Source organism: Ochotona curzoniae, unplaced genomic scaffold (genome assembly GCF_017591425.1).
Source record: "Ochotona curzoniae isolate NIBS_2020 unplaced genomic scaffold, NIBS_Ocur_1.0 contig_2699, whole genome shotgun sequence".
Lineage (NCBI taxonomy): Eukaryota > Metazoa > Chordata > Mammalia > Lagomorpha > Ochotonidae > Ochotona > Ochotona curzoniae.
In genome coordinates, this window is record NW_024465561.1 from 3,496,327 (window position 1) to 3,618,222 (window position 121,896).

The 121,896-nt window shown below is 56.8% G+C and overlaps 12 protein-coding genes across 18 annotated transcripts; 9 read left to right on the forward strand and 3 right to left on the reverse strand.

Annotated features, from left to right (window-relative positions):
- Positions 1-4,657: 4,657 nt before the first annotated feature.
- FBXO27 (F-box protein 27) lies at positions 4,658-7,062 on the forward strand. The gene is made up of 5 exons (XM_040976618.1): positions 4,658-5,207; positions 5,314-5,425; positions 5,534-5,629; positions 5,876-6,011; positions 6,323-7,062. The coding sequence occupies exons 1-5, from the start codon at positions 4,676-4,678 to the stop codon at positions 6,545-6,547; spliced, it is 1,101 nt and encodes a 366-aa protein (XP_040832552.1). The 5' UTR covers positions 4,658-4,675; the 3' UTR covers positions 6,548-7,062.
- A 20,237-nt stretch (positions 7,063-27,299) lies between these two features.
- Positions 27,300-32,546, forward strand: LOC121153865 (F-box only protein 17-like). Its single transcript, XM_040976619.1, has 5 exons — positions 27,300-27,648; positions 27,948-28,059; positions 30,657-30,752; positions 31,237-31,372; positions 32,400-32,546. Exons 1-5 carry the CDS (start codon positions 27,300-27,302, stop codon positions 32,544-32,546), a joined length of 840 nt encoding a protein of 279 aa, XP_040832553.1.
- Positions 32,547-33,753: 1,207 nt separating this feature from the next.
- Positions 33,754-35,570, reverse strand: MRPS12 (mitochondrial ribosomal protein S12). Its single transcript, XM_040976621.1, has 2 exons — positions 35,318-35,570; positions 33,754-34,448 (listed from the first exon to the last, which is right to left on the reverse strand). The coding sequence occupies exons 1-2, from the start codon at positions 35,364-35,366 to the stop codon at positions 34,078-34,080; spliced, it is 420 nt and encodes a 139-aa protein (XP_040832555.1). The 5' UTR covers positions 35,367-35,570; the 3' UTR covers positions 33,754-34,077.
- Positions 35,571-35,829: 259 nt separating this feature from the next.
- On the forward strand, positions 35,830-42,506 carry SARS2 (seryl-tRNA synthetase 2, mitochondrial). The gene is made up of 16 exons (XM_040976622.1): positions 35,830-36,096; positions 37,875-37,970; positions 38,447-38,476; positions 38,854-38,994; positions 39,079-39,133; positions 39,611-39,674; positions 39,926-40,031; positions 40,253-40,300; positions 40,464-40,572; positions 40,822-40,867; positions 40,955-41,042; positions 41,131-41,240; positions 41,510-41,603; positions 41,698-41,790; positions 41,886-41,951; positions 42,038-42,506. The coding sequence occupies exons 1-16, from the start codon at positions 35,830-35,832 to the stop codon at positions 42,179-42,181; spliced, it is 1,557 nt and encodes a 518-aa protein (XP_040832556.1). The 3' UTR covers positions 42,182-42,506.
- Positions 42,507-44,655: 2,149 nt separating this feature from the next.
- On the forward strand, positions 44,656-46,248 carry CCER2 (coiled-coil glutamate rich protein 2). The gene is made up of 5 exons (XM_040976536.1): positions 44,656-44,737; positions 44,848-44,894; positions 44,988-45,072; positions 45,235-45,869; positions 46,159-46,248. Exons 1-5 carry the CDS (start codon positions 44,656-44,658, stop codon positions 46,246-46,248), a joined length of 939 nt encoding a protein of 312 aa, XP_040832470.1.
- A 376-nt stretch (positions 46,249-46,624) lies between these two features.
- Positions 46,625-52,098, reverse strand: NFKBIB (NFKB inhibitor beta). 2 transcript variants are annotated; one of them, XM_040976624.1, is made up of 6 exons: positions 51,835-52,098; positions 48,812-48,917; positions 48,372-48,429; positions 47,613-47,701; positions 47,255-47,524; positions 46,625-46,752 (listed from the first exon to the last, which is right to left on the reverse strand). In XM_040976624.1, the coding sequence occupies exons 1-6, from the start codon at positions 52,011-52,013 to the stop codon at positions 46,651-46,653; spliced, it is 804 nt and encodes a 267-aa protein (XP_040832558.1). In that variant the 5' UTR covers positions 52,014-52,098; the 3' UTR covers positions 46,625-46,650. The 2 variants fall into 2 exon arrangements, with proteins under 2 accessions (XP_040832558.1, XP_040832557.1); XM_040976623.1 differs by having other exon boundaries at positions 48,372-48,711; positions 51,835-52,094.
- Positions 52,099-52,387: 289 nt separating this feature from the next.
- On the forward strand, positions 52,388-71,716 carry SIRT2 (sirtuin 2). 4 transcript variants are annotated; one of them, XM_040976342.1, is made up of 17 exons: positions 52,388-52,453; positions 53,167-53,213; positions 55,054-55,059; positions 55,924-55,972; positions 56,186-56,299; positions 59,601-59,642; positions 59,744-59,850; positions 59,957-60,013; positions 60,433-60,501; positions 68,296-68,425; positions 69,844-69,903; positions 70,166-70,221; positions 70,346-70,422; positions 70,508-70,559; positions 71,103-71,173; positions 71,303-71,369; positions 71,466-71,716. In XM_040976342.1, exons 1-17 carry the CDS (start codon positions 52,438-52,440, stop codon positions 71,619-71,621), a joined length of 1,176 nt encoding a protein of 391 aa, XP_040832276.1. In that variant the 5' UTR covers positions 52,388-52,437; the 3' UTR covers positions 71,622-71,716. The 4 variants fall into 4 exon arrangements, with proteins under 4 accessions (XP_040832276.1, XP_040832274.1, XP_040832275.1 ...); XM_040976340.1 differs by lacking the exon at positions 55,054-55,059; XM_040976341.1 differs by lacking the exon at positions 55,054-55,059 and having other exon boundaries at positions 71,469-71,716.
- Positions 71,717-72,396: 680 nt separating this feature from the next.
- RINL (Ras and Rab interactor like) lies at positions 72,397-78,932 on the forward strand. Of its 2 annotated transcripts, none has more exons than XM_040976344.1 (12): positions 72,397-72,453; positions 73,989-74,096; positions 74,298-74,457; positions 75,116-75,218; positions 75,990-76,062; positions 76,154-76,221; positions 76,433-76,567; positions 76,662-77,057; positions 77,323-77,616; positions 77,794-77,925; positions 78,002-78,165; positions 78,250-78,932. In XM_040976344.1, the coding sequence occupies exons 2-12, from the start codon at positions 74,053-74,055 to the stop codon at positions 78,310-78,312; spliced, it is 1,632 nt and encodes a 543-aa protein (XP_040832278.1). In that variant the 5' UTR covers positions 72,397-72,453; positions 73,989-74,052; the 3' UTR covers positions 78,313-78,932. The 2 variants fall into 2 exon arrangements, with proteins under 2 accessions (XP_040832278.1, XP_040832279.1); XM_040976345.1 differs by having other exon boundaries at positions 72,438-72,453; positions 73,863-74,096; positions 76,154-76,217; positions 76,432-76,567.
- A 5,274-nt stretch (positions 78,933-84,206) lies between these two features.
- On the forward strand, positions 84,207-95,258 carry HNRNPL (heterogeneous nuclear ribonucleoprotein L). 2 transcript variants are annotated; one of them, XM_040976347.1, is made up of 13 exons: positions 84,207-84,288; positions 87,284-87,402; positions 87,826-88,063; positions 88,153-88,238; positions 88,693-88,789; positions 88,871-88,943; positions 92,101-92,172; positions 92,283-92,563; positions 93,205-93,326; positions 93,542-93,743; positions 94,261-94,318; positions 94,425-94,520; positions 94,888-95,258. In XM_040976347.1, the coding sequence occupies exons 3-13, from the start codon at positions 87,839-87,841 to the stop codon at positions 94,944-94,946; spliced, it is 1,371 nt and encodes a 456-aa protein (XP_040832281.1). In that variant the 5' UTR covers positions 84,207-84,288; positions 87,284-87,402; positions 87,826-87,838; the 3' UTR covers positions 94,947-95,258. The 2 variants fall into 2 exon arrangements, with proteins under 2 accessions (XP_040832281.1, XP_040832280.1); XM_040976346.1 differs by lacking the exon at positions 84,207-84,288 and adding an exon at positions 85,610-85,888.
- Positions 95,259-97,551: 2,293 nt separating this feature from the next.
- On the forward strand, positions 97,552-105,017 carry ECH1 (enoyl-CoA hydratase 1). Its single transcript, XM_040976348.1, has 10 exons — positions 97,552-97,657; positions 97,831-98,026; positions 98,146-98,234; positions 103,416-103,540; positions 103,650-103,698; positions 103,838-103,902; positions 104,021-104,091; positions 104,188-104,259; positions 104,475-104,625; positions 104,770-105,017. The coding sequence occupies exons 1-10, from the start codon at positions 97,606-97,608 to the stop codon at positions 104,872-104,874; spliced, it is 975 nt and encodes a 324-aa protein (XP_040832282.1). The 5' UTR covers positions 97,552-97,605; the 3' UTR covers positions 104,875-105,017.
- A 1,924-nt stretch (positions 105,018-106,941) lies between these two features.
- On the forward strand, positions 106,942-115,225 carry LGALS4 (galectin 4). Its single transcript, XM_040976626.1, has 8 exons — positions 106,942-107,049; positions 107,271-107,359; positions 108,611-108,815; positions 111,119-111,253; positions 113,970-113,999; positions 114,208-114,296; positions 114,671-114,836; positions 114,939-115,225. The coding sequence occupies exons 1-8, from the start codon at positions 107,005-107,007 to the stop codon at positions 115,083-115,085; spliced, it is 906 nt and encodes a 301-aa protein (XP_040832560.1). The 5' UTR covers positions 106,942-107,004; the 3' UTR covers positions 115,086-115,225.
- Positions 115,226-119,868: 4,643 nt separating this feature from the next.
- On the reverse strand, positions 119,869-121,607 carry LGALS7B (galectin 7B). The gene is made up of 4 exons (XM_040976537.1): positions 121,593-121,607; positions 121,189-121,277; positions 120,449-120,650; positions 119,869-120,029 (listed from the first exon to the last, which is right to left on the reverse strand). Exons 1-4 carry the CDS (start codon positions 121,605-121,607, stop codon positions 119,916-119,918), a joined length of 420 nt encoding a protein of 139 aa, XP_040832471.1. The 3' UTR covers positions 119,869-119,915.
- Positions 121,608-121,896: the final 289 nt, after the last annotated feature.

Consider the following 121,896-nt stretch of genomic DNA (forward strand, 5'->3'; position numbering starts at 1 on the left):
CCTCAGTTGCACCTGCCCAGCTGCCTCTCCTGCGTGCTCGGCCCTGAGAACATCAGGCAGTGCTGTCTCCTGCAGGTTTGCCCCCACATCCTGGAGTCGCCCTGGATTCGGCTGTTCCTTTAGGCCCCCACTAGGTGTTGCCACCGGTGCCTGCTCAGGACACCTCGGGTTCTGCCCAGGGTCCCATGGGCTCCTTGTTTCTTTTCCTAGCTCCAACTGTGTGCTGAGACCAGCCCCAAGACCCGCTTTGCACGCAGACATCAGCCCCAGTCTCCCGGCCTACCTCTCTTCGCTTCCTATTACAACGGAATTCTTCATGCAAGAGGCAGAAGGAGAAAGACACAAAAGTTTTCCATCTGTGGCCCCGAGACTCAGTCCCCAGCACCCGGAAAGTTTCCCCCTATGTGTTGGGACAGAAAGGTGGCTTTCCCACAGGCGTGTGTGCAAAGGCCAGGAGAGTCCCTCCTGTGGCCGCTGCTTGAAATCATCAATTGACCCAGCCAGGCGTACCTGAGGGCCATGGGCTGTGAAGTCCTTGAGAGCCCACAGGGACAGTTCCGAGCGAAGTCTCAGACCCCCCAGCTCGGGGTCACCTTGGGCACCTTGCTGAAATGGCCTGTGCCTCAATTTCTATCTCCGGAGGAAGTAGGTTTTATGTCATAGAGGTGCCCAGGAGACTGGCTCACCTGCAGGACGACAGGCAGTTGCCAGGAATGGAGGAAGAGAGATCAACGCCCACCAAGTGCCCGCCCAGCACCCGCCCAGCACCCACACAGCACCTGCTCAGCACCCACACAGCATTCACCTAGCATCCTCCCAGTGTGAGAAGAGTTAGACTGGGCAGTAGGCAGTTAGGGTATTCTGGGTCCCCAAGTCATTTTTTTCTCAAATATAAAATCCCCCACCATGTCTTGGATTCACCAGAGCACGTCTCCCAAGACAAGTGTGTATCTTATCAGGAACATGCTTCCCTGAGAGACAAGGGTGGCATTAACATATCTATTCCCCACTTGAGGCCTCAGCCCATTCTGTCTCCAGCCATTGCCAAGGGGGAGGGCTTCAGACCAGCCTCTCATTAGAAAGGGACCAAGGAAGTTGGCCAGTGACACCTTTCAGGCCTTTTGTCCCAGGGCCAGGTGCCATGGAAACCAGGAATTTTCTTTGTTTATGGAGAAACATCTTTGAGGGAAACCTTTAAAAGATGCTTTTCCCACCATTGATACAGGTTCTTCTTGTCCTCCTGCCACTATGGCAAATGACTAGGGTCTTTTTCACTTTTGCTCCTGCCACTATGGCGGGGAGTGAGGGTTCTTCCTGTCTCACAGCCCCCTCCTGCCACTAGGACGGGAGCCTCTCTTCTCAACTTTTCTAATAAATCTTGCTTTAAAACTAAACTGTGTCCGCATGAAAATTCTTCTTTCCTGCGAGACAAGAATTGAGGTTGCTGCCGTATTTGGGGTCAAAAAACCCTACAACATCAGCACCTGGGCAGCACCCACCCAGCACCCACTCAGCAGTTGCCCAGAGCAATGCTGCACACACCCAGCGTCTGCCCAGCACTCACCCAGCACCCACCTTGCAGCACTCAGTATTCACTCAGCTCACACCCAGCACCCACCCCACTGGCATAGCATCTTGCCAGTATTCACCGGGGTTTCCTGTACCCTCTGTTCCTGTCCACACTGCTGTGTTTCCTTGTGTTTCTCCAGCTTTTAGAGGATTTATATTTGTGCACATTGATTCTGCTTTCTTCTTTTAAAGGAATGAAGCACAGAGCTTGCACACACTCAATTGCCCACACCCCAAACAGTTGCCACTCCGCCATGATGCTGAGCAACCGGTTAAGCTGCCACAGCCTGTGGTGCCCACATCCCATGCAGGTGCCGATTCGAGTTCTCACTGCTCCGCTTCTGGTCCTTCTCTCTGCAAACGCGCGTGGAGAGAGCAGCCGAGAATGGCCCAAGTGCCTGGGTTCCTACACCCAGGAGGGAGATCCAGAAGAAACTTCTGGCTTCTGGCTACAACCTGGCCCAGCCTCAGCTGCTGCAGCCATTGGGAAAGTGCTGGGGTCCCTGTGATGGGTGTGGAAGACAGGAAGGTGTGAAGAGTATTGTTCCATTGCAGGCAGGGCTGCAAGGAACTTCCCGCTGTTTGGCAGGGCCAGGTGGATGTTTCTACAACCACCTGCATGCAGCTCCGCCTCCCTTTGCATGGACACTGGACAACCCCGCTGAGAATTCTGTAAATCTATTTAGGCATTGTCTGCCTCTGCGGAGTTAATGTTTACTACCAATGTGAGCTTGGAAGCTGATGTTGCTGATACCGTTTTTAGCCAAAAAGCCTTTCATTATTGCTGTCACAGCTGCCCCCATTGACAATATGCAGATCAAGGGTGCTGATCAAGGGTCCCGGCTTTGGATCGGCGCAGCACCGGCCGTTGCAGTCACTTGGGGAGTGAATCATCGGACGGAAGATCTTCCTCTCTGTCTCTTCTCCTCTCTGTATATCTGCCTTTCCAATAAAATAAATAAATCTTAAAAAAAAAAAAAACTTACAAATATTTGCTTATTTGGGGGTCTGGTGCAATGACCTAGTGGCTAAAGTCCTTGCCTTACTTGAGGCAGGATCCCATGTGGGTGCTAGTTCCAGTCCCAGCTGCTCCATTTCCCACCCAGCTTCCTGCTTGTGGCCTGGGAAAGCAGCCAAGGACGGTCCAAAGTCTTAGGACCCTGCACCTGTGTGGGAGACCCAGATTAGGCTCCTGGCTTCGAATTGGCTTGTGGCAAGGTGCGAGCGAGATCATGCCAGACAAGTGTATGGCTTATTAAGGAGTCTTTAAGCTTGGTGATAACAGGCCAAAAATAAAAATAAATCTTTAAAACAATAATATATTAGGGTGGGCTTGTGACCTAGTGGTTGACGCTGGTGCGGGCCCAGTAGAGTGAGATGGTTCTGGCACTCACACTGAGAGTGGGTTGGCTTCCCTAGTCCCTGGGGAGAGGTGTGTGGGCTCTGACTCTTCAACAAGAGTAATAATGTCCTATGGATCCTGTGGACAAAAAGCTATGATGTCACCCAGCAACTTAAAAAAAAAGATTTATTTTTATTCCAATAAAAATATTGGATTTACAGAAAGGAGAGACCAAGACCTCCCATGTGCTTGTTCACTCCCTAAGTGTCTGCAACAGCGGTAGCAGAGCCGATCAGGAGCCAGGAGCACTTTCTGGGTCTCCCACGCAGGTGCAGGGTCCCAAGGTTTTGGGCCGTCCTCGACTGCTTTCCCCGGCCACAGGCAGGAAGCCGGAAGGGAAGCGCAGCAGCTGGGATATGAACATATGGGATCTTGGCACGTGCTAGCCACTAGGCTACCATGCCAGGCCCTATCAGGGACTTCCAACACAACGCACGCAGTGCTAGTTTGAGTACCAGCTGCCTTACTTCCAAGCCATCCCCCTTCTGGTGCCCCTGGGAAGGCAGCAGAGGATTGGTGGCCCGAGTCCTTGAGCACCTACCACGTACACGGGAAAGGCCAGGCTGGAGTTCTGTGCTCCAAACTTTGCAGGTTTTGCAGGGTGTGAAGCTGCAGCAGATGCAAGATTCTCCCCACCCTCCTTCTTCGCCTTCCAAAGAAACAAATCAAAACAACCGGCCTGGCCCCCCCGGAGAAGCAGGTGGTGAGAGCAGAGATAAAGAAGGATGGGCTGGACCACAAACTGCTCCACTCTCAACCTGCTTTTGCACGGAACGGGAAATCCCAGCAGCCCAAGCCTACTGAGCAGCGCATCCCGCAGGATCCCTCTCAGAGTTAAGGTAAAGCCCTCTTCCTCGCCTCCACCTGTGCCCACTTCCCTCCCCTTGCCTCGTAAAGCTTCCGTCCATTTCCAATCGGGGTCTTGTGTCCACTGTTGAGCACCTCCCAGCAGTCTGATTTAATGTTCCGTGGCTCTGGAGCCTGGTCCCTCTTTTTTTTTTTTTTTTTTTTTTCTGCCCGTAAAAAGGTTGAGTAGGGTGTGTGTGTGTGAGAGAGAGAGAGAAATCTGCAGTCTGAAGCACCATTGTTTCCTTATTGACTGTCAGCGAATGCGTCTCACTGTAGAAGGCAGGTGCCCTGTAAAAACAGGTCTGGATTTCTGCTACCGAGACGGCTCACGGTCCAGTCACTGCACACAGGTTAAAAGCAAGGACTGCGGAACCGGCCCGGCTGGGTCCAAACCCCCCCACCCCGTTACCCTTGCCCTCTGTAACACCCTGGCACTTAGCGTGAAGCGTCTACTGCTCACAGCCCTCGGGCTCGGCACCTGTGGCCCAAGGGAAGACGTGCCCTCACCCTCGGTGTGGACATGAACCCACTCGCGGGCTTCCACTTGCCACGAGTCCGACGCGCTCCGCCACAGGCAGTGGCGGAGACGGTCAGGAAGCGGCGCGCGCACCGGCAGAGCGCGACCTTGGCCCGCGCCCGCCCCGAGCCGGCGTGGGCGGCGACGCCCGCGGTCCGAAGGTGGGGTCTGGGCAGCCCGGAGGGCGGGGAGGGACCGGCAGCGAGCTGGTGAGAGGCCAGAGATAACCGACCAGGGGCGGGGACGGAGGGGACGCGGGGCATTAGGGTCGCCCGGGCAGCTGGAGCTCGGGGTGGGCTTCCGGGTTCTGAGCCAGGACCCAAGCAAGGGGGGTGGCGATGAGCAGGCGGCGGCGGCCCACGCTCACTCCAGGTCCGGGCGAGAGACTGCGGGTTCGGCGGCCAAAGGCCAGGCCCGCAGGCCGCGCGCCGCGGAGGCTGCCGGTCCCTGACGCCGGCCTCTGCGCGTCCCGCAGCCCGGCCTGGAGGCGGGGACCATCCATGGGGGCCTCGTGGGTCTCTCAGGCCCGGGATCAGGTCCCCGCGCCAGGGCCCGAGGACGAGCCCCAGGAGGAGCCAGAGGTGCTGCTGGACCTGAGCCAACTGCCACCCGAGCTGCTGCTGCAAGTGCTGAGCCACGTGCCCCCGCGCACGCTGCTCGGCCGCTGCCGCCCGGTGTGCCGGCGCTGGCGCGCCCTGGTGGACAGCCAGGCCCTGTGGCTGCTCGTCCTGGCCCGCGACCGCAGCGCCGCTGGCCGCGCCGTGCTGCAGCTGGTCCGCAGCTACCCGCCCCTGGCCAGCTGCCGCCTCGGCTGCTTCTGCGAGCTCAGACCGCTCGGACGCAACCTCATCCGCAACCCCTGCGGTCAAGGTGGGGGATCCAGGGGAGGCGAGAGGATCGGGGCGGCGGGGGGTGACGAGGGCCACTGGGTGTGGTTTGAGGGCCGCTGCGGGTTCCGAGTCTCCTGTCCTTTCAGAGGGTCTGCGACAGTGGAAGGTGCAGCACGGCGGTAGCGGCTGGGCGGTGGAAGAAAACATACACGCCGTGCCCGGGGCCCCAGCACAGACCTGCTTCGTGACTTCCTTCAGGTGGCCACCGCCCCCCCAGCCCAGCCCGAGGGAGGCCGGGCCCCCTGCGGGGAAGAAGGGCCTGTCTGGTCTTGCACTGGACTCCTTCCTCCCCCTCCCCCTCCGCAGGTGGTGTTCCAAGAAGCAGATCTTGAACCTGGAGGAGGAGGGGCTGTGGCCAGAGCTGCTGGACAGTGGTGAGCTGGAGATCTGTGTCTCTGACTGGTGAGTGTGACCCGGTGCCGGTGACCTCTGAGCGCATGCCCGAGCTAGCCCCACGCTTCCCATCCCCTCCTGTGCTATGGCTGAGACTCGAACCTGTACTCCGGTGTGGAAATTCCACAGGCTACACCACCTGGCCAGCCCCTCAGGACAGCCCTTGGAGGAGCTTAATTTACCTGATGGGGAATCACCCCCACCTAGAGAGGGCGTGGCAAGGCCCCCCAAGCACCCCCTCACTCCCTCCTGCAGGTGGGGAGCCCGACACGACAGCGGCTGCAGGTACCGGCTCCACGTGCAGCTGCTGGACGCCGACCACGTTACCCTGGACAAATTCTCAGTAGCGCCGGACCCTGTGCAACAGTGGAACAACAGTGTCTGTTTCCGAGTGAGTCTTGAATGGGGCTGGGGAGAGGAGGTGCCCCCCACCCCAAGCTCGACTGGAGCTGGCTGAAGCTCTCACCTGGACCTCTGGCTCCAGGCTGACCTATGTGTCCAGGCCAGTGCAGTGGTAGCCGGTGGCCGCTCTGTGCATGTCCCTGACACCTGTCCGCACCCCTGCTTGCTGCACCCCCCCATGGGTTGTGATGTGAGGCACGGTGTCTTGACCGCTGGAGGTCAAGGGCCGGTCCCCAGCCTCCGCCTCAGGAGGCCGGCCTTTCGCACCATGGAGCTGACGCGCCTTTCACCCTGCTCCAGGTCAGCCACGTGTTCTCCACCTTGCCGACTGGCGTCCGCTTTGTGTCTTTTGAACACTGGGGCCAGGACACGCAGTTCTGGGCTGGCCACTATGGAGCCCGTGTGACCAACTCGAACGTGACCGTGAGGGTCCGGCAGTCTTCGTGTGACAGCCCCACAGTGCCTTCCAGGAGTGGGCAGTGCCAGCCGACCTGCCGGCCACCCCAGAACCCCACGTCTGCCTAACACACACATCTCCTGTGTCTGCTCAAGGCTCTGGCCTGGCCCTCTCTGCGGTTCTGGAAACTATTGGATGTCCCTTCCACCCGTGCAGTGGGAACACTGGTCCCCACGAGACCCTCACCCAGCAGCCCCCCGTGTTAGCCCCAGCTGCCTTGACCCTTCTGCTCCATAAGCCTTTTGTCATCTCCTGTCTCACATTCTAGAACTTTCTGTGCTCCTACAGGGAAGTCCCCCTCCCCACACCCACCCGTTCGTTCTTTCACTCTCATCCCTCCAGCTGGCAAAATTTCTGCCACCTTGATGGTGGACTTACCGTCCAGCGACTTCCAAGCTGTGGGACTGGGACCAGGTCTCGCAGGTGAGAATAGACAATGTTCAGAAGACAGGAGATGAAGTGAGCCCATGAGGGTCCTTAACACTCTGTAACTATGTGGTCTTGAAAATTATTTTTCACTCTGATGTTGTTTATAAACAGAGTAATATATCAGCAACAGGTTTCTGCCAGTTGTGTGCAATAAAGGTATTATTTTGCCAAAACTGTTTGATTTTTTTTTTTATTTAAAGATTTATTTTTATTGCTAAGTCAGATATACAGAGAGGAGCAGAGACAGAGAGGAAGGTCTGTGCGATGATACACTCCCAAGTGACTGCAACGGCTGGAGCTGAGCCCATCTGAAGCCTGGAGCCAGGAGTGTCTTCCGCGTGTCCCATGCAGTTGCAGTGGCTTTGGGCTGTCTTCCGCTGCTTTACCAAACCATAAGCAGGGAGCTGGATGCGAAGTGAAGCAGGCGGGCCTCCCAGGGGTTCAGCTCAGCCCCTGTCGCCTGAGTGAAATTTAAACAGCCCTGCGACTTGGAAGACTTGATTCGTGGGCTCCCCCTGCTGGCTAAAGTGAGGATGAGACAGGCAGCGCCTTTGCTCCAACGTGGCAGTGAGTTAAAAGCCATCAATAGTTGGTCTGTTTACTCCAGGTGGGTGGAGAAAAGGCCCAAGTTCCCAAAGCTGGATGGTAGGTGAACCAAAAATGTAGAAACCTTGCATTGTTTTCTCCTCCCAGTGGGAGAAAAAAAGGCTGAAGCACTCGCCAGGGGCTGGATCAAAACTTGGGACCAGTGGAGCGGCTGTCTTCCCAGCCCTCCCCCTGTGAGTGCTGCCTGAACTGGTGAGTGTTGAGTAAACGTGTAGCGAGACCCCTCTCCCAAAAGGGGAGATTTGAGAAACTGCCATGCATGCCTCTTTTATCAAATAAAAATCACAGACCCAGAGCCCTGGGGGTGGGGGTCCAGCGGGGCTCAGGTCGCTTGGCCCCCAGGGGTTTGGTTGCCTGGCCCGGGTCCTTGGACTTGCCTGTAAGATGACGCCCTCCTCAGTGAACAGGGCAGAGCAGTAGACACAGACCCTAACACACACGGAGAATATGGAAACCCATTTGGTACCATAGCAGAGGAAGAACAGAGCAAATTGGACAGCTACCCCAGCCAAAAGTGGCAGCAAAAATCTGGGTGAATGGAGACTTGAGGTTGACTATGTCAGCCAGTGGACATTGGGAGGCGACATCATCCTCGGCTCGGTGAAATGGACAGCATTTCAGAACTGTCTGAGCCACTTGGACAGAACCCTCGGAACACGCACACATCGGGAGCCTGGGTTGATATGGGTGGTGGTTCCCCGTCCCTGGGTACTGGGGCATCCTGGGTACTGGGGCATTTGGGAGGCCGGGTGTGGCTTCCCTGTTTCTCTCTCCCCTCCCCCTAGAAACAAGAAGAAGAAATCGCAGATTTGGAAATCATGGTTTCACCCACTTATCCCTAAGCCTCGATCCGTCCCACCCTGACCAACCATGTAATTATCACGAGAAAAGAATCCCGCCGAGGGTGGGTGTTGTGATACAGAGGGGTAAGCTACTGCTTGGGATTCCTGTGTGCCGCGTCAGAGTGCCTGGTTGGACTGGTCCAGTTCCCTGCTAACGCTCCTGGAGAGGCCATGGAAGATGGCTCACGCGCCTGGGCCTCCCTGCGACACGCCCATGGGAGACACGGATGCAGTTCCTGGGTCCTGCCACTGGCCTGGCTGTCGTTGGGGGATTTTGGGAGAGGAAGCAGTGGATGGAAGATCCTCGCTCTCCCCTGTCATTCTCCCTTGCACACACATGTGCCTAATGACTCCCACATCTTATACCGCTGGAATCGAGCACCGAGGACCGGAGTCCAGGGCTCCATTGCTGAGACAATGGCCCTCGGAGCCTTTGGAGGAAAAGGAGACAGATGAGAAGACACGATCTGAGGTGGGAACACAGCCTGTGGGGTTTTGACAAATTCTTTTCTAAATTATTAAGATGTATTTATTGGGCCTGGTGCGATAGCGTAATGGTTAAAGTCCTCGCCTGAACGTGCCAGGATCCCATATGGATGCCGGCTGTAATACCCGCTGCTCCACTTCCCATCCAGCTTCCTGCTTGTGGCCTGGGAAAGCAGTCGAGGATGGCCCAAAGCCTTGGGACTCTGCACCTGCGTGGGAGACCCAGAAAGAAGTTCTTGGCTCCTGGCTCCAGATCGGCGCAGCACCGGCCATTGTGGCCACCTGAGCAGTGAATCATTGGACAGAAGATCTTCTTCTCTGTCTCTCCTCCTCTTTGTACATCTGCCTTTTCAATAAAATAAATAAACCTTAAAAAAAAAAAAGCTGAATTTGTTTACTCGAGAGTCACAGTGACAGAGACAAGAGAGAGACGTCTTTCATTCATGGATTCACTCACCAAGTGCCTGCACCAGCTAGTGCTGGGCCAAACTGAAGCCAGGAGCTTCTTCCGTGTCTCCTGCGTGGCAGGGGTCCACGGACACGGGCCAACTTCTGCCGCTTTCCTAAGTGCATTAGTGGGGAGATGAATTGTAAATAGAGCAGCTGGGACTCAAATCAGCAACCATTTGGAATGCCATCATTGTAGGCAGTGGGTTTTTTTTTTTAAGATTTATTTATTTTTATTGGAAAGATGGATATAGAGGAAGGAGGAGTGGACCTCCCATCAGGAGGCTCCAGTACTCAGGCCGTCACTGCTGCTTCCCGACAGGTGCAGCATCGGAAAGCTGGGCCGGCACTGATACACCCTGAGGCTTGCTAAACGCTGCGTCCTGGCGAAACGTTTAGCATATGCTCTCCCCACCCGTGGGCATTGGAGGATCGCCTTTGCTTATGCTGCCAGGTTCGAGTCCCTGCTGTTCTGCTTCCAATCCAGCTGCCTGCTAACACACCTGGGAAAGCAGCAGAAGTCAGGTCTCTGCTGCCCGCATGGAAGATAAGAAGAATCGAGATCCTGTCTCCAGTATCAGGCCAACCATTGTGGCCATTGGAGAAGGAAGCCAGTGGATAGAAGAGGCCCTCTCTCTCTCTCTCTTGCTCAAATAAATTACATAATTAAATCTTTCTTTAAAAATATAGAAAAACCCTGTCCAGAGGAACAAAGACAATGATCAAGAGACTGAGTTAACAGAGAGAAGGAGCTGTTCCATCTGCCAGTTTCTTTCCCAAATGCCTGCACCAGCCAGGGCTGCACCAGCCAGGGCTGCACCAGCCAGGGCTGCACCAGCCAGGGCTGCACCAGCCAGCCTGAAGACGAGGGCCTGGGACACAAGTCCACTCTGGGGTGGCCAAGATCTAAGCACGGAGCCCCCACTGCTGCCCCTCCAGGTAACTGGCACCGGAAACAGAGCTGGCACTCAGCTTCAGGATGCAGGCCACCCAAGCAGGCTCGTCAGCTCCATCACACGCCAGCCACTGGAATCTTCGGTGAGTTTTTTAAGGGGAATTTGTCTAGCTGGGTTGAATATTTGTTGTTGTTTATACTGATTACATGGTTGATCAAGGTGGGAAGGATCAAGGTTTAAGAAAAATTGGGTGAACTTATTATTTCCAAATTTGCTGTTTCTTGTTGTTGTTCCTGGGGGAAGGAGCACGATAAAGGGGGAAGCCACACATGACTTTCCACATCTCCCAGTACCCAGGGATGAGGAACCGCCACCTCATGTCAACCCAGAGTCTCCAGGAGTACATATTCCGAGGGTTTTGCCCAAGTGGGCATGTTCCTTTCTCTAAAATATTGCAACTTCCCTTTAATTCCTGGTTGGTTATAAATCTGCATGAGCAGCGAGTGCCAAATTCCATCAGCCATTTCTTCCCCCTTAATATGATGTATTATTTGGGCAGTCTGTAAAGTTTCCATTGGAAAGCACGGCCGAAGGGCACATGTGTCCTGGGTGCTGCCATGTGCCGCCCAGATCCCCTCCTCTGGGTAGATTCGGCGTGACATGACATGACCACAGCCATCTTGGCCGTGAAGCCCAGCATCTTGTCCTCTAGTGACCATAGGAGAGAATGAGCAAAGCCGATCAGACGACCTGCCTCTCATCCGGTACCTGGAATGTTAATATTTCTTGAAAAACATCCCATCCCACCTTTGTCTATGAGTTCCTTCATCCCCTGCCTTGGGGTGTGTCGATCTGGTGTCCGGCGCCCACCCGGACTCTGCTTCCGTCGGGTCCTCCGACACGGGACAGGAGCCGGCATCTGAACTGGCATCATGACCACGGAGCCAAAGGCAAGTTAAGGCAAAGGTGACGAAGAGCAGCTGCCTCCATCCCCATGGGTGCATCTCACACCCCTGTGGCTCACGCAAGAATGCACCATGCAGTTGATACAAGGCTCAGCCACAGCCGTGGTGCGTAGCTGGGGCCCTCAACGTTTCTAGGAATCCAGCTCTCGAATAAATGAAACAGAAAAGAAAAAGGAAAAGAAACTGGGTAACTTAAGAAAATTTTATATGCCCACAGAAATGAGAGCTGCATGCCAGTGCTGAGCCTGTTCAAGTGGCCTGGCCAGCCCCGCCCCTTCCAGCTGGCCCTGCCATTTGATCAACCCCCTCACACAGGGCCCCTGGCATGCCTTCCTGCAGCCCAAAAGGGGTGTGTGGAGGGTGCATGGCATCTCAGGATTTTTAAAAGCTCAGCCCAGCAGCCCCATACCCAGCTGGTCATCCCCTCCCTCCTTCTTCACCAGGGACTGCGCGGTCATCTGGCCAGAAGTAGAGCCAGACAAAGCAGGCTGGGAGACTGAGTACAGAGTACACACAGCAGGGTGGGAGAGAGACCAGCCCAGGAGTGGCTCTGCCTTTCTTCCTGGGCTGCTCCTGGGCAGGGCAGGGGGTCGGGGGCAAGGGAGGTGATGATGGCACACTTGCACCTGGGTGGGGCCTGAGCCCAGAGCCTCTGGTGACAGCCCTCCAAGCCCCATGTTGAAACTGATCGCCAGGCCCGGCGCGATAGTACAGCAGTTAAGGTCCTCGCCTTGAACGCTCCAGGATCCCATATGGGCGCCAGTTCTAATCCCAGCAGCTCCACTTCCCATCCAGCTCCCTGCCTGTGGCCTGGAAATGCAGTGGAGGACGGCCCAAAGCCTTGGGACCCTGCACTCGCGTGAGAGACCCAGAAGAGCTCCTGGCTCCTGGCTTCGGATTGGCACAACACCAGCCTTTGGGGTCACTTGGGGAGTGAATCTTCGGACAGAGGATCTTCCTCCTTGTCTCTCCTCCTCTCTGTACATCTAACTTTCTAATAAAATAAATAAATCTTTAAAAAAGAGAGAGAGAAAGTCAAAGAGAGCCCTTTCATTGACAAAGTGGCAGGCTTAAAATTAAGCAGAGAAAGGCAGTAAACCCAAGCACAGGTCAGTCCTTCTGTGCTACTTAAGAATCATCGCAGACGTGCGGTCCCTGAGCGCGTGCTGTGTTGAAGTGACTTGGGCAGATTAGGCAATGAGACAAAAGTGTCGCGCAGCTGCAGGTCCCCTGACACACACTGGGTAATTGGGTAATTCGTTCTTTCAGACTTGTCACTCCTCCGCTGAGCCGTGACTAGGACGAGGGCTGACTCGGGATGAGTCAGGGGTTCTGGAAGGTGGAAGATAGCCTGAAACTGTATCAGAGTTAAGTACGTGGGAGGGAGGGGTTTGCTTTTTAGAAGATTCTACTGAGTTCCCAAGAAAATCAGCCGTTTAAAGTGCAGATGTTTGGCCAGGCAGTGAAAATGCCCCCATGGTTTAGTCTCTGGCTCTGGCCCCTTCACCCCAACTTCCTGCGAGTGTCTGGGAGCATCTGGTCATCCTGCCAGCCTCGTGGGGGACCTGGATTGAGGCCTAGCACCTGGCTTCGGCCCCAGCCTAGACCTAGCCATTGCAGGCATATGGGGAGTGGACCAACTGACAGCTGATGTATTTCCCTCTCCCAGGGAGTCCCCCAAAATTAATTCAATTAAAAAACGTAGGACCTTTCTCTACAACTCTTTCAGATTAAGAAAAAAAAAATTTAATGGGAACAGTGGGCCTGGCACAGTAGCCTAGTGGCTAAAGTCCTTGCCTTGTACGTGCAAGGAGCCAGTATGGGTGCTGGTTCTAATCCCAGCTGCCCCACTTCCCATCCAGTTCCCTGCTTATAGCCTGAGAAGGCAGTCAAGGATAGCCCAAAGCCTTGGAACCCTGCACCTGCGTGGGATATGGGATACCGGGAAAAGACTCCTGGCTCCTGGCTTCAGATCAGCTCAGCTCCAGCCTTTGCAACTGCTTGCGGAGTGAATCAGTGGATAGGAGATCTTCCTCTCTGTCTCTCCTCCTCTCTGTATAGCTGACTTTCTAATATAAACAAACAAACAAACAAAATCGGACCAGCACTGTGGCATAGCAAGTAAGACTACTGCCTGTGGCATCTACATCCCATATGTACACCAGTTCATGTCCCGGCTGCTCCACTTCCCATCCAGCTCCCTGCTTGTGACCTGGGAAAGCAGTCGAGGATGGCCCAAAGCCTTGGGACCCTGCACCCATGTGGGAGACCCAGAAGCTGCTCCTGGCTTCGAGTTCAGATCAGCCTATCTCCAGGCACTGCAGTCATTTGTAGAGAGAACCTGTGAATGGCAAATCTTTTCTATCTCTGTGTAACTCTACCTTTCAAATAAAATAAATATCTCCTTTAAAAAAAAAAAAGGAAGAATGAAAACCAAGTGATTAAATCTGCAAGCAGAACACTTGGGGAGTTTAATTAAAATTCCAGAGGGCTGCGAGGCTTTGAACTTGAAGTGGGTTGAGCAGGGGACGGAGTGCTTCCCGAAAGTGATTTATAAATAGAAGAGCATTTGTAAGGAGAACTTGGAGGCCAAGGCCAGCCGCTTTCATGCTCTCAAAGGGAGCTGAAAGCGTGGAGCCAGCAGGCCTGGGGTGGAACACATAGAGCTGGCCGACACACAGGCCTGCTCCGTGGACACAGAAGGCTGAGGTTGGGGTAGGGGCGGTGGGGAGGTTCTGGAAGTTACGCCCCTCAGCGTAGGGTTAACGGCCTTCCGCCTTGGAGAGGCACCTGCCAGCCCCCACTGTCACATGAAGGAGGTACACCCCTCAGTCTCCACGCACGATCCCCCTCCCCAGAGCATGAGCTAAAGCTGGTGACCCGATTCCTGCAAATAGCGAGCAGCCAGACGTGAGGACTGCCACCCAGTCACAGCGCCCAGGGCTGCAGCGTCAGTGACTCATTGCCCTTTGCGTCCCGCCCAGCTTCAGCCTCCGCGCTTGGGCTCGCCGGAAAGTGAACCGGCGCCTGGGGGCTCGCCCTGTAGTCCCACCCTCTCTGGCTCGCTCACTCTCTCTTTGCATCTCAAATAAATAAAAATTGTTTTTTAAGTTCATGGAACGTGCATTGCAAAGGGAAGGTTATTTTGATGCCCCCCCCACCCCCAAATATCCATGCTCCGTATTCATCATGCCCACTTTCTGTGTGCTTTCAAAGATGTTCTGGAATGTTCAGTGTTAGGATCTGCCTGCTGTCTGCCATGGATTCCTTGCACCGAGCCCGGGGTGTCCCAGGAGTGGCCGTGTTGGGGCAGGTGTCGTTTTGTTCCGTGTTCACCACCAGGAATGATGGGCCGTGTGGATTAGCCACGGAGGTTCGCTTGAGTGTTAGCTTCCGGAGTCCTGCCTTCCTCCCAGCCCTTGGCCACCACGAGTGACCTACAGCACAGACCGTGTTTGATGTGGACCTGGGCTTCAGTTCTCTTCAACAGACCCCAAGGAAATGCAGTCAGATCCCAAGGGGGAGGACCTGTCAGGGGGTTTCACATTCCCAGCCACGGCTATAGCCATGAAAATGCCTTTCAACCCTGCCACAAGCAGGGTCCTCCTCTCTGTATATCTATGAATTTGAAATAAATAAAGAAATTTATTTATTTTCATTGGAAAGCCAGATATACAGAGAGGAGGAGAGACAGAGAGGAAGATCTTCCATCCGCTAATTCACTCTGCAAGTGATCACAACAATCAGAACTGAGCCAATCTGAGGCCAGGAGCCAGAAGCTTCTTCTTTGTCTCCCACACGGGTGCAGGGTCCCAAGGCTTTGGGCTGTGCTCGACTGCTTTCCCAGGCCACAAGCAGGGAGCTGGATGGGAAGCGGAGGCACCAGGACACAAACCGGTGCTGATATGGGATCCTGGCTTGTGCAAGGCGAGGAATTTAGCCACCTGGCTACCACATGGGGCCCACCTATAAATAAATAAATCTTCCAAAAAAATGATAAGTATGTGCCTGTTTTTGCCATGTGTGTTTGCCACGAAAAAGTACCAGAAGTGTCTTCAGTCCTCATCGGTAAAAGGTGGGAGAAAATTATCAAAGTAACCCCATACGGAGGAGACCTATGCCGCTGCTTGCCAAGGCCGGGCGGGCATTGTGGTACAGCGTGACAAGTCTCAGCCTGTGACTCCCGCAGCCCATAGCAGAGCGCAGGTTCAAGTCCCGGCTGCTCTACTTCCTAGCCAGCTCCCTGCTAGGCGCCTGGGAAAGCAGCAGAGGATGCTCTGTCCGCCTGGGCCCCTGCACCCACACAGGAGATGAAGATGGAAGTCTTTGGTCTAGCCAGCCTCAGTTATTGGCTTTGTCTTTCAGTGACTCCTTCAAATAAATAAAACGCATATTTAAAAATATACATCTTGACAGTGCGCCTGCAAACTTACAATTTCTTCATAAATGGGACTCAGAGCAGAGAGGCCCGCTGTGCGCCAGGCTCTCCGTAACCTCTCCCACGGTGGCACAGGTCCTCCCTGTTCGTGGGTGTGGGAGCGTTGCTGGCCTCCTGAGGCTGTGCCACTCAGCACTAGCCCCACAGCCAGCCTCTGCTCCTTGCAAAGTGAAGTCAAATGCTCCTAAGGCATCAGAAATGACCTTATCACCCTGGCAGCCCAGCCAGCCAGCCAGGTTAGAAACCACCGAAGCTATGAGGGCTACAAGTGTGAGGTGGCTGTCCCCTCTCCTCCCCACAAATGCAGTCTGGATGCTTGGGCGGGGGGTTGGCCCAGGCCACCAGTCGGAGGGTGGGGAGCACCCTAATGCTTTCCCCAAGGGCCACATGGGTGAGCGTGCTGGCACAGGCCAAAGTCAGTCAGGAATTCCAACTGGGTCTGCCATGTGGGTGCAGGGGTTCAAGTACTTCACAGGTCTGTTTAGTGGCAGGAAATTGTATCAGAAGTGAGCAGTCAGGGGGCCCGACGTGATAGCGTAGTGGCTAAAGTCCTCACCTTGAATGCACCAGGATCCCATATGGGTGCCAATTCTAATTCCAGCAACCTTATTTCCCATCCAGCTCCCTGCTTGTGGCCTGGGCAAGCAGCTGAGGATTGCTCAAAGCCTTAGGACCCTGCACCCGTGTGGGAGACAAAAGAGCTCCTGACTTCTGGCTTCAGATTTGCTCAGCTCCAGCCATTGCGGCCGCTTGGGAAGTGAACCATCAGACGGAAAATTTTCCTCTCTGCCTCTCCTCTCTGTGTATCTGCCTTTCCAATAAAAATAAATAATTCTTTTAAAAATTAATTAAATAAAAATACATTTTTACAAATAAATAAATCTTTAAAAAAAAAAGTGAGCGATCAGGACTGCGATACAGAGTGTTGGTATTGCAAGTCGGGCCTCAACCCCCGTGCCTGCCAGGGCCACAGCACTGGTCGCTGGCTCCCTGTGTCGCAATGGACTGAAGCCCACCCCTGGGAGCTGGGCAGCCATGCTAGGAACGCCCCCTACAGCCTCCTTTCTCCCCAGCTGCCAGTGCGGGTTTGGTCATGAGTGCCGTGGTGTCTTTCGCTTCTTTCCTTGTTTGTGACAGCTCTGTCTAGGGCATTGGAAGCCGCACAGGGTTCGAGCGCCTAACACACTACCTCAAAAGACTGCGGAGAGTCGAACGAAAAGATGAATTCACATTTGGAGGAGATGCTGTGACAAAACAGGCTAATCCTTCCTCTTCAAGCGCCGCCATCCGGTCTGGGTGCCAGTCCTCGTCCCGTCTCGTTCCACCTCCCATCCAGCTGCCTGCCTGGGGCCTGGGAAAACAGCAGAGGATGGTCCAAGTGCTTGGGACCCTGCACCCTCGCGGGAGACCAGGAAGAAACTCCTGGTTCCTGCTCAGGACCAGCTCAGCTCTGGCCTTGGTGGCTACTTCCCCTAGCGGATGGAAGATCTTTCTGTCTGTTCGTCAAATCTGTCTTTCCAATAAAAATAAATAAACAAAAAAGAGAATTTATTTTTAAATCCACACGTGCTGAGGGGTCTTCAAAAACTTTATGGAGAGGCATTTTACTGCAAAAATTATGCCTACATTTAAAACAAAAAAAAAATTCCACTTTTAAAAACTCTTATTTTAGGTGATGTTTACACTGTTGATCAGGGTGGGAAGAATCAAGGGTTAGAGAAAGTGGGTGTGATCAAGTTTTCTAAATCTATTTCTTTGTCCTTTTTCTAGGGGCGGGGAGGAGATAAGGGAGAAGCCATACCAGCCTCTCCACCACCCCAGTACCCAGGGTTGGGGAACCATCAACCAGGGTCATCAACCAGGGTCCCGATGTGGCTGGCGCACGCGCCCAGGGTTCTGCCCAGGTGGTTTTGGTAGCACTGAAATCTCGCAGCTGCAAGAATGAGGGACTTTAGAACTCTTGTTTCCCTGTTGGCATTTCGGAGCTCGCCTTGCAGGGAGAAATCCCTGCGCCTCGGGGACGGGCGGAGCGGGGGCGGGGGGCACAGCCTGCCGGGCCAGCCCGAGAAGGAGGCGGGGAGCTGGGCCCCGGGGAGGCGCCCGGGGTGTGCGAGGCGGGTCGTGGGACGGGATCGCCTGTCCTGCAGCCGCCCAGTCCTGCCCCAAGCCCGCGCGCCAGGCGCAGCCGCCGCCGGAGGAGGGGCGACCACCCCGAGTCCGCCCCGCCCCGGGAGAGGCCCCTGCCCAGACCCCGGGTTCCGGGGCTCCCTGGCCAAGCCGATCCCTCGGGGTCCCCTCGCCCACTACTCCGACTGCCTCCCAGAACAGGGTGGGGAAGGGGGTCGGAGCTCCCCCGCCACCATCTGCGCCTCCGAGCAAGCCGCCTGATTAGCGCCGGGACAGGTAGGGACCCAGGGCAGGAGCCCAGGTGCGTCCTGGCCCCCCACCTCAGCGGGGACTCTGGGGAAGGACTCACATCCCCGGCCCTGCTCGGAAACGCGGAACCCCGGGCCCCGTACCCCGGCTCCGAGGCGCCTGTGAACTTCCCGTTGGGAAGGCCCGGGTGGCTGGCGGTAGGGTGGTGTCTGGCGGCTGCGCCAGGCCCCTCGGCCAGGGTCACTCCAGCCGCGCGCCCTGGAGTGTAACCGGAGCGCGACCATCCAGGCGCGTCCCAGGCGCTTCCCATCCCCTCCGGCAGCCATGCGCGCCTTCCTCCCGGGTGTGCCTGTGTCTGAACTCGGCCGCCAGGCCCCTGTTGATTCCCGGCGGTCAGTAGGAGCGGCCTCGTATTCCCTTGCGTCCTTACCGCAGGCGGAAGCTGCTTGCTGACTGCCCTTTTGTGAGCTCTGGCTGCACAGCCTGCGGAAAGCACATGTATTTTTCCGGTGGAATGAATGTGTGTTTGCTTGTAGTTAAATGCTCATTACTTTCCCCAATCAAGTAATAATTGGGGATCACCAAACAAATAAAAGAGTATTTTTTTTTTCATTTTTTGCTGTGATAAAAAGGCTAAGATATAAGATCTTTAAAAAAAAAAATTTGTCTTAAAGGTAGAGTGACTGAAAGAGAGAGAAACCCAGAGAGAACTCTTACACCCACTAACTCACTGTCCAAATGGCCTCCGGGAGTCTCCGGAAGTCTGGCACCCCACCAGGGTCTGCCACGTGGCTGCAGCGGCCCAAGCCCTGGGCTGCTTTCCCAGGCACCTTAGCCGGGAGCTGAGGTTGGAAGTGGAGCAGCCAGGACTGGAACCCTAGCAGTTGCTGGCATTTCTGGAGGTGTCTTAACCTACTGCACCTCAAAAGCAGAGAGGCTGTGTTTTATTAATTATTTATTTATTTTTTAAGAGAGGCTGTGTTTTAAATAGAAGGAGATGGGCCCTATGTGATAGCCTAGTGGCTAAAGTTTTCACCTTGCATGCTTTACTGGGATCCCATATGAGCGCCGGTTCTAATCCCAGTGGCCCTGCTTCCCATCCAGCTCCCTGCTTGTGGCCTGGGAAAGCAGTCAAGCACGGCCCAAAGCCTTGGGACCCTGCACCCGTGTGAGAGACAAAGAAGAGGCTCCTGGCCTCAGATTGGCTCAGCTCTGGTTGCTGTGGCCACTTGGGGAGTGAACTAGTGGACTGAAGATCTTCCTCTCTGTCTCTCCTCCTCTTTGTATATCTGGCTTTCCAATGAAAATAAATAAATCTTCAAAATTAATACATAAATGGGAGGAGATGCAAGGTATGTGAGCTCCCTAGCCATGTCTCTTTCACACACACGTGTCTCATGGCAAAGACTGCCAGGACAACGAGGGTACTGGGTCACCGAGTGTATATAAACTGGCTGGTGGATCTCTTGAAGTTGGATCGCCATGTGGACCCCCGAACACTCCTGTTCCTCCTTACAAGATGCATGCAGAAGGCACCCAAAGTGACTCTGAGCTGGCAGGTGCCGGTCACCCGTGTCAGCAGAGCACCTTGTGGGGTTTCTCTCCCAGCTGCGGGGCCAGCACGCCTTGGCTCACACAGTGGGCCCTTCTCAATCCAGCAGCAGTGAGGAGGGCAGGCCCTGTCTGCCGTGGTGTACGTGGGGGCGTCTGCTTTGCCGTTCTCGCCATGGCAGTGCGGGCTGATGGACCGGGCGTTGCATCTATGGGAAGCTTTATTTTGGGAGATTGGCGACACTTGAAACCTTTATGCGTGTTCCACACGGACGGCACGTGACGGCCACTGTGAACAATCAAGAACACGCGTGCCGTGGCATGGCTGCATTCCATGGAAGCAGATGAGAGGCTGCGCTATCATTTCCTGCTATGAGACACAACAAAAATGAGGGCTGGTGTGTTTATGGTGCTATGTGTTCAAGTCCCAGCTGTTCCACTTCTCATCCAGCTCCCTGCTAACACACCTGGAGAAGCAGCACAAGGTGACCCAAGTGCTCGGGTCCCTGCACCCACCTGGGAGACCCAGATGCAGCTCCTGGCTCCTGGCTTCTACCGGGCCCTCTTGCATTCCCAGCCATTATAGCCGTTTGGGGAGTGAGCCAGCAGGTGGGAGATCTCTTTCTGCTTTTGTTACTCACCCTTGCCAATACATAAACAAGCGTGTTATTTTAAGAAGGAAGCAGAGAGGTCTTCAGTTTTTCAGAAACTTCTGCCTGTGTCAGAACCATAAGGAAGTCCCATATGCTCATGCCAGCGAGGTGGCGTCCATCAGCTTCGGCAACGCCGCCCCACACAAGCCCACCACTCTGCCTCTGCCCAGCTCCAGCGCACACGGTCTCACTTGTGAATCACAAATAAAATCCCACGAGGCTTGCCACTACATGTGTCATGATTTTGTCTCTTGATATATGCATATGTTTATGATTTATTGACTTGCAGGATTGTAAAGACAAAGATCTTCCATCTGCTGGTTCACCCCCCAGATGACAGCAGCCAGGGCTAAGCCAGGCCAAAGCCACGCGCTTCACCCAGATCTCCCACGGGGAACCCAGGCACCTGAGTCAACACGCTGGCCCCTGCTCTATTTAGTAAAATATCATGACTCCCAGTGCGGCCGGTACCCAGCCTTGCATCTGCTCAGCAAACAGGTCTTGGGAAAATCAGAGCTTTTGGATTTGAGTGGCAGGGATAGGAAAAGTGAAGCACAAGCACACTCAGAATCATGGCACCGTTTGCCCAAGGACACCAGGAAGTTAGGGTGGAGCCAGGGCTGAGCCCAGGGTGAACTGGCACCATCCGCTCTCTCCTCGCTGCTGCCCTCCCTCGGGGTTCTCACCAGCAGTCCCCAGGCTGCTGGCCCTCACTAGCGCTGGGGGCTCTCAGCTGTGCCCCCTCGGGGGGGGCGAGAACTCCCCAGGATGCTGGGAACAAAGCGCGGCCAAAGCCCATGTCGCCGGTGTGGGGTTGCTGCTTACAGTGCCAGGCAGTTAAGCCATTTTCTTTTTTGACTTTAATAATCACTGTGTTGGTTGGGTGTTTTGGAAGTTTTGTTTATTTCTAGAGACACAGAGAGATCTCCTATCCGCTGGTTCACTCTTCAAATGCGTGCAATAGCTGGGGCTGGGGCTGGGCAGGCCAAAGCCAGGAGCCTGGGACCCAGGCCAGGTCTCCCATGTGGGTGACAGAGTCTGCATTAACAGGAAGTTAATCGGGAGTGGAGCTGGCATCCAATCCAGGTACACCATAAAAGACTTACTTATTTATTTGAAAGACAGAGTTAAAGAGAGAGCGAACACATCCATCTACTCCCCCACGTTACCACAACAACCAGGGCTGGGCCAAGCCAGGAGCCAGGAGCTTCTTCTACGTCTCCCATGTGGGTACAGGGGCCCAAGGACTTGGGGCATCCTCTACTGCTTTCCCAGGCACATTAATAGGGAGCTGGGTCGGAAGTGCAGCAGCCAGGACTTGAACCAGTGCCCATATGGGACGCTGGCACTGCAGACGGAGGCTTAACCTATTATCCATGGTGCAGCCCCCGAGAATGACCTCCTTTATCAGCAGCATTCACGGCCTTCTCGTGTCTAGATCAGAACATACCAAAACCGGCGAGGAGCTCGGCTTCCCACTTCCCGTGCCGGAAGGGCGCTTAGGGACCTGATGCGATGCAAGCAGTGACATGAGCCAACGCAGACACGCAGAATCACCTACCAGCACTGGCGAAGCAAAATGGCGATTAGTTTGCTGTTCTTGGCTTTGATTCATTTAAAAGGCAGGTTGACCAAGACAGGGAGAGATGGGAGGAGAGAGCGAGGTCTTCCATCTGCTTATTCACTCTCAAGATGGCCTCGATATCCAGGGTTGCGCCAGGCCCAAACCAGGAGCCTCTTCCAGGTCTCCCACGTGGATGCAGGGATCCAAGCCCTGAAGTCACTGGCTGATGCCTCGCAGGGCCTAATAGCAGGGATCTGTCCTGGAAGCGGAGGAGCTGGGGTCTGTCTGCATGGGTTGCTCACCAAGTGAGCAGGTGCTCAACGTGCTGTAGCTCAGTGCCTGCTCCCACAGTGACCTGAACAGAGAATGCTGAAGATGAGGGCACGTTTGCAGGCTCATGAACAAAACAGCTAAGGGCCTGGCACGGTGGCCTAGCAGCTAAAGTCCTTGCCTTGAACACACCGGGATCCCATATGGGTGCCAGGTCTAATCCCGGCTGCTGCACTTGCCTTCCAGCTTCCTGCTTATGTCCTGAAAAAGTAGTAGACAGGCCAAAGCTTTGGGATCCTGCATCCCATGGGAGACCCAGAAGAAGCTCCTGGCTCCTGGCTTTAGATCAGCTCAACCCTTTGTCTCTGTCTCTCCTCTCTGTAAACTTGACTTTCCCATTAAACACACACGCACACACACACACTTGGGAAGGCAGTGGAAGATACCCCAACACCCGCCTGGGAGACTAGCTGGGAGTCTCAGGCTTCCACCAGATCCAGATGGGGAGTGAACCTGTGGATGGACCTCTCTCTCCCCCTCCCCCTCACCTCTTTAACTCTGCCTTTCAAATTCAAAGAAAAAAAAATTGTTGTTGAGCACTTACCACGCCATGACATCAGCCCCCGATTTAAAACAAAAATGTTTGATGCAAAGATTTTTTGAAACCATGCATCACATTTTCACCAGATCCATTTTTCCATGAGCGCTTTGAAGATCCGCTGTGTCCTGCATTATTCATCATAAGGAGTTTATAACAAGAGAGGCTGGCTGCTAAGTTATAAAGACCACGCCAAAGAATACGGCCACCACTGTGCGAGGTGCCCGTCCCTGAAGCAGACCCTGACCTCACTCGAGGAAGCCTGGCCAGGGTGCACGAGGGTCAAGGCGATCCCGTGGCGCGCCTAGGTGGAATTTGCCAGAGGTTTGAGCAGTAGGATGTTGGGAAAGCAGCACCCATGGAGGCCGGCAGGTGCTGTGGCCCCCCTGGGCGACCGGCCCCTTCCTCCTGTGGCGTCGGTCCAGCGCCCTCTGCTGAAGAAGCCGAACGTGGCCAAACTGCAGTTGACTTGCCTGAGGTGGATGCTAGGACTCCAGCAATTCTAAAACAGAACAAAGTTACAGGGGCCCACAGTTCAGGAGCGCTTGCCTTGGGGATGGGAAGCCGAAGCGAAGGCGGGAGCTGTCCTGTGTGTATCTATCTCATCATGCCGGCTACACAGCCGCACAGAGCTGCTGAAACTGCGTCTGTACGCCTGGGATGTGCGCGTCTTATTGGGCAGAAATGACCTGGGATTGTTTTTTCAGACTCATTTTGGGAAGCAAAGGGATCAAGCGCAAATACAGATCAAGCAGGTGCCTGTGTGCGCAGGCGCTCATGTGTGTGCAGGTGCCTGCGTGTGAATTAGGCCTGTGCATGCCCACGACACATCCCACCCCCAGCACAACCCCCTTGCACTGCCCACCCCGGGACACCCCCCTTGCACTGCCCACCCCGGGACACCCCCCTTGCACTGCCCACCCCGGGACACCCCCCTTGCACTGCCCACCCAGGGACACCCCCCTTGCACTGCGGTGCGCAGTTCTTCATGGGGCATTGTTGGAGACTTTCTGGCTGTGGCTGGATGACTTGTTCTCCCTGAGAGGTTCGAGTTCACTGGGGGCGTGGTGGGTCCTGGCAGCGTAGGGAGGGGCAAGGATAAGCACCAGTGCCCACTCCCTCTGCCCCCCAAAGGTGTGTCCACATGGAAGAGTCTTCCTGATGGTCCAGTCTTCAGCCAAAGAGCAAATGTGGGTTTTAACATTGGACTTTTTTTTTCTTAAAGATTTATTTGTTTTTATTGGAAAGTCACACATACAGAGAGGAAAGACAGAAAGATCTTCATGTGCTGGTTCACTCCGCTAGTGGCTGCCATAACTGGAGCTGAGATGATCTGAAGCCAGGAGCAAGAGCTTCTTCCGGGTCTCCTACAAAGGTGCAGGGGCCTTTACTGCTTTCCCAGGCCATTAACAGGGAGCTGGATCAAAAGTGGAAGAGGGGTCCCGGTGCAGTAGCCTAGCAGCTAAAGTCCTCGCATGCTGGGATCCCATATGGATGCTGGTTCTAATCCCAGCAGCCCCACTTCCCATCCAGCTCCCTGCTTGTAGCCTAGGAAAGCAGTTGAGGACAGTCCAAAATGCTGGGACCCTGAACCTGCATGGGAGACCTGCAAGAAGCTCCAGGCTCCTGGCTTCAGATTGGCTCAGCTCTGGCCATTGTGGCCATTTGGGGAGTGAACCATCAGACCAAGATCTTCCTCTCTGTCTCTCCTCCTCTCTATATACCTGCTTTTCCAATAAAAATAAGTAAATCTTTTTTAAAAAGTGGAACAGCCCGGCATATGGGATGCTGCTAGCTGCAGCTTAGCCTACTTCCCCACAGGGCCGGCCCTGATAAGGTCTAAGAAGTGAGTACAAGGATAGTCCCACGGGCGATCCAGAAGAGGCTCCTGGCTTCCGCTCAGCTCAGCTCTGGCCACTTGGGTCACTTCTGGAGTGAGCCATCAGATACAAGATCTTCCTCTCTGTCTCTCCTCTCTGTACATCTGCCTGTCCAATAAATAAATAAATCTTTAAAAACAAACAAACAAAGAAAAGGTGGAAGCTTCAGCTGCCAGACTTTTCATCTGAATAGCATTACCACATCACGGCAACCCCAAGGCCAGCAGCAGGTCGCACGTGCGGCACAGCCAGGCAGCGCTGGGGAAGCTCCCTGTCTCCATCTCCACGTGTCCGGGTTGGTTCTTGGCTCCACTCTGGTTCCAACGTCCTGTTCACTGCATCACAGCCGGGGAGACAGGCTGTGTAGGGTCCCTGCCACCCTCCTGGGCAACCTTCAGGACAGTCATGGCTGCTGCGGGCATCTGGGGAGTGAGCCAGCACACAAGGGCACTGGTAGCTTCCCTCCATTCCCTCAAATACATGTAAAAATTTTCATATCGGGGGTGGTGCAGCGGCTCATCGGGCCACCGGGTCTACGGTCACGGGCAGTGCACATTATCCTAGGAGAGAAGAGGAGCTCCCATCTGCTGCTTCCCTTCCCAGATGCCTGTGGCCGCATCACCAAGAGCTAAAACCAACGCCGGAGCCCTGAGACTCCATCCGGGTCTTTCACTGGCTGGCAGGGACACCGCCAGGGAGAACCATTATGAGACACCTCCTGGCGTCTGCCAGCAGGTACTGGCATCGGGAGCTGAGCAAGGAGTCAAATGCAGGTGCCACTCTGTGAGATGCGGGCAGTGTTTCTAGGTTTCAACGTTTAGTCATTGATGGTCAGCAACTCGCATGGCAAGGTGACAGCGAGGGACAGGGATGGTCCATCCGCTCCCCAAATACCTGGCCAGGCCAAAGCCAGCAGTGACAAAACCCACCCAGATCCCCCCAGCGACTGGCACGGGCCTGGGCACTTGTGCCATCACTCGCTGTCTCCCATTGTGGGCGTGAGTGGGAAGCTGGATCCAAAGTAGAGCAGGTAGGACTTGAACCTACACTCTGAGATGGAATGGGGGTGTCCCACTTGGCAGCCGCACCCACCATGGTCCCCATGCCTGCCCAAGAGATGAGGCTGGCATAACTGGTGTATTAACCACCAGGCCCAAAGTGCACATGCTGTGGACATCTTAAAGTCCTCACATGTTTGTGGGACCACAGCTTCCCTCCGACCGGACTTAAGGGCCCTGGGGCATCGGCTGAGGCTGCCCGGGTGACCCATCCTCCCTAGTCCCTCGGCGGTGTCAGGCTGCGAGACTCCAAAAGCACAGGATTGGCTCTGTGACGCCACAACATGTGGGTGACAGAGCCAGGAACATGTGTGTCACGCAGGGCATGTGACTGTACCCATATTGGAAAAATATGGTTGTCACAGGCACCGGGGAGCCCTAGGACGTGGATACCAGGACTATGCCCCAGTTACCATGGTAACCAGCACTGCATCCTCACACACCTGCATTCCTGGGCGCACAGGCAGCTGGGACCTGACTTGTGTAATGTGGCCCAACCCATTGTCATTCAGTCACGCGGGCTTGGTGGCTGTGACCTCCCTCCAGGTCCTCTGGCGGGCATCCCACACAAGCACTCTTATTTTTTAAGAAAGTAATTTCTTCCTCTTCTTTTTTTAATGAGAAAGTCAGATATAGAGAGAGGAAGAGAGACAGAGAGGAAGATCTTTGATCCAATGAGTCACTCCCCAAGTGGCCGCAGTGGCCAGAGCTGAGCCAATCTGAGGCCAGGAGCCAGGAGCTCTTCCAGGTCTCCCACATGGTTGCAGGGTCCTAAGGCCTTGGGCCATCCTCAGCTGCTTTCCCAGGCCACAAGCAGGGAGCTGGATGGGAAGCAAGGCCACCAAGATTAGAACCAGCACCCATATGGGATCCCGGTGTGTGCAAGGCAAAGACTTCAGCTGCTATGCTATTGTACTGGGCCCCCTACACAGGCACTCTTTATTGGTGTTCTGGAACCATTACAGAAAGCTCATGGGACAAGTGTATGGTGGGTCAGTGTTTGGGTGCATCAGGCAGAGCTGCCGCCTGCTCTCATTCCATACGGGCACTGGTTTGTGTCCCGGATGTTCCACTTCTAATCAAGCTCCCTGCCTGGCAAAGCAGCAGAGGGTGACCCAAGTCCTCTGGCCAGCCCCAGCCACGCCTTATTCACCAGTGACCAGACAGGAGAGCAGACAGGGGTGCCCGCACACTGGGGAGGCACAGCTGCACCAGGCAGACTGGCAGACTCACTTCTAAATCACAATGAATTCTTACTAGTTTGTTCTTTGAAAGGCAGCAGGTGGGGCTGTGTGATTTTCCTGCCCCCTTGAACTGTGTGCCTGCAGACACACAAGGTTGCATTTAATCAGGGTAGTGCTCGCGAGGCAGCTGAAGGGATGATGGCATGCAAAGAATGCGCTTAACATCAGCCTGGGAGTCCAAACTGGAGGACACACTGGAGGAAGGGCAGAGAAGAGGAGGAGGGGCTGGTGGGGAGAGGTTGCTGCAGGGCCCCTGGGCAAGAGGAGGGCTGGAAAGTGAAGGAAGGTGTGAGCTTGGACTGCCACGGGTATAGATATGGACAACATGGTGGCTGGACAAGGATTAGGAATAGCGAAGCCAGAAGGTCGCCTACCTGGTCACGTGGTCAGCCAGCACGATGGGCAGCAGCCCAGGAGGCAGCTGGATGTGGGACTTGGGGGATGTGCGGGAGGCGAGGCGGGAGGAGACCAGGCAGAGCTGACCCGCCCGACCCTCTTGTCCTGCAGGACGCGGGAGATGGGCGCCCGGCCCTCGCGGCAGCAGGTGCCCGCGGAGCCGCCCCTGGCCCTGGACGCGCTGCCCCCCGAGCTGCTGGTGCAGGTGCTGAGCCACGTGCCGCCGCTGGCGCTGGTGACGCGCTGCCGGCCCGTGTGCCGCGCCTGGCGCGACGTGGTGGACGGGTCCTCGGTGTGGCTGCTGCAGCTGGCCCGCGACCGCAGCGCCCAGGGCCGCGCGCTCTACGACCTGGCCCAGCGCTGCCCGCCCGGCGGCCAGGACGAGGACGAGCTGCCGCTCTGCGCTCTGGCGCGCTACTGCCTGCGCGCGCCCCTCGGCCGCAACCTCATCTTCAACTCGTGCGGAGAGCGTGCGTGCGGTGGGCGGGGCCAAGGGAGGGGCGGGACGTGAGGACAGGATGGGCGTGGCCAGAGTGTGGGGGCGGGTCCGGAGAAGAGGCAGGCTGGGACCGGCCTGTAGGCAGAATGGGCGTGGTCATGGTGAAGGAGGCGGGGCGGAGCCTGGGCGGGGCTGGCCTATGCAGGGAGATTAGGGGCGTGGTGGGGAGGAGCTGGTGGGAGGAGCGAGTGCAGTGCAGGCGAGTATGGGTCTGGGCGAGCTGGCGGGGCCGTGCTAACTGCAACCCTATTACCCCATGTGTTTGCACAGTGGGCTTCAGAGGCTGGGAGGTAGAGCACGGAGGCAATGGCTGGGCCGTGGAGAAGAATGTCACACTGATACCAGGCGCTCCTTCCCAGACCTGCTTCGTTACTTCCTTCGAGTGAGTGGCCCCTGATTCTTGGGGAAAGGCCAGGAAGAAGGAGAGGGATTCCCATCCCATGGTCCTCATTCACATTTTCATCGTTTCGTCAGACTGTCTGCTGGGTACCAGATACTGATTTATAGGCCTGGGGCACAATCAGAAATATTAGCAGCTTGGTGGTTTTTTCTTTTTGTTTTGAACTTTAGTAAAGATTTATTTTACTTGAAAGAATTACAGAAAAAGGGCCCAGCACGGTGGCCTAGTGACTAAAGTCCTCACCTTGAACGTGCCAGGATCCCATATGGATGCTGGTTCTGGTCCCAGCAGCTCCACTTCCCATCCAGCTCCCTATTTGTGACCTGGGAAAGCCGTCGAGGACGGCCCAATGCTTTGGGATCTTCCACCCGTGTGGGAGACCTGGAAGAAGTTCCTGACTCCTGGCTTCAGATCGACACAGCACTGGCTGTTGCAGTCACTTGGGAAATGAATCATCGGATGGAAGATCTTCCTCTCTATCTCGCCTCTCTGTATATCTGACTTTGTAATAAAAATAAATAAAATCTTTAAAAAAAAAAAAGAATTACAGAAAGAGAAAAACGCAGAGAAGATCTTCCATCTGCTGATTCATTTCCCAAATGGCCACCACAGCAAGAGCTTGATAGGGCTTAAACGAGGAGCCTCCTCTGAGTCGCCCATATAGGTGCAGGTCCCAAGGTCTTGAGCCATCTTGCACTGCTTTCTCAATCCATTAGCTGGGAGCTGAATTAGAAGTGGAACAATCAGGACACAAACGGGCACCCACATGGGATGCAGGTGCCACAGGTTGGAGGTAGCCCATTATACCACAGTGCTGGCCCCAATATATTGCATATTTTAGCGGTGTTCCTTTATGCAAGATGCTTTGCACACTTTTTTAAAAAGATTTATTTATTTTTAATTGAAAAGTCAGCTTTACAGAGAGAGACAAAAAGATGTGTCTGCTGGCTCACTCCCCAAGTGACCACAATGGTTGGAGCTGAGCTGATCTGAAGCCAGGAGTCAGGAACTTCTTCTGGGCATCCCATACAAGTGCAGGGTCCCAAGGCTTTGGGCTGTCCTCAACTGCTTTCTCAGGCCACAAGTAGGGAGCTGGGTGGGAACTGGGACAGCTGGGACATGAACCGGTGCCCACAGGAGATCCCAGCACATGCAAGGCGAGGACTTTAGCCACTAGGTTATCATGCCAGGCCCTTGGACACAACTTAATGATGCCAACAGCCTAGTCACATATACACTCCTCTTTTTTTTTTTTTTAAGATTTATTTTTGTTGGAAAGTCAGATATACAGAGAGAAGGAAAGACAGAGAGGAAGATCTTCCGTCCAATGATTCACTCCCTAAGCAGCTGCAACAGCTGGAGCTGTGCCAATCTGAAGTCAGGAGCCTGGAGCCTCCTCCAGTTCTCTCACACAGGTGCAGGGTCTCAACACTTTGGGCTGTCCTTGATTGCTTTCTCAGGCCACAAGCAGGGAGCTGGATGGGAAGCTGGATGGTACCCATGTGGGATCCTGGTGCGTGCAAGACTAGGACTTAGCCAATAGACCACTATGCCGGGTCCACATATATACTCTTATTGTATGCACCTAACAGTAGAAAACAAGACCCCAGAGCGTTTGGCCTTTCAGGCTTGAGTATTGACCGTTGAGTGTGATATTCTAGAAGCATCCATTCCCTTCTCCCCCTGTATTGAGCCAGTTTTCCCAACACCACTTACTGAAGCCTCATGGAGCTTGGGACTGCCCCCATCATCTGCAAAGTCCCCATGCATTCCCTGACCTGTCTCTGCACTTCCCCTAGGCCACTTAGGTGCCCCTCCACCAATACTGGCCTGCCTCTGTTGCCCTGACACGCTCAAATTAGGGGTGAGGGGACCATGAACAAAGCTATAGGTGGACCACAGGGACCTGGCAACCCCTTGACAGGCACTGCTAAGGGACACAACCCCCTCCCCTGGGCATGCAGAGACTGCACAAAGGAAGCAGCTCCCCATGCAGAAGTAGGGGGTAGCAGGCTGGGCCCCTTATCTGAAAGAGATGGCAGCCCACGTGATCCTCTGGGAGGAACCCAGGAGGACTGAGTCCCAATCTTAATCAGCTCCTTAGGCCCAGCAAGGTAGCCTAGCAGTTAAAGTCCTTCCCTTACACATCCCTGGATCCCATATGGGTGCTGTTTCTAATCTCAGCAGCTCCGCTTCCCATCCGGCTCCCTGCTTGTGGCCTGGGAAAGTAGTAGAGGACAGTCCAAAGCCTTGGGACCCTGCACCCACACGGGACACCCAGAGGAGGCTTCTGGCTCCTGGCTTCGGATCAGCTGTTCCCCAGGGAACAGAGGGGTCGGCAAGATCCTAAGGCCCTGGAGAAGTCTGCAGGTGCACTGAGTGTGGCCTCCATCCTGGGCCCCACACACGTTATGGTCAAGCTGCCTGGGCTGTTGGAGGGGAGCCCTGGAGAGACGTGTGGCCCAGCACAGGTCTCCAGGTTTGCAAAGCAGACTCTAGGGGTTGGTTAGTGGGGGTTAGTGGGCTTCCTTGAGGAGGTGACTTCTGCCTGTGACTTGGTTTCCTCCCTCTGCCCCTAGGTGGTGTTTCAAGAGGCAGCTGGTGGACCTGGTGATGGAGGGGATCTGGCAGGAGCTGCTGGACAGCGCCCAGCTCGAGATCTGTGTGGCTGACTGGTGAGTGCAGAGGGCGGCTTGTCCTCACCCCAACTGCAGACAGTGGCTGGGCAGCAGGACTGCATTTCCACTGCCTCTCAACTGCAGGGGCGCTGCTGCTCCCCTGTACCCTCTGTAAGCGAGGCCTTACTGCTGCAGGGCAAAGAGGGGTGTGCCCTCCTCCCACACTTCCCAGCAGGCCCCCTGGGGTTGTCCACTCAGGCCACTCACCCCAGTTGCACCCAATCCCAAGGTCTGAGATACCCGTAACCACAAAGGGCTGAGAGCCCGAAAAAGGGAGACTGAGGCTTAGGGAGGGGAAGGTATGCAGTTGGGATGGGTTGTGGGGTGATCCCTGGCTGTGGGCCTTGGACAGTAGGAGCATGCAGGCTGCTGCACTAAAGGCTGCCACACCCAGCCCCATCAAACATGGCACAGGTGTGTGGGACCCTCGGTGAGGTATGGGGCGGGGTGGGCGCGCAGGCTCACTGCCGCCTGGTGGCAGGTGGGGAGCCCGAGAGAACTGCGGCTGCGTCTACCGGCTCCGGGTCCGCCTTCTGGACATGCACGAAAATGAAGTGGTCAAGTTCTCAGCTTCGCCCAACCCAGTCATGCAGTGGACAGAGAGGGGCTGCCGACAGGTGGGTGTAGACTGTTCCTGCAGCGTGCCTGGTTGGCTCCAAGGCAAGCAGCAACCCGGCCTCCCACCTGCCTGCTTGCCCCCTGGCCCCCCGCAGGGTCTGTGAGAACAGCAAGTGGGATTCTGAAGCCTTGCATATCCATTCATTCCCATTAGCACAGCAGTCTCGCCAGCGGGCCACACTCGTTGAGCAGTTGCTGTGTGCTACCCAAAGTTCTTACCTGGTCTCTACCCTCGAGTTGGGGAAACTGAGGCATAGGGAGGCCAAGTGACCAGCCCCAACAGTGCTCAAGGACTGTCTGAGCCCCAGCTGGTGTCCAAGCTCGCACAGTCCTGCTTCCACACCTGCCCTCCTAAAACACAGAAAAGAACCCAGAAAAGTGAGCCACAGTGGATGCCGCCTCCCCTGGCTCCTGCTAAGGGAGGGGGCTGAACCCCAGTATTCAGCCTTCAGTGGCAGTGAACACCAGGGGCCCAGTGGGCGAGGCCCGACATGGACAGACCCTCTTAAAAGAAAACATGCAATAGAGACCTAAACAGGTGAGTGGCCGCTGGGGGCGGCAGGCTGGATGTGAGGCTAATGGATACAGGTGTTCCCAAATTAGCTGCTAGTGATGGTTGCAGAAAATCATGAATCCGTTAACATGAGATTGTGCCCTTTCACAATGGTGCATTTTATCTTAATGTGAATTTTCTAATACAAAAAATCACACAAAGAAGGAAGAATATGCAGTACTCCACTTGTGACCAAGATGGGCCCCTGACTCGTTCTGCTCCCACCTTGGAGCCTCTTACCCTGGCTGCCCCATCTGCGGCTGATCCTCCAGGCTGCCCCCCTCGGCTCCTTGCCTCCCTGGGACCCATGTTCAGTGCCACCTCTGTGGGCGCTCGCTTGCTAGCTTCACTCCTGGCAGAATGCCGCACACTGCAAATTCCCACCCCCACCTGTCACCAGCTTCCGCCAGCCCCCACAGTCCTTGGGGAGCCACAGGCTGCACCCCTGTCACTTTCTTCCTCCTCCCCACCAGGTCTCCCACATCTTCACCAACTTCGGCAAGGGCATCCGCTACGTGTCATTTGAACAGTATGGCAGGGACACGCGTTCCTGGGTAGGACACTATGGTGCTCTGGTCACCCACTCCAGTGTGAAAGTGAGGATCCGCTGCCTGTCCTAGCCAGCCCACTGGATCCGGCCTTCTGGAAGCCACTGTCACATGTCTGGTGCCACCCACTCAAGGAGGAAGGGGGTGCCTTGCCACTGCCCACCGGATGCCCTTGGGGACGGGGGGTTCCCCGGTGACTTGCTCTGAGCACTCCTCCCAGGGACCCCACTGTTGCTGCTGTGGATGGTGGCCCTTGCGTTAAGTGATGAGGGCTCCCCCAGGGCGTTTACACACTCCTTAGCTCCCTGGGTGTATGTGCGTGGAAGTGGGTAAGCATCAAAAAGTGACTCAGTTCACCTGCCTGCCTAAGTCAGCTAAGAATTTATGGTGGTGGGAGTGGGGCTCAGTTGAGGCTAAATCTGCCTTTGACCAGGGACTTCAAAAGGCAGAAGCCTTTTTGTCACTTCGGGGAGGCCCTAGGATTCTGGCCACGTGCCCCAGGCCCCGTCAGCTCTTGCCTGTTGCCGCTCTGGTCTCTGCACTGAAGATCCACTGTACACAGACCCCGGGGTAAGGAGTGCCAACGGGAGCGGGCTCTTTCTCCCCCTCCACTCCCTAGATGGGCACAGGCAGCAGACCAGCTGTGACATGGTGCTAAGCCCGAGGGGACCCGAGTTCTGCTGTGACCATGTGCACGTGTCTACCTCCGCCTCCCGCCCTGAGAAGCCCGGCCACCTGCTGTACCATGGTGCTCCCAGGGAAGCTTCCAGAGTCCAGGAACAGCTGGGAGGTGCCCAGAGGCTCCTGGGGCTGATCTCAGCATTGTGGTGCAGTGTGTTAAAACACTGCCTGCAATATGGAATCGCATCAGCTCCCTGCTGATGTGCCTGGGAAGGCGGTGGGAAATGGCCCGAGTGCTTGGGCTCCTGCACCTCATCTGGGAGACCAAGATGAAGCTCATGGCTGTGGCTGTTTGAGGAGTAAAACCAGCAGATGGAAGCTTTCTTTCTTTCCTTCTCTCTCTGGAACTCTACCTTTCAAATAAATAAATCTCAAAAAAAAAAAAAAAAAAAAAAACCTACTGTGGCCAAGTACATGCTCACAGGATGTCAGTATTACTGTCAGAACCAGGTCCCCTGGCAACCCGGGGGTGCAGCCAGCAGGTGGGAGCAGGACTTGTGGCCCAGCAGGGCATGCCAGCTCCTGTCCTGGCTGCCTCCTCTGGGCCTCTGGAGAGGGAAGATGGGTCTTAGAGCTCAGGACAGAGAGGCCCTGCTGGTCTGCAGAGCAACAAATTTAATGTTTACCAACATGAACAAGGCAGACTGCAAACCCAAGCCCAGAGCTATCAGCCGCCCCGGCACGTGGGAGCTGGGGACGTGAGCTGTTTATTATGCTGCTTCCTAGCACACAGCGGGGTAGAGGCCCCAAGTCCACCCTGGGGACAAGGCTGCTGACAGAGGGGGCCCATTCTCCAACTCGCCCACCCAAATGGGTAGTGATACTGCTGATAAAAAAAAAAGCAGGCTCTTCCACTCCACCCTGCCTTCCTGGGCAGCAGGAATCCTGTTTTGTGGCATAAAAGTCATGGGACCTGCCACGGTCACTTCTTCTTCTGCACATGGCCGCAGTCGTATTTGCCACGCACAACTTTGAGCTTGACCCCGGGCAGGTCCTGGGTGCGGCCGCCCTGCACCAGGACCACATGGTGCTCCTGCAGGCTGTGGCCTTCGCCGGGAATGAAGCAGACGGCCTCCTGGCCGGTGCTCAGTCGCACGCGGCAGCACTTGCGGTTGGCCGAGTTGGGCTTCTTGGGTTTGCGAATGAAGGTGCGCAGGACCACACCTTTGAGCTGCGGCCGGCCCTCGGTGGGGCCCAGGCGCCGGGGGGCCTTCTTGGGGGGCCCGAGGCGATGCATCTGGTTCAAGGTAGCCATGCTGCGGCCGGCCCAGAGTTGGGGGATCACAGTCAGGCCTGGGAGAGACAAAACGACAGGGAGGACAGAGGTTAGCAACCCTGGTGACACCTTCCCAAGGACATGTTGGGGGTGACATCTAGGATGTTTCCAGGTGACAGCAGCAACACTTAAACCTTCACTGTGCCTCCTCCACATGGCAGATCTTGTTTTAAACATTGTACATGGGTCCTGACATGGTAGCCTAGTGGCTAAAGTCCTTGCCTTGTACGTGCCGCAATCCCACATGGGCACTGGTTTGTATCCCAGCAGCCCCACTTCCCATCCAGCTCCCTGCTTGCGGCCTGAGAAAGCAGCTGAGGATGGCCCAAAGTCTTGGGCCCCTGCACTCATGTGGGAGACCTGGAAGAGCTCCTGGCTCCTGGCTTCAGATTGGCTCAGCTCTGGTTGCTGCGGCCACTTGGGGAGTGAATCATCAGACGGAAGATCTTCTCTGTATCACCTCCTCTCTGCATATCTGACTTTCCAATCAAAATAAATATATAAATCTTTAAAAAATAAACATCATACGTGAATTTATTTCAGTCTTCAACAAAGATATTAATGCTTTATTTAAGCAAGACTTATTTATTAATAGGAAACCAGGTTTTCCTATTAAAGACTCGGGTGGGGGGGCCCAACTGAGGCGCCAGCACCTGCCCCCACGCTCAGTCTCCAGCTAGCGGCTGCCCTTGAACAAGTCTCCTGGGCTCCCCGTGCCTCGGTTCGCTCACCCGCAGCACAGGTGCCACCATCCCATCCCGCTGCTCAGTACGCTGTGCGCCGGGTGGCATCGTGCATCTGGCCCACCCCTGTCATTCTGAGTGGCGAACCAAAGGGAGAACAATCCTCGTCCCACCACACCCTGCGGCCCAGCACCCTGGCTTACCACCACGTACGGACGCGCCGAGGCCACGGAGAAGGCCGGACCAGGACATCCCGCCGCCGCACGTCGCGTCCTTGGGTTAGGGGAGAGGGACAAAGTGGCCGCCGACGTTCTGGAACCCCAGACTCGCCCCCACCCCGTCCTCAGAGCCTTACACGGTGAAATCCAGGAGACCACAACCACCTCCCATACCCAGGAGGGAAACCGAAGCCTTCACCGGCCTCACCGACCCCAGAAGGGCCAGTAGACACGCTTACTTCAGCCTCTCGCCCCTTCCGGGGTCATTCAGCAGCCATTGGCAGACCCTGCCTTCGCGCGTCCCTGAGGGGGCGGGACACAGATGGCGATTGGGCAATGACGAAGTCAATCTCAGGCAATGTTCAGCGAACTACGTCGAGGCTGGGAGGGCAACCTGTCTGATTGGCTCGTCGAGAGCGGGTCGGCTGTTTCGCGATTGGTTCAAACGCTGACTGGGCGGGATGAAGGCGGTGTGCCTTCCTGGTCCCCGGCCCAAGATGGCTGCGTCCATCGCGCGGCGGTTAGGGTGCCTGCTGTCTCCTGGCGGACTCCGGCTCCGGACAGGCTGCACGGGCAGCCAGAGCCCTCGGAGAACTTTCGCTTCCGAGAGACGGGACCGGAACCTCCTGTATGAACACGCACGCGAGGGCTATAGCGCTCTCCCACAGCTGGACATGGAATCGGTGTGCGCATGCCCAGAAGAGGTGGCGCGCGCCCTGGAACTCCGCAAGGGGGCGCTGCGGCCGGCGGACCTGCCGGGGATCGTGAGTGCGCTTGCGGGGCAGCTGAGGGTGCAAGAGCAGCTGGAGCTGGGGAGTGGGCTTAGGCAGGCAGCTTACTTCCCTTCCCGAGTTGAGTCATGATCTTGTGCGTGGCACACACTGAGATTAGCCAGTGGTCCGCTCAGTCCTGCTAAGACCCAGTCCACCGTGTGCCCTGGACACTGCCTCTTAGAGGTGTGTGCTGCCAGCCGCTCCCTCTGGCCCTCATCTCACGCCCGCCTTACCCTAAGGCCACAGAGACACAAAGGGAGACAGCCAGGGGCCTGGGGCGCTTTTGGAGGGGAGTGCCAGGTGGGATGTTGCATCCACACGACTGCAGGTGGCAAGCCACTAAAAGGAACCAATGGTTCTGTTGCACCTGCTGGTGGTTGTTGACTCAGCGGCTGCAGATGGGCGGTGAGTGATAACTAGAACTCTCCTATTTAGGAAATACTCGATGCCTGGAGGCTGTAGAGGTCTCCTTCTGTTGGGGTGCTGAGTGTGTGGGGAACCCCAAGTCTCCTCAGCCTTGCCCTGGGCCACCCATGGGCCTAACACACTTTATCCCCATTTGATTTTTGCACCACCCCTCTGAAGCAGATACTGCTGTTGCTTCTGTGTTATTGGGGAGAATACTCAGGGAGTCTGTACCTGTGGTATTTGGCTCCAGAACATGTGTATATATATACTTGTTTATTTGGAATGTGGTGAGACAGAGAAAGACAGCCACCCGCTGGTTCATCCCTCATGGCCACCATGGCCAGCATAGGGTCAGGCCAAAGTCAGGAGCCAGGAACTTCCTCCAGGTATCCTACATGGGTAAGGGATGCCCAAGCCCTTTGGGCCATCCTCCACTGTTTTTCCCAGGTCGTAAGCACAGAGCTGGATTGGAAGTGGAGCAGCCAAGACTTGAACCAGTGCCCAAATGGGGTGGTAGCATCGTGGGGGCAGCTTTGCTTGGCCCCCTGGCATGCCTTCGTTGAGGGAGTGCGGTGGTAGGCTGTGACATGAGGCTGGGCTGTGGCTTGTCTCTCCTGCACATGCCCGCCTACCATCCTGTGCTGCGGCCTCCTCACCTTGGATCTACAGGCTCTGTACCCTGCGCCCAGGAAGCTTCCATCCTGTATGATTTGCCTGGTATGTGGAGTTTTGTTACGGCAACAGAAATCAGGCTAAGACACACCCATTCAGATGGAAACGCCGCAACATCAGCATCCATGTGGGCACCAGTTCATGTCCCAGCTGTTCCACTTCCCTCCCACTCCCTGCTTGTGGCCTGGGAAAGCCATGGAGGACGGGCCAGGGCCTTAGGATCCTGCACCCGCGTGGGAGACTCAGAAGAAGCTCCTGGCTCCTGGCTCTGGATCAGCTCAGCTCCAGCCGTTGTGGCCATTTGCAGAGTTGGATCAGTGGGTGGAAGATCTTTCTTTCTGTAACTCTGACTTTGAAATAAATAAGTAAATTTTTTACAAAGCCATTCTCATTGCTAAAAAAGAAAAAAAAAAAAGACTCCCTCTTTAACCCCTTCTACTTGTGTATGTTGGTTGGTCTTGGTCATGTGAGCGCAGGTAGCTGTGAGGGAATCTGGAAAACGTGTTAACCCAGGCCGCCGTGTGCCCAGCTGGGCATCAGGGAAGGGAGGAGGATGGCTCCTGGGGGGCGACAGACAGAACCCCACCGCAGGTGTCAGAGGGAGCGGGGAGGGGAGAGGAGGGGAGATGGCAGCAAAGGCGGCCACTCACACTCATGCCTTCCTGTCCCTGCACCCCTGCACCCTCCAGATTGCCTCATGGCAGGAGTTGAGGCAGTTGCGGGAGCAGATCCGGGGCCTGGAGGAAGAGAAGGGGGCCGTGGCGGAGGCAGTACGGGCGCTGCTGGTGAGTGGGGGAGCCCAGCAGGTACAGGGGAGAAGCTCAGCGATGTGAATGATGGTCCCCTCCCCTGGTGATGCCTTAGTGGCGTCTCAGCCCCCAGTTCCTTCCCTGGACCACAAGTGCTGGCACATGGAGGACGGGGGACGACAAGCCTCATCTTCATCCCCCGTTCCCAGACCAGGACTCCCCAAGAGCACACAGTGGGGAGGCACTAAACTCTTCCATGGGACCCCAGGCCGTTCACAGAAGGAACCACACACACATCCCTGAGTTTTCTCAAGGGGAGGGTATGACCCTAATACCACCCCCATAGTGTGTTATGCTGAAATCAGCCCACCTCCACGAGCTGACGGGCAGAAGGACCTGGCCAGGCGCCGACAGATCCCCTGGCCTGTGTGGCCTTTCAGCCCTCCTGCCCAGCTCAGCTTCCATCCACCTAACACCACCCCCCAACACTCACATAATTCCTTTTCTACCAGGTAAACCGGGACAGCCAGCAAGTGCAGCAGGTACTCCTGGGAGTGGATAGCCGGGTCGCGGTGGGGAGTGGGCCTGAGGGTCCCGTATCAGCCCCAGTCCCTCCTCTGTATGTGACAGAAGAGAACAAACCCCTGTCGACACTCACAGTGCTGCTTCAGGTGCTGCTGCATCCAGGACCCAGCTCTGTGCTGGGTTCTACTTTGCTCTCTCTCACCCACGCCAGCTTTCCCACCTTGTGTGGGGGTGTAAGGAGCCCATTGTCCTCACAGCTCCAGCCAGGGCCACACTCCAGCCGGCCAGGAGAGGTGCTTCTGGCCATGAGGACTGAGGGCAGATTGGTAACCGGGTGGCAGGGGGGGATCCCTGGCCCTCTGTCTCAGGTGGACCCCTCATGGCCTGTCCCCAGGAGCCCCAGTATCAGGCCCTGCGGGCGCGCGGCCGGGAGATCCGGAAGCAGCTGGTTCTGCTGTACCCCAGGGAGACCCAACTTGAGGAGCAGTTCTACCTGCACGCACTGCGGCTGCCTAACCAGACCCACCCAGACACAGTGAGCACCCTGTGGGGGCAGGACTGAGGGACTGCCCCCCCCCCAGGTGCCACCTTTCCTTATCACACCTGTACCTCCCTGTAGCCCATTGGGGATGAGAGCCAGGCGCGCGTGCTCCACGTGATCGGTGACAAGCCAGGTAGGCTGCAACCCCGGGGCTAGGGGTTCGGGCTCCCAAGGTTCGGGAGGCCGCTCCCCCTTGCTGCCTCGGCTGGGCACGAGCTGCCTGTGAGGGGCGCTCCTTGGAGCTGGTGCCCTGCCCCACCCACGTGGGCGTCCTCGCCCTGCGTGCTGCAGATGACTGTGTCTGCAAGCACAGAATGTGTGTGTGCGCGTGGGGTTTGTCATGACTGTACACGCGTGTGGTATGTGTGTGCATGTGCACGGTGTGGTTGTGGCCGCACACGCGCGTGTCTCCCGCCCCCCGCCCCTCCCTCGCTCTCTCCTGGGTTCAGTGCGTCTCCCCTTCCCTGCCCCCCTCTTGCTCTCCTTCCTCTCCCTCTGCCCCGACCTGCTCCCCTCCACCTTGTCCTCTCTCACGATCCCCGTGACTGTGTGACTGCACCGCCCGCCCCACTCCATGTCCCCTCTGACCGTTCCCCTTCCCCCCACGCAGCCTTCTCCTTCCCTCCACGGGGCCACCTGGAGCTGGGCGAGAAGCTCGGCATCATCCGTCAGAAGTGAGCAGCCCCCCACCCCCGCCCCAGTGCCCGACCCTCCGCACCCTGCAGCTGGCGACCAGCCGCCGGCTCCGCCCATCCCTGGCGGCCTCAGCGTGGGAGGGGGCGAGGCCAGGGCCGCACCCAGCATGAATGTTTGATGCCCAGGCCCCAGCTGGCAACTGGGCCTCTGCCTCCCAGCTGCCAGGTCCCCCTCCTCATCCCAGAGCCCTGGGCCCCTGCACACCCGCCGCTCTATCTTGTGTCTCCAGGCGCCTGTCGCACGTGTCTGGCCACCGGTCCTACTACCTGCGCGGGGCTGGGGCTCTCCTGCAGCACGGCCTGGTCAGCCTCACACTCAGCAAGCTTGTCCGCCGGGTACGGGCCAGGTTGGGAGGACTTCCTGGAGGGGGTGGTGTCTCAACGCTGGGCTCCGAGGGCTCAGGGCAGCAGGAAGGGGTGGCCTGGGTCTCCCCCCATGCTGTCCTCAGTGGAATGGACTTTGGAGCGATTAAGGCTTGCCATCGGCTCTCTGCCAGAGCATGGGGCCCAGAGGGACTAGCTGTGCCCCTCACTACCCCACCCCCTTATATACACAGGGCTTCATCCCCATGGCTGTGCCGGACCTCCTGCGAGGAGCTGTGTTTGTGAGTGAGCCCCCCCACTCCACCCATGTCCTCTCCCTCCTCCGTATGCTGGGGGCCCAGGGCCTCCCCCGGAAGACCACCCTGGGCTTGGGTTGGGGGAGGGGATGACCTGGGGTTGTGCCACCCCAGCCACGGACCTCCTGCAGTCTGGCCTCTTCCCCAGGAAGGCTGTGGGATGACACCAAACGCCAGCCCCTCCCAAATCTATAACATCGACCCCTCCCGCTTTGAAGACCTCAACCTGGCTGGGACAGCGGAGGTGGGCCTCGCAGGTGAGCACCTGCCTGGGCTAAGGTGGCAAGGTGGGCGCGAGGAGCAGGAGCGGGGATTGGGGCAGCCGAGGGAGTTCAGCCAGGACATCAGGGCAACCCTCGTGCCTACGTGGACAGTTGTATAGGTTGTGGACTGTGCAACCAACAGTGGCGTGACACTCCAGTCATACAGGGAGCATCTTCTGGGATTTCCTTATGACAGTGCCAGTGGCAGCCTGGCTGACCCCCTCCTGCCCCCTCTGACCCTAGGCTACTTCATGGACCACGCGGTGGCCTTCAGGGACCTGCCTGTCAGGTGCTGTGCAGTTCCCTAGTCCTGCGCACCCCACCCTGTGGCACTGGGCGCCTGCCCTGACCTGCTGTGGCCACCCTACCCCTCCAGGATGGTTTGTTCCAGCACGTGCTACCGGCCCGAGACGGATACAGGGAAAGAGCCCTGGGGCCTGTACCGGGTGCATCACTTCACCAAGGTGCGTGGCACCAGCCTGGAGGTGGGGTCGGCTTTATACCCCGCAGCCCAAGACCTCCTGACCCCCATTTCCCTGCCTGCCTGTCCAGGTGGAGATGTTTGGGGTGACTGGCCCCAGCCTGGAGCAGAGCTCACAGCTGCTGGAGGAGTTCCTGTCTCTTCAGATGGAGATCTTGACAGAGCTGGGCCTGCACTTCCGGTGGGGAGCAGGCAGGGGTGGCCTCTGCCCTACGCTGCTGCCCAAGATGCCTCTTCTGGTCCATTGGGGGAGGGGTGGGAAAGGGACCCTGGCACTGCAGGCACCCCTCTCACCCCTGTCAGTCCTTTGGTTTGCTGGGACACCCTGTATCTTAGTCCCCTTCCTCAATCACTTCTATCTCTTCCTCCCACTCTTTCCCCCTCCCCCGCACACACCTGCTGCCCACTGACCCGCACCACCGCCGCTGCCACTGCCACTGCCGGCTGCAGGGTCCTGGACATGCCCACCCAGGAGCTGGGTCTCCCCGCCTACCGCAAGTTTGACATCGAGGCCTGGATGCCAGGCCGGGGCCGCTACGGGGAGGTGAGCCCTGGTCCCCGGGTGGGATGTGGGATGGGGGGATTGCCCCGCTCCCCCGCAGCTGGGCCTCTCAGCTGCCACAGCCGCTGCATTGCAGGTGACCAGCGCCTCCAACTGCACCGACTTCCAGAGCCGCCGCCTGCACATCATGCTGCAGCCTGAGGCCGGGGAGCTGCAGTTCGCGCACACGGTAAGGACCCCACCGTGTGGCCTCCCCTCCCCCCAGACCCTCCTGCGGAGAGGGGAAAGCCTGCAGGGAGTTCCTGAGCACACCTGTGCCCCCAGGTGAATGCCACGGCCTGCGCTGTCCCTCGCCTGCTCATCGCCCTCCTGGAAAGCAACCAACAGAAGGTGAGGGGCACAGGGTGAGCCCCTGGTGGGTTAGTGCTGGCAGGGCCTGGGCGGTGACAGCGTCCTGAGAGCTGCTTTCCCCGCAGGACGGCTCGGTCCGCGTGCCCCCTGCCCTGCAGCCCTACCTCGGTGTTGACTGCATCACGGCGCCCACCCACGCACCGCTCCAGTACATCGGCCCCAACCAGCCGCAGAAGCCGCGGCTCCCCGGCCAGCCTGCACGGAGCTGAGGCCCCTTCTGGCCAGGAGAGCTGGACACTGACGCCAGGGGCTGCTGTCCTGAGCCTGCTTCAATACCACCAGGGCTCGTGAGGGGGCAGGACTCCAGGGCCTGCCCCTCCTACTTCCCTGCCTTCCCCAGGCACAGTCACTGACCACTGACCGCTGTCCCTGGTGTGCAGCCTCGAACAGGAGAAGCGGAGGGCCGGGTCTCCACCGCAGCACTGAGCAGAACGTCCCCCAACAAATGGGCAACTCGGGGGCCTTAATGGGGTTGGCACCATGGCACTGCAAGCCAGGCCACCACCTGTGAAGCCAGCATCCCGTACAGGCACCTGTTGGAGTCCCGGCTGCTCCACTTCTAGTCCAGCTCCCTGCTTATCCCTGAATGCTTGATTCCTGCCAACCTTGCTGGAGACGCAGATGGCGCTCCTGGCATCTGGATCCAGTCTGGCCTGCCAGTACAGCCATCTTGGATGGAAGATCTCTGCCTTTCTGTGGCTCTTTCACATCAATAAATTTTAAATAAAATAATGCCCGGCTGCCCAGGAGGTGCTGGGTCACTGCAAGAACCAGAAGGTTCCACACCCAGAGCATGTGAGAGGTGGCCTGTGGCCACCAGAGGAACTAAAAGAGCCCCGCTGAGCACGGCCAGGGCACAGTGCTGTTTTTGGATCCATTTCCTGACCCAGCCCCACCCGCAGCCCCAGCACCATGCCCAGCCGCCCCTTCCCCGGCTCCGGGCAGGCCCCAGTAGCATCACAAGCTCCTGAGAGTCCAGGGGACCTCCAGTCGCACTTCCTCGGCAATCCTGTTTTCACACCTTGCCCAGGTGCTCAGGCCTCAGCTCTGGACACCTCCAGTTAAGCAGTATACCTGGCAGCTTGACCGTCAGAATGTTCTAGAATCTGCCCCTTGCTCTCCTTCCTGGGCCCTCTCCACCCTCATGTTCCCCCTTGAGGAAATGCAGGAACACCGGCTCCTCGTACCCTCGCCCTGCTCAGCCCTCCTGCAGGTGTGCGTCTGGCTTCCAGCTGTGTTCCACAAGCCCCACCTGAGCCACTGGCCAGCTGCTGTAGTCCTCCACACCCCTTCCCCATGTGGCCTCTTGCTTGCCTCTGTTTTACTCAGCTGAGCGTCACCTCTTAGGAGAAAAATCCCAGCACCCACTTCCATACAGGATCTAGAACTTCAGAAAAGTGGTGGCAAAGGGGCTGGTGCTGAGGCATAGTGGGCTAACCCGCTGTCTGCAGTGCCGGGTCCGATATTGGTTCCCTTCTGTGTCCTGGCTGCTCTGCTTCCCATCTGGCTCCCTGCTTACGGCCTGAGGAAGTGGAGGATGACCCTGCACCCTCGTGGTAGACTAGGCTAAAGCTCCTGGCTCCTGGCCTTGGACAGGCCTAGCTCCAATCACTGCATCTATTCGGAGAGTGAACTAGCAGATGGAAAATATCTAATTACCTTTCAAATAAAAAAATCTTGGGGCCTGGCGCAGTAGCCTAGTGGCTAAAGTCCTCACCTTGCAGGCACCAGGATCCCGTATGGGCACTGGTTCTAATCCCAGCAGCCCCACTTCCCACAAGCTCCCTGCTTGTGGCCTAGGTCCCCACACGCACGTACCCATGTGTGGCACCAGTGTGGGAGACCTGGAAGAGGCTCCTGGTTCCTGGCTTTGGATCGGCACAGCTTCAGCTGTTGTGGTCACTTGCGGAGTGAATCATTGGACAGAAGATCTTCCTCTGTCTCTTCTTTCTGTATATCTGACTTTGCAATAAAAATAAATAAATCTTTAAAAAAAAATCAATCTTGGCCTTGACCCTTTGTGCCTTAATCAACTATGTAAAGATTATCAAAATAATATTAAAAATCAATCTTAGGGGAGGACGTGATGGGGATAAAAGTGGCAGGAAAATGGAACGGAAGTGCAAATTTGGTTTTGAAGGGTGTCTCATCTACAATTTCAAAACATGTTGTTCATGGCAGGGTCCGCTAAGGCCCAAAAGAGGCGCTCATTAACCAGAAGGTGTTGGGGCCTGTGCGGTGCCCAGCACCTGGTCCTGCCCGAGGACCCAGACGACGGCTCCCACGGCAAGCTGTCACCAGCAGTGTAGGGCCAAGCTGGGGGCCGGAGGCGGTCGCTGTCCCAGCCTGTTCTGCAACCCCACTCCAAGGACGTCGATTTGGGAGACCGACTTTGAGGAAAGGAGGCCCAGCAGGGCCTTGTGGAGGGCGGGCCGCCAGCGGCTGTGGATTCCAAGCCAGGGATGCCGCCCCCTCTCGGAGCTGGCAAGGCTGGCAAGGCGTGGGGCCCCCCATGAATAATTGAGGATCTCGGTGGGGGCCCGGACCGTCCCGCAGCTGTCGCCCCGCCGCAGGCCACGAGACTGACGTCACTTCCTTCCCTGCAGGGGCCGCCATGCGGGGATATAAGGACGCTGGTACGTCGGCCCTCACACCTGGGATGCAGGCCCCGCCATCTCGCGCCATGCCGCGCCTCGGGCTCCCCTCCACGCTGCTGGTACTGCTGCTGCTGGCGACCAGTGGGTACCCTAAACCCCCGGGGGACCGTGGGGAGCACGTGTGGGGACCGAGGGCCGCGTGTGGGGCGATCCATACCCCGGCCCGCGCCCCTTGGCATCGCCCGGAGCCCAGCGCCCCGTCCTCTCTCCCTCCACAGCCTCTGCTGCTCCCGTGGCTCTGCCAACCGGCCCTTCCAAGCAGGAGGTGAGCACCGTCGACCCTCCGCTCTGTCTCGCTGACCTCCTGCCCGCTCTCCCCTCCAAGCGCCCTCATCACTCCTCCCCGTTGTCCCCGCAGCTGACCCGCTGTCTGGCAGAGGTGGTCACCGACATCCTGACGCTGGGCCAGGCCCCGAGAAGCCCCTGCACGTCTCTGCTCCGAGGTGAGGAGTGGGCGCCCTAGCACTGCCCCCTCTCCCACACCCGGACTATCCTGGCATGCCCACCAGCTTTATCCTCTTCCAGTTCTGTATGTCTCCGTTGAAGGGACTCAGCCCCCGCCCATCCAGCCCTCCCTCCCTGGGTTTTCCCGATGTGCTATGCAGAGAGCTCCGTCTTCCTGAATGAGAAGTGCCACGTGGAGCCCTCCACCTGCCAGTTTTCCCCGTGGAGCCTGCTGCCTGGGTACTTCCGCCAGGCAGAGCCGAGGGCTGAGCAGCAGGGGAGGGACCAGGAGGAGGCCTCGGACAGGCCCCAGCCCTCAGAGGACCTGGAGCAGCTCCACCACAGGATCTCTCCGGAGGCTGAAGCCGCGGACAGGCCCCAGCGCTCGGAGAACCTGGAGCAGCTCCACCACAGGATCTCTCCGGAGGCTGAAGCCGCGGACAGGCCCCAGCACTCGGAGAACCTGGAGCGGCTCTACCATAGGATCTCTCCGGAGGCTGTGGTCAGGCCCCAGCGCTCAGAGAGCCTGGAGCAGCTCCACCGCCAGCTCCTCCGGGAGGAGGAGGAGCTGCAGAAGCAAGAGCTTGTGGAGGGCCTGCAGCACCTGTGGAAGCTGCATTCCGAGGATGGAGGGGACCCCCAGAAGCGGGAGGCCGAGGCGGAGGAGAAGGGCGTGCATGTGGCTGGTGGAGGCCACAGCCTGTGGCAGGGGCCCGAGAGAGCTGGCGACCCCTACCCGCACCATCACCATCAGCAACAGCACCTGCCACTTGGGACTGAGGCTGCTGAGAGGGAGGTGAGTGGGCTGCAGGGCCCACGGGGGGCTGGCCATATGACGAGTGGCTACTGGGCTGGTTTACCACAAGTGACGCCACTGTGTGGTTGTGGGAGGCAAGACGTGGCTGCAACGGGCTGCAGTAACCTGAGGGTCACCCAGGTGGGGCAGCCTTACTAGTCCCATGGCCGTTGCTTCCGGCTATGGCCATCAGTATGGACCTTGGTGCCAGTCACACTGGCCCACCACATCACTTCCGGGGCAGACAATGAAGCCTGGTGAACCCCTCCCCCATTTCTGGTCCCACTAGGAGCAGGATACGGAGCGGCTGGTCCACGTGTCAGAGGAGCTGAGGAAGGCGTCTGAGGCGCTGGGGCGGGAGCTCAGGAGGGACGGCTGAGACCCCCTGACACTCCCCCCCACCGTCTCCTCCTCCCTGCACTTCTCATGGCTCAGGACTGCTCTCCTGCCAGGCCCACCCCCCGCCTCACCTGGCACCTGACTCTTCTACCTGCCTGCCCGGCAGTGGTAGAAAGGTGCCCTGGAACCAAGCTGGGGGGGTGTGGGACCCCAGTCTGAGCTGGGGAGGGAGACTGGGCTCAGACCTGACTCAGGAAATGCCCCCCACACCTATCCCGCCCCTTGCCAGCCCTTCTGAGCAAATAAAGCAGAGAAAACCAAGGATCCGGGTGTGGCCATGTGGGGGTCAGGGAGCAGGGAGCCTGGGAAAGGCAGCCATCAGCCTCGTGTCGAGGTGTCAGAACTGTTTATTAAATGGGAAATTATATTAACAATTTAAAAATCAGACAGAGGTGGGGTCTTCGGGGCGAGGTTTGGAGGGCGGACTGGGAGATGGCCGGCTTTGGCTCCGGTTGCTGTGGACCACGATGTCATCATATTCAGTCTGGGGACAAAGGCGGGTAGGCAGGAGACTTATGGCGACAGCCACCTTACCCCCTGCCCAAGGTGGCACACAGCATCCTAAGGACCACTCCCTCGAAGGCCCGAGCCCCAACATGCCGACTCAGCCCCTCTGCTCCTCGTTCTCATAATCCCGTGTTCAAGGTCATGGCTGCTATGCCTTGTGCTCCCCCATTAAACTCAGGCTGTGGCCTTGGCCGCTGCTCTGCGGCAACTCCAGACCTCTCTCCTGCCCGAAGACCGTGGTCTCTGACATGCCACACTGTCTCTGCCCAGGGTCACATCTCTGTCACGTGGGCTCTCTGGCTTCCTGTCCCCACCTCTTCTAGGAGTCCCATCGTGGCCTGTACGCACCTGCCAGCAGCCACTGTGACCACAGGCTTCTCTCTACCTCTGCTTGTCCACGTGCCTGCCCATGGTGGTTCTCCTTCCTTTCCCATCAGCCCCACCCCCCTCCACACCCCTGGGGTTTCCTCTGGACTCACGCCCTCATCCGCGTTGTCACTATCGCTGTCACTGTCACTGCTGCTGCTGGAGGGGCTGGGTCTGTCCTCGTCCTCAGGCTCCGGGGCTCCATGTGCGCGGAGCAGGCGGGCAAGGGTAGGGTTGGGCCGCAAAAGGGCGCTGCCCAGCGGGGTGCGGCCCCCATACATGCGGGCGGCAGGGTGTGCACCGGTCCTCAGCAGGAGCTCCAGGACGTCGGCTGCCTGGGCCTCCACGGCCAAGTGCAGTGGGCTCCGGCCACATGTGGGCTCCTGTGGCAGCGGCAGAGAGAGGTCAAGGGCTGGTCGCAGGTGCGCCTGTTCCCCCCAGCTTCCTCCCTGACCCCCAAGGGCACGTCACCGGTTTGTTGAGGTCGGCCCCAGCGTCACACAGCAAGCGGACCATTTCTGCATCTTTGTGGATGACAGCCACATGGAGTGGGGTGTGGCCTGCAGACACAATGAATGCTATCAGACCACGGGGCGAGGGGCCTAGGCTAGGGTACTGGGAGAGGGCCACGTGGCCTCATGGTCCTTTGGGCCAGCTCCAAAGGGCCAGGATATGTCAAGGAAGCCCCCATACCCCAAATGTCTGTGTCTTGGGGCACTGCACACACTGCAGGGGCCGTGCATGGAGAGAAGAGAGGTCTGGACCTCAGGGCTAGGCAGCCTGAGTCTTTGCTCTTACTCCATAAGGACACAAGTTCCAAAGAGCTCACGGGTCTGGGCCCTGGGGTGGGAGGGAGGTCCCATCTCCTCCCTGTACCCTGGTGCCAGCTGGGCTCACAGAGGGGCACTTGGGACTCAGATCTCAGGACTGGTGGGTAGCCACAGGCAGCTGAGGAGGACTTTCCATGGTGCAAATCTGGGGTGCCAGGTTCTCACAGGGACCTGGGGCTCGGGGAGGGGGGTGCTGGACCCTAAGGTCTGCAGGTGGAGGCGGGGTCTTGGCCACTCTAGATCTGAGGTGAAGATTCCGGGTCCCAAGTGATCTAGGGCCTCCTGGTAGGGGTCCCTGGGTCCCATGTGTACTGCCATGAATCAGCTGGGACCCAAGGAACGGCGGCGGTCCCTCAAGCCAAGGTACCTGGTGACTGGGGCCAGCACCCAGGGTACTTACCCTCGTAGTTCTCAGCCTCCAGCTGCAGCTTCCAATCCTCTTCATTCTCCTCCTCTTCCTTCTCCAAGTCAGGTTCCGGGGTTGAGGCAACTGAGGTGTGGTTGGTGTGGGAGGCATGCTCAGGGTGCTCGGGGTGCTCGAGGCTCTGAGTGAGGTAGTCCCTGGGGCGCTGGGGGCGGGGCTGGAGCAGCACACATGCGCAGGCGTGCGCCCCCACACGGCAAGCCAGGTGCAGCGCTGTGTGGCCCCCACGCTCAGCGATGTGCACCCCAGCGCCAGCTGCGTACAACTTCTCCACTATGGATGCCTCCCCCAGGATGGCTGCCAGGTGCAAGGCTGTCTGCAGGAGCAGGGGTTGGGGGTGTTATGGGGACAGGCAGGGGTGAGGCGTGGTACTGAGTACCCCAATCCCCCACCCACCCTGTGCTCCAGCACCTCACCTGGCCTAGGTCATTCTGCAGATCTAGGTACTCGGTGCCTGCTGAGAAGCCCAGGAGGAAGTCCAAGAAGGGCTCATGCTGATGGATGACGGCCAAGTGTAGTGCCCTGTGGACAAAGGCAGGGACAGAGTAGAGAAACAGCTTACTGAGTGCCTGGCATCGTGGCTGCAGCCCTGGGGCCAGATGGCACCAGCTGGGACGGTCCAAGCTAAGGTTCATGCATCACGCTGGGCAAGCACTGGAGCAGTGGGTTAGGTTTTGGTTTGGGACATCCACATCCGAGATGGCAATGACGGTTTAGGCCTTGGTTACTTAGTCCTTTTTTAAAGAAAGATTTATTTATTTATTTATTTATTTATTTATTTATTTATTTATTGGAAAGTCAGATATACAGAGAGAAGGAGAGACATAATAATAATTAACTCCCAAAGCAGCTGCAACAGCTGGAGCTGTGTCGATCCAAATCCAGGAGCCAGGAGACTTTTTCAAGTCTCCCATACGGATGCAGGGTCCCAAGGCTTTGGGCCGTCCTCAACGGCTTTCCCAGGCCACAAGCAGGGAGCTGGATGGGAAGTGGAGCAGGGATCAGCAAGTGTTTTCAATGAAGGGCTGGGTAGTTGTTTTCAGCTTTGTGGGTCACCTGGCCTTTTCTCCCCATTCAATTCTTTTATCATAGTGCAAAAGGACCCGGGGACATGATATGCATGTGAATGAGCATGGGATCCAACATAAAAATTTCGTGTAATTTTCACTTGCCGAGCAATATTTTCCTATTTTTCTATTAAGTATAAAGATCAGTCTTAAAAGTCTGTTAGCTGGATTTTACCTGGAGGTCATAGTTTACCAACTGCTGTCTTAAAGTTCTGAATGAAGATACTTTAAGGACTTTATTATACTTTAAAGGTACAATAAAGGGCCCAGCATGATAGCCTAGTGGCTAAATCCTCACCCTGCATGTGCTGGGATTCCGTAGGAGCTCCAGTTTGAGTCCTGGCTGCTCCACTTCCCATCCAGCACCCTGCTTGACGTGGGAAGGCACTGGAGGACAGCTCAAAGCCTTGGAACCCTATACTTGTGTGGGAGACCAGGAAGAGGCTCCAGGCTCCCAGCTCCAGTCTCCTGGTTTTGGATCAGCTCAGCTCCAGCCATTGCAGTCACTTGGGGAGTGAACCAGTAGACAGATCATTCTTTCCGTGATTCTGACTTTCCAATGAAAATAAATATTTCTTTACAAAAATGAGTACCCCCTAAATGTCGTAGTGGGGCCAGCATTGAGGCTGCCAGTGATCCCCGCATCCTGAACCACAGCTCCAGTTCTGTTTGCTCCAATCCCATCTACTCCCTGCTGATGCACCTGTCAGGGAATGGAGGCAGGCCCAAGTGCTTGGGCCCCTGCACCGGGGGAGGCGGGAGACCTGGACAATGCTCCTGGCTCCTAGCTTCTGCCTGGCGCAGTCCCAGCCACTGTGGCCATTTGGAGAGTGAATCAGTAAATGGAAAATTTCTCTCTGTTACTCTGCCTTCCAGATAAACAAACCAAGTATTTTCATTTCAGACAGAGATTTTAGAGCAAGGAATATTATCACAGATAACAAAGGTAACTTCACAATGATAATGAGATCCATTAGGAGCAACAATATTTAATAAATCTGTTATCAGGTGCCCTAATAACAGTGCTTAAAATTTGCTAAGCCCTAGGGCCCAGGGCAATGGCTTAGTGGCTAAATCCTCCCCCTTCAAGCATCAGGGATCCCATGCCAGTTCATGTCCTAGCTATTCCACTTCCCATCCAGGTTCCTGCTTATGGTCTGGGAAAAACAGCTGGAGATGGCTCAAGGCTTGGGCCCTTATCACTCACTCGGGAGACCCAGATGGAGCTCCTGGCCATTGTGGCTATCTGTGCAGTGACCCAGAGGATGGAGAAGCTCTCCTTCTCTCTAACTCTGACTTGCAAAATAAGTAAATAAAGCTTTAGGGGCTGCATGGTGACTCAGCAGGCTAATGTTTCAGCTTCAAGCACCGGGATCCCATATGGATGCTGGTTGATGTCCTGGCTGCTCCACTTCCCATCCAGCTCCCTGTGCTTGTGGCCTGGGAAAGCAGTCGAGGAAGGTCCAAGCCCTTGGGTCCCTGCACCCGTGTGGGAAACCCAAAAGAAGCTCCTGGCTCCTGGCTTCAGATCAGCTCAGCTCCGGCCACTGCAGCCACTTGGAGAGGGAACTAGCAGATGAAAGCTCTCCCCTTCTGTCTCTCCTTCTCTCTCTCAATCTGCCTTTGAAATAATAAGGAAAAAAAAAAAAAAGAAATATAAAAAGAAAAATCAGGATAGGGACCAGCGTAACAGCGTGAAGAGAGAGAACATTAACGAAAGCTACCCTGGCCAATGGCTCAGTCCCACCTCCTAGGGGTCCCCAACTCTGAAGAAGTTCACCAACTCAGGTGACCACCCCACCTGGGTCCCTCCAGCGGCCACACCTTCTCCCTAGCAGACTCTTCTCCGCGATTTACCCACTGTCCCTCCTTCCCGTGGTCAGAAGTCTCCGTTTTCTTCTCGGCCGTGACTCAAGCAGGGCCTGGGTATGGGCAAGAATCCCCGCGGGATCAACCCTTCTTTTAGAATTTCAGAGACGGGACCAAGTACCCATTTACAGAACTCCAAGTTCACGGCTAGGAAATCAGAGTTGAGGCGCAAAGACGGCACCCCGGGGGTCGTCCAGTGGCAGTGGGGGGCAGGGTCTGAGTGCCGCCTATGGTTTTGGGGGCCGAGGACAGAGGTCAAGCGGGCTAGAGCACCAGTGGGTTAAGATGTGGGTTCACAGCTCAAGGAAGGTGGGTAATGATTAGATAAGGATCAAAGTTAACAGGAAACGGGGTTTTGTTACAAATGAGGATGGGGGGGCGTGGATATACAAGTCAGGAAGCCCAAGAACGGAGTGAAGAAGTCGGAAACCTCCGGGATCAGAAATTAATAGAGAGTCGGGATGGGATCCGAGGGCTTCGTTTAATAGCGTAAGGTCACTCACGTGTCTCCATCCTCAGTGACGTAGCCGAAAACCAGGGGTGCCCACGATAGTCCCGGGCCCAGCTCTGCGCCCAGCCCCGGTCCTCCTGGCGCCGCTGCGTCCGGCCCCAGAGAGCCCAGGCCGCTGTCGCACCATTCATCCGCGTCCGTAGTTTTTCCCAAACACGCGACCCCGGCCATGGCCCAGCCAACTCAAGGGAACCCCCGCGGCTCCCTGCCTGCCGCTGGGCTCTGCCCGGAGCTCCGGCACTTCCGCCCTGTGGGAAATTCCCCAACACGCCCCCCTGGCAAATCCAATGAGAGTGGGCGAAATCATTCAGGCCCCGCCCCTATGCTGCAGGACAACCAATCAACGTACTGGGATGCACGGCCGGTCTCGGGCTATTCCCACATTTTCCGAGCGCCCTTTACTGACATGACTTCCACCGCCATGCCCTCTGGGAGTTGTAGTCCTACTTTCCAGCATCTTCCTGAAAGCTTTGTATGCGACCGAGATGCTTGCTGGGAGTCGTAGTTCTCTGCCCGATGCCTGTCCCTTCTGTTTCCGGTGCCGTCACGGGACAGAGCAGTCGGTGACAGCCCCGAGGGCCCCCGCCCCGAGCCCATGGCCGAGCCGGATCGTGAGTCGGGGACCCCGGTGGGAAGTTCGGGCCGCTCCGGGGCCTGGCGAGGGCTGCAGGCCCCGGGGCCCGAGGGCGGGCGCGGCGGGTTGGCAGCAAGGGGTTACACTGGAGGAGTGGAGTTCCGAGGGTGGTCGCGAGGTGATCCAGCCTCACCGGGCGGTGGGTCTCCGGGGCGCGAGGTTCTGAATGGTCTGTGCCAAGTAACTGTGATTGTGGGTTGCTCACACTTTGGTTGCTGAGGACGAAAGTTGCCGCCGTCTCGGGTGTTGTCAGGGGCAACTGTAGGATGCTAGGGGTCCCCTGCTGTCTGGTGCTATCTGTTCTCCCTGGTTCCTGTGCCTCTCCTGAACCCATCACCTCCCGCGCACCTTCTGCCCCAAACCCACCTCTTCATCCTTCTGTCTTCCTCTAAATTCCCCTCTCTCCCTCCCCAAATACACCCTACCATGTCCCTCCTAACTCTTGCTAAGTTTGTCAGCCTTGAATCCCCTACCTGCTCTTCCAGTCCTCCCCTTCTCAGCCATTCTAGCCCCCCCCCCCGCCACTGCTGCCAACCCCTTCACTTTCCCAACAGTTACTGCTCTGTCCCTGCCTCTGTCACCTCTGTATTTACTGGCCCCGTGCCCCTCCCCACCACTAGCTTGAGCCCCTGTGTCCCCCCCTTAACCATTCCCTCCACTATAACCACGTCTGCTCCCCTCCTCCCCCAGCCTCTGACCCTCCGGAGACGCAGGCAGGGAAGGTGCAGGAGGCCCAGGTGAGATGCGGGGAAGGGTGGAGGGGAAGGACAAAGTTGGCTATGTTGTTGCACCCCACTCTCGGGGGAGGGCGTGGGAGGAGGTGGCAGAGGGGAGATTGTACCCCCCCGGGGACCCTCGGCTCATTGCCCCCAGCCCTCGCCCCACCTCTTGTCAGGGTGCAGCCCTTTGCGGGAAGGCTGGGTGTGTTGGGGACTTCCGAGAGAGATAGACAGAGAGAGAGATGAGCAGTCTCGCTGCCTGGGCCCTGGTCTCCTAAACTGCCCTCTATCCCCAGTGCCACCTGTCCCCTCCCCTTCCTTCCTAACCTCCTGTGTGCTGGCCTGGGAGAGTCAGGTGTCCCACCTGGTTCCCGCACATTCCTGCTGGATCATGCCAAGTTCCAGCCAGGCCTCTCCCAGTTAGACTCCAGAGTTCGGCCTAGGCATCAGACCCGGAGCCGTACGCGGTGTTGTCAGTGAGAATGACTTGGAACTCAGGCAAGGCGAGCGAGGCTGTGCCATGCAGCTGGTACAGGGGCTGTGCAAGGGCTAGGGGCGTGAGCAGGTGATGTGTCCAGGAGCTGGGTGGCTGGGTGTGACACGGTCAGCTGGGCAGTGTCTGCTTGGAGCTCTAGCTCATTGAATCTTCCCAGCCTGTATTTCATCCTGGCCATTTCACAGATGAGCAGTTTGAGGCAGAGCTGATACCTAGCCCGACCTCTGTCCCTCAGCTGTAGGAAATGCAGGGCGTTTGGCATGCTGCCTTCTAGACCCTGCAGGGTCACATGGGGTCATGGACAGTATCTCCAGCTCCCCCAGATGCTGAGCGGGTCTCACAGGACCTTGCTGTGTGTGGTCTGAAAAAACGTTGCGGCCCAACACCCTGACGTACGCAGGAGATGGGTTTGTTTGGCACATGGGGCTGTGCACGTGCGACTGCTGTCTCACCCGCCTGGCTCCTCCAGCAGGACCACTAAGAGGGAAAAAGGTTTCCTGTCCAAAAGGAATCCTCACTCCAGATGGCAGCCATGTGAGGCTGTAAATTGTGGTATTGTCCATCCTTGGGCCACACTGGGGACAGTCCCAGTGGCTGTCCGTGGATGGGTTAAATGGGCTATGATTCCACACACAATGAAGCACTATGCAGCCACTGGGGAGAATGAGGTGGCCTGTAGCACGCCGTTGTGGGAGGACGCAAGGTGCAGTGGCGTCCTGGGGCATGGCCCTGGCGCAATAATGAGGGTTTCTGTGTGGAGAAAAAAATTCCCCGATAGAGTAGCTACACTGAGCTGGCTGTAGTGTTTCTCTCAGCAGGAGTGGGAGTGAAGGGGGGAATTACAAGGCCAGGGCCTAAGTTATACATTGTCTAATGATTGATTCCCCCTCCCCCTTACGATTGATTGATTGGTTGATTTGAAAAGCAGAGTTACCGGGGAGATCTGCAGGGAAAAGTTCTATTTGCTGGTTCATCCCTCAAATGGTCAGAACAGCCAGGGCTGGACCAAGCCAAAGCCAGGAGCCCGGAGCTTCTTCCAGGTCTCTTACATGGGTGCAGGGGCTCAAACCCTTAGACCGTCCTTCACCACTTTCCGAGGCACATTGTCAGGAAGCTGGATCCGAAGCAGAGTAGCTGGGACTGTAAGCAGTGCTTGTATGAGGTGCCAGCCTAGCAAGCAGAGGCTTAACTGGCCATGCCACAACCCTGGCCCCTAATGGTCGGCATTTTGCAAGAACTCGTCAATCTTTAAAAGGAATGGAAACCATTTCAGTGTGTTTGCAAAGTGAGGTTCCCAATCAGATGGGCCTGGGAAAGGGGGTGAGGAGCAGCAGGCTGCGATTGTGCAAGAGGTTTATACAGGAGAGTGTGTTTCTGTGACCGAGTGAGGGGGCCGGAGCAGCTGGGGAGAAGGGAGAGCCCTCCAGGTGGAGCCCAGCACGGGGAGACCAGAGGGGATCCCCAGCAGTCTCCCCCCATTCCGGGGAGAAGACAAGCTGGTCCCGGAGCCCTGTGGTGGCCAGAAGGGGTCAGGGGGCAGAGGGAGCCTGCTGAGAGCTGAGGACAGCGGCAGGGGTGGGGAACCGAGGCAGCAGGGCCACTGAGCTAATCAGGGGACAGGGAGTCTACGTTGAGATAAGGCCAATAGAAGAGTGCTTTTGCGGGAGATGGCCATGGAAGCCTGTGCGGGGATATGGTGCAGAACCCCAGGTGTAGGGACAGAGAGGTGACATCACCACGCCAGTGGCACTTGAGGAGCTGCAAAGGTGGAGAGGGACCCAGGACAGGGTCCTCCCACCTAGGGGAGAGCTGACTAAGGGGGAGTTAGGGCGTCAGGCAAGGCGTGGGGGATCGGGCAATAGTGAGGCACAACCTTGGTGAGTAGGGCAGCTGGGCAAGGGACCCTGTGACAGAGGACAGGGGACACCACGCATGGGACTATGGCTACAATCAGTACTTACTGAGGTTCCCCCATTCCTTTTGCCACTGCGGGCTGCAAGCCCCTCCCCTTGCTGAGAGGGGTCCCTGCCACCCAAGCCAGGACCTGGAGACAGAGGAGCCCGTCCTTCCCAGCATCACCCCACTCTCTGACCCTGGGCCCCAGCTCTGGCCCTCCTGGTTGGAGCCTGTGTCGCCCAGTGCTGGGGCTCTCCCTCCCCCACTTCTTTATCCCCTCTCACCTCTCTGACTTGGCCACCCCACCCCACCCCACCCCACCCCACCCTCTTGCAGGATTCTGATTCTGACTCTGAGGCCGGAGCAGCAGGTGGAGAAGCCGAGAGTGAGTAGCTGATGGGGAGGGCTTAGAGCAGGGGCTGGGGGACAGCCCCTCGGCGCCACCAACAGTGTAGTCCTGGGGGCTGCTGGCCAGGTCAGGCTTTGGGCATTCTGTGGTGGGGAGGCTGGGGACCCCTGGGCTGGGGCAGGGCCCCTGAGGCCACCCATGCCACCTGGCTGCATGCCCACCTGGCCCTTGTCTCCCTCCTTCTGGCAGTGGACTTCCTACGGAACCTCTTCTCCCAGACCCTGGGCCTGGGCACCCAGAAGGAGCGTCTGCTGGACGAGCTCACCCTGGAAGGGGTGAGCCGCTACATCCAAAGTGACCGCTGTAAGTCCGGGGCCCTTCCTCTGCTCCAGCCCCAGGCCACTCCCTACCCCAAACACTGAACATTGGTGCAAGCGTGGCTGCATCCAGATGCTTCTTCTGTGTTCTCAGAAATTCTGTTTCTGTGTTGGGATAAAGACCAACCCCTGGTGCCTCCAAACGCAAATTATCCCCGCCTAGCAGCTCCCACTGAAGGATATCATGGTTTGTTTTGTTTCCCCCCCTAGTGATTCAAGTGCAAAAGCAAAGGCTGGCTCCAGCTGACGCAGGCAGGCGTCACCTGCCTGGTCCTGATGGGGCAGCTCCGTCATGCAAGGACCCACTGGGCTCCAGTTGGCTGGGCCTGGTTCAGAGACTGGGCGTGTCACGCAGGATGAGGAGTGTTCCCTGTTTATTATTATTATCATTATTTTTAAAGCTGTATTTTTTTTAATAGGCAGAGAGAGGGAGAGCTAGAGATCTTTCACCTATTTGTTCACTCCACAAATGGCACAACAGCTGGACCTGGACCAGGCTGGTAGAAGCCTGGAGCTTGCTCTGTGTCTCTCACATGGGTGGCAGGTGTCCAGATCCTTGGGCCATCTTGGACTGCTTCCCCAGGCGCGTTGGCAGCTCAACCCACTGCATCGCACCAGCCCCTGACCGCCAGAAGCCATTTACGCTCTGTGAACACCTTAGGTGCACCGCCCGAAGAGAATTTTATGCAATATTTTTGATGCACCTGCATTTTGATCATGACCCATCTCATGAGCTCAGAAGTGGAATTTCCCACTTGTGGTGTCATATTAGCGCTCACAGAGGTGGTGACGGGGGCTCCTATTGGATGTTCAGTTTAGGCAAGTTGTGGTTTTTTTTCTTTTTGTACTATATTTTAGTTTAGGCAAGTTGTGTCTGTGATAGCTCCTAACTCACTGGGCTCTCCGGAGAGGTAAATGAGTAAATACAGATATGAGCAGCTGTAGCTGGGCCAGGCTGCTGCCGTGGGCGGGGCGGTGGCACTGCGGCTGGCACTGCTGGAAGCTGTCCCCAGGCCCACTATCGTGCCTGTCAGCTGGTGCCTATCGACAGGGGCCACCACACAGCCGAGATTTGCCATGGGTTGAGCTCAGTAGAGTCTGAGAAACCAGGCTCTCCGCAGTCCTTGACAGGAACAATTGCCCCCTTTTTTGGGGCCTGAACGGCCTTTTGTGAAGGAGTCTTCTCTGGTTTCCCCAGGCCCTAGCTATTGCCAGCTCCCTCCTCGGCTTGGGCAGCCTCTGCCCTCTATAGGGGCAGGCCAAGGCAGCTGTCTGCCACCATCATCTGGCTATGTGGGGCTCCAAAGAGTGCATGGATTTCTGCAGCTAAGCTGGGGGGGCCTGGCCCGAGACCCATCAAAGGGAAGTGACAAATCAGACTGGGCTAAGCACTTTACCGGCATGCTCTTATTTTGTTTTTGTTTTAAAGATTTATTTATGTTTATTGGAAAGACAGAAACTTTAGACAGAGAGGAGGAGACACAGAGGGAAAGATCTTCTGTCCGCTGGTTCACCCCCAAGTGACTGCAATGGCTGGAGCTGAGCTGATCCAAAGCCAGGAGCCAGGAGCCTCTTCCAGGTCTCCCACACGAGTGCAGGTGCTAAAGCCTTGAACCATCCTCCACTGCTTTCCCAGGTCACAAGCAGGGAGCTGGATGGGAAGTGGGGCAACCAAGACACGAAGTAGCACTCATATGCGATGCTGCCACTTGCAAGGCAAGGATGAACAAATTGAGCCATTGTACCGAGCCCTATAGGCATGCTCTGTTGATCTTCACTTTACACCTAGGAGGTCATGGCAGGAGTGGATAGAGAAGGAAACTGAGGCAGGGGGAGGTTGTGACTTGGTGTGAGAAAAACACCTGGCAAGTAGCAGGGGCCAGATTTAAGCCCAGGTCTCCTGTGCTCAGCTGTGCATTGGGACCACGCAGGCCCAGCCGCCCGGCAGGCCTCCCTTCACTCACCTTGCCCTCCTCCTTCAGACAGGATGCCCTTGAGGTGCCTGACCACGGGGCATCACGGTTGTATCTGCCCATCCGCTGATGGGCAGATGGCAGGGCACCTGCTGGGCAGCAACAAGGCTGGCAGTGCGATTCCACCTCTGCCTTCGTTAGTGAAGATGGGAGACTACCATGCTCATGGTGGACAGGCCGTGACGGGTGGGGACAGCCTTGTGGCACAGTAAGACTCCCCGAGGGACAGCCACACACTCTGTGAGAGTGGCCTGGGTTTGAATCCCCACTTATCAGCCAGCTTCCAGCCTGTGCACCCTGCAGGGCAGCAGGCTCAAGCAGTCGGGCTGCTGCCACACCCATGGGGCAGAGTTCCCAGCTCCTGGCATCAGCCCGCCCAGGTCTGACACCGTAGAAATGTAGACAGTGAACCAGCAGGTGGAAGAATTCTCTCTATATATTTGTCTGCCTTCCAAATAAAAATAAATAATAGTTTTTAAAAAAGATTTATTCATTTTTATTGGAAAGATAGATCAGATTTACAGAGAGAAGAGACAGGAAGACCTTCTATCCATTTAGTCACTTCTGAAATTGCCGCAGTGGCCAGGATAGAGCCGATCTGAAGCCAGGAGCCAGCAGCTTCTTCTGGGTCTTGCACACAAGTGCAGAGTCCCAAGGCTCTGGGCCCTCCTCCACTGCCTTCCCAGGGACATTGGCAGGGAGCTGGATCAGGAGTAGAGCAGCTGGGGCTCAACTAGCACTCTGCTATAGGTGCCAGCGTCCCAGGTGGCTTAACTCATTATGCCACAATGCCAGCACCAACTGGTATAATTTCTGATAAGCAGATCCTTCTTGAAAAAATATTTATTTATTTTACTTGAGTGAGTTACTGGGGGGAGAGAAACAGAGAGAGGATCTTCTATCTGCTGGTTCATTCCCAAATGGCCACAATTACAGGCCCACAACTACAAGCTAGGAGCCAGGAACTTTTTCTGGGTCTTCCACATGGACCATCCCTCTACTGCTTTCCCAAGCCACAAGCAGGGAGCTGGATAGGAAGTGGAGCAGCTGGGACACAGACCAGCACCCATATGTCATGCCTGTGCCGGCCCCATAATAAATGGATTCTGAGTTCCTCTGCTGGCTCCTCTTGCCCTTCTTGGCTGTAAATAAGGGGTGCCAACTTCACTCCGTGGAGAAGGGCAAAGACCACGGTGCCCATGAAGTGTTGGCCTGGGGCGTGGCCCGGCGCCCAACGTCAGGGCTGGGAATATGTGACCGCAGTGGAGGGGCTGAGCAGGTCACCCCCAGGTGACACAAAAATTTCTCTCCCAGGTCGCAGGATCATCTGCCTGGTTGGCGCTGGCATCTCCACGTGTAAGTGTCGCCTCCCTGAGCACTGGGGGCCGCAGAGGGTCCCCGGGGTGCAGACAGGGCCAGCCTCTCTGATTCCTGGCTCCCTGCCCCTCCGCCTGCAGCTGCCGGCATCCCCGACTTCCGCTCTCCGACCACCGGTCTCTATGCCAACCTGGAGAAGTACCGTCTTCCCTACCCAGAGGCCATCTTTGAGATCGGCTACTTCAAGGTGTGTCCTGCCTCCTCCCATCTGCCTTGAGTGGAGGGGAGGGGTGGCCCTGCTCCAACCCTCAGCAGACCCGGAGCCCCTAGCTCGCTCGCTCTCTCTCTCACAGAAACATCCGGAACCCTTCTTCGCTCTTGCTAAGGAGCTCTACCCTGGGCAGTTCAAGGTGAGTTGCTTTTTTTTTTTTTTGTAAGAGATGGGATCAGGGATTGAGAGAAACAGCAGACAGGGGGAAAAGGAATTTTCAGGCAGATACAGTAGTTTAGTGTGAAAGGGCCCAGACTGTTCCCCCATCATGTGGCCCTATTTTTCCTGTCTCTACAATGGAGTCATTGCTGTTGTCCAAGGTGAAAACCCGGATCCCAGAGCTGGGTTATCCCCGGGTGGAGCCAGACCCAGCCCCTCCCCGGCCCGGTGACTCTGACCAAGATAAGCTTGCTTCCCTGTGTGTGCTCGGCTGTGACACAGGGAGAATGGTGGCCTGCCCCTCTCAGGGTTCCCGGGGATGACACCTTGGGGTGAGAGAGGCTGGGCCAGGCTGTGAGGCTCTATATGACCCATGCCCTTGCCGCTCTGTCCCTGCAGCCAACCACCTGCCACTACTTCATCCGCCTGCTGAAGGAGAAAGGGCTGCTCCTGCGCTGCTACACGCAGGTAGGCGTTCGGGTGGCCAGCAGAGAGGAAGGACCGGGTACTTGTTTGGGGATGCATTATAGCTGGGTGCACCAGACCGCAGTCTGGGCTGCTCAAGCAGACATGGGGACACTTTTGACGTCTCAGGTCCCTAATATAAGAGATGTTTGCATTCCACTTCGGGTGTAGAACTTCATCTTGGAATTGCATGGGAAGTGGGGCAGGGACAGGCTAGCCCTCCACCGTGGAGCCGCAGGTGCTGGAATAGCAGCCTAAAGTGTCCATCACCCAGTCTCTTTCTCCTGGACCCGGCTGGCCTGCAAGCTCAGACGCTGCCGCCAGGGGGCGACTTGGGCCTGTTTAGATCTAGATTTCTCAGCCAGGGCAGGTGTGCCCGCCTGTGGGGCGTTGGGTGCCTTGTGTGCCCCTGCCCAGCATCAGCAGCATTGTGTGTCAGCTCTCCCAACAGGCAGCTGCTGAGTGTCCACCCCGTGGCTGGCCCTGCCAGCAGCGCACATTCCCGGCTCCCTGGAGCTGGTACGCGGGGAGAGGTGACAAGCAGCACGGGGAAGCGGTGCCTGAGTGTCCCACAGTGGTCGGTCTCTCAGGCACACTTGGCAGGAAGGAACATCAGGTGCTGCCTATGTACATATGTGTGCCCGTGTATGTGGGAGGACACGGATGCACGTGTGTGTGTGTGTGTTCAGGAGGAATTAGGTGTGCAAGGTGACTCACTGAGGTGACATTGAAGCGAAGGCCTACAGGGCTGATGGGGGGAGCCTCGGGGTTATCTGGATGAACAAGCTTGAGGCAGAGGGACAACAGGCCTGTCCACTGCCATGGCGGAGAATAGGAACCCACGCTGGAGAAGCAGTGTGGAGATGGGGTTCGGGCTGAGTTGAAGAAAAATCAGGGCCGGGACGAGGTTGTGAAGGGCCGCCCAGCCCCGTGGAAGCAACGCTCTGTCCTTGACTCCAGAAGAAATGGCATCAACCGCGTGCTTGGCTTCCTGTTGTGACTTTTTTAAAGACTTATTTGTTTATATTGGAAAGGCAGATTTACAGAGAGAAGGAGAGTCAGAGAGAAGATCTTCTGTGCACTGGCTCATTCCTTAAATGGCTGTAACAGCTCAACAGGAACTGAGCTGATCCTAAGTCAGGAGCTTCTTCCAGGTCTCCCAAGTGGCTGCAGGGTTTCAAGGCTTTGGACCATTCTCCATTGCTTCCCCAGGCCACAAGCAGGGAGTTGAATGGGCAGTGTGGCAGTCAAGACATGAATCAGCACCCGTATGGGATCGCATCGCACATATGGGATCCGGTGCTTGAAGGGGGCAGGATTCGCCACTTGAGCCACAGTGTAGACCCTCCTGCTGTAATTTGTATTTTAGTTTATTTGAGCGATATGCAGGAACAGATGGACACATAAAGGGTATGAGCCTCCTGGCTCCCCAGATGCCCAGCCTTCCCCGGGCTGAGCCAGGCTGAAGCCAGGCACTGGACACTCAGTCCAGGCCCACCACGTGCGTGGCATGGATTTAGCACTTGAACTTTGACTGTTCCCTCCAGAGCCTACAGCAGCAGGAAGTTAGTGGAAGTGGGAGCAGAGCCGGGACGCGAACTCGGGCACATTGAGATGGGCTGCGAGGGTCCCAGCCTGAAGTTCAGCTGCTCTGCCTCACCCTGTCTGTTTGAGAAATGAAAAGAGTTAGCCCTCCCCTATGCTGGTTACTCCCTGGAAATCCTCCAACAGCTTGGGGCAGCGCTAAGCCACACCCAACCACCTGAGCTGTCACCACTGCCTCCTGGGGCCTGCAGGAGCCGGAACCTCAGTTAGGAGCCAGAGCAAGAAAGAGACTGAGAGAGAGATCTTCCATCCACTGACTGACTTCTCAACTGGCTGCCGCAAGCAGGGCTGGGCCAAGCAGAAACCAGGAGCCTGGAACTCTCTCTGGGTTGCCCACATGGGTACAGGGACCCAAGCACTTGGGCCGTCTTCTGCTGCTTTCCCACATGTGTTAGCAAGGAGCTGGGTGGGAAGTGGAGCAGCTGGGACTTGAACCCATACCCAAAGGGGATGCTTGCGTCACAGGTGGAGGCTCACTTAGCCTGTTGTACCATGAGATCTCAAGAGGAACATGTTCCAAGGCCAATGTGAAATATATAGGCCTTTCTCCTGTCTGCTGTGTTCGCTGCATGGATTGAATGTAACAGGCCGTATTTTCAAATGGCATGTTTCGTAAACTGTAAAGCTGGGGGAGACGTTGCAGGCTCGCGTTTCCTGAAACACTTTACTCTCCGTCTTCCACCTCAGCCACCAGCTCAGTGACTCACCCAGCTTCCCGGAGCACACCGTCTTCGCTCACTCCAAGCTGTGCCGACACAGCACTTCTGAAGCTGTGTGCACTGCTGTTTTTTTACTGCAGCCCACCGCCCCCATTCAAACAGGAGCGCAGTGGTCATGCCCATCAAGTCCACAGCAAAACCGCCACGGGTCTTGTCAGTTACATTCCAGGGTTTCCCAGAAAGCTCATGGAAAATGCATGTTAGGAAAGACTGTGCATGAATTTCAAAAATATTTCACACCAAAATAAGCTTATTATTTCAGACAGAAAATGCTTTCTTTTTCTTTTGAATTCTTAATTTCTTTTTGTATTATATTTGAGAGACAGAACGTCAGAAAAAGCCCTCCCCACCCCCCACCCGCTGGGTTACTTGCCAGATATCCAGGGCTGGACCAGGCTGAGGCCAGGTGCCCTCAGGAGAGGCAGGGTCCCCGCTGCTTGGGTGCTCACTGTTGTCTCTGCGTGCCCACTAGCAGGAAGCTGGGTCAGGAGCCAAGTCTTCTTTTGTAGGGACTTTCCATTCTAGATTTAAATAGAAACATCACAGTTGGCAAGAGCGGGAACCCCAGAACCTTCCTTGCAACACTCCTCAGCAATGGGAGTTTGGTAGGGAAAGAAAGCTTGATGCAGAATGGGCTGATTTTTTTTTTTTTTTTAAAGATTTATTTTTATTATTTTTTTATTGGAAAGGCGGATATACAGAGAGGAGAGACAGAGAGGAAGATCTTCCGTCCGATGATTCACTCCCTAAGTGAGCCGCAACGGGTCGATACTATGCCGATCCGAAGCCAGGAGCCTCTTCCGGGTCTGCCACGTGGGTGCAGGGTCCCAAAGCTTTGGGCCATCCTCCACTGCTTTCCCAGGCCACAGGCAGGGAGCTGGAAGGGAAGCGGGGCTGCCGGGATTAGAACCGGCGCCCATATGGGATCCCGGGCGTGCAAGGCGAGGGCTTAACCACTTGCGCCACCGCGCCGGGCCCAGAATGGGCTGATTTTTAAAATTCATTTTAAAAGATGTATGTATTTTCTATTGGAAAGTCAGAGTTACAGAGAGAAGGAGAGACAGAGAAATCTCAGGGATCCCTCTAGTGGGGACCGCGAACTTGAGGTGTAACAACAGCTCAGGGGATACTGGGGATGCAGAGCCAAGATGAGCCAAGGCACACTTGAGTTACACTGGGCAACTCAGAGCATGTTTTTTGCCAGGCAAGCAGGCGGATGAAAGTTACTAGTTAACTAAACAATAGCATACAAGCTGCCCTGACAGTAGATCACAAGGGATTTGGAAAGCAATCAGCAGGTGCCAGGCAACGGGATAAGTGAACTTGAATTACAGGAATCAACACCCACAAACGCATCTAACTAGAAAAGGGATCTAACAGAACCTTGCTTATAATCAGATACGTTCAGGCCACAATCACTTAAAAAAAGAGGAAGATAGCAAAGACGCCTCACACCTCCCCAGGCACGCTTAACCAGCAAGGCGGCCCACCATCTCGGCAGGAAGTTTGCTTCCTGCAGAGTTCTCATCTGCTGAGAACGTCTGAGATTTGGGGTCTCTTGGGCGTTTGGTGGTCTGTTTTTTGTGGGGGGGGCAGTCCTTCAACAGAAAAAGATCTTCCATCTGCTGGTTCACTTCCCAAGTGGCCATCTGATTCAAAGCCAGGAACCTGGAGCTTTTTCCAGGTCTCCCACGTGGGTTCAGGGTTCCAAGGCTTTGGGCCATCCTCTACTGTTTTCCTAGGCCATAAGCAGGGAGCTGGATGGGAGGCAGGGCCCCTGGGACACAAACTAGTGCCCATATGGGATCCTGGTGGTTGCAAGGTGAGGATTTAGCCACTAGGCCCCTGCTCCGGGCCCAGAGAATGGGCTGATCTTGAGAAGTGATAAGGATGGGTGTTGGAGGTTGTGAGTCAGAGTCTGCAGGCTATACCCTGTAGCAGGCTGCCCCCAGCAAGGGCATCTGCTTAGGGTGAGAGCAGAGCTACAGCCCCAGGCTCTGGGCTGACCTGGGCACCTTGGCGTGGGGCTGCCTCATTCCTCCGCAGGAGGAGATAGCTTCTTCCATTTCCGCAGGTGTCTCGAGGGCCTGGGCCCCTGCCGCTGCTAATGTTGCCCTAGACAAAGAGTAGACCAAGGCTTACAAGGGCAGGAGACCTTCACATAGTGCAGTCTCCTGCCTGGCACTTCCCTGGTCGCCCCCTGGGCAGCTTTGCCAGTGAGCGCTGTTGACAGGAGCCGAGTGAGGACCGGCCTAGGGGAGCGGCCACCTCCACCCCACCGCAGCCCCCGCCATTGGCTCAGGTTTCTCCCCACCTGGGTGCCCTGATTCCAACTGCCATGCCAAGGCCAATGCTAGCCACCACTCTCATGGTGTACCCCTTTCGTAGGGAGTGGCTTCCTCCCGCCACGTGCCCCGTCTCCCTCCCTCCACTGCTGCTCTTCTTTGGAGCTATCGAAGCACAGGCAGACACACAAATTCATGTGCAGTCACCTGCTACCTCACACTTCACTTAGCAACAAGGGGCATAGCCCACGGTGGTCCTGTTAGATTAGGGGTAGGTGTGTGATGCACTGACGGAGACCCCACTTGGAACACGTGCATTGTCGGCGGAGAGGCTGGCTCTGGCTCCCGGTGCCGCTTCCCTAAGGCACACGCTGGGAGGCACGGGGTGATGGCTCAGTGACTGGGTTCCTGCCACGTACGTGAGAGACCCGGATGGAGTTTTGCACTCTGGACTTTGGCCTGGCGTGGTCCTGGCTCTTGTGGGCATTTGGGGAGTGAACTAACAGCTGGAAAAGCTCTCTCTCTGCTTTTTCAAACAACAATAATAATAAAAAAAAAATGGTGTCATTTATGATGTTCTGGAAGGCTGTTTGTGCAGGAACGCTCCAGCGTTTGCACAGCGCAGCCACCTGCGCCACATATTCTGGAGCTTGGCGCACCCCTGGTGCAGCGTGACTGCAAGTGTTTGTTCTGCACCCTGCACACCCTGCCTCTGTTGACCTGCACCTTGCACTGTCTTGAGGTCATTTCATACCCCATGTAGGGACCCGCTTCCCTCTGGTTTAAGTCGATTTCGCCATCCTAAGCGATGTCAAAGACTAGCCCAAGGTAGCAGGGTCAATGGGAAGCTGAGGAAGGTGTGTGCAGAGCCCTGGGTGCTATTCTCCGGGTCAGACCTCTGTGGGGGTTCCTGGGATGTGTCCCCATGGCTAAGGGGACCAGTGTGGTTCTTTTTGCATGCTATTTATTTCTTGAGGAAATTTAATTTTTTTTTTTAAAATGGAAAGGCAGATTTACAGAGGAGAGACAGAGAAAGATCTTCCATCCACTGGTTCGCTCCCCAAATAGCCACAACAGCTGGAACTGAGCCGATTCAAAGCCAGGAGCCAGGAGTTTCTTCCAGGTCTCCCACACAGGTGCAGGGGCCCAAGGACCCAGGCCATCATTTGCTGTTTTCCCAGGCCATAATAGGGAGCTGCAAGGGAAGTGGAGCAGCCAGGACTGTGGGATGCCAGTGCTCCATTGCATGCGATTTAGTTTTGTATAAGATTGATTCATTTATTTGGAAAGCAGAATGACAGAGAACAGGAGAAACAGAAAGCGAGAGATCTCTCCACTGGCTTACACCCTAAATTCCACGAAGGCCAGGGCTGGGCCGGGCTGAAGCCAGGCGCCCGGATCCCCATGCAGGTCTTCTACGTGAGTGACAGGGGCCCAGGATCTGGGGGCCATCTTCCACTGCTTTCCCAGGCTCATCGGCTGGGAGCTGGATCAGCCACGGAGCAGCCGGGAACTGGAGTCAGCGTGCCAATAGGATGCTGGCATCGCCTAGGTGGCAGTTTTAGCTTCTGAGACAGAAGCCAGTCCCTGATGTTGAGTCCTTCGCATGTACACAGCTTGCTTTGCTGTTAGTGGACTGAGTCGAGTATACTAAAGGCTAAAGCAGGGTGTGTAACCATGAGGGAGGAGGGCAAGGCCAGGCCGGGGGCTTCTCATCCACAGGTCCTAGGGAGCAGAGCAGACTGCCGCAGCACTCCACCCCTGAGCAGACTTGTGGAGTCTCCAGGAGACTGGACAGCTTAGCTGCAGGCCATGCCCAGTAGGCCATCTGTGCCTCCTGTCTGTGCCATCTGTTAGCCCCTACCCCAGCGACCCCTCGCCCCCGGGGGACAGAACAAAAGCTGCTCCACAGGGGCTGGGCGGTCTAAGAAAAGCCCAGAGCACGAATGTTCACATAAAAGAGAATTTTTCGGCTCATCGACTATGGGATGCCTCCTTGAGTCCAAAGAACACAGGCTGCTGGGCCACCAGTGGTACCGTCCGTCATGCAGAACTCCAGCTGCCAAACCAGGAGGCCAGAGAAGCCTCCTGTTTCACTGCTGTGCGTCTGTGCTTGTCAGGGCTGCCACGTTCAGCTCTGCAGGTGGGGCACTGCTCAAGGAGGTCGCCTCAGAGCAACGTTACATGTCTGTTTAGCTCAACACATTTCTGGCATGTGGCAGTCAAGTGTGTGGTTCTTTTCTGAAAAATTGAAGTGGTCCAACTTAGCAGGAAACTTGAGTTTGGGCCACTGCTGGGAGCGGCCAGGACTCTCTGACCCCTTCCGTAGAGCCAGCAATATGAGCAGAATGGCCTCAGCAGAACTCAGCACCTGCTTCTTGCTCCGCCCTCCCCCTTCTGTGTCCCAGCAGTTCCAGTGGCTTCTATGAGCTCAATGCCTGCTACAATTGCTTTTCTTATTGTTAAAGATTTATTTATTTTCATTGGAAAGTCAGATATACAGACAGGAGGAAAGACAGAGAGGAAAATCTTCCATCCAATGATTCACTCCCCAAGTGGCCGCAATGGCCCGGAGATGAGCCAATCCGAAGTCAGGAGCCAGGAGCTTCTTCTGGGTCTCCCATGTGGGTGCAGGGTCCCAACGTTTTGGGCTGTCCTCGACTGCTTTCCCAGGCCACAATCAGGAAGCTGGAAGGGAAGTGTAGCAGCTGAAATTAGAATCAGCATCCGTATGGGATCCTGGCACATGCTCGGCGAAGACTTTAGCCACTAGGATACCATACCAGGCCATATCTTTTCCTTTCTTTCTTTCTTTCATTCTCCTTTCCTTTCTTTTTAAGATTTAATTGGAAAGGCAGGATGAGAGAGAGAACTAGAGAAAGACCCATCCTCCATCCACTAGCCCAAGCTGAAGCCAGGAGCCCAGAATTCCATTTGCCTCTCCTGTGTGGGTGCAGGAGCCCAAGCCCTTGGACTGTCCTTTGCTGCTCTCCCAAGTGCATTGGCAGGGAGCTGGACTGGAAGTGGAGCAGCCAAGACTCAAATATGGAATGCTGGTATAGCAAGTGGTGGCTTAACCCATTATGCCATGACACCGGCACCAAGTGCCACCCGGTCCATGACTGGACGGGAAGATGAAGTGTTCACACCTGACCCCTCTTCCCTGTATCTCCCACTTTCCCCCTCAGAACATAGACACCCTGGAACGAGTGGCAGGGCTGGAGCCTGAGGACCTGGTGGAGGCCCACGGCACCTTCTACACGTCGCACTGCACTAGCTCCCAGTGCCGGCGCGAGTACACCCTAGGCTGGATGAAAGGTAAGGGGGTGAGGCCGGGGTTCCCTGCCAACATCAGGGTCTTGGGGGCCACCGAGCTTTGCAGTGCAGCACCGACAGCTGGGAGGTACCAGCACCTCCTTGCTCTCCGCGGTGTCCTCGCCAGTGCAAATTCCAGGCTACTCGTTGGCCTGTCCTGTGGGGCCACAAAACCCTGGGGCTAGGTCCTTTCAAGTGCCTGACCCACCTGCACCCAAGAAAGGCCACACTGTCTCCCAGAGCTTTCAGAGTTGAGAAAAAGGCTCCTGTCTACACTGGCCCACGTAGCAGCCGCTGGCACTCTGGGGCCGTGGCTGGTGCAGCCAAGGAGCTGAATCATTCCTTTTCTCCCATTCAAAGTTGTACAAGTCCTGCACAGATCGGACAGCACCAGGGCAAGCTCTGGGTTGTGACGTCAGACGGGGCGGGGTCTGGCAGGGGATGTGGAGGAGGTGTTTCCCCTAAAGGCTGCCAGTCGCAGTTCACGCAAGGCCAGGGTGCCCATCCCCCCATCCCACTAGCCAGGACAAACCCACGCCTGTCGCCCATTGTGCCAGCAGGGAAGCCACTTGTCGCGGTGTGGATGCTATCTCTGACGGCCTTTATGCTCGCTTCACAAAGCTGTCCGTGTCCACGTGTGAGCTGGACAGCTGCAGCGTGGCCTGGGTGCCCCTGCTGAGGGAATGCCTGCTGACCACCCCCACCCTACAAGCTGGGAGAGGGAGGGAAAGAGTCCCTTGGTCGTCACCACTGCTCATAGCCGGGGGTAATGGCCTGCAGCCACCCACAGAACAGCATCCTGTCACAGGCAGCCCCTCCGTGGGACAGACGCCAAGGAACGCGTGGCTGAATACTGAATGAGTTAGAATTCTGAGGGTGGCAAGAGACGGCAATGCCTTCCAGCCCACTGAGGCCCTCAGGGACAGGGGAGGGCTGTCACCAGGCTGCTGTGAGGGGGGCTCTGGCCCAGATCCTGGTGTGTCGTCACCCTAGTCACGTTCCTCCCAGGGGAGGGGTGGGGAAACCAGGGCTGCTCCCACAGAGCCCTGGAAAGCCCCGCTTCCAGGTGGGGGCTGGTGGGATCCTGCTGGGAACAAGGATTTGTTCATTCATTCAGTCGGTAGCTGTAGCAGGGGATGCTGGGAGCCACCGGGGGTGGGGGCTGCTCCTGAGAGGAGAGGCCTTGGCTGACAGGGCAGATCCCCCCCTCACCCAGCCCTCCCTCACACACCTGCGTTAAGTACATACACACAAGCGTGTACCCTCGTGTGTGGGCCCTTGTACAGGTGCCTGTGTGTGCATATGTGTGCACCTCTGTGTGTGATGGGCACATGGACAGTGGAGGGAGGCTGCCGGGCACCTGCCAATCCCGCACCAGCCCCGCACAGCCCTCTCTCCCACTGCCCCCCCTCCCCATCCAGAGAAGATCTTCTCGGAGGAGACTCCTAAGTGTGAGAACTGCCAGAGCGTGGTGAAACCAGGTGAGCCTGGGCCTGGGCACCTGCCCAAGCGGATCGCTGTCTCCCTGCCCGTTCCCCCTGCCCCTCCCCACATGGCCCGTGCATCCCCTTCCCCTACCTGCTGCCCTCCACCAGTGTCCCAGGGAGGAGGGAGCAGCCCTGTGCCTCTGCTCGCCGCCTTCCAGCCGGCGCTCGGCCTGCCTTTCCTCCACCCTGTTCTCATGGGTCTCCCTGCGTCACTGTCCCTGCCCCACTCCCCGTGTCTGTCACTGTCTCTGCGCAGACATCGTGTTTTTCGGGGAGAACCTCCCGGCCCGTTTCTTCTCCTGCATACAGTCCGTGAGTGGCCTCAGCTGGTGGGGTGGGTGAGATGGGAGGGGAGGAGAGGCCCCGGGTGGACGTGGCCTTGCTGACGGGGTATCCAGTCCGGCCCTCGCTGGCCGTTCCACGCCTCCTCCCACAGGATTTCACGAAAGTGGACCTGCTCATCATCATGGGCACCTCGCTGCAGGTGCAGCCCTTCGCATCCCTCATCGGCAAGTAGGTGGGGAGCCAGCACGGGTGGGGCTGGGCACTGCTTGGGGACGGGGACAGATCCTGACCCCTGAGCCTCACGTCCCCCCAGGGCTCCCCTGTCCACCCCTCGCCTGCTCATCAACAAGGAGAAGACCGGCCAGGTGAGCCGCCCACTCCCACCTGGCCCTCTCCCCTCCCTCCATGCTGCCTCCTCCCCTGGTTCCCCTTTTCCTCCCCCATATCAGGGGGGCTCCTCAACTCACTCCTTGGGATCCCAGGCTGCCCCTGCTTCTAGGATGCTGCGAGCCTCTGTGCCCATTGGATCTGGTGACAGGGGCCAGCGTCAGCCAAGACAGGCCCTGCCCAGTACCTGTCACCCGCGGTAGCTGAGGTGATGACAGGGCCACTCCATGGTTGACATGCTGTGTCGCTCCAACATAATGCAGCTTTAGAACACAGTTTTTTCTGAGTCTTTCCAACCCCATCCCTGGAATCCTTAAGTTGGGGAGGAGTGGGTGGTGGCTGCGTCTTTATTCCCACCACAGCCAGCAGGGAGAGGGTGCCCAGGGGCCAAGTCCTTCCCCAAAGCCACAAAGCTGGGAAGCAGGGAGCCCACTGGCCCCACCTGGCTGGGGTCTGTGCCCTTGGACCCGCCCTCCCCTCCCTTGCCCACTTGTCCTCCCCGCCCCTCCCCTTCCCTGCAGACAGACCCATTCCTCGGCATGATGATGGGCCTTGGAGGAGGCATGGACTTCGACTCCAAGAAGGCCTACAGGTGAGGCCTGGGCCAGGGGTGGCGGCAGAGCTCAGGAGGGACCAGGCCCAGATGGGGGAGTGGGCGAGGGGAGAGTGGCAGGGACCCCAGCCAGGCTTCGGGACTCTGACCATCCTACCCACATTGCAGGGATGTGGCCTGGCTGGGGGACTGTGACCAGGGCTGCCTGGCACTCGCTGACCTCCTCGGATGGAAAGTGAGTAACTGGGTGACCCCAGCCCCCTCAAGACCCGTATAGGGACCCTGCTTCTGCCCCATGTGACCTCTGACCTGCACGACCCTTGCCCCACAGAAGGAGCTGGAGGACCTGGTCCGGAAGGAGCATGCCAGCATAGATACCCAGCCAGGGCCAGGGACCTCCAACCCTGGCTCTGCAGCTTCCCCCAGGAAGTCTCCTGTGCCTACCAAGGAGGAGGCCAAGACCATGGAGGGAGAGAAGCCCCAGTGATGGCTGTGCCTCCAGGCGGGACACCAGCCCTCTGCCCTGGGCCAGTTGAGCCCCAGCCAGCTCTGGACCCCTCTAACTTGGCATCTCTCATCCATGGAACTGGGACCAGGGACTGGGGCACCCTCACTCAACCTCCACGAACCTCTAACTCCCTCCCGAGGGTCTCTAACAGCCTACAGCTCTAACTGGCTCAGGAGGCACCTGCCCAGACTAACTGCTCCCGGGAGGTGGGCACCACGCTTTTTAACTGTCCCGGTCCCTGTCCTGGCTCCAGGGATACCTGGGGCTAAGGACACAATCTAACCTACCCCAGAGTGGGACATGGGTCCCCCCCCGCAATGCCTCTCACACTCAGGGCTGTGGGAAGGACCCCCAGATTTCTGCTTCCAACCCCCAAAGTGGCTGCTGGGTCCCCTCTACTTGGGACACCTTTCATCTGCCATCTGGGGATGGGCAGAAGATGTTGCTTTTTGGAAACAAATTAAAGGCAAAAAAACAAAACCAGTTAACCAGCATCTGTCCGGCCTCTCTGTTCCTTTTTTTTTTTTTTTTTTTTATGGCATCCGGGGAGGTGTGGGAGGGTGGAGGCTGGAGCTGGGACCTCTCAGGAAAGCAGAGCATGTGCTGGTTCTTCAGAGACTCCGTGTGAGAGGCGTACCCAGCTCTGGGTTCCCGGCCTACCTGGCTCCCTTCCTCAAAGGCCTGAGAGCCTGAAAGAAGGGGGGACGGTCCAGACCCCTCCAGCCCCGCCTCTTCCCCCTACCCGCCCAGCTTCCTCTCTACCAGAGACGACTTTCACTTCCTTTTCCTCTGGCCTCCCCTCCCAGAACAGGTAGGGGTCCCCAGGGACCGAGCATCCGGCATCTTTAACTACCCCCCGCCAAACCACTGCCCCCCTCTGGTACCTGGCAGCTGCCCCCGCCAGCCCTGCTGGGCACCACCCGTGAAGGTGGGGCAGGCATCTGCCTCCTTCTCTCCACCCCCACCTTCCTGCTAGCCCCTGGGTGGTACACCAGCCCTGCCTTCCTCCTTGCTGTCACACCGGCAACAGGCTGGCTGACTTGCTCAGCTGTTCGTTACCCCTATCCCATGCCCAGCCCTAAAAAGAAGGGAGCTCTGAAAGAGCAGGGTCTGCCCTACTCATTACCCTCCCCTCAGGGTATTCTGGGCCTGAGTTCAGTAAATATGTTATGGGTAGATGGGTGAGTAGATGGATGGATGGATGCGTGAGAGTGAATGGATGAGTGGGTGGATATATGGGTGGATGAGTGAATGAACAGGTAAGTGAATAGGGTAGGTGGACGGACAGACAGACGGATGGATGCATGGGTGGGTAGTTGGGTGGATGGGTGAGTGAATGGATAGATTAATGAGAGTAAATGGATGAGTGGGTGGACATATGGGTGAATGAATGAATGAATAGATAAGTGAATTTGTGAGTGAGTGAGTGGATGGGTGGGTGGGTAGGACATCCCTTCCCAGACCCAGGCTTCCTACTCTTGGGATTGCTGCAGGAAATATGCTCACAAGTGCTCACCTTTAGGCAACAGACATAGAAATTTCCCAGTACAATTCTTTCGTCTTTTCTATATGTTCAAAAATGTTCCTGGGCCGAGCACAATGGCTCAGTTGGCTAGTCCTACACCTATAAGCACTGGCATCTCATATTGGCACCAGTTTATGCCCTGGCTGCTCTATTTCCCATCCAGCTCCCTACTTGTAGCCTGGGAAAACAGCAGAGGATGGCCTAAAAATGTTCCTAGAAAAGTGCTAGAAAAATGTTACCTCCATTCTCCCTGGAGGAAAGCGGGAATTTTGTGTCATATTTGACGAATCTGTGTGGTGTTGACTGTGGGCAGAGAACTTTTCTAGCTTTCTGCATTTGTGTGACTGCTCTGGCTGCTGAAGTCTTGAGCTGGAGTCCCTGCTAGCTGTTGTCCTGGCTTCTCTCCTGGACCCCCCAGACCTCTCCCCTGTAACTCCTGGTCAGGGCAGGGGTGATGTTGAAGCAATTGAAAGGCTTGATCCCATATCAGAGTGCCTGGGTTCCACTCCTGATTGCAACTTCCTCCTAAGGCAAACTTAGGGAGGCAGCAGCGATGGCTGCCTGCTACCCACATGGGCCATCTGAGTTGAGTTCTGGCTTTGGCCCAGCCCAAGCCTGGCTGCTTGCGGGCATCTGAGGAGTGAACCAGCAGGTGGATGAGTTCTCTCTCTTTATTTTCTCCCTCTTAAAAGAAGAAGAACAACAACAAAATTAAACAATCCCTGTCATGGCCAGGGGACTCCAGAGTCCACTGTGATTGGTCAGGGTCTCTGCCCACTTTGGTTTCCAACATCTGGATCTTTACCCTTGGACTGGAACAGCCTTGAGTCTCCGTCTTCCTACGGGGAGCCAGACCATGACACCGTGGCCACTTGCATCCTGAGGATGGCCCAGCCACACGACAAGGCAATCCCCACCAATGGGGAGAGGTGAGGCTAGCTAGTCTAAGGGTTCCATTTTCTGCCCTTGGGTACACCAATCTCTTCCATCCAAAGGTCCCCCTCCCACCTGACCCTGAACCCCAACTCTGGCCTTTTGTCCTTGGGATGCCCCTTCCCATACCTTTAACCCCCTTTGGTGTCCAACTGCTCACCTCTGAAGCCTGACCTCCTGGGCCCTGCACATCCCAGGCTGGTCCCATCACATGGGAACAGAGCAGGAAAGGCCCATGTAGGGGTCCTCAGTGCCCGAGAGCCACTTCTTCGCCTGCGGAGGACCCAGGGGGTGTGGCAGATCCCAGAGCTGGAAGTCCATGATGCTGTGGTCCTGGTAGAGCTGTGGCCGCTGGGGGTGAGTATGACAGCTGGGGGCTCCTTCTGACCTCTCCCCAGCCTCCCACCACCATCTTGGTCAAGTCCCTGGTGACTGCTAATGACCGAACTAGCACAAACTGGGTAAACCCAAGTGGCTAAGGACTAGATCCTGACCCTTGGGCAGCTGAGTGAATTCCTCGTCTGCCCAAGGAAAGGAAGAGGCCTTCCACAAGCCTTTGGGATTGCACCCGCGGGGGTCAGAGAGTGGCTGTGGGCTGAGAGGCACTGTGGGTATCCATCACCTATCCCTCTATGAGAACCTGCTAGCACAGGGAGCATTGCAGGAGCGGGCAGGTGTGGAGGAGGCAACCTCAGCTTCTCATGCATTAAGGGACCGTGCTCCCAAGTGACCCACCAGAACTCCCATGAAAGATGGCAATCCCCCAAGCCTGGGCGGAACAGTGGGCAGACAGCACAGGTCATTCCCATTGGCTGTGTCCAGGTATAGCCACCACCCCCAGGCCTTAGCAGAAACAGTCCCACTTATATGGGCTGCAAGTTGGGAGAGTTTCGCAAAAGGAAACCTGGGGAACTGAACCTAAAAGAAGGGAAGTGGCTAGCAGCTAGGCAGGCATGACAGACCCTATAACTGCTTTCCTGGAACTCACCTGCTACCTATCCTTGTCCTGTCCCAGAGTTTCCTGGTTGTAGGACAGGACCCCAGCCAGACTCTAGTGTTGAAGACAGGATCTGCCCCAGGGGAAGTCAGCACCTACAAGATTCAGAAGCTTTCTGAAGGTGAGGCCCCTACCCTGTTTGCAGTCCACAACAGCTTCATCACTGGGAGCTGCTAGAACATCTGCATGTCCAACCCCCTCCCTCTATCAGCTCTTCCCCGGACCCCAGCAGCAGCCTGCCCTTAGTCCACCCCTCGCTCCCTCCCTCCCTCTCCACACATCTGACTGAGAACAGCAGCCAGGATGAGATTTGCAAATGTCAGTCACGTGCCATACACCCCCAGGCAGGCACCTTGCTGTAAATTAGGACACCCTCCGATTGGGGCGCCTGCAGTCATATTGGGGTGCCTGGTTTCAGTCCCAGCTTCACTTCCAATCCACCTTCCCACTGATGCACACCCTGGGATGCAGCTCAAGTGCTTGGGTCTCTAGAACCCAGGGAAGGCGTCTCAGATGGAAGTCCAGGCTCTCCTAGCTTCAGCCTGGTCCAGCCCCAACCGCTTGGGAGTGAACCAGCAGATTGAAGATCTCTGTCCTTTCCTCTCACCCTTTTAAGTAAATGTGTGTGTGTGTGTGTCTACATGAACCTGTCTCCTTTCTAACCATTATGTTCCCAATGCCTGGAAAGGATTCAGAAATAACCATTTCTATCTGATGAACCAGCCCCCTTTGGTGGCATAAGTGGATGCCAAGCTCCAGGTGCTGGGCAGGAATGGGACCACAGTGGGTGGAGCTTCCTGCTCGGAATGTCTTGGTCTGGGAGGGGAGTGCAGGACTGTGGAGTGAAGGAAGGAGCTGTCCCCCTTCACATCTGCTCCCCACGCCCCTGCAGGTGTGTCCCTGGAAGCCTCCAAGCTCTGCATGCCGGATCTGTCCCACCTTCTGGCCTTCCTGTCAGCCAGCAGGTAGCAGCTGTCTGCCAAGGGGGCACCTGCCAGGGCTACCTTTCTCTGAGACACCCCACCCATGACACGGCTCGTGCTCATCCTTCCACAGGGATATCCTGCCCAGAACACTGCTTCTGCCTCCTCCAGCTCTCGGCCCTAGAGAGGCACGCACCGTGGGTGAGGCAGGACGCTTTAGAGGGGATGGTCTGCTCGTTGGTCACCTCCATCCTGAGGGAGTTCATGAAGGGTCCAGATTCCTGGGTGATTGGGAGGAACTAGGGGTGGAAGGGAGCCAGGACTTGAAGTTCAACCTGTCCAGCAGTGAGGCTGGACTGGAGGGACCAGGGCGGGATCCTCAGGTGCACGGGACACTTCTTCCTGCCCCTAGCCCCAGACACGCTGCAGATGGGCAGGGCCCATGCTCACACCTCAGCTGGGGTACTCTGCGTGGTCAACCAGCTCTACCTGGAGGCACATGCAGTCTCGGGGACGGAGCCAAAGACTGGTCAGAGGCGCCGTCCAGGTCAGCTGGGTGGGAGGCCAGAGCCAGGGAGACCCCAGCTACTGCTGCTGTTCCCAGCAGCCCAAACCCAGCCCAACCCCATCCTCACCTCTAGCCACCAGGATCCCCGGGCCACACCAGGTCTCATGGGTAGAAGCTCCACCCACTCCCAAGGTGCAGCAACTTGCTCTGGCCAACCCGGAGGAGGAAGAGCAAGAGGAAGATGACTACCAAGATGAAGAGAAAGGCCCCGAGGATGTGCTAACCGCCCATGTGCGGGCTCTGGCCAGGGCACGGAGCAGCTACGTGGCTGGGCAGTACCGCGGCCTTCGGGCACGCCTTGCCTCCTGCTCCGGGAACCCCCACAGGCCTGGAGACCCGGCTATAGAGCTGCTTCAGGACGTGCGACACCTCCTCCTGGACCTGCAGGATCACCTAGCCAAGGACCCCAGCGTCAGGGCCATCCTAGGCAGCAGGGGAGCTAAGGACCAGCAGAAGCAGGAGGATCTTGGTAATGGGAGAGGACTGGAGGGACCCCTCTCCACAGCATCCTTGCTGGGCCCTTGGTTTGCGTTCTTGTCCAATGTGTGTGTTTCCACGGGTGGCACAACTGCTTGCTTTCCCACTGACCTACTTGTAGGACTACCCCTCGGCCAGGAGACACTCAGGCACCCCTTTGCATGTCCATGCTTCTGTGGGTAGCCCAGCAGCTAAGGAGGGGTGGCAGATGGCCCAATGGGGAGGGAAGATCAGCCTGACAGCGCCGGCCCCTGCAGGTCTCACCGTGGAAGCAGCAGTGTGCCGTGCTGTGCTGGCACCCCTGAAGCCAGTCCTGTGGATGCGACTCCGGACCCTCCGGGCCCCAGAGCTGCGACGCCTGCGGAGGCGACAAATGGCCCTGCGGGCGGGGGCAGGGCCCGAGGGGCAAAGCCCAGCCCTAGCCCAGCGGAGCCGCATCCACGAGCGCCTCGCGCACCTCCACGCCGCCTGCGCCCCGCGTCGCAAGGTGGCGCTCCTGCTGGCCGTGTGCAGCGACGTCTACGCGGGCCTGGCTTGCAGCGAGGGCCAAGGTAAAGGAGAGATGGGCGTGCGGTGGCAGAAGGGAGATGGTGGCAGGGGTCTTCGCAGTCCAGGATGGGGAGGCAAGGTGGGGGACACAGCCCGCTCTCGCCGTCCTGGGAGAACGCACGGATGGTCCCCCACGCTGCGGCATCTACCCGGGAGCACCTGTCCTTGGCTTCCTGCAGAGCCCCAAGGGGCCGACGCCTTCCTGCCTGCGCTGACCGAGGAGCTGATCTGGAGTCCGGACATCGGGGAGACGCAGCTGGACGTGGAGTTTCTGATGGAGCTCCTGGATCCCAACGAGCTGCGGGGAGAAGGTGCGCCCCACGCCTCCAATGAGCCATTCCCCTGCCACCCTGTGGCGAGCTCACCCACCCATCTCTTTGCCCCCAGCCGGGTACTACTTGACTACGTGGTTTGGGGCGCTGCACCACATTGCTCACTACCAGCCGGACGCGGGCCGCGCCCCACAGGGGCTCAGCAATGAGGCGCGAGCCTCCCTGCACCAGTGGCACCGGCGGCGGACGCTGCACCGACAGGACCAAACCGGCTCCGGGGTGAGCGCACCCGATCAGGTCGCAGGTGGAGGGGCGAGGGACATCTTTTCCTCTTCTCACCCAGGCCTCTCCCTCTCCCCACAGACCGAACTGCCCTTGGACGGGCCTTGGGCAGTGGAGGCGGAGCAAGGAACCTGTGACAATTAGGGTTCACAGATACATGTGCTCCTTCCGGAGGCACCTGGGACAGCGCTGACTCCTAGCCCCTGTGGCTTAGGAACAGAAAGGAGGCAGGCCTCACTTCTTTGCACTGGCTGTTCCTGTCTCCTGAGCTGGCCTGCCCTGTTGGTGTAGCTTCCCTGCTCCCAGCACCCCATGCCCCGTGCCTCGCTGCAGTGAGGATCTGGCTTTCCCATCCCGTGCTGATTTCCCAAGCTCATTAGCAAGGGAGCTGGATCCGAAGTGGAACAGCCAGGACTTGATTCATCACCCATATGGGATGCTGGCGTGTCAGGCTACAGCCTAACGTGTTTTACCCCAATGCCTAGGGGAGCTTGGAGATGCAAAAACGGAGCCCAGGAGCATTAGCATGGAGCTGGGCCGGAAGTGGGACAGCCAGAGCTCTCTCTCCTCTCCTGCAACACCTGCAAACCCTGCTCTCTCTATCTGCCCAGACATTAACCTGTACTCTGAATGTCAATCTTCCTCCCCTTCCCACTTGCCTGTGCTGGCTGTTTCTCAAAGCATAGAAGGTTTCAAGTTTGATGCTTCCCAATTCCTCTCTTTTTCTTTTGGTGTCATAATCAATAAATCACCGCCAAATCCAATACCCTGAGGCTTTCTTTTGTGTTTCCTTCTGCAAGCTTTGAGGTTTCAGGTTGTAATATGGACTTTATTATTATTATTACTACTATTTAAAAGATTATTTTATTTACTTGAAAAGAGACAGAGAGATCTTCCATCTGCTAGTTCATTCCCCAAATGGCTGCAAAACCCTGGCTGCACCAGGCCAAAGCTGGAAGCAAGGAACTTTTTCCAGGACCCCCATGAGGGTGCAGGGGCCCATGGATGTGGGCTTCCTCGATCACTTTCCCAGTCGCATCAGTGAAAGATGGCTCAAGTCCATGGGCCCCTGCACCCACATGGGGAGACCCAGACAGGAGTTCTAGGTTCCTGGGTTCAGCCTGGCCCAGGCCTGGCCCAGATGTTGTGAAACCAAAGAGCTCTTTCTCCCTATCCTGTAAGGCTGCCTTTCAAGTAAACACATAAATCTTTGGAACAATTGCTTTTTGTTTAACCACTGACTTTGACTAATCAGATTTAGCAGGTTTCACCTAACAAGCAAACAGTCCTGGCTTAAGAAGCCTGGCAACTGGTTTTGAGGAAGCCGGTTGAAGTCGCTGAGGGGTCTGGCCTGCCCCTCGCCGTGACCAGAGCGCTGGCAGACCATCGTGAGGCGGCCACCAGCCCTTGCCACCAGGATCCTGTATGCAGCTGGGCTGCCCTCTGCTTCCTCACCCCTGGCTCTCCCTTCACCCCTCTTTTGGGCTTCCTGCCAAAACTCTTCTGCCACCCCCCAGCCTCCGAGAAGTCCTTGGGAAGCAGGGCCACCCTCCCCACTGCGCCCACCCCCATGAATGCCCAGCATCCCGATTGATTCCCTCTCAGCTGAGCCTTGACCTCGACCCAGCCTGACCTTGTTTGTGGGAACTTTGAGCCCACGAAGTTGCCCAAGCCTCAGCCAGATGGCCACAGACTGGGTGGGTGTGATTCCCGAGCCAGCGCTGTAATGTAGCAGCTAAAGCTGTTGCCTGCAGTGCTCACATCCCATAGGTGCCAGTTTGAGTCTTGGCTGGTCCACTTTTGATCCAGCCCCCTGTTAATATACCTGGGAAAGCAGCAGGGGATGGCCACTTCCCATGTGCTTTAGCAGGAAGCTAGCCCAGAAGCAGAGTAGCAAGGTCAGGGGTGTCCCAGTGGCCATTTAACCCACTGAGCCATGATACTGACCCCCGAAGAAGATGACTAAAAGGCTCATGGCACTGGTGGCTTATGAACATGTGGCAAAGTGTGGAAGGGGAAAGGTGAGTGGCTGGTGTCTGTGGGGTCACTGATTGAGGGTGTAGGGTCAGCCTCGGCACCTGTTTGCCCTGGGTTTCACGCTGGGAATCTCTTTTGGACTCTCACCCCATCATGTCCCCCAGTGGCCACAAAATTTCCTTGGAGCCTGCTCCTTCCTTCAGGTCCTACCCCAGGGCCTTGACAATCCTTGGCTCCAGCAGCCCATGGCCTGTTCTCTGCGTGCCTAAGCCCCTCCATCTCATCCACCCTCGGCTCCCCTTCTAGGGTTCTGCCCTGGCCCAGACCCAGTCTCCCTCACTCTTCTCCCTGGGTCCTGGGGACCACCTCCAATCCTCACGCACCTGGTAGCCAGAAAGAAGTTCGGGTTTTAAATATTTATTTGTGTTTGAAAGGCAGAGTTATAGGGCCCAGCATGGTAGCCTAATGGCTAAAGTCCTAACCTTGCATGTCTGGGATACTATATGGGTGCTGGTTTGTGTCTCGGCAGCCCCACTTCCCATCCAGCCTCCTGACTGTGGCATGAGAAAGCAGTCAAGAACAGCCAAAAGCTTTGGGACCTTACACCAATGTGGGAGACCTAGAAGTGGCTCCTGGCTTCTGTCTTCGCATCAGCTCAGCTCTGGCCATTGCAGTCACTTGGGGAGTAAATCAACAGATGGAAGATCCTCCTCTCTGTCTCTCCTCTTCTCTGCATATCTGACTTGCCTATAAAAAAAAAAAAACAAAAGCAGAGCCCAAGTCCACTGTTCAGGCTAGAACCTGAGCTAGCAGGGTTTTGTATGACCCAATTGCGTGGTTCTCACCACAGCGTGAAGAATTTTACCCTGGTACATCACTCATTCAGAGAGACAGTTCTCCTATGTGCTGGTTTACTCATCAAGTGCCCGTGATGGCTGGTGCTGGACAGGGCTGAAGCCCAAACCAAGGAACTCCATACCGGCCTCCCACGTGGGTATAAGCGTCCCAAGGCTTTGGGCCATCCTCCACTGCCTGCCCAGGCCACAAACAGGGAGCTTAAAGGGAAGTGGAACAGCTGGGACACGAACCGGTGCCCAAATGGGATCCCAGCACTTATAACATGAGGATTTAGCCAGTTGAGCCATCGTGCGGGGCACTCGACTCTAGATCTTGAGGCCCTGTCCTCGGCTCCCTCTCAGCTGGGGAAAGTCTGAGCTCTCCTGGTCTGTGTGCCTCCCTCTCCATCTGAGCAGGCTACCTCACTGTCCCCAACACCCCAGGGCTTTTGCTTAGCTGTCCCCTGCTGGACAGGTTGGACTCCCTCCTCTTGCTTTGGTTCTGCCCTTCTGGAGCCTTCTCTATCAGTTCCTGGCAAGTAGAACCTCTGCCTGAGGGTTTATAAGCAGATGCCACACATCGCTGATCCTCAGCCACAACCTGCTGAGAAAGCAAATTCCAGAAATAACCCCTTGCACACGATTCCTGACAAGGGTGCCAAGAGCACGTGATGGGGGACAGAGCAGACTTTACAACAAACGCTGCTGAGAAAACCGTGCTAACAGTCACATAGAAACCCTCTGTGTGGAATCGGGGTCGTCACCATAGCACATCAGGCTAAACCTCTATCTGGGCCCCTGTTCACTGCCCCAGTCCTCAGAATAATTATTTTTAAGATCTATTTATTTGTATTGGAATGGCAGATTTACAGAGAGGAGAGAGAGAAATCTTCCATCTGCTGGTTTACTCTCCGTTCACCTTTATAATAAATACTGGAATAAGTTTTTAGAAAAGAGTCCGATGTGCCATCATTTCATTCTGGAAACCGTCTGCCGTAGGGAGAGGAAGCAGATCAGGGTGTGAGGCCAGGGGGACATGCGTTGTGTAGCATCTCCCAGTTGTTGTCGCACGCAGGTGTATCCTGGAGTGAAACGCCCCCAGCCTAAGAGGTGAGTGACACCTGTATCGCTTTCCTGCAGGTGCAACTGCACCAAGCGGGGCAGGAAACAGGTTAACAGGCGTGTTTCACGGGTGAGGGCATGGCCTCTGAGGGGTGGGCTTTCCTGGCCGCCCCTGAGGACCCCCCCGGTTTTCAATCTAAGGCCCAAGAGACTCTGAAACAATTTCCCCTTGTTGCCCGAGCAGGCTTAAAACCAGAAGGCTGCCCTGCTATTAAGCCTCATCCTGCTTTGGGGATTTGCCACACGTTGCCACAATGGCCTCAGGAGAGCAGTCTCCTGAGAGCCCGAGTTCACACAGGACCCGATTCTTGCAGTGTCAGAGGGAAAACAAGCAGGTGTATCGGCAGGTGGGACCGGCTGCTCACCTGTGCCGGGGGGAAGGCTCAGCGGGTGGGGGAGGGCGGCTTCTGAGGCAGGAAGCTGACTGCTGGAATGAGGCAGAGGCAGGGTGCCAGGGACGGAGGGCAGCAGTGGGGCAGCCCTGTGGGCCCAGCTGGAGTGAACAGGCAGGAACTCACGGTAAGGCCGTCTGGCATGCATTTTCCCCCAGTCCAACTATATGGAGTAGGTGGAGCCTTGCCTTCAACAAGGCCTTGGTTGTGTGCCTGTGTGTCCAGTGGGGGAGGGCAGCAGCCAGGAGGAGCTGCCAAGGGGTAGAAAGGCTCCTGAAGTCAGCTGGAGAAAACATTGGGAATGACAGTGGACCCCGGAAACCCAATCTCCCACCTGGCTGCAGGGGCCAAGTCCTGTGAGGTGTCCTCTGCTGCTTCCCCAGGCACGTTAGCAGGGAGGCGGATCAAAGGCAGAGCAGTGGCGGCTCAAACCCGTGCCCCTGTGTGGTGCCGCAACAGGCGGCAGCTTCATGTGCTATGCCACAGTGCCAGATACATTCTTGTTCCATTTTTCATCCAGATGTCCCAAGTAGCCTTGGCTTGACGTTTATCGGGTGAAGTAACAAGTGACTGAGGGGCAGGTGGTTAAAAAGATGAGCATCAGGGGATTTCATTGTTTTGTGTAAACACCATGAGGTTTGCTCACACAAAGTAAGAGCTACAACACGTGTCTCCAGGTGACACCTCTCCTGGGACCCTGTGGTGTCGGCAGTCTGCAATTATCGGGGACATGAGGCCATGTGGATGGGTCTCAGTTCCTGCCACACAAGGAAACAAAAGTAAGCCAGACAGGTGGGTACTTCTGCAAGGCTGCTAAAATATTAGATCAATGAGATGCCATTATTTCCCATCCCCCCATTTTTTTTTTTAGAAAGACAGATTTACAGAGAGGAGAGACAGAAAAATCTTCCACTTGCTGGTTCACTCCCCAAGTAGTAACAGCCAGAGCTGAGCTGAGCTGAAGTCAGCAGCCAGGAGCAAACTCCAGGTCTCCCACAGAGGTGTAGGGGCCCAGGGCTTTGCGCCATCCTTTGCTATTTTCTCAATCCATACGCAGGCATCTGCAATGGGAAGTGGGGCAGTGAGGATTAGAAGCGGCACCCATAGGGAATGCCAGCTCTTGCAGGCCAAGGATTAGCCTGGTGAGCTGGCTCCAGAAGCCATGATGTGCACATTGCTTGAACTGGGGTGACCAGGAGGTGACACTGGACCCAAGCCCTGTTGGACGCAAAGGAGAAAGATGTAAAAGAACATGGAGAGGGGCTATCTGTCCCAAGGCCCAGAGACAGGAATAAGGCACCTTAGGCAACTGTTGAAGAGGAGGGAAGCCGTGCCTGTGCCAGGCCGGCAGGTGCACGCTCAGTGAGGGTCAGTGACCAAGTCTGGCGGGTGCTTAGGAGGAGGCCGAGCTGGGGTACCCCCAGCTATCTGCCCTGCCTGACCCCGTCTGTGAAATGCAGGTTGTAGGCATCTCAGATTTCGCAACTTTCTGGCTAGGGGGTGGAGGGTGGATTTGGTTGGGAAAGGCACCCAGGGGCTGGACGCGCCTGCTTCCCTGGTCGCTCTTGTTTCCGTTCCTCCATCCGACTGCGGAGCTTCGTTTCACCGCGTCCCCTGCCCGCTCCGGGGCTACGGCCATCCACCTTCTCCTCTGCCCCCACCCCCTTCGTGTTTTTCTTCGGGAGGAAAAGAGGTCGTGGTCCCTTTAAGGCCTGCCCCTCCTTCCCCCAAAACTTCCCAGTGTCTGCTCTCTTTTCCATCCGGGACGGCCGGCCGGGTTCGCCGCCGAGCTGGTAGGGGGCTCGAGGGACGAGGGGGGTCGGGGCGACGGAGCGACGGGACAGAGGGGTCGGCCCCGGGGCTGGGGTCGGAGCGGGGCGGAGGCCGGCAGCGCCCGTGTGTGTGAGTGTGCGTGCTGGGGAGGCGGGCGGAGGACGGCCACCCGGCCGCAGGCACCGGGCCGCCAGCCGCAGGCCGCGCCGCGGGGACCCCGAGGCGGCGCCGGGGCCCGAACCGCCGCCCTCCGTCGTGGCGCGCCGGCGCGAGGGGCGTCGGGGCCGGCGCGGGGGCGGGGCGGCCCCCTCCCCTCCCCCACCGCGGCTCGGTGACGTCAGCCGCCGGCGGCCCCGCCCCTCGGCGGGTCACGTGGCGCCGAGGCCGGCCGTTGGACGCGCCGTGTCCCTCAGACGCCGCCGCCCCCTCCCTCAAGAAAACCAAACTTGCTTCAGCGCACGCCGGCGGCCCCGTTTCAAACTGAGTTTATTTATTTGTTTCCGCGTGGAGCCGACGGGGCGCCGGCACGGGATGCCACTCGTGTTCACGGCCCCGCACGTCAGGGCACGCAGGCCCCGGCGTCGGGGAGAGCGCCAGGACAGGGCCGTCCATGTTGGCCTGAGGAAGGAGTGGTGGGCCAGAGACCAACCCCTCGTGCAAACTGTGTCCGGGCGGCTGGGCTTTATTGGGGTTCGAGAACGAGCGCGCGCCGGGCGGGGTCACGCGGGGGCGCCCCACGAGCCGACACTCGGGCGGGACGGCTCCGCCCTCGGCGGCCCCGGGGCAGCCGCGCGCAGGCGTCCGAGGGCCGCCCGCCGTCCGTCGTTGGCCGCCCCCGTTGACCAATCGGCTGCAGAGGAGGAGGACTGGCACCTGCCCTTAGCCACTCGCCAGACGCCAAGGGGCGGGGTTTCCTCGTCTGCTGGCGGAGTGGCGCGGGAAGGGAGTCGTCGTCATTGGACGGCTCCAGGCCTCCGGCTTGATGGATTGGAGAGTGGATCAATGAAAGGAGGAAGGAGACGGGGTCTTTTGGGCGATTGGAAGAACCGCTGCGATCACTTGTTCCTAACGAGGGCGGGCTGTGCGAGAAACTCGTCCTATCACATTGCGCTTTATTTTAAGGCGGTGGGATGGGCGAGACGACTGGCAGGAAAGCCTAGCCTATGGGAAGTGTCTTCGACAAACGAGGGCGGGTGTTCCTGTAGAACGGCACGAGCATTGGCCAATAGGCGCGCCAGGCGTGGGGCGGCTTCCCCTCCCCCCACGGCCGGACCAGTGGCTCCCCCTATCGGGTGGGGGCGGCGGGTGACGGGCGTGTCCCTCCCCCAATGAGAGGCGGGGGGAGGCGGGTTCTGCGCCGCCATGTCGCGGAGGCTGCTGCCCCGGGCGGAGAAGCGGCGTCGGCGGCTGGAGCAGAGGCAGCAACCGGACGAGCAGCTGAGGCGGTCTGGAGCGATGGTGAAGATGGCGGCTGCGGGAGGCGGCGGTGGCGGCGGCCGCTATTACGGCGGCGGCAGTGAGGGCGGCCGGGCCCCGAAACGGCTCAAGACAGACAACGCCGGCGACCAGCATGGAGGCGGTGGCGGTGGTGGATCCGGGGCAGCGGGCGGCGGCGGCGGGGTGAGGCCAGGGCCCTAGGCGCCGGAGAGCCCGGGAAGGCCCATATTTCCCGTCTGGAGGACATTTATTTGGGGGTTGAGCGGCCTAGCGGGGTGCCTCTCTGCGCACGCGCCCTCGCGCCGGGCCGTGGGGGAGGGGCGGGCGTTGGGCGCGCGGCGCGGTGTGCGCGAGGACAGGCGCGTGCGCGAGGACGAGCGCGCGCGTCCCAGCCGAGCAGGGGGCCGCTCGCCCCTGCCGCGCTGCACTGCGCAGGCGCCGCGCGGGCTGGCAGGATGGCGGGGGCCGGACCTTTTTTTTTTTTTTCCCTAGTCGTTTTCGGCTGTGGCAGTGTGCGCAGGCGCACTTGTCCCGCCCGGCCTCGTGGGCGGTTGGGGTGAGGGGCCCGCGTGGGCGGCGGGACCCTCCTCGCCTGGGCGGCCTCGGCTGCCGGGCACCCGGCTCTGCGCCGCCATGGGTTGACGGAGCATATTCAGCCCCCTCACCCCGCCCCGGACAGGAGGGGGAGGGGGCGGACCCAGAAAAGGACCTTGTGTGTGGTCTGGACTTCGGGCCGAGCTTTTGGAGCCGTCTTAAGTGAGCTGACGCTCCTCGGGCTGAGCTTGAGGAAAAGCCAAGCGCTCACTCCCTGGTCACGTTGGAAGGAGTTCCCCTCCCCCCGGGTCGTTACTTCCGGCTCGGGCCCGGTCCCTCGTACGTCGTCCTTCAGTCTCGCCCGGTTTGGGCTACCGCCGGTGTGGACGTGCTGGTAGAATGGCGGCTCCCTTTCCCCGTTCCTCCCCGTGGGCGTTCCCCAGGGGCTGAGGGAGCATTGCGGTGGCCGCCTGTGGTCTGTGCAGTTCATTCCTGAAATAGAACCCGTTCTGCTGCCTTCCCGGACTCGTGGCCAGCAGGTTGCTGGCGGCTGGGCCTGGATCCCGTCGTGTGCGTGCGCGCGTGTGTGTGTGTGTGTGTGTGTGTGTGTGTGTAGGGAGGGGCTGTTCCCTGTGTGGAGGTGCAGGGATCTGCCGCCCGGGAAGGGGATTCTCTCTCCTCTTCCCTGCCTTCCTTCACGGGGCTGAGGCTGCGGTTCCCAGCACCTGTGTGTGGTGACACCTCAAGGGGCTCCCCGGCCTGGCTGATGTGGGGACAGTGGGGTGAGGTGGGAGTGACGTCTCAGGGCTCGCTGCGTGCAGACAGCTGCCCGTGTCCTGCTGGTCACACGACCCCTTCTGAGGCCGCTTGGCCTGGGCTTCTTGATTGGAGGATGGAGTGGGCCGACGGGAAGAGAGGTCACTGGAGGGTTAGGGATTAGCTGGTCCTCCCTGGCCCAGCAGCTCCCACTGTGGCCCAGGGGCCGTGGGCGACCATGGCTGCTCCCTTACCCAGCAGGAAACGAGGTCTTCCTTTCACTTTCAGGAGAACTACGATGACCCGCATAAAACACCTGCCTCCCCGGTCGTCCACATCCGGGGCCTGATTGACGGCGTTGTGGAAGCCGACCTCGTGGAGGCCTTGCAGGAGTTTGGACCCATCAGGTACCAGGCTCAGAGCAGGGCCTGGGGCTCCCAAGCGGTGGACTCCTCCTCATGCTCATGTCATGAGTCCGGCTGGAACGGGGGAATTGGCCATCCTGGTCCAGGGCCCTCTAACTTGGGGTCAGGTTCTGGCAGGTCCTCCCTGTTTGGCCCTGAAGTTCCTGGTCAGCAGGGTTTGCTGTGAGTGGGAGTTAACCCGTGTTAGAAACTTGACGTGGGCTCCCCTGCCAGGATGGACACTGGGTGAGGGAAGCCCAGGTAGTGGGGCAGTATCTGGCTCAGGTGAGGAGATGCCGTGTCCTATGGGTTGGGTGGTCAGACTAACAACCCAGGGTGGGGATTCAGAGGAGTTGGGGCACAGAGTGCGTTGAGGGGTGTCCTTGTTTGCGTGCCTGAGAACTGAGACCTGTGCTGTCTCCGCAGCTATGTGGTGGTAATGCCTAAAAAGAGGCAGGCACTTGTGGAGTTTGAGGATGTGTTGGGGGCCTGCAACGCTGTGAATTACGCAGCCGACAACCAGATCTACATTGCGGGGCACCCGGCCTTTGTCAACTACTCCACCAGCCAGAAGATCTCCCGGCCGGGGGACTCGGATGACTCGCGCAGTGTCAACAGCGTGTTGCTCTTCACCATCCTGAACCCCATCTACTCCATCACCACGGTACGTGCGCGTGCTCTGCCCCAGTGTCCCCTCCCACCCAGATCTGTCCTGCCAGTGCCCCAGCATCTTGCCTGTCTTTGCTTCTGCAGGATGTTCTTTATACAATCTGCAATCCTTGTGGCCCTGTCCAGAGGATTGTCATCTTCCGAAAGAATGGGGTCCAGGCTATGGTGGAATATCCTTTACTGAAAAACCAGTGTTGGGGGGTCCCAAGGGGCTTGGTTGGGGGCATGCGTCCCACCAGTGTGTGTCAGTGGAGCGCCTGCTGAGCTGTGCCAGGCACTTGCACAGAGCCCATGGCCTGCAGGGAGCCTGCCAGGTTAGGGGGCAGGCGAGGGGCCTGGCGGCCTTGGGAGCAGTTCGTTGCTCAGGCCTGCTTGGGCAGACAGTGGGACAGACTTGTGGGCTGGTCCTCTGTCAGAGGGTTCACTGAGAGTTTTCAAACGTAAAGGGGACTTGGCCTGGGGTGGTGGCCGCCACTCTGTAGGGGTGGACTGAGCTGCTCTGCAGCCCTTGCTGCTCTCCTGGGCCAGTCCTCCGCTGCAGCTCCAGGTTGCTCCTGCCTGAGACAGTGGATGTGTGTGCAGTGAGCCACACGCCAGCAAGGGTGCTTCCTTAACGTGAGCCACGTTTGACTCCGTGCAAAGTGCCCAGCGGGCGAAGGCCTCACTCAACGGGGCTGACATCTATTCTGGTTGTTGCACACTGAAGATCGAATATGCGAAGGTAGGACTGGGTGGTGAGTCCCTTATCAGCATCCGGGTGCCAAGGGCATGGCTAATGTCAAGCTTCGTCTCATCTCTCCAGCCCACACGCTTGAACGTGTTCAAGAACGATCAGGACACTTGGGATTACACAAACCCCAACCTCAGTGGACAAGGTAACCCTGCCGGCTGCTTTGTTCTAAACACACCTGCCCTGCTTTCGCCAGGCTAGTGCACCTGTAGGCCTGGGGCTCGGGGTTATGTAATGCCATTGGGCTCCCTGTGCACAGGGGTGGGCTCTTGGGAAAGACTCCTGTGGAGGGGGTTGAGAGGGGCCTCTGCTTCCTGGCAAGGGGGAGTTTTAAAGCAGAGCCTTGGATCGGGTGGGGAGCAGCACTTCGTCGGGGACAGCGTGATCTTGGACCCAGATTGCACCAGGTGGATTCTGCTGCTTGCCTTCTAGCCCCTGGGCAAGGGTTTTGGGCTTGGCCGGTCACAGGGCCAGGACTGTTCCTCTTGCTCTTCACACTTGAGGGTCTGAGGCAGCAGTGGCAGGGGATGAGAGGTGGGGAGGGGAGAAGGGTTCCTGGGCTCTTGCAGCAGGGCCTTGAGGAAGCTGACCTGTGGGGGTCAGACACTGGATAGGAGCAGGGTGGACACCCCTCTCACCTTGTAGAGGGGACTCAACGTCGCTGCGGGGGTCCAAGTCGAGCACCCCCTGCTAGTGTCCGTCAAGAATGGCTTGCCTTTGCTAGGAGGGCGAGGTGTGGAGGATTGCCTTTGAAAACAGCGACACTCCCTCGGCGGCACCTTCCAGCTCTTTGTCCACCTTGGTCTGATCCTCAGACTAGGCGCTGGGCAGAGGAGGGAGGCTGCTTGCTGGCTTCGCACAGCTCGGGAAGGCTAGAGTCCCCAGTGCCAAGCAAGCCTGTCTTGCTTACCCGTGCAGCCGGGAAGCAGGGGCCAGGGGGGCTGGACTCTGATGAGGGGCCCTGGGCCCGGCTGCTCCCTCCTGAGGGGAGAGGCAAATTGGTGACCAAGTGAATGTACCAAAATGGGCAATGGCATTACATGACTGCTAACAGAAACATGGCAACCAACCATTTCTTCTCCAAGGAACATAACTAGAAGATGTGCAGACCGGCAGGGGCTAGTGGCACGGGCTGGCTGTGCATTGGTTTTGATGCCTCTCAGCTTTGGCTGCCCCAAGGCTGGGGCCCGTGAGGCCACCAGGAGTGAGGGCGGTGCTTCGCCACCCCCTCGGGACCCTACTTCAGCGGCTCTGCCTCTGCACATTGCTCCACAACACACAGGGTAGAAAAACCCACTAGCTCTTCCTGGAGAGAACAGCACAGAACATGCAGCCTCCACCACGTCCCCAGAAACAGCCGCAGCCTTGAGCTCACTACATGGAGAACACCACACCGCGCTCCAAGGAACAGCGCCAAGCACAGAGACAGAGGCAGACAGAGACAAAGAGAGAAAGACCGCACCATGGCAGCGGCAGGCACTGCTTGTTACTAAACATAGAACAAGGTCAAAATCCAAGCAAACTCGAACCCGAGAAGGTACACAGAAGTAGCAAACACAGAGACCAGAGCGCGCCCGGCCAGCCAGCGGTGCTCTCCTCGTTCCGAGAACGGTCATAGACGGAAGTAGATTCCATGGGCCTCCAAGACGCTAGGATCCTGTCTCCATTGCTCGCCAGTCGGGGTTTGTTTTTAAGTCCTTTGTTTTGGGAGGGCCTTTTTTTTTTTTTTTCTGTTTTGAGATTTTTACTTTTTCTGCAGTCACCGGCTGCCAACATAATCTGCACCAACTGGAGATCAGAAACAAAACAAACAAAAAAAAAAAAAAAAAACCAGAAAACCAAACAGACCTAAACAACAGACAGCCAAACAGCTCAGAGGCACACAGTTACCTGCTGGTGGGTCACCAGGTGCGCTCCCAAGACCAAGAGCGCGGGCATAGTGGGGCCACTGGCACACTGCATACCAGGCGACACGCACACGGAGCGCCACACAGCCAGAAGTCCCGCACTGCAGCACACAGTGTGAGGAGGTGACAACACGGAGGGACACTACCCACGCATACACCATCACTGCCACTCTGATAACCTCCGAGGACACAGCATCTGGGAGCCATTTTTGCTTTAATCAGAACAATTGACTTTAAAAGCGATTCTTTAAAAAAAAAAAAAGTTGTAGCGGATGTGTACCGTGACTTGTATTTATGACTGTGAAACCATGTGATGCAGGGTCGCAGTGTATGTTTGATGGGACGCCATCTTTCAGAACTGTGCTAACTCACTGTTGAAGCGTCCAATGGTAAGAGAAAAATACAGATTTGTTTTTTGTGACAAATGGACATTGTACTCTGTACCTCTGCTGTAAGTAGCCCTTTTCCATCCTTGTAATGACTTGACTATGGAGAGTGCAACCCAGGCTGGGTGGCAGGAACAGGTGTGAGCCCAGGGTTTCGGAGTCGGCAGCCGGGGTTTGAATCCTGGCTTGGCCGCTAACGTGTGACCTTGGGCCAAAATGTCTCTTTAATTTGCTCTGCTAACGAGGTAACCAGTTTTCTTACTGTGAAATGGGGCTGAACTGTTAGTGCCTACCTCATTGGGGTGATGTGAGGGGCACACGAAGCTGTGGTGTCAGGGAAGCGGTTCTGGATGGCCGTGAGGGCCGGAGGGGGATCTGCGCCACTGTGGGGGTCTGAGAATGTTGATGCCTTGTACACATTGTGCACTTGAACTGATTCCGCCGTGCCTGCCTGTTGGCTCTGCGGTCTGTCTGCTCGGGCTGGGCAGGACTAGGTGGCTGGGAGGGGGATTGGAACCAGGTTGGAGGAAGACAAGGCCTAGAGAGAGACGCTCAGGGCAGTGAGAACCTTGGGATATTGGGTGCCAAGATTGCCTTCACTTTGTGAGTTACCCATCTGCTCTTAGCCTCTGCCCTGTGCTGGGAGTTGTTCCTGGGAAGCTGCTGTGGGCCCTCCCGGGTCTGCTGGGTAGCCGCTGCAGGTGGTTTAGACGTGAGGAACCATGTTTCCCCAATAGCCCCAGGAATCAGGAGGGGCAGGGTCTCCACGGGTTGTCCCCATTGCACATAGAACTAGGAAGTCAGACCCCTTGGGCTTGGCCAGGAGTGAAAGGGTACCGGACTTGGATTGAAGGCTTGGGCTTCAGGCCTGCGCTCTGCTTCTGGGGAGTAGGCCCTGGCCTCCTTTCTCCAGGGGAGTCTGCAGTGAGATCTACAGGAACAGAGGGCCAGGACAGGAGGGAGAGGCACCGCAGCCACCTTCTGCTCTGACTGTTCTTTCTGTCTGCAGGTGACCCTGGCAGCAACCCCAACAAACGCCAGAGGCAGCCCCCTCTCCTAGGAGATCACCCTGCAGAATATGGTGAGGGCAGGGGTTCCCCTCCGTGGACTCCCAGGGCTCATGTGGCTCCACCCACTGGCTGCCATGCCACTTCTCACCCGTCCTCCCTCTCTTTCCTTCCCATTCCCCAGGAGGGCCCCATGGTGGGTACCACAGCCATTACCATGATGAGGGCTACGGGCCCCCCCCACCTCACTACGAAGGGAGAAGGATGGGCCCACCAGTGGGGGGTCACCGCCGGGGCCCAAGCCGCTACGGCCCCCAGTATGGGCACCCCCCGCCCCCTCCCCCGCCACCCGAGTATGGTCCTCACGCCGACAGCCCTGTGCTCATGGTCTATGGCTTGGATCAGTCTAAGATGAACTGTGATCGCGTCTTCAATGTCTTCTGCTTGTATGGCAATGTGGAGAAGGTGAGCTGCCGCTGCGTCCACCACACTCCTTGTAGGCCTGGTGGGCAGTCAGTCAGGGTGAACCTCAGGGAATGCTGGCAGCAGGCTGGCCAGGCCTGGGCAGACCCATCTCGGGGCGTGTGTGCCTCCCCACCGTGGGTGTTGGCTTGCATTGTTGGATGTTGAAGGCAGCCAAGCTCAGACTAGGGTTGGATCTCGCAGGAGTACCAGTCAGCGTAAGAACAGCAGACTGGAGGGTCTGGCTAAGACAGGCCTTAGTTACTGTGTAGGTTCATAGAACTTCCCAGTAGGGCTCAGAGCCCTGCTGCAGTATTTGTAGTGCAGCAATGTACTAAAGCAAGCATTTTACACAGACCCATGGATGCCTATCGGCCCACGCAGGAGTGAGAACAGCTGACTGCTGGTTCTGCCTGGTTTGTGCCTCATCAGATGCCCTACTCAAGAGCCTGTGCCTTGTAGTAACTAGCACAGTGTCTCCTAGACCCTGTTGCTACTTACTTAGGCTGGGCTCTTGGTTGGGGGCCCAGCAGGTTTCTGGGGGTTTCTGTCTGACATTTCACCAGTGAGGAGATGAAGTGTGGAGCTGGGCAGGAGGGCTCTGGCAGCTGGGCAGGGAAGCTGACTGTACTGCTCTTGGCAAGGTGAAATTCATGAAAAGCAAGCCTGGGGCCGCCATGGTGGAGATGGCTGACGGCTATGCCGTGGACCGTGCCATTACTCACCTCAACAACAACTTCATGTTTGGGCAGAAGATGAATGTCTGGTAGGTGCTTGGGCTAGAGGGGGCATGGCAGTGTGGGGCTCAGTGAGGTGTGCTGGGTGGGTTTCCTAGAGTTTTTCTTCAAAGCCAAGGGAGGGGTGGGATAACCTTGTCTCGGCTGGGAGTGATGCCCCCCCTGGGGCACACTGCTTTCTAGTGGGCACAGACCAGCTCTGGGTCTGACGAAGGGCTCTGTGGGCTCTGCTTTCTTCTTGCAGCGTCTCCAAGCAACCAGCCATCATGCCCCGCCAGTCGTACGGGCTAGAAGATGGGTCCTGCAGTTACAAAGACTTCAGCGAGTCAAGGAACAATCGGTTCTCCACCCCAGAACAGGCAGCCAAGAACCGCATCCAGCACCCCAGCAATGTGCTGCACTTCTTCAACGCGCCTCTGGAGGTGACGGAGGAGAACTTCTTTGAGGTGAGGCCCTGTGATTCTGGGTGCAGCTGTGGAGCTCGGGCTCCACCAGTCCTGGGATTGGTTGCCGGGCACGCAACAGGAATTAGGACAAGTGGGGAGCTATGTGCCCCGCTCCTTCTGTGTCTAGTGAATATGGGCAGCTGTGCCTTTGCTGGGGAAGGTTCCCTGTAGGCTCATGCATGGGTTCCAGGTAACAGCAGCAGGCAGGACCCTGTGAGGTGCTGGCAGGGTCAGAGACTGGGGAGCAGAGGTGGACTCTGCACCTCACCCTGGTCCTGTTGGACCCTTCAGTTTAGCAAACATTGACCTGGTGCCTAGACTCGCCCACAGAGCTGCTGAGGATGAACGTTAGAACAACAAACAGCAGGCTTCTGGGACTTGCTGACGCCGTAATTAAGTGCTTCTAACCATCAGGGGACACTTAGTGTGCAATACAAAGTGCTAATGTGTCTAGGCAGTTTGGAGAGGGCCTGGGCTGCTCCCCTGGGTTTCTAACCCCGCTGCCTGTCTCCTGCAGATCTGTGATGAGCTGGGAGTGAAGCGGCCAACTTCTGTGAAAGTATTCTCAGGCAAAAGTGAGTATTGCCCTGCCTGCCTCTCTATGGCTCTGCCTGTTGGCAGCTTCCAGCCTCTGCTCCTTCAGTCGCCTACACCATAGCCTTTTCCCATGCTTCTGACCAGGTGAGCGCAGCTCCTCTGGGCTGCTGGAGTGGGAATCCAAGAGCGACGCCCTGGAGACTCTGGGCTTCCTGAACCATTACCAGATGAAAAACCCAAGTGAGTGTTGTCAACCCCCACCCCCCAGACTGCCCGCAGTGACCAGCTCAGGCTGGCCCCCTGGGGAGCTGGTGTTCTCTTTGTGCCCAACATTGGCTTAGGTGGTTCCAGGGCTGTACTCCTCAGCAGGTGAAATGGCCCACCGTGCCGGGGCAGGCCTGTTGCTAGGGCCCGCTAAGGAGCTAGCACTAGGTTCTTCGTGGCAGTAGAGGATGAGAAGAAGGCTTTGCTATCTGTCCCATTTTAAGGTCTCTCATAGGGCAGTGACTTGTTAGACTCTTGTTGCTGAACCGTACAATGGTGCAGAATGAGGGGGCCCTGGGGCGGGGGCTCAGCCCAGCTGATCTCTTACTGCATTCCTTTGCAGATGGCCCCTACCCCTACACCCTGAAGTTGTGCTTCTCCACCGCTCAGCATGCCTCCTAATGGGGCGCCCACGAAGAAGCCCGTCTGAGCAGGAAATTGTTTCTTACGCCTGTTTTGGGTTTTTGTTTTTGTTTTTTCCTTTGACAGAAGTCCTTGGTTTTATTATTTTGTTTTGTTTTGTTTTTTAATGCTAGGTTAGTAGAGGCTTAACCATAATGGAAATGCTGGAGGGGGTGGGAGAGGGAACTGATATCTCCCAAGATTAACCTTCACTTTTTAAAATTACTGTACATGTGATTTTTTTTTTTCCTGTTCATACATTTGTGCTGCCCATGTACTCTTGGCACATTTCAATAAAAATTGTTTGGAAAATAAACAGCACTTGCTGGGGTCTCAGGACAGAGCTGCTTTGCTCCCACCCACAAAGTCCTCTTGCAGAGGCGCGGTGGATGGGGCTGCAGCTGCTGGAGGGAAGTGCGGCAGGCTCTGCCCAGGCTGCTGCCTGGCTGGAGGGCCACTTAAAGGTAAACTGCAGGTGGGTGTGCAGCTCAGCCTGCTTGGGTTCTGGCCCCTCCGCTCCCCATGCAGCTTCTGCTGATGGGTACCCTAAAGGCAGCAGGCAGTCACCTGAGTGCTGTGCCCCTGCTTGCTGTGTGGCCAACCCTGGCTGTTGTGCTCGTAGGGGAGTGAACCAATGGCTGGGAGATCTCTTGTCTGTCTTTGAAATAAAATGGAAAAAAAAAAATTCAAATGTAAGTGGTGTTTTAAGAAATCTGAAGCTCCTGGAGAGGTGTCATAATTGGCCTTAATCCTGCAAAGTCAACACTGTGCTTTGATTGGGTTGGGGGAAAAACCCAAGATGCCTTGGAGTTCCTAGAGGCTAGCAGTTAATGCTGCGTTTTCTCCAAAGGCAAATTCCCTGGCATTCTGCCTTCTGACGTTTACTTAGCCCCACCCCGAGGCTTTGTTTGCGGAGTGTGTGTGTGTGTGTGTGTGTGTGTGTGTCTGTCTGTCTGTCTGTCTGGAGCTCCTTGCCTGGAGGCAGGCTGAAAGACAAGGGCATTGTAACAGTACTGCTTGAAGATGGAAACTCATGGGGTGAAGATGCAACTCAGAGCTTGATCGACACAGAGGTGGCCTGTGGAGGAGGCGTCACAGTCTCACCTTGGGTTCACACGCCCTGGGAACTGGCTGAGGAACCCTGGGAATGAAGCCAGGAGCCATGGGTTCGTCTGGAACCATCTCTGGACAAGGAGAAGCTGGCAGTCGCCTTACAGCTAGACATGAGCTAAGCTTTGCTTTAGTGTGGTGGTTTGAAATGGCTGCAGTGAGCAAGTTTGGCTAGTAAGTGTCTATTTTGTGATGAAATTGGGAAATCCTACTACTTAGAAATGTACAATTCACTTTTAAGTTTTATTTTCAATACTGTTTATACAGTTGAGGGATACATGCCCACCTGGACCTCTGGTTAGGGTGGGGAGGATCAGGTATGGAGGAATGTGCGTGGGACTCCCGCATGTTTGTCTCCTGTGTCTGCAGGGGAGGGGGGCAAGAGGGCTGCTGGCACACTGGTATAGTTAACACAAGTTTGACATCAACCAAGTCTAGAGTGCTCACCGATCACTGGCTGCTTTTCTCACAGCAGTGTAACACTTGCCTACATATAGGCAGCCTCAGCAGTTACCTGCAGCTGGGTACACACATTCCCAGTTACCTGTATTCGTTGCTGGGCGGTTGGGAGGCTGCATGCAGGGCTGATACACAAGCAGCACATCCCACACATCTCACCAGCCTGGGCCATCCACGTGTCATGTCGTCCTGAGCCTTTATCCTGTCACATCGCTGAACCTAATTCAGGGGTTCAGAATGTTCCATTACCCTTCCACCATGACAGTCGGCTAGTTCCCATTGTCCGACTTTCCAGTCTGGAAGACTCCTTTCAAGTTCACTGGTCCAGAACCCAGGTCCCGGTCTCGGCGGCTAAAGTCCTCGCCCTGAACGCACAGTCATCCCATATGGGCGCCGGTTCTATCCCGGCAGCTTCACTTCCCATCCAGCTCCCTGCTCGTGGCCTGGGAAAGCAGTCGAGGACAGCCCAAAGCCTTAGGACTCTGCACGCATGTGGGAAACCCAGAAGTTGCGCTCACTTCGGGAGTGAATCATTGGACAGAAGATCTTCCTCTGTGTATCTTCTCTCTGGATATCTGACTTTCTAATAAAAGTAAAATAAATAAAAGAAAACCAGGTCCGGGAGTGAGAAGTGACGAACATCTGCAATCGCCCCCAGCCATGTGGAGCCCTGTGTCGAACTACTTTCTCCCCTAAAATCTGGGTGCAAAAGAGACTGACACCCTGTGGTGGTGTGGGATGTCCTGTACCCCAGTCCCTAGCTGATTTAGTTTTATTACAAGGGCCTGATTACAAACCTGGGAGGCTGCCGGTTAAACTTACATAGGCTGTGGTGAACTTTAGCCGGAAGCCTCACGCAGCCACGTGAGCCGTTTCTCCGGCTCGGTTCCCTGTGGGGCAAAGGGTCTGAATTCCTAAATCTCAGGACCAATCCGCCTGGGGCTTTATTTCTGGTTTCCCTTAGTAAAGATGGCGGAGGAGCACTGCATTGCTGGCCCGGCGCGCCTTCCGTGCCCTCTCTCAACATGGCTTCCGTCTGTACCCGCCCCTTGGCTTCCTCCCGCTGGCTGACTTCTACTACTCATTTCCAATGGCGGCGGTGATGGCGACCGCTCGCGGATTTCGCGGCCTGCTGATGCGACGTGAGTCATTTCTTGGCCTGTGGGGATCTGTCGCGCTATGCAAACGGATCTAGGACGGGGAGACCCTCCCGGGGTCCCTTTCACACAGGCCCAGTCGTGGAATGTGGGAGCGCCGAGGGCTCCATGGGGCCTGTGTCCCCCATCCAAGGCGCTTGCTTGCTCTGTCTCCCCAGGACTGACAGCTCCCTTCAGCCCCAGCCCGCGCCCCTTGGGCACGTCGGCTCAGGAGGGGCAGCCCTCCGCGGCCCCCGGCGAAGCCCCAGACCACAGCTACGAGTCCCTCCGGGTGACTGCCACCCAAAAGCACATCCTGCATGTGCAGCTCAACCGGCCTGACAAGATGAATGCCATGAACAAGGCCTTCTGGAGGTGTGACAAACGGAACCCGGAGGCCTGCCTGCAGAAGGGGGAGCGCGGAGGGCCTGTGCAGTGGGATCCTCACCCCCCACCCCCCAGACACCGGTCTTCTTGCTTGCTAACTTCTGCAGGGAGATGGTGGAGTGCTTCAACAAGATAGCGCGGGACACCGAGTGCCGGGCGGTGGTCATCTCAGGGGCAGGGAAAATCTTCTCAGCAGGTAAGGGGGGCTGCTCACCGCCTCCCCAGCTGCTGGCCAAGCAGGCCGCCTCAGCAGGGGTGTCAGCAGCTGCCAGCTCACACCCCACACCCCGAGGCCTAATGGAAACCACTGAGACAGAAATGGGCTGACAGCCCCGTGGTAGGATGCCTCCTTCCCTGCCTCCCTGCCCCTTGCCCAACAACACACTTAGACATACTCGGAGAGACCATCACTGTGGGTCACACCCTCGGTCCCTAGCATTTTCCATTTTCTGTCCCCAAGCTTCCTTTCCCTTTGTAAGGGCTGATGTCACATCATCCAGGCCATCTTGCAGTCGCTCTGTCTATTCTCTGCCCTTTAGAATCTGGTTCGTATATTCCCTGTTCCTGTGTGTTGAGGCAGTTTGCACTGTCTCTAGGTATTGGTATGTAGCAATAGGGTGTTGTGCAAACTCTGGCTTCTTCCAACACTGGTAAATTTTATGGGAAAGACACAGTTAAAAAGAAAGAGAGGGAGGGAAAGATATTACATTGCTGGTTTACTCCCCAGGTGGCTGCAACAGCCGAAGCTAGCCCAGGCTGACAATAGGAGCTTCTTCCTCCATGGGTGGTAGGAGCCCAAGCATTTGAGCCACCCTCTTCTGCCTTCTCAGATGCATTAGCAGGGAGCTGGATGGGAAGCAGAGCAACCAGGACTTGAAACGGCGCCTGTATGGGATGCTGATGTTGAGGGTGGTGGCTTTACCTGCTATGCCACAGCTCCAATCCCTGGAATTATTTTTTCTTGTGCTGGGCTACATGCATGGTTTGAAAGTCAGTAGGAGATTTGTTCAGGAGTTTGTTTATTTTTTAAGATTTATTTTATTTTTATTGGGAAGTCAGATATATAAAAAGGAGAGACAGAGAGGAAGATCTTCCATCTGCTGATTCACTCCACAAATGGCTGCGCCGATCCAAAGCCAGAAAGCCAGGAGCCAGGAGCCTTCTCCAGGTCTCCCACGTGGGTGCAGGGTCCCAAGGCTTTGAGCCATCCTCCTCTGCTTTCCCAGGGCATAAGCAGGGATCTGGATGGCAAATGGAGCATATAGGACACGAACTAGAGCCCATAGGGGTATCTGGTGCTTGCAAAATGAGGCTACTGCTCTGGGCTCTATCTTTGTTGATTCAAAAGGCAGGCACAGAGCCCTTCCATCTCCTGGGTTCATTCCCAAATGCCCACAGCAGTCAGGCAGGGCTGGACCAGGCCAAAGCCAGGAGACTGCATCTGGGTCTCCTACCTGGTGACAAGGGTCCATGTTCTTGGGCTATCCTCTGCTGCCTCCCAGGCTATCCATTAGGAGGAAGCTGGACTCGGAGCCAGAGCCGGGACTCGAACCCAGGCACTTCCCTAGGGGAAGCAGCTGCCCCAAGCAGGATCATAACCCCTGTGCCAGATGCCCACCCCGCCATGATTGATTCTTGCCTTGAGTGGGATGCCTGGCGCCGTACTCTGGAGCCCTTTCTTGCAAGGGATTTCCTAGCATCAGTGACAACAGGTCCAGGCAGGAGTACGGCAGAGAAACTAGAAAGGCCAGTGAGAGCAGAGGAGATATTGCAAGATGCAGCTTGACCTTGTTCTGGGTTGGCAGAGCTCACTGGATGATTCACAGGTGTGGCAACACCAGGTGCAAGCAGGCAGATACAGGCACAGACTTGGCACACAGCCACAGGGGTTATTGTGATGGCAGCGTGTGCAGTTCATGGCTCCCGCTGCCTCTGTGGCTCCAGCCGTATGTGTGCACGCCTCGTGGTCGGCCTCCTGAAGGGTTCCCCCAGCATTCAACAGAGAAGATTTCACAGGTCTGGGCAGAAAGTGACCTGGCCAAGGTCACCAAGGGAGTCCTGCCATGCATGGCCTGGCCACGATCCCCTGGCCTTTAGTCTTTTAACCATTATTCTTAACTTAAAAACAAACAAACAAACAAAGCTCTGTATTTATTTGAAAGGAAGAGTTAGAAAGAGAGCTTGCATCCTCTGGTTCATGTAATGGCCAAGATCATGGCCACACCAGGCTGAAGCCTATTGTTTGGGTCATTCTCCACTGCTTCCCCAGGCGCAGTAACAGGGAGCTGGATTGGAAGTGGAGCAGCCGGGACTTGAACCACACGAGATGCCAGCATCTCAGGTGCACCAGCACGGAGGCTCTGAGTTGCTAACTTTTAAAACCTTTTACTTGCAGGCCCGGTGTGGTGGCCTAGCAGCTAAAATCCTTGCCTTGAATGTGCCGGGATCCCATATGGGCACTGGTTCTAATGCCTGTAGTCCTGCTTCCCACCCAGCTCCCTGCTTGTGGTCTGGGAAAACAGTTGAGGACGGCCCAAAGCCTTGGGACCCTGCACCCGCATGGGAGACCCAGAAGAAGTTCCTGGCACATGGCTTTCTGGATTGGCACAGTACCGACTATTGTGCTCACTTGGGGAGTGAGTCATTGGATGGAAGATCTTCCTCTCTGTCTCTCCTCCTCTCTGTAATCTGACTTTATGATAAAAATAAAATCTTAAAGTTATTTGAGGGTGCGGCACAATAGCCTAGTGACTAAAGGTCACACTGGTTTGTGTTTGGCTGCCCTGCTTCCCAACTCCCTGCTTGCTTGTGATTTGGGAAAGCAGTCGAGGACTGCCCAAAGCCTTGAGGCCCTGTGCCTGTGTGGGAGACCTTGAAGAAGCTCCTAGCCTCGGATCAACTCATCTCTGGCCATTGAGGCCACTTGAGAAGTGAACCAATGAATGGAAGGTCTTTCTGTCTCTCCTCCTCTCTGTATATCTGACTTTCTAATAAAAATAATAAATAAATCTTTAAAAAATAATTTTATTTGAGAAACAGAGCTCCTCCATCCACTCATCCACACTCCAGTGCCCACATTGGCCAAAGGGGACAAAGGCGGAAATTGGGAGTCAGGATCCAGTCACTCAAGTCCCCACTGATGCCTCTCCATGACCACTTTTGCCAGAAGCTGGTGTTGGACTGGAGCTGCAGCTGTCCCATGTGTTTCATGGGGATAGCAGCCAGTAGCTTTAATCACTTGACCAGATGACCAGCCCTGGCCTCACTTAAATGGAGAAGCCCCTGAGTACTGTGGCTTTGGCCAGCATGTGCCTTTTTCAGTCTGTTATTTGGCATTGTTCAGAGGACAGAGAGCAGGTGGGCATGACTTTCTAGAAGGATGAGGACAACAGTGGGATGGGCTTGGAACCTCCCATGCCTCCTGCTACTACAGGTCATCCTCCTTGTGGTCTGCAGGCGCCCCAGGCTCGGCCTCCATCCCTGCTCTGACCTTGGCCTTACCCTGAACCAGACAAACCAACATCCCCTCTCTGTCCCCCTCCAGGGTGATAGTCATGCAAGCCAGACCTTCGCACTGGCAGTGCTGGCATCCCAGAGAGCCCGCCCTCACTAAGCACTATCCCCTCCCTCCACTACAAAATGTAGCTTCTTGTTTAAAGAAGTTACTTTTTCTTGAGAGGCAGAAAAAGATCAGGATTCTTTCTACTGCTTCAAATGCCAGCCACAGCCAGGAGCCCAGAACTTCATCTGGGTCCCTCACATGGGTGGCAGGGCCCTCCCCACCCACCACTCCTGTAAAGAACTACACTCCTGTGAAGCTGTGTGCAGGTTGCCCCTTGGTTGTGTGTGAGAGACACACTAGCAGGGGTGGGAGGGGTCAAAGCATGGCTGGGGTCAGAAAAGTCAGGTTGAGGATTGTGTTGAAGGTGGGGCCACAGACACTGCATCAGCCACTCAATTACTCAGGCCCTTGATCCAAGGTTAACAGAGTGAGGAGAGCAGCACAGCCCCCGGGGGTCAGCCACCGCATGACCCTTGGGTCTGAAGCCCCAGTCGTGCGGCTCACAAGGTAGCATGACCTTGAGCTCAAGGTGCCCACCCTTGCTGTGCCTCCCGTAACCCTTCAGACAGGGGTCAGTGTTGTGGTGCAGTGCTTAAACTACCTACCACCTGTAACACTGGCATCCCACGTGAGCGCTGGTTCAAGTCCCAGCTGCTTCCTGCCTCATCCCTTCGCCAGCTCCCTGCTAATACTCTTGGAAACCAACGGAACTTGGCCCAAGTGCTTGGGTCCCTGCCACCCACGTGGGAGAGCCGGGTAAAATCACAGGTTCTTGGCTTTGCTTGGTTCGACTCTGGCTGTCACAGCCATTTGGGGAGTGATGGATGATCTTTGTTTCTCCCTTTCTCTCACTGTCTTCTAAGATCTTTTTTTTTTTTTTAAAGATTTATTTTATTTTTATTGGAAAGTCAGATATACACAGAGGAAGAGAGACAGAGAGGAAGATCTTCCATCTGATGATTGACTCCCCAAGTGACCATAATAACAGCTGGTGCTGCACCGATTCGAAGTCAGGAGCCAGGAACCTCCTCCAGGTCTCCCACGCGGGTGCAGGGTCCCAAGGTTTTGGCCCGTTCTTGACTGCTCCCCGCCCCCTCCCCCAAGGCCACAAGCAGGGAGCTGGATGGGAAGTGGAGCACCCAGGATTAGAATCGGTGCCCATATGGGATCGTGCATTCAAGGTGAGGATTTTAGCTGCTAGGCTATCATGCCCTTCTAAGTGGATCTTAAAAAATGATCATGGAACTGCTGCCAGGTCCTAGTAGGCTTCTGTCTGTGGCACCAGCATCCCATGTGGGTGCTACTTTGAATGCAGCTGCTCCACTTCCCATTCAGCTCCCGTCTAATGTGCCTGGGAAAGCTGCGGAGGATGCAAGCCCAAGGCCTTGGGTCCCTGCACCTACATCAGAAGCTTGGGAGAAGCTCCTGGCTCCTGGCTTTGGACTGGCTCAGCTCCAGCTATTGTGGCCACTTGGGGAGTGAACCAGCAAATGGAAAATGTCTCTCTTCCTTTCTTTCTGTAATTTGACCCTTTCAATATAATTTTTTGAAAAGTCTTTAAAAAAAAAAAAAAAAGATGAAATAGCAGTGGTATCAGGACCACATCTTGGGATGGTTGGGACTGGAGCCAGAGCTGAGCTCCCGTTCTTGTTCCTGGTCTCACACCCAGCCTGCAGCCCCTTTTGTGTCCCGTATGAGCTGCTCTCTCCACTGTGGTGGCTTGGGGACTTGGAGCTTGCCCTGACCACTGGTCGGGACAGTAGGCTGAGCGTGTGTGCCGGAGACTAGGGGAGCCCCCTGCCACCTCCCTGCCAGGCCTCGACGTCATGGACTTCGCGTCGGATGCCTGGCAGCCGGATGGAGATGATGTGGCCCGCATCAGCTGGCACTTCCACGACCTCATCCGCAGGTACCAGGAGGCCTTCAACGTCATTGAGAAGGTGACTATGGGGATGGGGGTGGCCGTCCCACCAGCTTCCCTTCCCCCAGCACTGACCCCACTCCCTCCCCCAGTGATGACCCCCATCTCTTCCTCTCATTCCTTTCCAGTGCCCCAAACCTGTCATTGCCGCCATCCATGGGGGCTGCATTGGTGGAGGTGAGTGCTTTCCGCTGGTCAGGGTGCTGCCCTTCCACGTTGCCCACACCAGGCCTTGCCCCAAGACACAGTCTCACATCCAGGGGCCAGTGAGTGGTCCTCGCGGTCATTCAGTGTCCCTGCCCGTACCCCACCCCAGGTGTGGACCTTGTCACAGCCTGTGACATCCGCTATTGCGCCCAGGATGCCTTCTTCCAGGTGAAGGTGAGGTGTCCACCCAGCTCCTTCATTCTGTGGCCGGAGGGAGCATACTGCTGGTGGGGGATGTGTGGGGACTGCCTTGCCTGAAGCCAGACCCTGCCAGTACCCGTTGCTCCCACAGGAGGTGAATGTGGGCTTGGCTGCTGATGTGGGGACGCTGCAGCGGCTGCCCAAGGTCATCGGGAACCAGAGGTGGGCAGAGCGAGGACCCGGAGAGGGAGCCTCCAGGGATCCACAGACCGCCCCCCCAGACAGGCCCCTTCTCATGCGCCCACGTGTCTCTTGCAGTCTGGTCAACGAGCTGGCCTTCACCGCCCGCAAGATGATGGCTGACGAAGCCCTGAGCAGCGGGCTGGTCAGGTGGGGCCCAGCTGGGTCTGGGAGGGGCTCTCGGAGCTGAACTTCCCGAGGCGTGTCCCTTCTCCCTAGTGGTCATTTCTTTCCTGGGGTGAAGGTGGGGATGCGAGGCGGTTTGCACCCAACTCTGAAGGTATCAAGTCTTCTGCCTCCTGCTGTGGGCAGGAGGGTCGGAGAGCAGTCTGTCTTAGTCCTCTGCCCCGTTCCTTCCCGGGCAGCCGGGTGTTCCCGGACAAGGAGACCATGCTGGACGCAGCCTTTGCCCTGGCGGCTGAGATTTCCAGCAAGAGCCCTGTGGCGGTGCAGGGCACCAAGATCAACCTGGTCTACTCCCGGGACCACTCGGTGGCCGAAGCCCTCAACTACATGGTAAGGGTTTCCCTCCCTCCAGCCGATCAGTCACGCCCCCTGTCCCGGGCCCAGGGCAGCCAATCTGGGATCAGCGGCATACTCGCCCGGTCTGCTGATGGATGCACTGCTAATCCCCTACGCATCTCCCTCCCACGTGTCCAGGCGTCCTGGAACATGAGCATGCTGCAGACCCAAGACATCCCCAAGTCTGTGCAGGCCATGATGGAGAAGAAGGATCTTAAGAGCGTTACCTTCTCCAAGCTCTGAGAGCCCTGGCGCGGGAGAGCAGGTGAGGAGGCATGCCGGGACTCCGGGCTGCCTCCCCCGACTCTCCCACTGTGTGACTTGAGGGGACTCGGGCCCTAGCCTTATCTTCACTGCGCCTGCAATAAAGGGAGCATTGAACAGAACCGGTGCCGGAGTGCGGAGTGGGAAGGGCAGGGCGGGGCGCAGCGCTGGTCCCGGCTGCCAGGAGGGTTGGCCAATGGGAATGGGCGGCGTGCATGGCATGCCCAATCTGGGTGCTAAGGGCTCTGGGGCGGGGCTCCCGAGATCCCTCCTGGCTGGCAGGTGGAGCTGCAGGAGCCAGTTCCTTCATTTCATTTCTTTTTTTTTTTTTTAGTTCCTTCATTTCTCTGTGTAAGGTCCCAGCCTCCTGGGTTTGTGAGACCACACATCCATGAGTGCCTTCTGGGAGGGCACTCCAGAGCTTATTTGTGCGCAAATTATTTTTTACACCCTGCCAAATCCTCTGAGTTATCTCTTCATTTTTAAACTTTTTAAATTTACTTCTATTTAAAGCCAGAGCAGCAGAGAAAAAGAAAGGCAGATCCTCCCTCTGTTCCTCTGCTACTTCATTTCTCAAATGCGTGCAACAGCCGTGGCCGGGTTAAACCAAACCAGGAGCCCAGGCTCCCCGCTGGCTGGCAGGGACCCATCTGAGCCATGACCTCCTGCTTCCCAGGGTATGTGTTAGCAGGAAGCTAGATTGCAAGTGGAATGAAGACCTGAACACAGGCACTCGGATATGGGGCTGGCACCATGGCATAGCAGGTGAAGCTTCCATCTGTGGCTGCAGTGTATGAAATTGACATCAGTTCAAGACCCAGCTGCTCCACTTCCAATCCAGCTCCCTGCTGATATGCCTGGGGGAACAGCAGGAGATGCCCAAGACCCTGGCGTCCCTGACACCCACATGGGAGACCTGAAAGAAGCTCTTGGCTCCTAGTTTCTGCCTGACGCAGCCCCGGGTGTCCAGCTGTTACAGCCATGTGAGGAATGAGCCAGCAGATGGGAAATATTTCCTCTCTCTTTCGTGTGTGTGTGTGTGTGTGTGTGTGTGTCTTCCTCAGTGTGACTCTCAATAAATTAAAAAAAATTTTTTTAAATAAAAAGTGCTTACTCATTTTCATATATTTGAAAGGCAAAGCAACAAGATGATGGGGGGAAGACAGAAAGGGGGTCTTCCATCTGTGGGTTTACTCCCCCAAACTGCAACAGCTAGAGCAGGGGCAGGTGGAACCTGGGGGCCCAGAACTCCATCCAAGTCTTCCAAGCATTTGAGTCATCTGCTGCCTCCTGGAGTGCACTCACAGGGGGCTCAATCAGAAGCAGAGTAGCCGGAACTCAATCCCAGACTCTGAAATGGAATTCAGGTGTCCCCAAGCAGCAGTGGCTTCACCCACTGCATTATAGTGCCCAGCTTTCCAAACAGACTCTTGGCAGCTGCACCAAGTGCCAACCACCGAGTATCAACTCAGTGAGCCTTTCAAGGGTCCCCTGATGCCAATATGATCACTGTCTCCATTTTACAGGTAGGCAAATGGGCAAATAGAGATTAAGGGCACTGACCCAAGGTCACCCAGCCATAAGATGGCAGAGGCAGGATTTGATCCCAGAACCCCTGGCTCTCAACTGGAGCACCTAAGCCATTCCCTGTACAGCATGCTGTCCGTGCAGCGGGCACGCAAGTCATCCACGTCCTTTCACAGTTCATGTTGGAGTCAGGAACCTCCCTCCTTTGACCTGCTTCCATTGCCCACCTGGCCAGGGGCCACTGCTGCAGCCCTGCCCTGCCCTGCCCACTCGTCCCACCCTCCCTCTGCCAACAGGGGTTTATGACTATGATAAGACCCTACAGGGCCGAAGTCCACTTGTTGATACTTCCTCTTTGCAGAGGGCCCAGGGAAGCACCTCGGGGGATGCTAATAAAGAGTAGGGAGTCCGGGGTGTGCCAGAATTGAACCTGGGATGCCCCTGAAGAGGGACTCTACTGACCCTCCCTTGACAGCCACTCCCTGTCCCTGCCCTATAAGAGCTGCTGGCCACCTGCTATCCACCACCACTTCACACTCCTGAAGCTCTTTCCCTAGCTCAGCCACCAGCCAGCCTCTCAAGATGGCCTACGTCCCTGCACCAGGTTACCAGCCCACCTACAACCCGGTGAGATGCCAGCTTGGCTCTTCCCTGACCCTCATGCACAGCTCATCCCCACGCTGACCCCCAGCCTTCTGGCCCAGCAGGGCCCTGAGGCCTGGACTGTTTGAATCTCCCATTCCAAACCCTCCTCTTGCCCCCACCCAAGGGACTCGGGGTGGGGGAGCTTTGTGGGGAGGGGTGCAGGCTCGCAGTCTCTGAGACCCCCTCCCCGGCCCCTTCTGCAGACGCTGCCCTACAAGAAGCCCATTCCAGGTGGGCTGAGCGTGGGGATGTCCGTCTACATCCAAGGAATGGCCAGCGAGCACATGAGGAGGTAAGGTCCTGGCCACTGCCTGGCTCGGCTCTGGGGGGCTCCCCACCCCTTCTTCCTGAGCTGAGGATTCAGGTCCGGGGCAGGGGGCTGGGAGGTGACAAGGACAGTGCATCGCGTGAGGAGTTCTGGCCCAGAGTTGGGACATTGGACTCGGATGGTTGGGTGTGGTGGCAGTGCCGGGCCCCGCAGAGCTCCGCCAGGGCGTGCCTAGGCGAGGTGCCAGGCTCCATTGTCCTTCAGTTTCCTCTGTAAACTTGGGATTGTGCTCTGGCCTAGGTGTCCAGAAACAGAATCAGGAAGCAGGCTGGGATGTAGCTTAATTGGTGTTAACGATGGCCTTGACCTCCTGGGGCTCTTCTCTGTTTATTCATCCAGTACCCACCTGTTTGTGGGCCCGGGCACCAAGAATAGGACAGACCCCTGCTCTGATGATGATGAGTGTTAGATGTAACAAATGTCTTCAAGAAAGATAAGGCATGAAGGGAAATGGGGATTAAACATAGCAGGATGGGGTGGCATCGCCCCTTTAAATTAGGCGGGCAAGAAAACAAAGGTATTGTTTTCATTATTGTCCTTTACTTGAAAGGCAGAGAAAGAAAGAGAGATCTTCCATCCACTGGTTCATTTCCCAAATGGCCACAAGGGCTGGGACTGTGCCAGGAGTCTCCCCCATAGGTACAGGGGCCCAAGCACCTGAACCATCTTCTGCTGTTTTCCCAGGTGCATTAGCAGGGAGCTGGCTGGAAAGCCCCTACCCCAATCCCAGGAAGGGAATATTTTAGCCAGGACCTGAAGATGGGGAGGGAGCCCTGGGGACAGCTAACGGGAAGGTGTTGCAGGCAGAAGCAACAGCCAGGGCCAAGTCCCTGTGCCTTTGCTGTTGGGATTACTTGCTGGAGGCTGGTGCAGTGGGTAGTGGTTCAGTGTCCACGGGACCCCCGGGCTGCACATGGGGAACCCCGAATGGACCAATGTCAGGTGCAGGGAGCAGGGGCCTGGCCCGAGGCTGCACTCATAGGAATAGTTGGCTCTTGAAGCTGGGGGCAGAGATGAGGCGGGAAGGTGGCCATTATCCACGAAGGGGTGGTAGGTGAAGGGCCAGTGCTGGCCCTGGGTCACCCTCAGAGCTGCTCCTGGGCCGGGGCGGGGGACGCGGTGATGGAGGGGCGGGGGTGGGACGGGGGAAGTTGTGGCTCCAGGAGGACTTCCTGGCGGAGGCCCCCTGTGGACCCAGCCTTGGTGTTCCATCAGGTTCTTTGTGAACTTCGTCATGGGGCAGGACCCAGGGGCGGACGTGGCCTTCCATTTCAACCCCCGCTTCGACGGCTGGGACAAGGTGGTCTTCAACTCGCAGCAGGGTGGCAAGTGGGGCAGTGAGGAGAGGAAGTTGAGCATGCCCTTCAGCAAGGGCAAGCCCTTCGAGCTGCTCTTCACTGTGACGGCTGAGCACTACAAGGTGGGCACTGGCAGGGCCCTCCCCCTCACACACGCCCTTCCTGCCTGTTTACCTGAGTCTAAGCTCTCTCTGTTCTTGTAAACCAGGTCCTTCAGCCGCCCCCCCCACCCCCGGCCTGCCGTACCCCCACTGCCACAGCTGTCCCCTCCCTCCAGCTCACTGCTCCCTTCCACAACTCCTGGCTCCGCCTCAGCATTTCAGAGTCAAGCCCAGATCTTTCCCATTTTTTTTTTAAAGATTTACTTTATATTTATTGATGATTCACTCCCCAAGTGGCCGCAAAGTCAGGAGCCCAGAACCTCCCCCAGGTCTCCCATGTGGGTGCAGGGTCTCAAGGCTTTGGGCCATCCTCCACTGTTTTCCCAGGCCAGTAGCTGGATGGGAAGCAGGGCAGCTGGGATTAGAACTGATGCCCATATGGGATCTCTGTGCATGTAAGACGAGGACTTTAGCTGCTAGACTACAGCACCAGGCCCCAAGATTTATTTATTTTTATTGGCAAGTCAAATTTACAGAAAGAGAGACAGAGAAAGGTTTCTATCACATCTGCTAATTCACTCACCAAGTGGCCACAACAGCCAGAGCTGAGCTGAGCTTAAGCCAGGAGACAGGAGCTTCTTCTGGGTCTCACACCTGGGTGCAGGGTCCCAAGGCATTGGACTACCTTCCACTGCTTTTCCAGACCTCAAGCAGGAAAATGAAGGGAAGTGAAGCAGCCAGGATACGAACTGGTGTCCATTTGGGATCCTTGTGTGTGCAAGGAGAGGACTTTAGGCACTAGGCTACTGTGCCAGGCCCATATCTTTTCCATTCTTAAAAGTGCATTGTCACAATCGCCAACTGGACGAACCATGAGCCTTCTTGGAATGGTGACTTGTCCCTTCCTGCCCAGTGGACAGTCTGTGCTTTCCTCTGGGGGCTGGGCGATTGGAATCCAGGATCAGAAATGTCCCCCTGCAGGGGATGGACTCACAACTTGTAGGTGTGTCTTCATTGACCCCAAGTGTGGCCAGGCCCCACTCCCCAAAAGGCTTGGTTGAAGGCAGGAGCCCGGAGCTCCTTCCAGGTCTCCCACGTGGGGTGCAGCGGCCCAGGCACTTGGGTCATCCTCTGCTGCCTTCCTGAGTGCATCAACAGGGAGCTGGATCAGAAATGAAGCAGCCAGGACTAACCCTCACTCATAGGGTGCCAGAAGCCCAGGCAGGGGTTCATCCTCCTACACCAAATCCCTCCATTGCCACGAGGGAAGTGCTGGGTCCCATGCAGCCACCTTCTGACCCAAGCAGTGGCTTAGCACTGTGCGTGGAAACTGTGGGGCCCTGCAGTGCTGCAAGGGCAGTAAGCAGGGCCAGGCGCCCGCCCACGCTTCTGTGTCCCTGGGACCCAGCCTTCCCTCCCACCCAGAGGTGAGCCAGCCCCCAGGCCACAGGCTCAGAGTAGGAGGCTACCTACCTGGCTCTGGCTCTCTCATTCTCCAGCCCTACTCTGCATGCCCCCACTTACACATGGATTTTTTTTTTTTACCTCAGCTTGACTTCTGACCATGGCCTTCAGGATCCCTGAGTCTGAGGTCAAAAACTTTCAATCCTAATCAAAAAGATAAGCAGGCCTGGCGGCTAAAGTCCTTGCCTTGAATGCACCAGGATCCCATATGGGCACTAGTTCTAATCCCAGCAGCCCTACTTCCCATCCAGCTCCCTGCTTGTGGCCTGGGAAAGCAGTCGAGGGACCCTGCACCCGTGTGGGAAACCCAGAAGAGGCTCTGTGCTCTCAGCTTCAGATCAGCTCAGCTTCGGCTGTTGTGGCCATTTGGGGAGTGAATCATTGGATGGAAGATCTTCCTCTCTCTGTCTCTCCTCCTCTCTGTATATCTGACTTTGCAATAAAAAGAAATCTTAAAAAAAAAAAAAAGATAAGGGCCACTGTTGTGGTCAAGTGGATACAGCTGCTTCCTGCAGTGTAGCCATGCCATGTGGGTGCTGGTTTAAGTCCTGGCTGCTCCACCTCCAATCCAGCTCCCTGTTCGTGGCCTGGGAAAGCAGCAGAGGTTGGCCCAAGTGCTTGGACCCCTGCACCCACCTGGGAGCCCGGGAAGAAGCTCCTGGCTTTAGACTGGCCCAGCTCCTGCCTTTGTGGCCATTTGGGGAGGGAACCAGCACCTGTTCTCTTTCCCCCAACCCCTTCTTGAAAGTAACTTTTACTTTCAAATAAATTATAAAGAAAAGTTCCCTGCTTATCGCTTTCTGCTTCCACTTTCTAAGGCCAAAGTGCCAAGTGTGACCTCGCCAACCCCTGTCTTCCAGGTGATAGTGAATGGAAACCCTTTCTACGAGTTCAAACACCGGCTGCCCCTGCATATGGTCACACACCTGCACGTGGACGGGGACCTGGTGCTGCAGGCCATCAACTTCCTGGGAGGCCACCCCACCCCACACCAGGTGTGTGGTGCCCCACTTCCCTCCTCTCCTTCCTGTCCCAAGCCCCTGCCCTGTGCTTGTCCTTTTTCTGGGCAATGTCAGGGACCCAGCAGTGACCAGAACAGCCCACGGGGAAGACAGGCATCACCAGACAGTGGCAGCCACAAGGATTTGGGACTATCTTGGGGAGAGACACAAGGCAGTAGGGTGGGGGCTGGGATGGGCACAAATAGGCAGGGGTGTGGGGAAAGCAGGATACAGAGAAGGAAGGGCTTCCTGGAGGAGGAGGAAGTGTGTCAACCAAGGCAGAAAGTGAAGGCAATGAAGGTGAAAGGCTTTGCCAACAGCAAACAAATTCAGGCAGTTACTTGACCTCGTTACTCACCTGGGAGATGCCGCTTTGTACCTGCCCGCATGTGCTTACTGGGAGAAAAGGCACACAATACTACAGGTTGGCCAGCATGGAGGACAGCTGGCACTGCCACCCACAACAGCCATCAAGGGCACAAGGGGTGCAGTGCCTGTGACAGCTGAGCCACCACGTGCCCTGACACCCAGAAATTCCACTTCTGGGTACACAGCTGACAGATAGCCATGAACACTCCCCAACAGACTCCAAACTGCCCACAGTGTCTCCCATGGGGAGTGTGCATCTAATGCCAAAGCCCAGTGTGGATCTCAAAGCTATTCTATACCAAAATAAGCTAATTTTTTAAAAAAAGATTTATTTATTTTTACTTGAAAGAGAGAGTTACATACAGAGAGAGAAGGAGAGACAGAGAGAAAAATCTCCCATCCACTGGTTCATTTCTCAAGTAGCCACAAGGGCTGGAGCTGAGCTGATCTGAAGCCAGGAGCCACGTGCTTCTTCTGGACCTCCCATGTGAGTGTAGGGGCCCAATGGCAGGAGCCATCCTCTGCTGTTTTTCCAGACCATAAGCAGGGAGCTGGATGGGAAATGGAGCAGCTGGGATTCAAATGGCCCCCATATTGGGATGCTGATCAACCTGTCTGGCTACCACACCGGCCCCCAACTATGGCCATTTTGAGGTCCCCTTTTACACTCGTTGAAGCCTCACACAACCTAATTCCTTCAACTCAGCTCTCCTAGAAGCCTCGGGCCATGGTCACCAGCCCACTTTGCAGGAGCTGAGGCTGTAATTACTTGCCCGCCAAGGTCATGGAGCTGGGCACTGGCAGAGCCTGCGCTCAGAGGCAGGCGGGGTCTGTGCCCCCATTCTTCTGCCTCCAGACACGCCTGGCACGTCCACACCAACACCACGGCAACACTTCAAGAAACGCACGGAAGGATGGAAATAAACGGAGGCTTTGTTTTAGCAGAGAAAAAAGAAATACTCAACTTCATGTCTAATTTTCTCATAAGTCACACTTTTCTATGAATATTTTAAGGCCCTACATAAAACTTGTATGGGGTAGTAGGGGAGGTTTTCACATACATGCAGGGTTTTTTTTGTTTTTTAAGTTGTTTGTTCTTTATTTTGATTTTATTTGAAAGGCAGAGGAATAGAGTTTTTTCTAGGTACTCTTTTTTTCAACAGCTGGAACTGAGCCAGGCCACAGCTGGGAACCTGGAACTCCATCCAGGTTTCCCATGGTGGGTGGCAGGGCCCTAAGTATCTGAGCCAGATTCTGCTGCCTCCCAGGGTGCACAGTGAGAGGAACGGGCAAGAAGTGGAGGAAAAATACCCAAAGTGGGCAGTCCACTGTGGGATCTGGCAACTCAAATGGCACTCTAACCAAATGGTGCCAAACACCTATTCCTGGGAAACTCTTTTAAAAGGGATCTCGGGGAAGCTGGCTGACAGCCAACATGGACGTGGAAAAGAGTTCATGAGGATGAGGAGAAGAGGGGTCGATGTGGTGCAGCAGTTGAGCCTTGGTTTACGATGCTGGCATCCCACATCAGTTCAAATCGCAGCTGCCCCCACTTCCTATCTTGCTTCTTGCTAAAGTATCTGGGAAAACAGCAAAAGATGGCCCAGATGCTTGGTCCACTGCATCCGTGTGGGAGCTCTGGATAGAGTCCCTGCCCTAGCCATGGAGGCCGTTTGAGGAGTAAACAGTTAGAAGTGAAAGGATGCAGTTGCAGGCTGGAGGAAGACCTTGTGAGGAGGTGAGAGAGAGAGGGGCAGAAACATCCTGGGGGAGACCAGAAGAGGCTGGTCTATGGTCCCACATACCAGGAAGTGCTGAGAAAGTTCCAGTTGTCAGGGAGCAAGACAGGTGAGAGGCAAGTGAGGGCCTGGGCAGGGCATAAACCAGTGCCCAAAGTTACCTGCCACCTGTTGTTGTCCTAAAGGCCTGAGGTGTGGCTCATCTAGCTGGGACCATCGCTAAACGTGGCGAGTTCCTTTCTGGCCATCATTCACCTGGTTGTGTGTGGTAGGGGGTTGGGGAAGGCCACTCATTGTCACTCACCTCCTTCTCTCTTTCTCTGTACCCACAGAGGCCCGCGATGAACCCACACCACGGTGTAAGTAGCTGCTTTGGCGGCGTGGTGGCCTGGGAGGTCCCAGGGTGGCTGGAGGTCCCTGCCCCTCAGCACTGCGGCCTCTCTCTGTCCTCTCCACACAGGGTCATGGACACAATGCACCGTCGATGCCGCACAGTCTGCCTGTGAGTGCCAGGCCTGCGCGGCCGGGGATGGGGGAGGAGGGTGGGGCTGGATGTGCTGTGGAATGTCTCAAAATCATGTGGCTTTTTCCTCTCTCCGCAGACCATGGAGGGACCCCCAACCTTCAATCCGGTATGGTGCACTGGCCTGGGTGGAATGGGGCTGGGTGGGTGGGAAAAGGAGGGGCGGGACTGGCCACTGTGCGGGCTGAGGGGGTGGAACTGGCGGTCAGGATTGGGGCCTGGGCAGGCCCAGGATGTTTCCCGGGAAGGTGGGGCCTCTCTGAAACTGACTCCTTTATCTGAGAGAGGAGGGGGGCTGCCCTGTTCTCTTCCTACAGCCAGTGCCATTCAAGGGGAGACTGCAAGGAGGGCTCACGGCCCGAAGAACCATCATAATCAAGGGCTTTGTGCCGCACCATGCCAAGAGGTACAGAGACCCAGAGGGAGATCGCAGCCTTCTGCCCTCAGACTGGGAGACCAAGCCCTCAGTACTCCCCTCCCTCAGACCTGGGGTCCTGGCCTCTAGCTTCTCTTTCCTGACCCAGGGTCCCGGTCCCCACCCTGTCCTCCCTCAGTCCCAGGGTCCCGGTCCCCACCCTGTCCTCCCTCGGTCCCAGGGTCCCGACCCCCACCCTGTCCTCCCTCGGTCCCAGGGTCCTGACCCCCACCCTGTCCTCCCTCGGTCCCAGGGTTTCGGCTCCCACCCTATCCTCCTTCAGTCCTGGGGTCCTGGGCCTAGTCCTCCTTGCTTGGCAACCCAATCACTAGACCCTCTCACTTCCCCACCCTGTCCTCCCCCAGGTTTACTATCAACTTCAAGGTGGGCTCCTCGGGGGACGTGGCTCTGCACATTAACCCCCGCATGGACGAGGGCACCGTGGTGCGGAACAGCTTGCTGAATGGCTCGTGGGGAACCGAGGAGAGGAAGATGGGCCACAACCCGTTTGGCCACGGGCAGTACTTTGATGTGAGTCGGGGCTCTCCTCTTCCACTGTCCCTCTGTCCACCTTCCCCCTGCCTCACAGAGCCTGCATCCTGCCCCAGCCTCACACCCACGCTTCCCTTGCAGCTGTCCATTCGCTGTGGCACTGATCGCTTCAAGGTTTATGCCAATGGCCAGCACCTCTTTGACTATGCCCACCGCTACCCAGCCTTCCACAAAGTGGACATGATTGAAATCCAGGGCGATGTGGCCTTGTCCTATGTCCAGATCTGACCTGTCCACAAACCACCATGCTTGGGAAGCCGGAAAGGTCCCCTGGGACTCCCTTCTGGGTCTGAAGCCAAGTTTGGCTAAGACATGACTCCTGTCCCCTCCTTCCCTATTCCTTCCCCCTCCACTCCATTGAGCTCCATCCATCAGCTATCAACAGGTATCCAAGTGTTCTTACTCCCTCACTGCCCCATCATAATAAACCTCGTTATGTCCCACTCATGGCTCGGGGCTTTGTAGCACCAATCCAGCTCCTGCTCACAGTGAGCAGGAGGTAGGAACCACGATTATCCGCCCTTTGTAACCAATGAGGAAACGGGCAAAGGAAAATAGGTCAACTGTCCAAAGTGACACGGCCTATGACTGGCAGAGGCAGATTCCTAATGCAGGTTACACACTCATTCACCCTATGATCTGTCATTCTATTCATCCACCTATCACTTTATCCATCCATCCATCTGTCCATCCATCTGTCCATCCATCCATCCATCCATCCTCCATCCATCCACCCATCCATCCTCCATCCATCCATCCATCCATCCACCCATCCATCCACCCATCCATCCACCCATCCATCCTCCATCCATCCACCCATCCATCCTCCATCCATCCATCCACCCATCCACCCATCCATCCTCCATCCATCCATCCACCCATCCACCCATCCATCCACCCATCCACCCATCCATCCATCCACCCATCCATCCACCCATCCATCCACCCATCCATCCATCCACCCATCCATCCTCCATCCATCCATCCATCCATCCTCCATCCATCCACCCATCCATCCATCCATCCATCCACGCATCCATCCTGTCCAGACTCACGGTCTCAGGCATGTCTGCCAAGTCCCAGGTGCCAGGGCAAGGACATCTCTGCGGAGCCCTGGGCAGGACAGACTCAGGAGCTCAGCTTCTGCCCTGAGGACTGTGGACAGTATTTAATCACTTTCTTGTTGACCAGTCTATCCGTTCACTTGACCATCTGTACCTCCAACTGTCACCCATCCATTCCTTCATCTTTCCTCCTTCCTTGCAGTGCCCTGCCTTCCATTGCATTCATCCATTCATCTGCGTTCCGTCCGCCCCTCCAGCCAGCCATCTCTTCATTCTCTCCCTGTCCGGTTTGCTGTCCATCTCCTCGTTCCCCTTTCCTCCATCCGTTTCCTACTCAACGGGGAAAGTGAGCATCTGTGAACGGCCTCATCAGTTGGGCTGTCACCAGTTCTCTGCCATCATCTCAACCTGGCAGAATTAATCACCCATTCGTTCATTTGTATTTTCTTTTATCCATCCGTTCACCCATTTTTTTAAAAAGAAATACTCATTGGGATTTTTATTTATTAATTTTATTGATTTATAAGGCAGAAACAAAGAGATCTTCCATCCACTGGTTCATTCCCCAGATGCTTCCAACAGCCAGGGCTCGGCCAGGTGGACACCCAGGCATCCCACATGAGGGGGGCAGGGATCCAAGCGCTTGAAACATCACCTGCTTTTTCCCAAGGGGCACATAAGCAGGAAGCTAGAGTCAGAAGCAGAGCTGCTCTCAACCCCTGGGGTTCTGAAACACCACGTGAGACCCGCAGGCAGCGGCCTTCTTGCTGTGCCGGGTGGCTGCTCCAGGCTCATGTTCCCTGCTGTGTCCACCAAGTCCCAGGTGCCGAGGCATGGACATCTCTGGGGAACCCTGGGTAGGACAGGCTCAGGAGCTCAGTTTCTGCCCTGAGGGCTAGGGACAGCAGGGAGGGGCCTGATTCCAGCAACCCAGGGGGAGTCTAGCCAGGTGTCTTCGGGAAGAGAGGTCAGGGCAGGAAAAAGCCTTGCCATGGGAGGGCATGGGGAGTGGCAGAGGGCACAGTCTAGGGATGGTAGTGGTAGTGGGGGCAGAGGAATAGGGATGATATCCAGGACGAGGCCCAGGGCTTTGGCCTAGGGACTAGGGTGTCATGGAGCCAGTCTAAAACAGGGACCCAGGGACTAGTTGCTAAAGTCCTCGCCTTGAACGCATCGGACTCATATGAGCACCAGTTTTTGTTTTTTTTTTTTTTTTTTAAGATTTACTTATTTGTATCACAAAGTCAGATATACAAAGAGGAGGAGAGACAGAGAGGAGGAGAGACAGAGAGGAAGATATTCAGTCCGATAATTCACTCCCCAAGTGGCTGCAACGGCCGGTGCTGTGTCGATCTGGAGCCAGGAGCCAGGAACCTCCTCCAGGTCTCCCACATGGGTGCAGGGTCCCAAAGCTTTGGGCCGTCCTCGACTGCTTTCCCAGGCCACAAGCAGGGAGCTGGATGGGAAGCGGAGCAGCCAGGATTAGAACCAGCACCCATATGGGATCCCACCATGTTCAAGGCGAGGACTTCAGCCACTAGGCCACCAGGGACCCAGAGGAGGAGCAAGGATGGGGGAAAGGAGTTTGTAGGATGGGACAGGGCAGCCAGGGATGTAGCTTTGGGCAGGGAGGAGAGCAATGCTGAGGGCTGGTCACCTCCCCCAAGGCACCTCTGGCCCACATCCATAACTTTCTGATGTAGCAAGCTCAGGGAGGAGGTGTGCAACAGTCACTCGGGAAACATTGCCATACAATGTTGCAAAACTGGTTACTGGAGGGACTGACACCAAGTTTCAGCTTTGGCATGTCTCCCTGGTGATTTTGGGGGACAAACGGGTTTCACCTGAGCTCCAGGGGACCACACACCCCCACTCTCAAGATGCGTGTGTTTCACCAACATGCAAAGTTGGCCACAGAGAAGGAATTCTAGACTGATGCTGTCCTCTGGTTAATGATATCCTTGGGGCAGTTCAGGGGTGATGCCTGTAACCTATTTGGAGTGGATCAAGAGATGTGACGGTAATGAAAGGCTAGACAGCTGGATCTGTTGGTGAACTTCAGACTAGCTGAGGAGGACTCAGAAGTTGACTGGGCAGTTTTAACTTTCCTCCCCATATGGGGAAAAAGTGTCATAATCAATTCTTGGGAAAATTTTTGCATGCAAACTGCCGTATTATCTCAGCAGTGGTATACACTCTGATGTTTAAGGAAATCTTTTATTAAAATTTGTTTATTTTTATTAGAAAGTCAGATCTACAGAGTAAAGGAGAGACAGGAAGATCTTCCATGTGCTGGTTCACTCCCCAAGGGGGCTGCAATGGCTGGAGCTGAGCTGATCCAAAGCCAGGAGCCAGGAGCCTCCTCCAGGTCTTCACATGGGTACAGGGTCGCAAGGCTTTGGGCCGTTTTCCACGGCTCTCCCAGGCCACAAGTAGGGAGCTGGATGGGAAGTGGAGCAGCAGGGATATGAATTGGCACCCCTATGGGATCCCAGCATATGCAAGGAGAGGACTTTAGCCAATAGGTTAACGTGCAGAGCCCTGAAGGAATTTTTTTTTAAATTATTTATTTAAGGAGCATGGCTGACCTTATAGGCCCAACCACCAGTGTCTGCTGCTGCATCGCTCCCCACCATGTGTATTCCAAGTGCTACAATAGGTAGGCTAGGGCATCGTTATGTAAAATATTTAAAAAATATATTTAGAAGAGGGGTCAGAGTGATGGCTTAATTGGCTAATCCTCCACCTATAAGTGCAGCATCGTATATAGGCACTGGTTCATGTCCCAGTTCTCATGCACCTCCTTGCCTGTGGCCTGGGAAAGCAGCCCAGAATGGTGCAAAGTTTTGGGACCCTGGACCCACTTGGAGATCTGGAAGAAGCTCTTGGATTTTGGCTTCAGACTGGCTCAGCTCCAGCCTTTGTAGCAATTTAAGGAGTGAACCAGTGTAAGGAAGATTTTTCTCTCTCCTTTCCTCTATAAATCTGCCTTTCCAAAACAAAACAACAAAACAAAAACAAAAGTCAATCCTTTCTAAATTTAAAACAATATTTATATATGACAAGATCCAGTGCAATTAAAATTCAATTCAACAATAAGTCCTGGAGACTTAGAAAATCTACCCTTTCTCAGATCCCCAAGCACAAAAAGGGCACAGATCCCAGAGCTCCAGTAGGTCACTGCACATGGGCGGCCATGCCGCAGGGCGCGGCTTCTGGGGGAAAGTCAGGGTCCCAACCCTGCCCGGTGGTTTCCCATCCCAGCGGGTGCAAGCACCGAGTGCTGGAGCCTGCCCAGGGCGCTCCGGGTCCCCGCCCTAACATCCCAGGAAGCCCTGAGATCCCCAGAGAATTGAAAGTTAACCCCCGGCCACGCGTGGGCGCTGAAGTGCCCACTTCACTGCCCCTGGGGAAGTCCGCTGAGGAGCCGTGGAGGAAATGAGCAACAACGGGGTTTCACCTCTGCATGGAGAACCCCCAAAAGGGACAGAGAGTCCCGGAGAAAGGCGTGCTGGGGCGGCCGCCACAGAGTCCGCCCCGGGGCTGCTCAAGCAGGGACCTGCCCCAAGCTGGGAATCTGGCCTTTTCGGGGGATCCCACTTTGGCCTGGCGGGCCTAGCAGGTGAGAGGGACAAAAAGGGGAGGCGTGGGGGGTCGGGGAGGCAGGACATTGACACCCTGCCCTTCCGTGGAAGCAGAGTGCCAAGGCATCAGAGGAAAGGAGGGGCACAGGGAGGGTGGAGCCATAGCTACCCACCAGGCCCACAAGCCAAGCCGGGTTCCCACCGGAGCCCCGGGATTAACGCGCGAGAAACAAATGAGGTGCAGGTGCCCACGCGCCCAAGTCCCGCAACGGACACACTGCAGGGGACTCACCTCCCGGCCCAGCCCAAAGCCTCGAGCATACGAAGGGACACAAACACACACATACACAATTGTCCCCGGTTTACATTTTATTAGCCGCCCGGGCAGGTCCAGCCACACCCGAGTCCGCTCAGAACACGCACACCGAGGTCAGCTCCACGTCCCCGGCCACCTCGAGCTGGCGCACGCTGGCCGGCGGCACGCGGTGGCGGAAGTGGTGGTACTGCGAGTCCCCGACCACGGCCTGCGGGACAGGGCAGGGCTGGGACCCGCGCAGCGACTCAAGGGGCCCCGGGAGGTGGGAATGCGGGGCGCCTCTGTACCCCACCCTCGACGCGGGGCTTCTCGTGGGCGCCATGGAGAGGGCAGCTAAGGGTGGCACCCGGAGCATCCCTCTCATCGCCCCCCACCAGCCTGGACACCACCTCCAGACCATCAGGTCCATCGGGACAATGGGTCCTAGCTCAGGTGGCCCTGCCCAGGGAGCCTTGCAGTCCACAGCTGCGTTCCCGCCCACCCCTCCCCACTCGACACCCACCCTGGGGACCCAGGCTCTCCTGTCCTTGGTCCCCGCCCTGCACTGCCCGTCGCCTGCGGGAGCTCTGTGGGACACCCGGTCCCCCCACACCAGCAGCAGCAGCAGCAGCAGAAGCAGCACCACACCTTGTAGCCATCCCCCGTGACGATGAGCAGCAGCTCGAAGGGCTGTCCACGCCGGAAGGGCAGCCCCGGGCCGCGCTCCTCCTTGCCCCAGGCGCCCTGTGCCAGGTTGTTGAAGACCACCTCGGATGTGTCTAGCCGCGGGTTCAAGTGCAGCGCTGCGTCGGCGCCCTGCTCCTCACTGCACAGCAGATTCACGTGGAACCTGCCAGTGGCCAGGGCGGGGCCAGGTCAGCCACCCCAACAAAGACTGTGACACCGCGGGCTGGCTTGGGGTCTCCCCACTTCCAGGGCACTCTCAGGTGCCAGGGCAGTGTTACCCTTGGCACACGCCAGGGCTGCTGGCTGGGCACCTCACCTGCAGGATCCCTGGGAGCTTGTCAAGGTGTCTCAACTCCTGGGGGCCTGAAGCCCCCACACCCTGGATGCCCAGGATGGCTTGATGAGGTCTGCAGAAGCCAGGCAGCCCCTGGATTCAGGGCTGCTCCCCTCAGCTCACAGACTCTGGGAACCAGGACACATGGAACCATGCTGCCCACATCCCAGAGTCTTAGGGAGAGGGGCCCTACTGGGCTGCCAAGGGGGAGGAGGCCTCTGGGCTGGTCTTGGAAGAGCAGGAAGGGCCTAGTCTGCTAAGACCCTGGGGGTAAGGACGATTCCAGGGTCCCTTCTTCACCGGGTAGGAACAGGGTTCAGTGGAGCCTGGTGAGCCCCAACTGGCCCTTGGGAGGCTCGGGTCTCACCTGCCAGCCTTGTCAGGGACGACACCCCGAATCCTGAGCACATTGCCTGCCTGGACGCCCTCGGGCAGGGAGGTCTTGTGGGGGACACTCTGCCAGGGGGGAGATGGGCCAGGTCACCAGCAAGACCAGGGTGGGGCCAGGGCCAGGTGGCCGGGGAAGAGAGGGACACGTAGGAAGGGTGAGAGACAGAAGGAAAGCGGAGGCTGGGGGAGACAAGGGAGGCCCCTTGGAGAGTGCCCCACAAGACCACAGCATGGAGCAGGGGACACCCAGGCTGGGCAGGGTCCAGCTGAGACCACAGCCCCCACGGGCTCCCAGTGTCCTCCCCTGCCAGGCTCTCCCCAGACCCCAGACCTCAGGGCTGTCCAGACCCTCCCAGCCCCCACCCCGCCCTGCACACTCACGGAGCTTCCTGACATGGTGGAGCCGGAAGGACAGTGGCAGTGGAGGCCGGGAGATGGCTGGGGGCCTTAAGTACGGCAGAGTGGGGCTGGTCCCTGTGACTCAGCCCGCCCTCCCCACCCTCCACCCACACCTGGCACAGACCCTGGCCCTGGGGCAAGGCGGGAACGGCTGCTGCGCTGCCACCTGTTGGGTCCTGCTGCTTCTTCCACAAGGGTCTGGGCCCCACATGCCTGGGGCTCACCACTCTGGAGATCCCTCGCGCCACTGCCCCACTGAGAAGCAACCTTCCAGCCAGGGCAGGAG

Bases quoted from the DNA above. Each gene is read 5' to 3' on its own strand.
- FBXO27 (XM_040976618.1), top strand. From the start codon at position 4,676: ATGAGCAGGCGGCGGCGGCCCACGCTCACTCCAGGTCCGGGCGAGAGA. The intron at 5,630-5,875 runs GTGAGTGTGACC...TCCCTCCTGCAG, and splicing joins GAGATCTGTGTCTCTGACTG to GTGGGGAGCCCGACACGACA. The intron at 6,012-6,322 runs GTGAGTCTTGAA...ACCCTGCTCCAG, and splicing joins ACAACAGTGTCTGTTTCCGA to GTCAGCCACGTGTTCTCCAC.
- LOC121153865 (XM_040976619.1), top strand. From the start codon at position 27,300: ATGGGCGCCCGGCCCTCGCGGCAGCAGGTGCCCGCGGAGCCGCCCCTG. The intron at 27,649-27,947 runs GTGCGTGCGGTG...GTGTTTGCACAG, and splicing joins CTTCAACTCGTGCGGAGAGC to TGGGCTTCAGAGGCTGGGAG. The intron at 28,060-30,656 runs GTGAGTGGCCCC...CTCTGCCCCTAG, and splicing joins TGCTTCGTTACTTCCTTCGA to GTGGTGTTTCAAGAGGCAGC.
- MRPS12 (XM_040976621.1), bottom strand. From the start codon at position 35,366: ATGTCCTGGTCCGGCCTTCTCCGTGGCCTCGGCGCGTCCGTACGTGGT. The intron at 34,449-35,317 runs GTAAGCCAGGGT...TGTCTCTCCCAG, and splicing joins CGGCGCGTCCGTACGTGGTG to GCCTGACTGTGATCCCCCAA.
- SARS2 (XM_040976622.1), top strand. From the start codon at position 35,830: ATGGCTGCGTCCATCGCGCGGCGGTTAGGGTGCCTGCTGTCTCCTGGC. The intron at 41,241-41,509 runs GTGGGGAGCAGG...TGCCGGCTGCAG, and splicing joins GAGCTGGGCCTGCACTTCCG to GGTCCTGGACATGCCCACCC. The intron at 41,952-42,037 runs GTGAGGGGCACA...CTTTCCCCGCAG, and splicing joins TGGAAAGCAACCAACAGAAG to GACGGCTCGGTCCGCGTGCC.
- CCER2 (XM_040976536.1), top strand. From the start codon at position 44,656: ATGCCGCGCCTCGGGCTCCCCTCCACGCTGCTGGTACTGCTGCTGCTG. The intron at 45,073-45,234 runs GTGAGGAGTGGG...TGTGCTATGCAG, and splicing joins CTGCACGTCTCTGCTCCGAG to AGAGCTCCGTCTTCCTGAAT. The intron at 45,870-46,158 runs GTGAGTGGGCTG...TGGTCCCACTAG, and splicing joins CTGAGGCTGCTGAGAGGGAG to GAGCAGGATACGGAGCGGCT.
- NFKBIB (XM_040976623.1), bottom strand. From the start codon at position 52,013: ATGGCCGGGGTCGCGTGTTTGGGAAAAACTACGGACGCGGATGAATGG. The intron at 48,712-48,811 runs GTGAGGTGCTGG...CTGCTCCTGCAG, and splicing joins TGCAGAATGACCTAGGCCAG to ACAGCCTTGCACCTGGCAGC. The intron at 47,702-48,371 runs GTAAGTACCCTG...TTGTGTCTGCAG, and splicing joins GGAGGCTGAGAACTACGAGG to GCCACACCCCACTCCATGTG.
- SIRT2 (XM_040976342.1), top strand. The intron at 69,904-70,165 runs GTGAGCCTGGGC...GTCTCTGCGCAG, and splicing joins CCAGAGCGTGGTGAAACCAG to ACATCGTGTTTTTCGGGGAG. The intron at 71,174-71,302 runs GTGAGGCCTGGG...CCCACATTGCAG, and splicing joins GACTCCAAGAAGGCCTACAG to GGATGTGGCCTGGCTGGGGG.
- RINL (XM_040976344.1), top strand. From the start codon at position 74,053: ATGGCCCAGCCACACGACAAGGCAATCCCCACCAATGGGGAGAG. The intron at 75,219-75,989 runs GTGAGGCCCCTA...ACGCCCCTGCAG, and splicing joins GATTCAGAAGCTTTCTGAAG to GTGTGTCCCTGGAAGCCTCC. The intron at 77,058-77,322 runs GTAATGGGAGAG...CGGCCCCTGCAG, and splicing joins GCAGAAGCAGGAGGATCTTG to GTCTCACCGTGGAAGCAGCA.
- HNRNPL (XM_040976346.1), top strand. From the start codon at position 85,631: ATGTCGCGGAGGCTGCTGCCCCGGGCGGAGAAGCGGCGTCGGCGGCTG. The intron at 88,790-88,870 runs GTAGGACTGGGT...TCATCTCTCCAG, and splicing joins TGAAGATCGAATATGCGAAG to CCCACACGCTTGAACGTGTT. The intron at 94,521-94,887 runs GTGAGTGTTGTC...ATTCCTTTGCAG, and splicing joins TTACCAGATGAAAAACCCAA to ATGGCCCCTACCCCTACACC.
- ECH1 (XM_040976348.1), top strand. From the start codon at position 97,606: ATGGCGGCGGTGATGGCGACCGCTCGCGGATTTCGCGGCCTGCTGATG. The intron at 98,235-103,415 runs GTAAGGGGGGCT...CCTCCCTGCCAG, and splicing joins AGGGAAAATCTTCTCAGCAG to GCCTCGACGTCATGGACTTC. The intron at 104,626-104,769 runs GTAAGGGTTTCC...CCACGTGTCCAG, and splicing joins CCGAAGCCCTCAACTACATG to GCGTCCTGGAACATGAGCAT.
- LGALS4 (XM_040976626.1), top strand. From the start codon at position 107,005: ATGGCCTACGTCCCTGCACCAGGTTACCAGCCCACCTACAACCCG. The intron at 107,360-108,610 runs GTAAGGTCCTGG...GTGTTCCATCAG, and splicing joins GCCAGCGAGCACATGAGGAG to GTTCTTTGTGAACTTCGTCA. The intron at 114,297-114,670 runs GTACAGAGACCC...GTCCTCCCCCAG, and splicing joins GTGCCGCACCATGCCAAGAG to GTTTACTATCAACTTCAAGG.
- LGALS7B (XM_040976537.1), bottom strand. The intron at 120,651-121,188 runs GTGAGACCCGAG...GGCCACTGGCAG, and splicing joins GTCCCTGACAAGGCTGGCAG to GTTCCACGTGAATCTGCTGT. The intron at 120,030-120,448 runs GTGTGGTGCTGC...CCTGTCCCGCAG, and splicing joins TCACGGGGGATGGCTACAAG to GCCGTGGTCGGGGACTCGCA.